The sequence below is a fragment of the Protomyctophum parallelum genome (assembly GCF_964188405.1).
Source record: "Protomyctophum parallelum genome assembly, chromosome: 8".
Taxonomy (NCBI): domain Eukaryota; kingdom Metazoa; phylum Chordata; class Actinopteri; order Myctophiformes; family Myctophidae; genus Protomyctophum; species Protomyctophum parallelum.
In genome coordinates this window covers 14,390,682-14,530,569 of record NC_139703.1, presented here as the reverse complement: position 1 = coordinate 14,530,569, position 139,888 = coordinate 14,390,682, and the positions used below count along the sequence as shown (strand labels likewise).

The 139,888-nt window shown below is 41.3% G+C and overlaps 14 protein-coding genes across 21 annotated transcripts in view; 9 read left to right on the top strand and 5 right to left on the bottom strand.

Annotated features, from left to right (window-relative positions):
• Positions 1-22,557, top strand: part of cacna2d3 (calcium channel, voltage dependent, alpha2/delta subunit 3) — a gene marked incomplete at its 5' end in the record, with an annotated part of 38,960 nt that extends 16,403 nt beyond the window's left edge. Inside the window, 28 exons of the mRNA XM_083771650.1 lie at positions 2,846-2,959; positions 4,288-4,366; positions 6,224-6,357; positions 6,970-6,987; positions 10,811-10,882; positions 11,032-11,112; positions 11,317-11,391; positions 13,875-13,958; positions 14,331-14,402; positions 14,527-14,588; positions 15,012-15,079; positions 15,229-15,274; positions 15,386-15,483; positions 15,850-15,943; positions 16,541-16,636; positions 17,365-17,486; positions 18,093-18,167; positions 18,251-18,312; positions 18,433-18,477; positions 18,615-18,677; positions 18,897-18,967; positions 19,129-19,204; positions 19,548-19,588; positions 19,695-19,750; positions 20,193-20,310; positions 20,436-20,546; positions 20,932-21,058; positions 21,289-22,557. Coding sequence (XP_083627776.1) covers positions 2,846-2,959; positions 4,288-4,366; positions 6,224-6,357; positions 6,970-6,987; positions 10,811-10,882; positions 11,032-11,112; positions 11,317-11,391; positions 13,875-13,958; positions 14,331-14,402; positions 14,527-14,588; positions 15,012-15,079; positions 15,229-15,274; positions 15,386-15,483; positions 15,850-15,943; positions 16,541-16,636; positions 17,365-17,486; positions 18,093-18,167; positions 18,251-18,312; positions 18,433-18,477; positions 18,615-18,677; positions 18,897-18,967; positions 19,129-19,204; positions 19,548-19,588; positions 19,695-19,750; positions 20,193-20,310; positions 20,436-20,546; positions 20,932-21,058; positions 21,289-21,384 — 2,256 coding nt within the window. The 3' untranslated portion in view covers positions 21,385-22,557. The remainder of the gene's footprint in view (positions 1-2,845; positions 2,960-4,287; positions 4,367-6,223; positions 6,358-6,969; positions 6,988-10,810; positions 10,883-11,031; positions 11,113-11,316; positions 11,392-13,874; positions 13,959-14,330; positions 14,403-14,526; positions 14,589-15,011; positions 15,080-15,228; positions 15,275-15,385; positions 15,484-15,849; positions 15,944-16,540; positions 16,637-17,364; positions 17,487-18,092; positions 18,168-18,250; positions 18,313-18,432; positions 18,478-18,614; positions 18,678-18,896; positions 18,968-19,128; positions 19,205-19,547; positions 19,589-19,694; positions 19,751-20,192; positions 20,311-20,435; positions 20,547-20,931; positions 21,059-21,288) is intronic.
• Positions 22,558-24,056: 1,499 nt separating this feature from the next.
• h1m (linker histone H1M) lies at positions 24,057-27,836 on the top strand. Of its 2 annotated transcripts, XM_083771679.1 has the most exons (5): positions 24,057-24,214; positions 26,044-26,300; positions 26,767-26,866; positions 26,972-27,018; positions 27,098-27,836. In XM_083771679.1, exons 1-5 carry the CDS (start codon positions 24,115-24,117, stop codon positions 27,563-27,565), a joined length of 972 nt encoding a protein of 323 aa, XP_083627805.1. In that variant the 5' UTR covers positions 24,057-24,114; the 3' UTR covers positions 27,566-27,836. The 2 variants fall into 2 exon arrangements, with proteins under 2 accessions (XP_083627805.1, XP_083627806.1); XM_083771680.1 differs by lacking the exons at positions 26,044-26,300; positions 26,767-26,866.
• Positions 27,837-28,445: 609 nt separating this feature from the next.
• tmcc1b (transmembrane and coiled-coil domain family 1b) lies at positions 28,446-41,399 on the bottom strand. 5 transcript variants are annotated; one of them, XM_083771660.1, is made up of 9 exons: positions 41,337-41,396; positions 41,063-41,203; positions 37,738-37,841; positions 35,020-35,063; positions 33,465-34,252; positions 31,765-32,193; positions 30,524-31,011; positions 30,296-30,431; positions 28,446-30,204 (listed from the first exon to the last, which is right to left on the bottom strand). In XM_083771660.1, the coding sequence occupies exons 5-9, from the start codon at positions 34,074-34,076 to the stop codon at positions 29,890-29,892; spliced, it is 1,980 nt and encodes a 659-aa protein (XP_083627786.1). In that variant the 5' UTR covers positions 34,077-34,252; positions 35,020-35,063; positions 37,738-37,841; positions 41,063-41,203; positions 41,337-41,396; the 3' UTR covers positions 28,446-29,889. The 5 variants fall into 5 exon arrangements, with proteins under 5 accessions (XP_083627786.1, XP_083627785.1, XP_083627787.1 ...); XM_083771659.1 differs by having other exon boundaries at positions 41,073-41,203; XM_083771661.1 differs by lacking the exon at positions 41,063-41,203 and having other exon boundaries at positions 35,020-35,114; positions 41,337-41,399.
• LOC310862909 (proline-rich transmembrane protein 3) lies at positions 37,041-46,765 on the bottom strand (the record flags this gene model as incomplete). Its single annotated transcript, XM_083771030.1, has 3 exons — positions 37,041-37,153; positions 44,930-45,823; positions 46,705-46,765. The coding sequence occupies 3 exons, from the start codon at positions 46,763-46,765 to the stop codon at positions 37,041-37,043; spliced, it is 1,068 nt and encodes a 355-aa protein (XP_083627156.1).
• Positions 46,766-52,756: 5,991 nt separating this feature from the next.
• Positions 52,757-62,397, top strand: qrich1 (glutamine-rich 1). Of its 2 annotated transcripts, none has more exons than XM_083771651.1 (12): positions 52,757-52,936; positions 53,903-54,167; positions 55,001-55,066; positions 55,416-55,544; positions 57,105-57,935; positions 58,161-58,320; positions 58,491-58,645; positions 58,725-58,839; positions 58,941-59,049; positions 59,182-59,333; positions 59,413-59,503; positions 61,314-62,397. In XM_083771651.1, exons 2-12 carry the CDS (start codon positions 53,919-53,921, stop codon positions 61,501-61,503), a joined length of 2,247 nt encoding a protein of 748 aa, XP_083627777.1. In that variant the 5' UTR covers positions 52,757-52,936; positions 53,903-53,918; the 3' UTR covers positions 61,504-62,397. The 2 variants fall into 2 exon arrangements, with proteins under 2 accessions (XP_083627777.1, XP_083627778.1); XM_083771652.1 differs by lacking the exon at positions 52,757-52,936 and adding an exon at positions 53,086-53,225.
• Positions 62,398-62,607: 210 nt separating this feature from the next.
• rpusd4 (RNA pseudouridine synthase D4) lies at positions 62,608-64,557 on the bottom strand. Its single transcript, XM_083771675.1, has 6 exons — positions 64,098-64,557; positions 63,712-63,916; positions 63,498-63,591; positions 63,258-63,408; positions 63,040-63,137; positions 62,608-62,896 (listed from the first exon to the last, which is right to left on the bottom strand). The coding sequence occupies exons 1-6, from the start codon at positions 64,453-64,455 to the stop codon at positions 62,705-62,707; spliced, it is 1,098 nt and encodes a 365-aa protein (XP_083627801.1). The 5' UTR covers positions 64,456-64,557; the 3' UTR covers positions 62,608-62,704.
• Positions 64,558-64,735: 178 nt separating this feature from the next.
• On the top strand, positions 64,736-70,874 carry LOC310863383 (WD repeat-containing protein 82-like). The gene is made up of 9 exons (XM_083771682.1): positions 64,736-65,092; positions 66,198-66,298; positions 66,380-66,446; positions 66,918-67,017; positions 68,038-68,154; positions 69,921-70,076; positions 70,222-70,291; positions 70,418-70,560; positions 70,691-70,874. The coding sequence occupies exons 1-9, from the start codon at positions 64,932-64,934 to the stop codon at positions 70,721-70,723; spliced, it is 948 nt and encodes a 315-aa protein (XP_083627808.1). The 5' UTR covers positions 64,736-64,931; the 3' UTR covers positions 70,724-70,874.
• Positions 70,875-71,649: 775 nt separating this feature from the next.
• twf2b (twinfilin actin-binding protein 2b) lies at positions 71,650-77,112 on the top strand (the record flags this gene model as incomplete). The annotated part of the gene is made up of 12 exons (XM_083771676.1): positions 71,650-71,660; positions 72,429-72,488; positions 73,272-73,349; positions 73,476-73,654; positions 73,796-73,891; positions 74,001-74,105; positions 74,209-74,223; positions 74,724-74,765; positions 74,893-75,015; positions 75,739-75,889; positions 76,542-76,663; positions 76,945-77,112. The coding sequence occupies exons 2-12, from the start codon at positions 72,464-72,466 to the stop codon at positions 77,110-77,112; spliced, it is 1,104 nt and encodes a 367-aa protein (XP_083627802.1). The 5' UTR covers positions 71,650-71,660; positions 72,429-72,463.
• Positions 77,113-82,917: 5,805 nt separating this feature from the next.
• Positions 82,918-91,160, top strand: LOC310863389 (transforming protein RhoA). Its single transcript, XM_083771689.1, has 5 exons — positions 82,918-83,046; positions 86,106-86,263; positions 86,483-86,603; positions 87,415-87,545; positions 90,388-91,160. The coding sequence occupies exons 2-5, from the start codon at positions 86,108-86,110 to the stop codon at positions 90,559-90,561; spliced, it is 582 nt and encodes a 193-aa protein (XP_083627815.1). The 5' UTR covers positions 82,918-83,046; positions 86,106-86,107; the 3' UTR covers positions 90,562-91,160.
• Positions 91,161-91,304: 144 nt separating this feature from the next.
• tmem43 (transmembrane protein 43) lies at positions 91,305-97,911 on the bottom strand. Its single transcript, XM_083771671.1, has 12 exons — positions 97,392-97,911; positions 96,270-96,416; positions 95,892-96,026; positions 95,646-95,740; positions 94,388-94,437; positions 93,993-94,062; positions 93,825-93,895; positions 93,589-93,716; positions 93,367-93,441; positions 93,020-93,121; positions 92,748-92,865; positions 91,305-92,645 (listed from the first exon to the last, which is right to left on the bottom strand). The coding sequence occupies exons 1-12, from the start codon at positions 97,404-97,406 to the stop codon at positions 92,443-92,445; spliced, it is 1,209 nt and encodes a 402-aa protein (XP_083627797.1). The 5' UTR covers positions 97,407-97,911; the 3' UTR covers positions 91,305-92,442.
• LOC310863373 (rab GDP dissociation inhibitor beta) lies at positions 96,672-102,673 on the top strand. Of its 2 annotated transcripts, XM_083771667.1 has the most exons (12): positions 96,703-96,775; positions 98,002-98,060; positions 98,396-98,503; positions 98,614-98,710; positions 99,375-99,509; positions 99,611-99,809; positions 99,942-100,073; positions 100,958-101,057; positions 101,142-101,316; positions 101,695-101,839; positions 101,922-101,976; positions 102,094-102,673. In XM_083771667.1, exons 2-12 carry the CDS (start codon positions 98,019-98,021, stop codon positions 102,235-102,237), a joined length of 1,332 nt encoding a protein of 443 aa, XP_083627793.1. In that variant the 5' UTR covers positions 96,703-96,775; positions 98,002-98,018; the 3' UTR covers positions 102,238-102,673. The 2 variants fall into 2 exon arrangements, with proteins under 2 accessions (XP_083627794.1, XP_083627793.1); XM_083771668.1 differs by lacking the exon at positions 98,002-98,060 and having other exon boundaries at positions 96,672-96,719.
• Positions 102,674-103,193: 520 nt separating this feature from the next.
• ndufaf3 (NADH:ubiquinone oxidoreductase complex assembly factor) lies at positions 103,194-108,455 on the bottom strand. The gene is made up of 6 exons (XM_083771691.1): positions 108,326-108,455; positions 107,827-107,908; positions 104,478-104,673; positions 104,183-104,249; positions 103,986-104,086; positions 103,194-103,744 (listed from the first exon to the last, which is right to left on the bottom strand). The coding sequence occupies exons 2-6, from the start codon at positions 107,889-107,891 to the stop codon at positions 103,640-103,642; spliced, it is 534 nt and encodes a 177-aa protein (XP_083627817.1). The 5' UTR covers positions 107,892-107,908; positions 108,326-108,455; the 3' UTR covers positions 103,194-103,639.
• Positions 108,238-126,789, top strand: nckipsd (NCK interacting protein with SH3 domain). Its single transcript, XM_083771653.1, has 13 exons — positions 108,238-108,570; positions 109,718-109,830; positions 109,917-110,127; positions 110,422-110,497; positions 110,938-111,476; positions 112,363-112,533; positions 113,208-113,294; positions 113,777-113,915; positions 114,101-114,181; positions 122,247-122,375; positions 124,240-124,329; positions 124,625-124,797; positions 124,929-126,789. Exons 1-13 carry the CDS (start codon positions 108,400-108,402, stop codon positions 125,151-125,153), a joined length of 2,205 nt encoding a protein of 734 aa, XP_083627779.1. The 5' UTR covers positions 108,238-108,399; the 3' UTR covers positions 125,154-126,789.
• A 251-nt stretch (positions 126,790-127,040) lies between these two features.
• slc25a20 (solute carrier family 25 member 20) lies at positions 127,041-134,745 on the top strand. The gene is made up of 10 exons (XM_083771683.1): positions 127,041-127,128; positions 127,232-127,343; positions 130,870-130,962; positions 131,066-131,193; positions 131,285-131,375; positions 131,595-131,712; positions 131,822-131,894; positions 131,995-132,104; positions 132,329-132,453; positions 133,874-134,745. Exons 2-10 carry the CDS (start codon positions 127,242-127,244, stop codon positions 133,934-133,936), a joined length of 903 nt encoding a protein of 300 aa, XP_083627809.1. The 5' UTR covers positions 127,041-127,128; positions 127,232-127,241; the 3' UTR covers positions 133,937-134,745.
• The last annotated feature ends 5,143 nt before the right edge of the window (positions 134,746-139,888 follow it).

Genomic DNA, 139,888 nt, shown 5'->3' with positions numbered 1-139,888 from the left:
ATGTTCTAACCAAATCATAAAAACTGCTCCAGTACACGTACACTTGCGAGCTGGAGAGAGGTGTCTCCCGTTGAAACGCTCCAGCGCTGTCCCTGTTCTGCCCTCCGAACACAGACACCTCTATTCTGAAGTGTGATTAATGGTTCTAATTAATGTCGATGATTAATAACAGGGCTGATTGGAACACAAAGCAGATAAGACCAGGAGCCACTCTGCGCTCCTTTTATCTCACTGTTTTCAGGCAAGCTTCGGCTGCACCACAATGGCTGAGGGAGAACAGATTTTACATCTGCATTTGTCAGATTAATTAAAGCCCTGCAATGAATATGGTAATCAGGTAGCCAATAGCTTGCTCTTAAAATTCATTGTTTACACTGGTGGCCACGGAATAAATTCAGACTACTGCCTATTACAAAAGGAGATGGCCACATTCTCTTGTGAAGTGCACACCTCATGATGTGATGAAATAAAATGTGATATGTGCATGTAGAGTGTGTGTGTGTGTGTGTGTGTGTGTGTGTGTGTGTGTGTGTGTGTGTGTGTGTGTGTGTGTGTGTGTGTGTGTGTGTGTGTGTGTGTGTGTGTGTGTGTGTGTGTGTGTGTGTGTGTGTGTGTGTGTGTGTGCGTGTGTGAGGTGTGTGTGCGTGTGTGTGTGTGTGTGTGTGTGATCCTGGATCATGGAGTGTATCCTGGTCAGTATCCTGGTGTCAGTATCCTATGGTGTGCTCGTTTTACCCCGCCGGCTACTACTAAAGCACCACCCACGCGGGCGGAGCTTCACCTTTTAATACAAGCACAAAACCCCATTCTGCCAGCTGCCTTGCTAGACTAGTGGACTACTATGCCAACTTGCAATCAAAGCTTCACAAGTTCACATCCCGCTGCCACCACTATTCTTTCAACAACCGCAGACTTTTTTTATTCGCTGGACAATATAATAGTTTTTGGATTAAGATTGGTGAGGGCTGCGTTAAAACAACCAGATTAAGGTTGGTGAGGGATGCATTAAAAAGACTGGATTAAGGTTGGTGTGGGATGCATTAAAAAACTGGATTAAGGTTTGTGAGGGATGCATTAAAAAAACTGGATTAAGGTTCGTGAGGGATGCATTAAAACGACTGGAATAAGGTTGGTGAGGGATGCGTTGCTCCCATGCTTGCGGTTATGTTTAGGTTAGAGTTAGAGAGGTTAGTAGTAGGCAAAACCACTTGTGTGCGGTCAAAATGTTTGTGTTTGGAAATGGTCGCCTATGAAAACAATACTCTGGTCAGTATCCTGGTGTTAGTGTCCTGGTCAGTATCCTGGCATCAGTATCCTGGTGTCAGTAGCCTTGTAAGCACCGTGGTCAGTATCATGGGGTAGTATCATGGTGGCAGTACCTTGGTCAGTATCCTGGGATGGCATCAGTATCCTGGTGTCAGCATCGGCTTGCACTCTCACATTTTGGCTGCCTACTCAAAACACGTGGACAACTTGTATGATCAAATTATTCATAGAAATGACCTAGGCAATTAATGTAATAATTGGCAATCAATCTATGAATTCACTAATCAATAATCATTGCATCCGTTTTTATCAAATATATTTTCCAAAATGTATTTGTATCTCAAATGCATTTCTTAGGTATTCAGCGATCAAGCCCGAAGGGGCGAAAACCCTTATTGTTTTTGTACAGATTCCGCTATGAATTATTTTCCACAAAATTCAGCAATATGGTAGAGGGTCGTGAGAAACGCTCAAGAACTGAAGCTCACAGTCATTCATCAAATTACTTCTGACATTTAGATCCCAATGAATGAATTATATGATCTGCTCTATCCACCTTTTTACGTCAAAAAAGCGACGTCAAAGATTTCCGTAGCCTGGTTAACCACTCCCCCTTGAAATCGCATTTCCATTGATTTGTGTGGAGACTGGACCCTGCTAATGCATGGTTGGCTACGGGAGTACCACGTTGACAGACAACCCCTTCAGCCAATCAGCGTAACAAAAATAAATGACGTCATCTCCAGCTATTGAAGAGAGGGGCTTTTATGGCTTGACCCCGTATTATTGCTGCAGCTATATTGTGTATTTGTTTCAGTTTCATGATACATTTTTGACCCAGTATTTGTAATGTATCGTGCGTGTGTGTGTGCGTAGGCAGTAAGCTACTCAGCAGCTTTTATCCGGTGATTATGGTGCTTCATGCTGTTGTATTTCTCTACATTCACTCTGTCACAGGTCAATAAGCCAGTTAATTACCGCAATGCATCTCCTGGCATCAGATTAGTGTGTTCCGCACCTCGCAAGTTTATTTACAAAGACAATAGTGACACCACAGCTCTGCCATATCAGACATCATCAGATGCAATCGAAACAAGAGTGTATGGTCCGAGGTAGCAGCACAGATGTTGAGATATACTGTAGGCTCTGCTGATATAGAGAAAGAGACACCCTGGCAAAGTTAGGAGTTGTACAGTACTTGAATGACGTAGTTATAAGGAAGTGTTCTCATTTTGACGATAATGGATTAAACACTTACCCACTAAGACCTGAGGCCTTCTATGCCTTTTACATCAGCAGTTCTCACACAAGAATTAAATAGCACCTGTACAAACTCACAGTGCAGCACGAGGTGACACGATGTGAGCTTGTATACTGTATCTGCTATTTTTTAATAGCCAATGCAAAAATCTAATATGACAGATGCTTTCCTGGTTAACTTAATACGGCAATTGTATGTGATGTTTTGTGTGATAATCGTAATGTACATTACAGGCAAATGTATACATTGTCACTGTAATTAACTGATGTTTGTGCGACAAAGTATAAAAATAGCCTAAAAGTGTGCCACTCTCTGCAGTTTAACCAAACTGGACGTGGCAGTGTGTGCAGCCAAGCCATCATGCTTGTGACTGACGGGGCAACAAAGATGTACGATGCGGTTTTTGAAAAGTTCAATTGGCCAGACAGAAAGGTGACACTGGACTCTTTCACACATTAACATGAACTAACCCCCATTTATCATTCCTTATTGGTACTGATTTTATGAACATGATTTTCCTGAAAGTTTCTGCTTGTAATGCATTTTCCTTCCAGCGAGGATGGCTCTACATTTTAATACTTTGTGTCAGATGATTTTCCCGGTCTTGACATTTTGAGGAATTGGTATTACAATATTATGTATTTCAATGTGTTGACCCACCACAGTGTAACATAAAGTATTTAATACAATCCATAAATAATCTTTAAACACCTTATTAAGGAGGAGCTAGCACATTCACTATTTCGTGACAGCTATATTCAGACCTTTTTTCACCGGCTGTGCAAAAAGAACAACAAACTTGAACACAGTGATCTTTGAGTTGCCATCAGGCAATCATTGCATTCAGTGACCTCTGACGTCCCTCAGCAGACTGACCTGATTTGACTTGACTTTGGCCCTATACGTTCTGGAGCACTGTGTATGCCATGGCCCCTGTTTGCCACAACTTGCATCACAGACGCACCACCTCAGGCTAGCTTTATGTGGAGGGTGTGGGTTTCTTTTTTATGTATGTTTCCGGGCGCTAAGTAAGAAAAACAAAAAGTCATTGTAAGACCTTTATACAGAAGTAATTGAAATGAAGACTGCAAGGCCATTCACAGCAAAACAACGGCTCTGGGGCATTTGTTCACTCGTATCGAGCATATGTGTGTTGGCACAATGGAGCAGAATTTGGCAATGTACCCCCATCCCCCCACACACCCCGAGGGCTACTCTATGGCAGCCATTTGGTGTTTTCTATATGCATTATGCTTAGCATAGCATCTGGAGCCAATGAGCCATGCCGGTTTGGCAAAGTGTCATACAAAAATCTCTCTAAGGACACAGGAACATGTGATATTGGCCTTAATTCAGTTCAAATGCATAAAATACATTAGATTGTTTTAGTGCCAAATTGATAACAAAGAGAGCCTTTAGCAGCTTGAATCCTAGTATTGTCCCTATTCTGGGGTGAACATTCACATTCAGTGAAAATAGCCAATCACAAGTTGTGAGCTTATACTTATAGATAGCTATTTAAAAAAAAAGGGTCTCTAGTATAGAGACCTGGGGTTTAAGTGGTTAAGAGAGTGATAATCAAAAGAAAGGGGAGATTGAAGACTGAGATGAATGCAAGGTCTTTCAAAAAGAGCTGTCAGGAGCATGTGAACACTTGCTCAAGGGACAGATTAAATCAGGGCAGGAAGATGAACATCGTTGTGTATGGACATGTTTATTTATTATACTGTATCGTTCCTTTTAACCCCACCTCTGCACAGGTGCGCATATTCCCATACCTGATTGGGCGGGAGTCTGCGTTTGCAGATAACCTCAAATGGATGGCTTGTGCCAATAAAGGTTTGTGACTTTCTGATAATCAGTACTGCTGATGACTCTGTGTTGGACACAGCCTGTGTGTGTGTGTGTGTGTGTGTGTGTGTGTGTGTGTGTGTGTGTGTGTCTGCCTGAAGGCAGTGAAGTGCCACTGGAGAGGGTCAGGGGTCAATCTTCTCTAATCCCTCTTCCTGTCACAGCGTCTCCCCCATGGCTGCTCATTGCTGATGGCTCCCACATGTCCATGCTCTGCTCGAGTGCCCTCTGGAAGGGAAAGTCACAGTCAGGAAAACAGATCACAGTGGGATCGGAGAGAGGCAGACCCCACACCTCCTTCCTCATGCAGACCCCCATTGTGAAATAACCGTTCTTGTCTAATGTGAAGCATTGTGAGAAACAGTGGGAGCTGACAAAGAGTCAAATGGCTCCTGTGCCATTGTAGCCCCACTAGATAAGCACATCTATACAGTCCCGCAGTTGGTTCAATGCATGACGCCTAATGTTAGGGACATCATTCTTATTACTGCAGCATTCCTTGGTCCTTTACAGCAAGCTGTGTATTGAAAATGCAAGTGGAGTGTCCCTATAGCCTACTGGTGGGAGCTTCAGTGTGTGTGTGTGTGTGTGTGTGTGTGTGTGTGTGTGTGTGTGTGTGTGTGTGTGTGTGTGTGTGTGTGCGTGTGCGTGTGCGTATCTGTGTGCGCGTGCGTGTGCGCACGTGCGTGTGTGTGCGTGTGTTGTGCATCCATTCCTGATATACAGTAGCCTACTGTACTGTCTATTGGCCAAATCTGAGGGAATTTTTTTGGATATCAAACCAGTTTCTGCAGTTTCATATGTGCTATATATATATGGTATATGTACATATGGTATATGTTCATATACCCTTATCCTAACTAGGATAAGGGTCCCTGCACACTCCTGGGTTTTCGGATCCAAATATCGGAGCGAATTCCGGGTGCAGCGTTTTTTCCGCCGTTTTTCTGAAAAACGAATCAGTCTGCAAGGACCTAATCCGAACAACTCAGCAGTGAAAAAATCTGAGTTGACAGTCCACCTTCAAGGAACCCTGAAGATCTCATGACCACTGTACTATACGGTACATTAGGGCTAGCTTTTGTGTTTCTGGTAATATTATTGTCCACAAAATGTAATGTCTGGTGGACATGGTGATGACCCCTGGTCAGAACCCTCCCTATAACATCCGGGACAACGCTCCACACGCCCCAGACTCTTCTCCCTTCTGGCTCCCAAACAGTGGAACAAATTCCCTATTGCAGTTAGAACTGCAGAATCACTCCCAATTTTCAGCAGTAATCGGAAAACTCACCTCTTCAGACTGTGCCTTAGCACTTGCCGGTGGTGCATACGTTTATTAGACATACTAACAATCCGACAGGCATTAGTTTGACAACACCGTCGCTCCCGACATGCGATCCGACTCCGGATAAGCAGTTGAAGGTGGATGGATGGTTGGATGGGTGTTACTGTATTTAGACAGATGCCAGTTTCATTTGTTAACCCGGTATCCTTGACCTATAGTTTAAATAGTTTCAATGTACATATTATTATTTTGATATTATAATGTTTAGTCTGAAGAATGATGATAGGTTCTTGGTTTACCTATATGACCCTAGATTACTGAGGCACTACACTGTCTCTATGCAGTCGATTCATTACCATGTGTTTATCTTGCTTACTGTAAATCGCTCTGGACTAAGAGCGCCTGCTATGCCTAAATTGTAAAGTTGTATGTAAGTAATTGCAAATTGGTTATGCCGAATGTTAGTGTGTGTGTGTGTGTGTGTGTGTGTGTGTGTGTGTGTGTGTGTGTGTGTGTGTGTGTGTGTGTGTGCGTGTGCGTGCGTGTGATTATTCCAGGGTATTTCAGTCAGATCTCCACACTGGCCGACGTCCAGGAGAACGTAATGAGGTATCTTCATGTAATGAGCCGTCCAAAAGTTATCGATCATGAGCATGACACCGTCTGGACTGAAGCATATGTGGATAGTGCTGTAAGTACTTTTGTTTTCACTGCGTACATCGACAAACTGTGCTGTGTGTGTGTGTGTGTGTGTGTGTGTGTGTGTGTGTGTGTGTGTGTGTGTGTGTGTGTGTGTGTGTGTGTGTGTGTGTATGCTAGTATTTGCTCATATCATGTATGTGTGCGCTTGTATACACTATTCCTATACTGTGCTATCGTATTGCAGTTATTATTTAGTGACATGCTCTTGTTAATACTTTTCTTTTGTTAAATATTTATAAAATCCACAGACAAATCCATTTTCAACCTGGCGTCCTTATTTTAGGCATGACATTGTAGGTGAAAATGTTCAAAATTGCATTCTGAGCTATAGTGTATCGGCTATTTTCTCAACACTGTCATGCAATGAAGTATAAAATATGGCATTAATGTATGGGGAAAAAACATTAGAAAATTAAATATTGAGACATGCAGTGATATTATACTGTGTATGGTGCAATACAGTATGTGTGTGCGTTTGTGTGTGCGTGCGTGTGTGTGTGTGTGCATCTACTGTATATTCAGCAGTGTGCTGAAGGTGACATTTTAGCATACATTTTAACCATACTGGACAGCTGAATCTTTGTCTTTTCTGCTTCTGCAGCTTTCTCAGGCCCATAAGGTAAATGTATAAAATTGTGGTTTATAAAATTATATGTGACTGACTCTCAGGAGTTCTGAATTTATCCTATAATGATCATTCATTTCCACTAATATCTCTAAATGTATTCCTGTTGCATTTATTACACAACCATGGGTCCATGGTATAGCTTCTCAGCTAGGACCTATAGTCTTAAACAACAACAACAAGACTGATTCTTCGTGCAACTTTTCCTAATCAAACAATGCTTTCTTTATTAAAGAAAGAGCCTGCTTTATTTGCTTTGAAAATGGTTTAAACATCATAGTGGGAAGTGTTTCTTTTCTTATGTGAAGCATTGAATGGAATCACCTATTCCTGGCCATTTTCAGAATGGAAACTGTACAGGACAAACACACCCGCATGCACACACACACACACACACACACACACACACACACACACACACACACACACACACACACACACACACACACACACACACACACACACACACATACACAAACACACACCCACACACACACACACACACACACACACACACACACAAACACACACACAAACACACACCCACACACACATGCACACATGCACGCACACACGCACAAGCATAAGCAAGGGTTGGGAGATTGTCCTCTGGAGGGTGTGCGCTCCTGTATCTCAGCCACAGACACACCATTCATCATTCTGTGGATCATTGCCTTTTATCTCCTAAAGCCCATAATAAAACTGACATTGGTTTGGAACGGAGTGAGAAAGTGAGAGAGAGAGAGAGAGAGAGAGAGAGAGAGAGAGAGAGTGGGAACACTAAAGAGAAGGGGTGGGGGGTTAGGGGGCTAGCACAAGGTCATTTCTGTAAGAACTCTCGAGTGTCTGCTGCAGGATATTCCCTGTGCTGCTCCTGTTCCAGGGTTTACCTGTGTGCTCGTGCATCAGAGGCTCCTCTCTCTCACCCATGGAGCGTTCTGTCAAGCCATCAAATACAGTATGAACAGTCCACGGTTCACTAAGTCAGTCCTATACATGTGTGTACACCAACGAACACAAACACACATACAGTACTGTAGATATGCAGTTTATGCACACAACATCAGCACAAGCGTAAATGCATGCACGCACGCACGCGCACACACACACACACACGCACGCACGCACGCACGCACGCACGCATGCACGCACGCACGCACGCGCGCGCGCGCGCGTACACACACACACACACACACACACACACACAAACATTCAGAGAGTTCATGTGTTTGATCATGTCAGCTCACATCTTGCTGAACAGTGCCCTCCTGTGAGCCTGACATAAGGCTCACACTTGGGAGGCTTACTGTCAAACACAAGTGCTACAGTATCATGTATAATTCTATACACAGATAGTCAGTGGAGTATACATATCAGGGAGTATACATATGGAACCAAATGGACCTACAGTATTTTAAGTGTGTGTGTGTGTGTGTGTGTGTGTGTGTGTGTGTGTGTGTGTGTGTGTGTGTGTGTGTGTGTGTGTGTGTGTGCGCGTGCGTGCGTACACCAACGCGCATTTTCATCTTGGTTACAGGTTCATTTGGTTCAATGTTGTACACTCTGAGTTACAAATGAGGCACAGCCATTTATTAAAAAAGGCGGAGATCCGGGCACACAAAACAGTTAAAAAGGAAAATAATCTTTATTGAACCAACATGTTTCGACCTATACAGGGCTTCGTCAGCCCTGACGAAGACCGCTATAGGTCGAAACAAAGATTCTTCTCCTTTTTAACTATTTTGTGTACCCGGATCGCCGCCCTTTTTCAATAGATGTCTTATCCCGATTGATCCAGGAGCACCTTTTTACTATTTTTATATTTTTGTAATTCACGTAATTCTTGCCGAGGCACAGCCATTACTGAGGTGTACCATTAAGCGCCGCTTTACACCTCAGCACTGATTAGCTACACCTGGCCTACAGAGCACTGCACCATGCATTCATCTATACTAGAATGACCAAACCTGCTGGTAATTCTAGTATCGAAACCTGCCTGGTAGGCAGGTTTCTCAACTGTCCACAGCCTCTGAGACACAGGCTGATTAGACAGAAATGGTGCCAGCAATTATATGAAGATAGGTTGAAAATGGGTGAACACTGACTGTGTACTTGTTTCCCATCTAAACATTTGGCAACATGTTGCTGAGATTAATTCCATAAATACCATATCATATTTTTCTTGTTAATTCATTAACATTATTATCCAATCATGCCTCAGTGATCATCCAATTTTGTGCTACTATAGGACCAGCCCGGATTTAATATGCATTGTATAAGGGATTTTCTAATAACTGATACATAATGCTCCAACATACAGCTTTATGAAAACATATTTAAAATAATTTATATTATTTTCAAACATGCCATTAGATTTTGTAGGCACAACAGTGGTAATTGGTGAGTCTGATGACATACAGTATGTAATGGATAAAACATAGACCTTTTAAATAAATGTATGTTCTTGATTTTGTAATATTTTCATTGCATCACTACAGCTGTAAATCAGCCTAGCTTCTTATTCCTCATTCACATCTCTATTGATCATTACGTCACACATCCATACATTTCTCTAATCAGAGCTCATGCTCTTAACAGAGCAGCCCCTTTAAATACGGCTTTGCATTCACTAGACCTCTGCTTGTCTTTCTACCTGCTTCGCATCCGCTGTGCTTAGCTGCCTCCTCCACCCATCCGCTGTGCTTAGCTGCCTCCTCCACCCATCCGCTGTGCTTAGCTGCCTCCTCCACCCATCCGCTGTGCTTAGCTGCCTCCTCCACCCCATCCGCTGTGCTTAGCTGCCTCCTCCACCCCATCCGCTGTGCTTAGCTGCCTCCTCCACCCCAGCCTTCACCTGTCTGGCACACTGTCCCGGGCCGCGCCTCCGCCTCCCAGTTCTTCTGCCCCTTTTTCCATACGGTTGTCATGTTTTCATTTGACTTTATACCTGATGTGAAGAAGCCTTAGTGCTTTTCTGGTTTTATCCTCCAGTTTTTGTATTGACCTATTAATGTCAATCAAGCTTGTTTGTTAAATGTAGGCTAATTGTACATATGCGGTAGACTAAGGTGTGTAGTTATTAATGCCTGTAGTTATACATAGCCTACTTTTCCACGGGATTCAGTGTTTTAGCCAAAGCGATAATTTATGCAATAATAACAATATAATTTGAAATTGTATTGATGTCTCTTCAACAAATGCATGGAAGCCGGCGTAGGCTTTTTCCAATTGCTTATATAATTATATATTACTTATATAATTCAGTGTTGTAGGCAAAGCGATGCATGCCTAATTATTATATTATGTATGTTCATTCCATACCAAAACTCTATCGCACGCACGCACGCGTGTGTGTGTGTGTGTGTGTGTGTGTGTGTGCGCGTGTGTGTGCGTGCGTGTGTGTGTGATTCTGATCTGTCATCCCTGCGTGTGTTGACACTATACACACACGCAGAAGAACTGGGAGGTGGAGGCGTGGGGGGTGCGCTGCCCGGGACACTGTGCATTGCAAGTCTTCACGTCTGGCATAGGCTCAGAGTCTGGCATAGGCTCAGAGTCTGGCATAGGCTCAGAGTCTGGCATAGGCTCAGAGTCTGGCATAGGCTCAAATACTCATGCTTTTACTGTATGTCTGCTTAGTGCTTATTCAAGCTAAATCTCAATGTCAATGTATTGCTATTGTATCCCTATGGGGTTTTCTTTAACGTTCCCTGATTTTGCTTAGCATGCTGCTTGGACAGAGAACATCTACCAGAGCGGAGCCTTTAACGCCAAGTTTAACTGTATTCCATTTGTTGCGTGTGCGTGTGTTTTACAGGTGAAATCAAGTGCCGGCCCCAGTCTGATGACTACAGTATCCATGCCTGTCTTCAGCACAAAGAATGAAACAGTACGTGAGTGAGCAAGTGTGTTCATGGGTGAATCACCGTGAATGAGAAAACATGCGTGCCCGTGCAGCAACCAGCAAGTGAGCAAATCAGTGAGTGTCTAAGATGTGTAAAGCTGTGTATGTGTGTAACCTTTACTGTTTCCATGCAGAAGAACCAGGGTATTCTGTTGGGGGTGGTGGGCACAGACATCCCACTGCATGAGTTGATGACCGTCATCCCTAAACATCTGGTACAGTAGCCTCAGACAAATCTCTGTGTGTGATCATATTATTGCCATTTAATGTGCATAATGTGCATATTATGTGAATGTGAGCAAGTAGATCAGCTGAGTGGTATTTCTGCTTTAATGAGATTTTGAGCTATAATTGATGTGCAGATCTTATCTTTCATTATGGTACCTTTACCTTACATCACTTTTGTTTTTTTTCTCTAGTTAGGGATCCATGGTTATGCATTTGCCATCACAAACAATGGCTACATCCTGACCCACCCGGACCTCAGACCACTGGTAACTTGCTTTCTTCAAATTCAATCCACACCAAAAGCACACTTATATTGCCACGCTGCACACATCCTGACCTATCCCTTGTTCTCTCTGCACCCACTGTGTCATTTCTTTAAAGTTGTCTAAGCCAGTGGTTCCCAAACTTTTCAGGTCGAGACCCAAAAGAGAGATTAGACGTTTGCCTGGGACTCAAACAATGAAAATAGCAGATCTACAATCTCACAACACGTCGCTTCGCGGTGAGTTGTGAGCTTGTAGATCGGCTATATTCACTACTTTTTTTTTAATCCTAAAGTTTTATCCCACGATTTTAACCTGTTTCTTTTCACCCAGTGTCAATTGTCTAAGCAACAGACTGACCTCATGTTTCCTTCAATGCTTGAGGAGTCCAAGCTGCTTCTTTTCACCTGACAGGGGGGAGTTTCCCCAGTAGGACGTAGCGCGTGGAAGGAACACGTTATTCCAACCAGTTCCTTTCCCCTCCATCAGGCGCCCCAGCTAGCCAGGGGGAGGCAGTTTAGAGACCAGGATTACTGCATGTTTTTCAAGGTACCTATCCTAGGGGACACGGGAGAACATGCAAACTCCACACAGAAAGGCCCTTTTGCCAACCCTACCTAGGGTATAGGCACTGATGACGCGGAGGAGAGAACAGTCAGAACACGCCCCCAGCGCCCACAGAGTCCCCAGCGGGAATCGATCCCATGACTTCTAGGCGGGGCGACAGCGCTACCGACTGTGCCACTGTGCCCCTGGCTATTCACTACTATTCAAACATTTGTTTTCTAATTTATGGAATCTCTTTGATATTGTTTTAATTTCTTTATTTATTCATGAAGGATTTTGCATTTTATTATTATTACAATTATTATTATTATTATTATTTTCTGTTTTGACCCATAAAAATGTGTCCGTGACTCACAAATGGGTCCCGGCCCAGTGTTTGGGAACCAGTGGTCTACTCTAAGCAATAATATACATAATAATAACTGCAATGATAAAGTGAAAGCCTCCTCCTGTGATGAGAGGGAGCACAGACACACAGGTCAGGAGGCTCAATGGGCTGGTTAGTCTGTAATCCCCACCTTTTCCTTTGATGTATGCATGCAGGGATAAGGGCCACTCATAGGGCTGGCTGGCCTGAGATTTCCCAGAGGTAACTTAACACTCCCAGACAGAGACCACAGACCCTGGGTTACACTGGATCTATGGCTGTGTTATTGGATCTGTTTGTGTTAGTGCTAACCCTGTGTGTGCAACTCTATCTGTGTCTTAGTCTGTATCACTTAATGTGTGTCTCTATGTGCCTAAGAATTGTGCTGTGATTGTTGTAGTTGGCTTGCAGAGACCTGCGGATGTGCTTTTTGTCACCCGAATCCGCGTGTGTATATTTATAATCCGCCCCTTATCCGACCGCATTCATTAATTATTCCAATTTATAAATCCGCAACCACCCACCGATTGCACGTGGTTGCGGATTGCGAGATTTTGCAGAGATTTTGTGCGTTTTAAAAGCTATAATAAGCCTATAGAAATAGATAGATGCCATTAATGTATTTATTTCCAGCATTATTTCACCCGCGGTTTATCCAATATTAATTTATAATATATTTGAATGACCCAAATCCACCCTAAACTGCGGTTAACCGCGGCAACCGCAGCTAAATCCGCTATCCGCAGGTCTCTATTGGCTTGTTATAAAGCTTGGAACAAAGTGCTGTAGCTACTGTATGTCAGACCTGTCCATTTTCTGTGTGTTTGATATTGATTTAGACCTGTGTAAGATAGTTTATCTTACCGGTGCATATGTGATTTATTTTCTGTTGTGTTCAAAATAAGTGTCAAATAGCACTATATTCCGCCTCATTGCTATAGAGTGACTTTGTTTAGTAACAGGGGGTCTCCCTGTCACTCCAGCTCTTCAGTAAACTGAATACCGGTATGCATTTTCAGAATACACATTTTAGATTGGAGGAAATGGCAACTCACCTTAAAAAAATGACGGAAGACCCCTGGTACTGAACAAACACACTAGTCTATAGCAATGACTACTATCCGAACATTTAACAAAACCTACCTACCTTTAAATATATGATGCCAATTTATTTCATAAGCATTTGCCTTGTATTATAAATATTTTAGTGAAATTATTAATAAGAAACACACACAGTTACGACACCGAATTAGGCCTGATCAAAATCCTACACGATATGACCGGGTAACATAAATCACATTAGCGTTAAACATTTATAAGGGGGGGGGGGTAATTTAACCACTTGAACCCCAGCATGCCTATTCTGGGGGGAACATTCGCCCCAAAAACTCTACAAGCTTGTAGAATTGGTGTTGATGGAAAAAAGCGGTCAGAGTACAGTTATAACTCAAGTCCGTTTCTCTAAGAATAGAGGGTTTAAGTGGTTAAACTTGTGATGTGTTGTCAGATAAGTCTCATTATTAACATGGGTGCCTTGTGTGCCTCTGTGCAGTACCAAGTTGGACGGAAGAGGAGAAAACCCCTATACAGCAGTGTGGATCTTTCTGAAGTGGAGTGGGAAGACAGGGATGACTTTGTATGTTTCTACAATCCAATGCCTTCTCCCAGAAATAATAATAATATAATAATCATTCACAATTGAAAAAAGCTAATACGTACACGTACATACATATACCAATAATATTGCATAATACAGTTATAACTGATACATGGTTGTGAATTCATACTGTAACTGCGTAGCAGGTTTAAGTCCTTCTGCAATCAAAATATAATGCAATTAAGTGGAGTTCGACCTTCTAGCAACTCGACGTGGTACACAGCGAAATATGGAGTGTTGATTTACTGTAACTGATTTTTTTTGTAAATTGACCCTTTACTATGTATAACAACGTGTGTCTGCACGCACGTGCGTGTGTGCATGCGTGCACGTGTGTGTCTTGTCTCTCAGCTGCGCAATGCAATGGTGAATAGAAGGACAGGGACTTTCTCCATGGAGGCAAAGAGGACAGTGGATAAAGGGGTGAGACCGGAGTTAAGATACCGTATACAGTATTTTCTTATCAGACGAGAGCCAGTCTTTCTGTTCACCCTGGACTGCATTCCACTAATCTAATCTAATCTCCCTTGTTCTGATGTTCTTGCAGAAACGTCTCCTAAAGATGCACAACGACTATTTTTTCACAGACATCAAAGGAACTCCATTCAGGTTCAAAAATAAGTGTTTATTTACATTTACTCGATAGTGTTTCTATAGTCATTGTAACTTGTTTCCAGTTACAATGACTGTGTGCCTGTTAGTTCCTGTCCAGAGTTAACTTCAGCAAATCATTTTAACATTTTATGATTTTAGGAATAGCAGCTCTTTTGGTAAAAGCACTGGCCAAATGGTATAGGCTGAAACATGTTGGATTCGTTTTATGTTTAATTGTTCTTCTAATGAAGCCATGAAATAAAGTGTTTAAGTTAGTTGTTGGTGTTTCTCCTGTGGTTTGGAATTTGCAACTTTTTACTGAAGAGATCACTATTCACCCGGTACCTACTTGCTGTTTTTTTTTTAATAGGCCTATAGGCTACTTTGAATATTGACTAATTCAAAAGAAATATTCTTACGTCCTGTTTTTGTGTCTAGTGTTGGAGTGGCTCTGTCCAGAGGCCATGGAAAGTACTTCTTCAGGGGAAATGTATCAGTTGAAGCAGGTATGTCACCACGACTTTGTCCTATGACTAAAACGCTGAAGCATGGCATGATGCTTATCTGTACCGGTTGGTTGGTAAGGGCACGCATCAGTCTACTCTACCCAGACTGAAGATTACTTAAGCATCGCTGATGTCCATGTGTTTTCCAGGGCTCCACGATCTGGAACAACCAGATGTCGCCTTGGCAGATGAATGGTAATGCAGGGGTTATGGAGAAGGGCATTCATGCGTTATATAGGTTATTGCCCTGTAATCATCAGGGACACTGTGGCCTTTGATATAACAGTGGCTCTGCTTGGACTACAGGACTTACTGCAATATCCTGGAGCATAATGAGCACCGTGCCCTGACCCAGATCCAAGCCATCAAGCTCTATCTCACTGGGCGCAAACCACACCTCAACTGTGAGTGACATCTTGTTGAATATCTATGCTAATTAGGTTACAGCTCCAGACACACCATATAATCTATGGAGTGAAATTAATCAAACCCTATTCATCACATGATGAAACATGAAGGCACTAATCATGGAACTGTGATTAGTACAAATGAGAATGAAGCTGAAGAAGGCCTGACTCTAAAACCAGTATTGAAGTGTGATGCACTGCAAAATCCTGATTTAACACTGATTTTAAAAAGGGGCCCGTAAGAGAGCGCAGAAGTGGAACCGTGTCCTTGTAGGTCCATACACTCTCAGTAAATTTAATGCTGGATTTTACATTGTGCTGTCAGATCATTGAGTAAAGCCTGTCCTACTGCATCCGCTGCAGGTGACAGAGAACTGATCCAGGAAGTCTTGTTTGATGCTGTGGTCACGGCTCCATTGGAGGCCTATTGGACCAGCCTGGCCCTCAACAAGTCAGAGTAAGCAAATCTCCATGTGGGCAGAGAGTGTTTTTATGTTTTATGTTTTATTATGTTTTATTATAGTGAATGTAGAATACAAGAAAGCTCACTCCCAAAACCCAAAAGTAAAATTATTGAAAACCACATACGTGACTTCCATATAAATTGAAATGGCAGCATCCTCCCGTCCTCACCTCCGTGTATCCGACATGTTGTCTCACGTCAATATGTGAGTTGCTCGCAAGTGTTTCCGCCGCTGGGGGTGAGCGCTCAGCAAAAAATGGGGGCGAGCAGGTATTTGGACGAGCGTTCTGATTACCATAGGCTATGTATACCCCTAAGCCCCGTGAGCTTTTTCAACATTGTCCTCTTGTAAGGACATTAAACCTACTTGAATTAAAAGCAGGAGATTGTTCAGAAATGGGAATCTTAAACTGTGGAAATTGTTTTGTTTTAATAACGTACTGTAAATAGATTTGCATCAGTAAGACACCAAGGATTTGAACCTTTTGTGAAACTTTCCTTCTGTGAGACTGCCCTCCCCTTCTGTGAAAGCACTCAGAATGTAAGCAGTGATGTTGGCCACAAACTCATTGATCTTTACTACACATACAGAAACTCAGACAAAGGAGTGGAGATTGCTTACCTGGGTACACGCACCGGCCTGTCCAGAACCAACTTGTTTGTTGTCCCTGAGCAGCTTTCCAATCAGTGAGTGAAACACATTTTTCTAATAATATTTTTGTTTGGTTTTTTTCTCCCTCTGCTTGGTTCCACATTACTTGATGGATTTAATCATTAATGCCTGTTTTAGTCTTTTAGACTTTGTCGTAGACAGTATCACTCAGTGGTAAACAAAAGATCTAGTACAAGCTCTGAACTACTAGGAATGAAGCATAACCAGTGGTGGACCATAATAAAGTGAATTTAGGCCTACTCGAGTACCGTACTTATAAGGACACTTTGGTAGAGGTTTGGCTTGTGTACCTTGCCATGATGTAACTCCAAAGACGGGTGAGATATCACAAATAGTTGCTCCATTGATTAGAAACAACTCTCAACGTCACTCTCTTAGCATGTAAACAAAGCTGAATCTGACAATATACTGTAGTGTAGAACAACACAAAACCTCATGCTGTTGTATTGGGTTTAACTATATATCGGAAGAAAACAGGACTGGATCCACGGATTCCGAGCTGAATCTTCAAATAGTGAAATCAATAGGAAATTGACATTTGTACGGTATAAAAAATACCTTTCACTTTGCACAGTAATATTTGATCAGATTTATCTACTTTCACATAATGGGGTTGAGGACTTTGTGCACCACTGAACATAACTCAAATTTAACAGAAACAGACACCTGTGTAATGAAGTAAAACAAATATATAATAATTATCCACGACAAATGGACAAATCTGTCCATTCTGTGTTCTCAGAGACTTCCTGACAGCGAAGGACACAGAAGGGGTCTTCAATGGTGACCACTTCCCTCTGTGGTATAAGCGAGCAGCAGAACAGGTCCCTGGGACGTTCGTCTACTCAATTCCTTTCGGACAAGGTATGCCGAGTTCAGTTCCCTTTGGTTCCAGTTGGTTACATTTCCCCATTTCCCCAATTGATAAATTGACCCAGGATTTTACTGTGCAGGGCAAAGTTAAACGTTTAAGTGTAATTATCTGAACACGCAATAAAATCAGTAGTCTATGTTCCATCATGAAACAAGAATTATGTGATTTTGTTGATTTGTTCTGGTTATCATTCTATACTTTAGCCACTGTAACTTTCACTCTATATGTGTGTGTTTTTGGTGGAATTGAACCTGTGACTCGCTGCCAGGCATTAGAACCTATGTGGTATGCGCCTTAACTAGGCCATTGGCGCACACACACACACACACACACACACACACACACACGCTCGCACAGGGTGCGTGTGTGTGTGTTTAGGATATGGTAATGCATTTACCATGTACTGTATTCCTGATTAAGCTTTGTTTAATTTAGGAACATCAATATGAGTATTTTTTATCAGTTTAAGCACCATTTCTGTTTCACAGTTAGATGGGCCAGTGGCGCCATCTAGTGAGCAACAAAATATTAACCAATTAGTATTATTGGAATGGGCACAAAAGATTATCTGATCATGCTTTTCTATTCCCTGACAGCTGAAAACAAGACTGTGGTTTTGGCCAGCACTGCTATTCAGCTCCTAGATGACAGAAAGTCTCCAATTGTTGCTGGTAAGGGTCTCAAAATAAGCATTCATTCATTAGTTATATTTTCATTGCGGTGGTTTATGTACGATTTCTGTGTCTTATGTTAGCTGTAGGCATCCAGATGAAGCTGGAGTTCTTTCAAAGGAAATTCTGGACTGCCTGCAGACAGGTAACTTTACAGACTGGTGTGACACTGTTTAGCCAAAACAACAACAACAACAACAACACAGATTTTCATTTACTTTACTATACTTAACACTACATTAACTGTTTACTGATTTCTGATTAGTGTGCAGCTCTGGATGGGAAATGTAGTATTAGCTGTGATAATGAGGTAAGCATCCCCCCCTCTCTCTCTCTCTCTCTCTCTCTCTCTCTCTCTCTCTCTCTCTCTCTCTCTCTCTCACCTGTTACTGTAATGTTTTGTCACCTTGAAATCCAGACCTAATGTATGTTTTCACCACCTGACAGGACATCAACTGCTACCTCATAGATAACAATGGATTCATTCTAGTCACAGAAGACCACGCTCAGGTATTGGTTGTGCCTGTGTGTGTGTGTGTGTGTGTGTGTGTGTGTGTGTGTGTGTGTGTGTGTGTGTGTGTGTGTGTGTGTGTGTGTGTGTGTGTGTGTGTGTGTGTGTGTGTGTGTGTGTGTGTGTGTGTGTGTGTGTGTGTGTGTGTGTGTTTGCGTGTGTACTGTACGTATGTGTCCTTTTCTATGTGTTTTGAGTTGACATAACTTCTCTCTTAGACAGGGCTCTTCTTTGGAGAGGTGGAACGTGCTGTCATGAGCAAATTACTCCAAATGGGGTCCTTCAAAAGGTCAGGCCCCCAAAAAACACCCACAGTCCTTTCCTAGTAGTAGTAGCTGTAAACTTGGCCCTGGCATTCAGTAAAGGACCTCATGTCTACAGCACATTACACATTTTGAATGCCTGTTTTCCAGCACATTACAAATGCCTGTGTTCCTACTGTACATGCAGGATCACTCTGTATGATTACCAGGCCCTCTGTAAAGAGTATGCTGGGAGCAGTGACAGCTCACGCACTTTATCAAATGTAAGTATAAGCAAATTAAGCATCATACCGTGAGCAAAAATGTCTTCGCTTGTAAATCTGCTATTTGACAAATTGAAAGGAGACAATGGGAATTAAATTAAATTAACTTGGACTCTTTGCTGTGAATGTTTCAGTTCATGTTTCTCTCTGGTCCCCCATTTCCTCTTTGGTAAATTTTAAACTGTAAGCCCTTAGTTTTACTGGTAAGAAACCACACAGGCTTGATGGACTATGGGCTTGTGGTCAAAGTGTTTGTGTTTGCAAGTTACAGGTAGTACTGCAGTCTCAAAAATTACATTATAATAAACAAAGATCCTCAAGCTGTCTCTGTCCTGTCTTTCAGCCCTTCTCAGTTGTGAGATGGTTTTTGACTGAGCTCATTATGTAAGAACTACACCATCATCCAATAATAACTATTTATTTTGCATGGATACCTACTGTAACTGCTATGAATCTAATTTGTATAGACAATAACTATGTCTGTTTACAGTTTTCTGCTGGAGTTCAATCTCTACAGCTGGTGGAATGTTGATCTGAATGTGAAAGGTAAAGTGAACATCGCAATAGGACTGTGTTTGCATGAAATGTGTCATCTAGTATTGTGTGTGTGTGTGTGTGTGTGTGTGTGTGTGTGTGTGTGTGTGTGTGTGTGTGTGTGTGTGTGTTTCAGTGTAAAATGGTCGAAAATAATTACTATGTCGTTGTTGTCGGGCTTCTACCCGACAGAGACGATATGGGGTTTGTTAAAGATGGAGTGCCATGATTTTTTTCCAAACTAAAACATTATCATCAGGTCTTATTGTTATATAAGGAGGAAGAATCCAGGAAGAAACCCTAAATACAAAGGGAATATATTATTGCACATAGACAGTGTGTCTAATGAAGTACTGTCACCTCATAGACACATGAAAAACTGGAAAAATACAAAAATTGTGGCACTCCATTCCACTCCTTTAAACATGTTGGAAACTGTGTTTTCTGTATTCAGCTCAAAGGCCTCATGGTAAAACCAGGATGGTCCCATGTGATACGGTGTATCCTGCCTTTGTCTCTGAGCGCACCATCAAAGAGACAACAGGGAACATTGACTGCGAGGGTTGTGTCAGGTACAGTATAGCCTATTTCAGAAATTACAAATACATTTTGTTACAATATGTTGTTGAACTCTACTGTGGTGGGTTGTATGGTGTCTATCAATCTCATTTGGCATCTCTCCATCCCTCTGCTGCAGGTCTTTTGTCATTCAACAGATTCCCAGCAGTAACCTCTTCATGGTGGTTGTGGATAATAAGTGTGACTGCAGCTCTGCGCCTGCAGTTAGCATGGATCCCATTGAAGTAATGTATATCCTTTCTACATCAAACTGAGGTGATAGACTTTGTTTACACACTTGTTCAGTTTAATTTAACCCATTAAGATCTGAGTCCGATTCTACAATGCCTTCTAAATTAGTAGTTCTCAAACTTTTTCATTAAAAAAAAGTGGGCTAATTAAAAATGATCTGTCTAATATTACACAGATGCTTTCCCGGTTTTAATGGGTTCGTTAAATCATAATATAAGACACAATACATTTCACACACACAAATGCTTATAATTCAATGTGAGAGTAGGTGGCTTAATTGTGGCTTTCTTGTTTGAGTTTGTTAGGTTTACAACTTTACATCATGCCAAATCTGTCTTGTCAACATGTTGTAGCTATAATAGTATAGCTATGATTGAATGTAGCTATGTTCTCTATGTTGTATTCTTCACCCTTAACCCCTTTGAACACAATGAGTCACAAAAATGTGACAGACTGAAGTTTCAGAAAGACAGGAAGAAACCAGAATCATGTCATCCTTTTCACGCTGAGGTGAGTTTGCTCATGCATTTGTTGCGAGATAATATGAGAATTAATTATAAAATGTAATGAATTCCAAATGACTGGAGGAATATTTACTATTTACTACTTTATTATCCAATATACAGTAAGAGGAAAATGGTTTTAAATATAGTACTTTTTACTGTAGCATGACACGAGATAATTCTTTGCACTGCTTTACAATTCTGTATTTAAAGCAGAGTTAATCTTCTCTTCTGCAGGAGAATGCCATGGAATGTGGGTCAGCAACAGGCCTCTCCTCTACACTCACAGCAGCACTGTGCTCCCCGCTGCTAGCGTTTCTCATCAGCAGGTGACCACCATCATAGAATAGATCAACCACAACCAACAGAGCAACAAACACAGCTTGTAACGCATAGATCAAGGCCAGTCAGAGCTGAATTTACTGTTAGTACTGCATCAAGAATTATTTCCCCATGTCAATTAAATCCATGTGCATTAATGCATAAGGAAAACACAGATGTGGTGCTATATACTGTGTACACTATCAAGAGACAGACAAGAGTAAGCCTACTCGATCTGCTCAGTGACTTGAAGGCAGCACACTGCAGATCGCAGCAATGACAATTTACAGTTTCTTTCCTCAATGTATGAAAGGTATGAAAATATATATATTTTGTCAAAGTATAAAAATAGGTTATAATGTGGATTGCTGTCATCAAGTTTGGACATTTTCTTTCACTGTGAGTGAAAGAAATATGATACAAACAAAATTAAAAAGATAAAATGTAATTTGCGCTGCACTTTTGGTTAGCAGTGTATGTTAGCAGAAACCTGCTGCCGTAATATGACACATTAATGCTGTGATCTTCATTTAGATTTTTTTTTCTTCAAACTTCATTATGGATCATATGAAATACAGATGATTAAAAAATATATTGTTGAATTTATTTTATTCTGCCAGCTTCTTTTCATGCGGCATTGGATGCATGTTGAAAACAAAGAATATGTTTAAACAATGTTATATTAACTATAAAACTAGGCATAATTTGTCACATTGACCCATATAGGCCTACTCATAAACACTACTTTGGCAAAAGCGGCTGAATAAAAACAAAGACATATTTTCCATCCCAGATTCCTTATTTACAATGTTTATGTGTGTGTGCTTGTGTGCGCGCGTGCGTGCATGTGTGTGTGGAGGGGGCAGTAGCAATTACCACAATGATAAACACGGCAGGAAATCATACTTTATGCTACAATGAAAATGAAATGGTAATGAGCCACTGATACCACAAGATATAAACTGAAAAATACACATGAATGTAAAATGTACATGAGTGAAACATAAGAAATGTTAAAGGAAATATGTATTACAGGAGTGTCAGTAGTGGGCTAAGACAGAACATAAATAAGAAAGAGAATTTTGCATCAGAACCACAATAATTCACCTTAGAATTTAAAAGGTTATGGTTGTTTTAAAACTGACTGTTCATAACTAGTAACTATTCCTTTAGCATTCTTGTGGTTACGGCGTTTTGGTCTTTGTTATCAATTTCTTGTTCATGTAAAGCATTTTGTAATTGTGTTTTGAAAATACTATATAAATAAAGTAGTTTATCATTACTGTCATCATTTTATTTATTTATTAATGAACTAGTAAGTAAAGCATTAAATGAAAAGGATCTACCTATATGCAAGAGAAACAACGCTGTGATTTCAATGTGGCTGTATTCCATGTTGTTTCTGAACGACCTACATGCACCATGGATGAGTGTATCATCCACATTTGGTGTACATCAGACTAGAAAAGGACAGAGATACAATGATTGTCACTGTTTAATATAAATGGAACAGAAAGCAGACACTCTGAATGCCATGCCTCATGTTGTACTGTACTTACATCCTCATGTTGAGACTCCTGTTGATCAACCCCCACGGTATACCTGACAAGCAAGAGAGATGCAAGCATTAAGATTATATTACGGTAGTTCTTCTGTGTGTGACAATGTGCACATTAAACTGATAAAAGGAAGGTGGGTTGTGTAAATAACCGCCTATCCGATTGTCGGCGACGTGCAGGCCAACTTTGAAGTTGGTCAGTCAATAGTGAACTACAGACAACCCAACCCTACATAACATTCAGTAACAGGGTCTACATAACATTCAGTAACAGCACTACATAAGAACAGTGGTTGCTATACTCTGTAATCATATTGTTCATTGTGTGGTGTGTTGTGTTGGAAAATGCAAAATAACCGTTAAAAGACACTACACCAAATAGAAAATAACTTACAATACTCACTTTGACACTCACTTTATGCATGCACCATGCACTTTCAAGTAAATGGATCAAGTAACTTAAACAAACCAGTGAAATGAACACAGATCAACATATGAAATGAATTGGTCATATATGGAGCGTGTCAACACCAACCACAGACAGTGTAATATAATCAAAATCTAAAAGTAAGTAACTATATAACTTATAGTTTACTTTGTAGATTTTGATAATACAATTTACATATAGCCCTAACCACTTTCAGCCCTACACTTTGGCAATTTTCAATCTGCATATGCCTACTTTATTATATTTTGATGCCAATACTTTTTCTTTTTAACTTATACAGGACTTAGGAGTATTTTCTTTTCTTTCTTTTGTGTTATTGACACTTTTACTGGAGTAATTTTTTAAATACTTCTTCCATTATACTGTTTAGGGCCTATTTTCCACAACTTTTAAATAACTTTGGTCTATGACTATCTGCATAGACCTGCAGCATGAGCATAGTCTACTCTCAAAACACAACATCTTATTGAAAACGTGCTGGATACATACGTTCTACCAGAGCCATATAATAGGACGTTGGGCTCTGAACCATAGACTGTAGCTCTGAACGTTGCAAAGTTGTCTAAATTGAATAATTGGTTGCACCTGGGGGAACCAATTAAATTAGGACTAGCTGTGCATAAAATGACATATCAGACTGCGGGAAGTTGGTATAAGCAACTGATAACTTGTTAGGCTACCAGTAGCGTCCTTTTAATCATTTTAACTCAAGTAATTTGTGTTATCTGGTCAAACAATGCCTCGGAAAGGTGCCCTGGATGTTTCACCTACACCGTCCCCCGACATCTCAGGTGACGAGGAAGATGAAGTGACTTCATCAAAAGACGGCGAAACAGGTGTTTTATCCATAATAAGTATCTTAACGTATTTATGTGATGAGATAAGCCTATTGATTGCTCCCTCTTCTAGACTCCAAATGCTGCTGCCCACAACACAAATCTTAATCCTTCAAATTCAAAACCGGCCGTGACCAAACATTGTAAATGCCAGACGCCAGAAACTGTGTTGCCACTATTGTAAGCCAATTTGGGCTTGTTTTAATGGAACGCTGCTTGTAAAATTTGGTGGCTTTTAAATTGTAGTTGCTTATATGGGCTAGCTTGCTTCCAAATGTATTGTTTAAAACCAGTGGTTCTCAAACATTTTCATGTGAAGGACATCCAAATAGTCTAGTAGCCAGAATGTGAACCCGTTGAGTACACAAACGTTAGAAATGTTTAGTATGGGTCCCACTCCCCAGCATGTAGAAACTGCCGGATGCTAACTTGGATACATGTTGTATATGCAATTTTCATAATTGGCATTGACCATACCATTAACAAGGCAAAACATTCCAAATTTCATCATGCTTTATGTGACATGTCAAACTAGGGGTTTTCATTATGCTGAATCCATTCCAAGCATAGTTCTGCACAAAATACACTCATTTTGCAAAACTAATGCTTGGAATGGATTGAGCATCATGAAAACCCCCTAGTTTGACATGTCACATGCTACATAAAGCATGATGACATTTGGATTTTTTTGCCTTCTATAGGTTAGCATCTGGCAGTTTATACATGCTCAACGTGACCCATACTCAACATTTCTAACACAAAACTTTGGTGTACTTAAAGGACAACTTTAGTTTTTTTTCAACCAAGGTTCATGTTTTAGGTTGTTATTGGAGAAACTAAAAGGTGAGTGTTAATTTTCTTTCATTTGCTGCTTTCTCTCGTTTTGGGAATTTTAGCAGTTTTTGACAGGGGGCGGGGGCATTCGAGCATGGGGCTAAATATGTATTTTTATTATTTACTATAGTCCCAATAAACCCCAATAAATTACATCTGGCCACAAAAGATCACAGGATCTATTGAATGTGACAAACTGACATATTGAGCCTATACACACAGTATAAGCCTTGCAGTAGGCTACCTTCACATTCAGTAGATCCTGTGATCTTCTGTGGCCAGATGTAATTTCCTGGGGTTTATTAGGACTATAGTAAATAATAAAGAAATAAATCACCATAAAATTTGGTAAAAAAATACATATTTAGCCCCATGCTCGAATGCCCCGCCCCCCTGTCAAAAAGAGCTAAAATCCCTAAAACGAAAGAAAGCAGCAAATGAAAAGAAATTAACACTCATCTTTTACTTTATCTAATGACAACCTAAAACATGAACCTTGGTTGAAAAAAACTAAAGTTGTCCTTTAACATGTCCAGGTTCACAATGGGGCTCTATGGGCTGGCAACTAGACTAAAATGAATAGCCTATGCATAGATGGACCAGATTTTTAGTTCAAATGTTTCCAAAAAGCACTTTTTGGCAGATCTTCAAGGTTTTGTAAACCAATTTGGGCTTGTTTTTCTGTAAAGCTGCTTGTAAGATTTGATGGCTTTTAAATTGTAGTTGCTTATATGGGCTTGCTTGCTTTTAAACATGTATTGTTTAAAACCAGTGGTTCTCAAACATTTTCGTGTGAATGACCCCCAAATGAATAAATAGCCTATGCCATGGATGGACCCCCGCTGTACCAGATTTGTGTTCAAATGTTTCCAAAATTCACTTTTTGGCAGATCTACAAGGTGTGTGGGTGGGTGGACGTGTTCTTTTTGGCTTGTTTTGATAGACCTGGTCTATTGTAACACTGGCCAGAAGCAACTTGCATTTTCTCTTGGCAGGTGCTGTATCATCACGCAAAGTTGCTGCTCGTCCGTCCACTATGGTTATGATAAAGGAAGCGCTCAAAGAACTTGACTCAAGACATGGTGTCTCCTCGATTGCTATTCAGAGTTACATCAAACGGACCTATCCCTCTGTGGATATGGTCAGATTGAAGTACCATATCCACAGAGCCCTGACTAAAGGGATAGAGAATGGGACGTACGTGAGGCCTCCCAAATACGCAGCAGTCAGTGGTATACGTGGAAAATTTCGGGTAATGACTAGCCTATATTTTGCACATTTCCCATGACGTGATTGCTCCTTAAAGTTGCACTTCATCCACTTTCAACCTTGTCTTCATAAAATGTGTATGTTCATATTTCTGTCTACTTGCGGTTGCTCTTCTATCTCATAGTTGGATTGTTGACCGTTCAGAAACTTCTACCAGTGACTGATGTCATCGGTAGGCAGGTTTGGTCATTTTGATGCAAGAAAAACATGGCGTTTTAGTGTGATTCTTTCGAGTAAGGGGGAGGTTTGGCTTGGCATCCCCATCGATGTCATTGGTATGCAGGTTTCTGAACTGGCCATAACCCACTTCTGAGCACCAAGCAAATGGTACACAGAAATTGTATCTGGTCATGAGCATTAGTGAGGACCAATTATACCAAGATGAGGTTGAAAATGGGTGCTATAAAAGAATCTCCCATTAACATGGACTTCACTATCATACTTTACAGCTTTCACAGAAAATAAGGAAGGAGCCGGGGACAAAAAAGGAGAATAGCGATCTGCCCAAGGCTAAAAACAAAAAGCCTAAAGTGGTAGATGATGAAACCGGTAAACTTTAGGCTTATTTTTGAAACATGAATCCGACTGTGTGGGATTGTTTCATTTGCTTATGTGGGTGTTTCTATTCTAACCAATGCCTTTATCTTTATACAGGTGCCAAGAAGAAAAAGACCAAGAAAACGCCTGACACTACTTCAGAGGTGACATTATTGAGGTGTAAATATTTCATTTTGTGGGTTAATGGGGAAAGCAAAAAACTAATGGTCATTTTCGTCTCAGGACTCTGGAGAAGGTGCAACTCCTGCTGCCTCAAAACTGGCCAACAAAAAGCCCAAGGATAAAAAGGCTGCCAAGGCTGTGGAAGAAGATGGAGACCATGACAAACCAAAACAGACTACCAAAGCTGCCCCAAAGCCCAAGGCTAAGAAGGCTTCCAAGACTGTGGGAGAAGATGAAGACTCTGAAGACCATGATGACCAACCAAAAGAGACGGCAAAGGCTGCACCTAAAGCAAAGGCTGCACCTAAAGCAAAGGCTGCACCTAAAGCAAAAGCTGCACCAAAAGAAAAAGCTGCACCAAAAGTGGAGACTACCAAAGCTAAAGCTGCACCAAAGACTCAGAAGGTAACTGAAGGTGAAGTCAAACCTGTCAAAGCATCAAAGAGAACAAAGGCTACCAAAGAAGAGGACGAAGAGGAGGAAGATTCTGCCCCAAAGGCTGCTACACGGAAACGAGGAAAGAAGTAATGGCATATTGTGTTTTTGTACTGCCATTTTGTAGCTACTGCACAGTATCTTTGTCTATTTAAAATAAAAGTTTATCATTAACATTAACGTCTTATCTATTCTCTATAGCCAAACATTTTCAGGGAGTGGGATTTAAAAATTGTCAATGCTCGTGTGCCTCTTTCAAACTTGAGTCTTGTAAGATGCCATTGCCTACTACACTCTCTCTCTCATAAAGAGTTGACATCCTGGCCCGGGCGGTTAGCTCAACCGTCTGGGCACCTAGGCTGCTGACGGCATGACACTGGTTCGACTTCTGATCCCAACAGCCTTTGCCGCTGGGCAAAGGCCCTCTCTCCCCATTTCCTGTCAGTCTATCAAAGGCAGAAACCCCCCCCCAAAAAAAGGGTTGACATACAGTACTGATATGGTGGCGTATTCATTCAATTACACACCACATGAAGTCTTGAATTCATGGAGATGTTTTGTCAATTTGACGGGTCAATAGGAGAAGGCTTCAAATTATTGGCTTAGGCATGTGACAAATCTCAAATTCATGGGTGTGTAATTGATGGAATTCTCTTGGGTGAACTACTTAAATGGCATCACAATTTAAACTTCATACATGTAGACCATTAAATATCAGATCTACAATCAGCTTATCACTTTGCCATGCTGAGAGCTTTTAGCCGTTTGAAAGACCTGGGGTCCCTGGCACATTTTCCACAACACGTCTTCCCAAATGCATTCCATAGCCTACATGAGGCCCATATAGGGCCTCTTGGGGTCCCTTCAGCTACCCTACCTAGATGTATTAATGGTCTAGTTGTGCCACCACTAAGTCAAGTTCACAAACCAGAAAGGTTATTACAAAGACCAATTTCTTTCCACTTAATTTTTATAACGGCATGTTTATTTGTCTTTAAAAAATAAAATAAAAATAAAATAAAAATACTTATTTAATTGTCACTAATAAACAGTACGGAAGCACTGAGTCTTTGAGCATTTTTACTGCTCTTCAAGTATGTTCGTTCAGTTCATAGATTCTTCTAGTGGCAGGGCCAGCTGACCCAAAGGACAGGGTGGTACCTTCAATTCCTCTCCATTTCTGCATTCTGGTTGAAGCGGACTCACTCGAAGTAAAATAATAAAAATAAACACAATCACCCAATACATCGATTGATCCAGTGGCTGATGCCATGTACTGTACTAGCGAGTGATGTTTAATTCTCATCAATCTTCACACAGTGTATTGAACAGGAGGAAGGAAGATTGTTTAAAAGCGAGCTGAAACTAAAAAGAGCAGACTGAAAAGGTAACAGAATGGCAATGTTATAGAAGGAAATAATTTGACATGGTAACCAGAATGACAATTAAATTTAGCAAATAAAGGCTTTGTTCAGACTTAAGGCAAATCTGATATTTAGGACAGACTGTCCACACCGTTATTTGATTTGCAATCGACCCGTCCTGATTTGTTTTCAGACATCATCGACCATTCTGCATTGTTTACTGTGTTAAAGACAAATTACATACTGTATGTGTGACTGAGTAATGCTGTCACACAACGGTGTCGCTCTGTGAAGAGTCAAACTACAAATGTAAATCAGCTATTTTCACAGAGCAACACCATCATACGATGTATAGTATTAGGCTTCAGTGTCTGAATTACCAGACAGACATAGAATTCATTTGAATCGCTTTCCAAACCACCTTGGAATATTATTCAATCTGATTTATGAAAATCAGTTTCCATTGATTCTGCTGTTGTTCACTTGATAAAGAAAATCTGATTCCAATCTGGATAGGTCCAAAAATCTGATTTAGGCTGATAGTGTGAACATAGCCAAAGTGAGCCCATCACCATTCAACCTCACTAAAAGGACAGAGAGAGCAATCAGTCAGCTGCATTAAAAAAAAGCGGTAACAGTGAAACAATACCACTTGAATCAACTAAAAGAATAAAACTCTTAATTACAATTTCTCCAGTGAAAAAAAGAAGTCTTCCACATGTAAACAAATTCACTCAGAAGAGAGAAATCAAGTGTGCAGTTCTCTCGGCTCCACCACCTTCAACTAAGTGCCACCCGTTTGTGCACGGGCCACAATTGCACCCAAGTTGATATGTGAATCCCAAAGGTCCAACCTTCAAACCCCCTGTCCTCTATTCATTCTTCTCAAAATGCATCTCAGGGACAAACATCTGATTTACACTTCCTGTGCATTTTGAGAAGGTGATAGAACAGGAATACAGGCAGGACCCCTGAGATTCGACCCTGTATGGGTTAATCCCCTCCCTTCACTCCCCTGTCCCTTCATCATTTAGTAAAGGCTCTTTAAGCAGATCATCCAGGGTGCACTAGAAAGCGATCCAGATACTGTGAAATGGCCTCCCAGTTCCTCCAGAGGAAGGCAAGGAGGATGACAAAGAGCAGTGTAGAAAGAGTGCGGCTGCGTGTTTTCATCAGGGGGACGACACAGTTGGCCACCGTGGAGACGAACACCAAAAGAACAGCCATGACACCCAGCAGCACATTGATCAGTTTGCCTAGAAGATGCTGTGCTGTGGCATTCTCCAAGCCCTCTAGCTGCACCACCTGCTGCTGCTGTTGCTGCAGCTCCATCTTTGAGATGCGTGTTTGACAGGCCTCCAGCGCCTCCTGCATATCAGGGAGAGAACTGTCTCTTAAAATAGCTCTAATTTACCACAGCACTGTACAGAAATGTTCAACTACAGGTGAATGGGCATACCTGAATGTCCCTGGCTCGTTCGTAAGACTGGTAAGCAATCTTTTCCTCCATGCTGGCGAGCTCCTGTTTCAAGTTCAGGATTTCATTCTGGTGCAGTTCTGTTAAATCATTGAGTTGCTCTTCTAATCGTTCACACCTGTCAAATGCAGATGTTAGATAATGATAAGTCACAGTCACACATGGGACAGATATGTTCTTCTATAACTATAGTATGTAAGCCTAAGCTACCTGTATCGCTCCTCTTGAAGGGCCTCCAAGATCATAGTGTAGTCCCTCTCATAGTGGGCCTTTAGGTCGTCAAAGGATTCCTCTAGTCGACCCTGGCTGTCCCGCAACTCTTGGATCTCATGGAGCAGAGGGTCAAGGCCTGAGCTCTGTCCATGCTCAAGTGTATTCCCCTTAGAGCTAGGTGGACCTCCAGGGGCTCCTGTGGTGCTGTTTGCGACTGCAGAACCAGATGAAGCACTAGAGCAGTCTTCCTCACTGCCATACTTAGGACTAGACGGCTGCAGCTGTGCTGCTCCAAGGATCCTCACTGCTCCTGGGCCCACACTCTCATCTCCCTGGACCTCTTCCATAGAATCTTTGAAGGCTGCGATATTATCAGCACTGCCAAACTTGTGCCGGATGAGGGAGGCAATCTCCCTGGGCTTGGATGCCACAGCACCAGCTGCAGAATGAGTGGCGTGACCAAAGCTAGAGAGGCCACCTGTCACCTGGCAGAAAAGGGCAGAGTTTGGTCAACACTTAGTCTGGGTCACTATGGAGACAAGACATACAAATCAGTACAGGTATGTTCATGACCTGAAAACATAGAAATATTGAAAGTTTGGGGATTAACAATAAAATACAAACAAGACAAGGATAACAAGTACATGGGGCCAGTCACATTTATGAAATAATGGCCTAATTGCAATTATGAGATAATCAAAATTATTTTTGTTGTTGAAATGTTCATACATTTTAAAATTTCTGTAACTTTCACAATTCTACCCCAGATTTGAACCCAGGTCTCCAAGTGCTGACATTTTTACCACTTGACCTACTGTAATAGAGCCTGGCTCTACCCAATCTAGACACTGGCTCTCTGTCTCAATAGATGTGTTTCGATGATATGTGGGTGCACATGCATAGATGTTTTTCATTTTACATCTATTAATGTTTTTGTCACTCTTGGTTGTTTTAATTGTGCTCTATAAATAAAGGTTGATTTGATTTGCATAGAAGATCAAATACAACCAAAAACATTACATAATAGAGCTTTACAGTTATTTGTCATATCTGCAGATATGACAAAGTCTAAAAGTATTTATTATATTTTAATAATTTATTGAAATTTAATTTGTAGAAACGTATATGTTCCAATATTCAATGACTAAAAAATACATCTTTAATCACAAATAATTGCAAGACAATTATTATTCAATTAAGTCAATTGTAATTTCATGATCGTGAGGCCCTATGCATACCTTGGCTCCAACATCTTTGAGACCCTGATGCATGTCTCGAAACACGTCTTTGGGCTGCCGTGGAATGCCATTGTGTTCCACCTCGCGAAGCTTACGATGGTAGTGCTCTAGCTTCCTCTGCAACTGCTGAATGGTCTGGGCTGACTTTTGGTTCTTCTTCTCAAAAACTTGCTTGATGCGAGTGCTCTGCTGTTTGTCTGCATTATTAGCTAGTTTAAGGTATTCTGCCACGTTGTCATCGCGTGCAGTCTGTTCTATTTTGATTTGTTCAGTGAGCTTGAGGATCTTCTGTTGTAGTTGGGCAATAGCCTGCTTAGTTCGCTGAGGGTCCGGTGTACTGTCGACTACATCAACTCCATATCCATCCGCACCGTAGGAGAGGGTGGCATTGGGTGATACAGCAGGGCCTGATCCATCAAACCGATCCGGCTGATCAAACATGTAAGCAAAGAGAAACAAAAGGAAGTTTTGTTTTTGTTTTAGTGATTTCATTCATGAGGATATTTTGTTATTTAAAAGGGGGAAAAAACTGTTTTGTTTAGTGTTAAATGTCAATAGTTTTTACTCCTTTTTACCGTTGAAATTCATTGAATATAACCATAAAATAAAATTATAAGGTAAGACAACCAACAATATGTTTTACCACTTTTGAATAGCTCTTTTTGCAACATAATGAATAAGAAAATCAGTCAAACCTTAGGCTTGTTTGGCTTTGTAAGACTTGAACTGACTCAACTGAAGTACTCTTACAGACACAGAGAGCTAAATTTAGCAAGGCTTAGAGCAGACAGCGACCAAGCACTCACTCACAGGCAATCTCTGACCTTCCAGTAGACAGCTCATTTCTCATTCACCCGTTCATCCAGGCACATCCAAACGATATGAGGAAACTGTCATTTCCTCTATTAAATTAGTCTTCTTGACATTTATGCATATACTCTTTGCACAAGCCTTAAAAAAAAAGGAAAACATGACAATATTCCAGGAAAAGCCATTTGGGTTTGAATAGGTTGATGTCAACCTTTTTTTTAAGCCTCACAATGTAATGTTGTCCAATCTGTATGGTAGAGTATGATCAAATCAATATAACTTATACAATTGGGGTGGTTGCATTTTGTCTTAGATTGTGTCAAAGGTCATGTCTCAACTAGACAGGATCTGACAAAAGTATTTTAATTCCATTCATGTCGAGCAAGCAGCCCGGCTCTTTTAGCTCAATGTTAAAACATTTAAGCACTTGCACAGGAAACCAGTTTAAGATGGAGTATAAGAGAAAAGTTACACAGTGCTGCTTTAACTAGTCTCGTGTAGCCAGACAACTATTCCGCAATCTCGTAATTTATTTGTCATTTCCGTTCACAAAAATATATTTTAAAATATCTTTAGAGCTTATTTTTTTATTTCCATTTCTGCTAAGCACAAAGCTTATATGCTTAGATGATTTCTATTCATATTAGGATACATTTGCGCAAGTGTAAAGACGAAACAGAAAGGGGAAGGAGGCTCCACTTCCGCTTTATATTTTACTCATGATCAGAGCTTCCGTTCTCCAGACTGTATGACGGAAACATTTGAAAATTGCAAAAAGGCAACAGTCTGGCCATGCGAGACTACCACCACCATTTGTGTTTTACATTTCAACAGCTTCTCAAGTTTGTTTCTCTCACTAGAAACACTTACAGGCCTTTTGGGACACTCACCTTGTCAGCCTCCTCAGTGGAGTGATAACCAGATGTCAACAGCATGTCTGCTAGTGCTGGGCTGGTGGGTGTGTCAGTGGTGGAGGAGGAGCGTGGGCGTCCAGCCTGCAGCAGAGCTTCGTGGGTACTGCGCCGGTGGATCTGGGGGCTACCTTTCTGGGGGGGATCGGTACTCCCCCCCGCCTTGCAGCGGCGGCTCTGCAGGCTGGTACCTCGCTTCATCATTGGGGGGGCACCTCGGATCTGCTGCAGAACGCGGCTCAGAGCTGCGGGGGGGGCGGAAGCAGCAGGGTTGTCAGAATCTGTGGAGAGGGCCGAGGGGGCAGGGGCATCCGCTACCTCTGGCCCTGCATCAGGGAGCTCAGGGGCATGGACGCCAATGGATGACGAGTCGTGCGGCGAAATCGAGGAACGACGGCGCTGTGGTTGGAATAACTGTTTCAGGCCATAGCCCAGCGCTCCCATGTTCTCCAGGGCATTATGGGTGATTTTTGACAAGCGCTCTGACTCTGAAGCCCTTCTTCCGAGCTCCGCTCTGCCCCCTGTGTCCAGCTCCGCTCTGCCCCCTGTGTCCAGCTCCTCTGGACTCTGCTCACTATTGCCCTGATCCATCAGGGGCCTCCAGTCTCACAGTGACGGTCTACTCGGGGGTGCAGGGAACTAGCTATTTGCCACTGCCACCCCCTCCACTGAGAGGCTGGTTCAAAGCCAGGAAGCAGAGGGGATGGCGCTCAGTTGAGCCTTTTGAGCGTGCATGCATCTGTGGTTTGGCTCAGTGTCATGCTTGTCTACCACAGAAGGAAAATAAAATGAATTATGACATGCAACAATGAGTGATGAACATAATAAGTATAATAAGCAGAAGCAGAATATAAAATAATACCAAGCAGCATAAAAGGGTTGGCACCAAGACGCAGAGCATTTTAGTGCCTCATTTTAATTATGAGTTTCTTGTCCATTTTAACCTTTTTTTTATTTATGATTGTAAAACTAAGATTTAATTTCTGTAAAATGTCTTCTGCTATGTCTGACAGCACCAACCCAACACTAAGAACAAGAACAATCACTACAAGAACAATTTCTGAAATGCTCAAAATGAGTTGCTTAAAATGCATTTTTGAAAGTACCACAGAGCTTAGGCCATAGTAATAGTTGGCTAAGTAACTCACATTTCAGAAAATATTCATATAAATTGGATAAATAAGTAACATAAACAGTGTTTGGATGAGGGTAACAAGAAACTAAGTGAAAGAAAAAGGATAAAGGCAATGCAATTCTACTGTAAGTACTAGATAATGAAAGATCAAATTCACATCTGATTGAGGAGTCCAAAGATCCAGTGCGGTCCCTTCTTGTGTAGCTCTAGCCTCTTAGTAACGCTAGACGTACAGTACAGTGCAGTGCACACAACTACTCCAATTCTTCTGATCTCAGATGACAGGTTATATAAAGACTGTTACTTTACCAGTGTAAGTAGGAGAGGGTGTGACAGTGAGACACAGAGAAACAAAGACAGTATGAAAGAGAAAAGGAGATACAGTAGAAGAGATCTTACCATTGGCCCAGCCTCTCCTCTTCTGACTCACAACTCAGGGTTGGCTAAATGAGGAGGTTAAACATGAGAAGTTCTTATTAGAAGCAACTGCACACCTGTAGGTCACAGGAAATGAAGCTACAATTTACTCCGGCTTAAGGCCTAATCTATTATTAAATATAGTTTACACGGGTTTACACACAACCATCAACATAGTTCACCATGCTAGTAATGAAGACATAAAGTATTGTCCTGTCTGAGTAGTAATGCATGTAATACTAATGAAATGTTTTGTTAAAACCTAAGAGCCAGCAGTATGTAGTGGCCATGGATTCCCTCATTGATTCTCATCTATGAAAAGACAGCTATTTAACAACAAGCCAGATGACAATTACATGCACATCCTGGTACCACAGCACCTCAAAGGCCCTTAAAACAAGGCTCCAGACTTCCCAAAACAAACTGGTCAGGTTACTACTTGGCCTCACTCCCCGAACCCACCTCACCCCTGCCTATTTTGACAGGCTGGAATGGCTTAGGGTTGACGACAGAGTACAGCATCTTGCAATGGGTCTGGTCCACAAGATTCGCTACACCACCAAGATACCCATGTACCTGTCTAAATACTTCCTTAATGTCAACGAAGTCCACACCCACAACACCAGAGGGAGTTCAACAAACCAGCCCAGATTCGGCACAAACAAGGGACTAAATTCATTTCGCTCCTATGCCACCAAAATGTGGAACGCCCTACCAACAGTCATTAAGACATACACTGGGTTGTAAGAGGAGAGTTGGTTTACAGGGCAAAATCTGATGTATGTTTCAACATTAAAGAAAATAAGCAGAGTTAAAGTCATGAGCCTGACTGTGTCATGCATGCATTATTTAGCAGACAAATGTGACTCCAAGAGTTAGCACAGCTATTGTGTATCACGGCAAGCAAAATGTACTAACAAAAACTATATTACTAACTACAGTAATAATAATGAAGTCATGAAGTCTCATAACATATGGCTTGTAACGTGCGATTTCTGATTGTAGACAATTCATCTGTAGAAAATCCATGCACTAGAGTAAGCTGGACTTTCACTGCAAAACAGACAGTTTTAGTTATAAAGAATAAACTGCTGTTGGGTGCAGGTGATTACATGCATTCCTCTCAAAACAACCTCATACGGCCTGGGGAAAGGCATTTTCTGTCTGAACTGGGTCAGCCAACATTCGCCTATTCCCTGCCAGCTTTGCACATACAGCGTTCCAAGGTCACACTATCCAGAGTGGGTATCTGTCTAAGAGTATCTGACAGGGACGAATAGTTTTCATAAACCTCATGGGGCCCCCACAGACTCTACGTCACTGGTATCTGATAGCATTTAAGCTTCTGCTTATGCTGAGGAGAAGTTGCTCCAAAATGCAGGTTCTACTAAGCATTTAAAGTATGAGGTATAAAGTACAAGAGCCTTGTGTTCATAAAACAGAAAGATTGGGTATTGGGTAAGACTGACTATCTTTCAGGACCTTTCACTGCTTTGTCTCAACCATTACTCCATGGCTCTGCTCTCAGCCACTGCGGTGGATATTTTGACATTCAGTTTTTTTTATTTTTTTTATGTTGCCACTACTGTTGGAGCAGCCATAAACTACACAGGTTCATCCCGATGTTCTGGGCATCTTTGTAATGTTAGTGTTAGTAAAAAGCAGGTAAAAGAGTAACGTTTGAGGCAGACTAACATCAGTCACTTTTCCATTCACTATAGTAGAAGAGGTGCGGGTTTAAACCGCAGATATGTCATCGCCTACAGGAAATACGTTGCTTGCGGTCGGTCTATACCCACAAAGACAATAACTAAATATCCAAGGAGTTTAGGAACAGACAAAACAAAATAACTGTACAACTCCGGATCTACCACCTTTGCAAATATTCTGGTAACTTTCTAAAACGGTTTGACAGTCATGACTACTATGCTGCCTGTGAGGAACTGTTGGGAACCCTCCCATTTCAGGAGCCGCCACATCCCCCCTTCACAGAGGGGGCTACTTCACAGCTTCTGGCCAGGTGTAAGCCTGGCAAGGCACCATATCATCGCGTCAAAGGTGCTTAAGTCTGCACCAAGGAGCTCTCCCCCATCCTCCACTCCATCTTCTGGGAGTCCTACAGGACAGCAGCCATACCCCCACCCTCTGGAAAACATCCACCATCATACCGGTACCCAAGAAACCCCGCCCCTCAGAACCTAACCACTATAGACCTGTTGCATTAACCTCAATAATGATGAAATGCCTGGAAAGACTGATTCTGAACATCATTCTGCCAACTGTCAGGTCACAGCTGGATCCTTTCCAGTTCGCCTATCGGGCCAAGAGGGGGACAGAGGATGCTGTGGCATGCCTCCTTCACACCTAGATTCAGCCTCGGACAATTTTGCCACTATTCTTTTTGTTGACTTTAGGAGTTTTGTTCCCTCAGCCATCGCGGCATTAAACAAACTGTCCCACAGATAGGATGGTTCTGTATACTGTGGGGACCTCATGTTTTTGTATTGTCTTGGTGTTATGTGCTGTGTTGTTTTTGATGCAGGTGTTAAGACGAATATCCTTCAGGACAATAAAGATTATTATTATAGCAGTTTTGTCAGCATTCTCAAGCTCATATCAATTTAGCTATTATCATCCCGGAGGAATACAATTTCCAGAGAGTGAAATGATTCACCAATGTCTAACTGTACATATGCATACCTTCAGTTGATGTCATCAGCAGATCTTCTGTGATGTCTTTGAGGACAGGAAATGATTTGTTATTCCATGGGAATTTCCACCGCCCCTTCCTCTGAATAATTTTCCTGCACAAAATGCCATGCACATTTAGAAAAATCACATGCTGCAAAGAACAGGAAAGATCTATGTGATTTGCTATGATGGGAGTGCTAAATTGACTATGATCAGAATAGCAGTCTGTAGTCTGACACCAATCTCAGAAATGCACCCTCCTTTCTTCCTACTATTTTAGCTGATTAAATGCTACAATATTACATGTGTATACAATATGCACACATACAAGGCATGGCATGGTCTTATTTATGTAACCATGCAATGTGTTCATAAAACAAATAATCACCTAAAATGTATACTTGCCGTTAGCTATGTTGCAAATGTGCAATATACGGTAGGCTACAGTACTTTGTTAATATGCAATTTTTTTAATAATCTGTGCAACAGTTTAATAAAAGCATAAAGTAAGTATTGCTCTCATTCATTCAAAATCAGACATTTAATATATCACAGAACCTTCCTCATCAAGTGTCCTAGAGACCCAACATTTGCAATGTGACTCTTAACCCATTGCCAACAAATTGCGGCTAGCCGGCTACCATAGGCTTACATCTCGTCATACATGTTTCTTGTTTGTAAATTAGCCTATTCCATGAATTGGTTGTATGGAAACATTTTTAACAAGAGAACTGCAAATCCACAGGATTAATTGCTCACTTATTAGTTGGGTAAAACACCCCTCCAAAATATAGGACCATGACATGATTATGATTATAGAAATTACATGGATAAAAATGTAGGCTATCTAATCAATCGTCCTGAGTCCCATCTTATGACTGGAGACACAATGCAAAGCTAATCACAAGGACGTTGTGAATATACTGTATGTATCAGTGTACACTGTGGCAGGGATATGTTCAATTGACAGCTGGGTGTGGTGGGCGGATAGTAACTTTTCCTGAAACACACCTGCTATAGTGTCATTAGTATTTATCATGTTATGAATGAATAAACTAAGTGTGTACTGAGTTGTGACAGGACAGTTAGAAGTCATGCATGTGTTATTTTATAATAATATTTAAGACGTTGCTGGTCAAAGAGAATATAGGCATATACAAAAACACGTGCATGTATGAATCATCGTTTCAAGCGGAGCCCGGTCCGAAAGGTTTAGGGATAAGAGGGGATGAAATTAGCTGCTTGCTAGCTAAGGTTAGCAGGCCTGACCTTTAACGCGTTCAATTGAAAAACATATAGGTGAAAACAAGAACATGGTTCATAGTTTTATTTAAGGGTACCGTTAGTTGTTGTATGAGATAAGGCTGACTACACTGGCCCTTCTCTGACGGTTTATCGGTTACCCAAGTGGACCAGCTAGCTAAACGTTACAATACAGGCTAACTTGATGACACCGGAGAGGTGTTCGTTTTAGTTTACAGCGTGGGCCGGGGTTCCTACTTGATCCTGCTGAGGTACTTGCCTTTACCGCCGGTGTGAGTCAACTAAATTAACAAAACCTGGTGTTGCAAAATGTCTCATCTTTCAAATTCATATCATATAGTCTACAATACCCCTTTCTGAAAAAGAGAGGGCAGGTGGTCAAGCTGACTCAAGCAATTCATTTGTGTGACACTGTCATCCTGCACTGTGGTTTCCATTCACTTTAACAGACACGTTTATTTGAATAATGGTATATCGGAATGGAATAACATGGCACCGTTTATTTACCCATACAGTGTTCCAACTTCCACTACAGAAAACAGATCGTCAATTTACCAAACTTCTACAGTTCTTCTAAAAGAAGATCTAGATGAGACAAATCACAATTAAGTTCTGTTGAGGGGGAAAGCTGAAGCTGTAGAAGCTATAGCCCCTATAACCCTCCGTAAAGCTTTTCTGAAATTTGGATGTCACTTTGCGTAGGGTCCCTGTACGTATCTATATTTTCGTATTGAAATGATAGAACGCGGACATAAATATCGTCGTTAACGTTGTGTCTGCGCCGTTTGACGGCTTCTTTTTGTTTGAGTTATTCTGAATTTGTGAACTATAAGTACATATACATACCGCTGCGAATTCTCTTGTGTCGCGGAAGCCGTTAAGTATTTTTAATCTTTGTTTGACCGATTTGGTCGCTTTGATTCTTCTTGTTTATTTACCGTTTATTGTACCGCCTCCCGATGTGCGGTTGGCTTGTGCATGGCTACGTTCCTGCCTCTGATCTGCTCTGTCATAGCTATACACTGACACGAAAACGCGTATTCGGGGCGGAGTCACCACCCCCAGGGTAAATTGAGATTTGCTCTCGTTCACTGCAATGCAATTTGCGGCATTTCCAAAACAATATTGCGCAGAGTAGCGATTATCAAACGTATTTGCAATGCCATACGTTGAAAGATCTGTTGCCCGTGGACAAGGCACGTTACCTCCGCAAGTTAGATATTATCGGCATAGATGTTTGTCCGTATGTGATTAAGGATTGGAAAAAGTTGCATTGGCAGCCATAGAAAATTCTGCCCAGGGTAAAAAACCGGATGTGACGTTTTTGGGCGTTCCTGTCTTGTTTCGTGTCAGTGTATAGCCACTAGCTAGCCAGATAGGCGGTACAATGAGGTGTCAATAAACAAGGAAGGAAGAGAAGAATCAAAGCGACCAAATCGGTCAAACAAAGATTAAAAATACTTAACGGCTTCCGCGCCACAGGAGATATTCGCAGCGGTATTTATAGGTACTTATAGTTCACAAATTCAGAAGCCCTCAAACTAACAAAAACCGTCAAAGAGCGCAGAAGGACGTATCCAAAGGTATTTACGTTTATTTATGTGTGCATACCGGTGGCAGGGTGGAGGTGGAATAGGACCCCATGGTCTGGGTCTAAAAAATGTCAGAAACTTCAGTACCATTGGGTTCTGCTTGTAGGGCTAGGTATTAAACTGAATAGTCAGTTCCAGTAGATTCTTGCAAGATTTCAGAAAATGTATGACATTGAAATCCCATAGATTCTCAGATGTAAAGGGGACATGCACGACAGGCAAAGTTGTGTAATTGCACCATATTGAACAGATTTGATAAATGACACCAACTTAGGCTGTCAATGTATGCATAAGTCTTAATAATAATTCATCACACAGCTCAAAGCGCCGTGTCATTTATCAGCTGTTGAAAACAGCCACATGACATGAATCTGGGTGTTGTCTCCAGTCTCCTCCACACACTCAAATTCAACTGAGAAATGACACCATGCATGCATAAATATTGGAACATTGCACCTGTCAACCAAACATTTACATACAATATCATACTTAACGTCGCCCATTGGAACTGCCCGGGCGCCAAAATACGCGTCTCCTTCGGTCTGTCTACAGTGATCTGTCTGTCAAGTCGGCTGACAGGAGCATGCTAGGTTGCTAAGCTAGTTGCTCCATTCATTGAGCTGCGCTGAAACCGAAGACATCGCCAGTAACGACGACAATCAGAATAACAAAGTTTATCAGCAATACGAGGGATATATGTCATTGTTACAGCAGTTTGTAAAAAAGGTGCTGTTCATATAGGTTTCAACTTACATGGGCGCTGAGAGAGGATTGTGTTGATGACCGTTAATATCTCCAGATGGAACACTCCCCAAGATGACGTCAAACAGCGTACGCAACGTCAGAGCACCGGTGGACCACGCGCATCAACAACACCAACCACAGACAGCAGCATCCACCCATTACATCCTCAGGTGAGTCAGGTTACAAAAACAGGAGGCTGTTATCCTGATGGCTGATGTTGGACACTGGAGCTGATGATGGCTTTTATCAAGCAGTGTTGAGCACTGGGCAGTAGCCTAATTACTTGTAATATATTAATAATAATATATATAATATGTAATATTACTTTACCCAGTGTTATGGTTTCCGGCCTCAGCTGCCTGACTCAGCATAAGCATATTGATAACCATGACATGATGATTGTCTACTACTACTACTGTATCAGAGGGACTGACTGTACATACAATATGATCTGAGATGCAAGCATGTTCCTGCTCATTCTGTTCTTATCATGGTTTCCATAAAGGGACGTCATAGATCTACTGTTTTTTGATTGATTGAAATATTTATTAACAGTTTGCAGAATTACAGTACATTTCAAGCACAAACTCAATACAAAGACTGTTAACTGTGAGTGGACGACCCAATTAAGCATTACACTTGTTTACAAGAGGGTCCACCATGTTCAATTCATCAAAACATTTAGAGACGTACAAATAGACACTTCAATATAGTCAAAGAACAGAACAAAACAGGAATTCATCATAATGGAGGGAAAAAGGGAAAATAAACATATACAGTGAGGGAAAGGGGGGGGCAGTGGGGGGATACAGATTTTACGGGGGCCAGTTTCGAATTGCAGAGAGCGGTTTTGAAGGTGTCAAGGGATTCACATGTCTTAATGACTGTTGGTAGGGCGTTCCACATTTTGGTGGCATAGTAGTGAAAATATTTTTTTGTAATAAACTTCAGAATAAAATCAATGCATGGTATTGGTAACATATCACTGTTGTGTTGGCATGTGTTCTCCGCGCCTGCGACTCACAATGGATCTTCACCCACCAACCAAAGGGATTATGAGACTTCTAGATGCCTTCGAGATGGTCGCCCTTTTATATCATTACACCCAGTAACGAGTAAAGTAAGGTATTACTTTGCCAAAACAGTTATACAATTATACAATATTACTTTGTAAAATAAATAGCACATATTACATATTACTTTAATACTTGGGATTTGTTGGCTACCGTTTGAAAACAATTAATTAAAAAGGTCAAGAGAGATTGCTGCTTTATTTTATAGCCTTTTTGGCTGATTGGTGACTCTTATTATTATTATTCAAAACAATTGGATTTGGTTCTAAAAGAAGCTGACTAAATAGATTGTGTTGTTGTAGGTAGTAATATGTAATATAATATGAAATATAATATATTACTCTTGATTAATTGAGTAATAAGTATAGCTAATATATTATGACTTTTTTAAGGTCGCGCTGAACAAACAGAGCTTCTTAATACGGCAAAGTTGAGAAGCACAAGTGAAACTATTAATATCCATATATGCAGACATAGGTGATGATCCAGTCTTCTCCATGTATGGCTATCCAAGGTTTGATGAGGTCGGTGTCGTGATCTTCATATATGGAGATCCAGGTGATGATAGTCAGCTCCACATATGGAGATCCATGTGTTGTACCAACTTGGTTGATTTGGAAGTCTGAGTTGCGCTGCGGCAACCACAGTGGTTGGACTGACAACCATGGACATCTAAGGGTCTCCATGATGCCACATGATGTCCCGAGGCGTGACCATATATGGGGGCGTGATGTCACGAGGCGTATATGGAGGCATGGGTGACGCAACGAACGTTCAAACGGGAAATGCAGGTTTTCATTGTAAATCATAGTAAAACTCTCTTGAGTAATATTGCCCAACACTGAATACAAGACATCCTTAAATGACTCTAGACTCAAGAAAACAACAATTCAAAAGTGCATTTAATTTATTTTTACAAAAAACAAAACAAAAACGAATACAATCAGTCGAGTGAGTGAAAAGCAAATTGCTTGCCATGGAAAAAACAAACATACAAACAGGGGAAACATCAGGGTGATATGTGTAGGTGATGTATAGAGTAGCTTACGTTCCAGTTTCCAGTCAGTGTCATTTGACAATTCCTTAACTATTCTTTTGGTATTTTACCATTTTCCCAATTTATTCTATTTTTTAATATTAGGCTAAATTCTATTTTGGCAAATAAACTCTAATATTGTACTTTGAAACTCGGTTATAATGTACTTTTGACCTTACTACTATTTTGGCAAATAAACTTTGACCATTGTTGTGTTGTGTTCGGGGGTTTAAATAATTTAAAAAAAAGCCACAAAGAAAATTGTCTGCATCTGTAGCATAGACTCGTTCACACGCAGTTCCATCTCTAGCCACAAGATGGCTATGGTATTATGCATGATCCCTTGCAAGGGGCTGTGTAAATCCTGTCTTGGCACTGACAATGCAGTGTCTTGGATAAAGGCCTTGGATAAAGGCGCTATATAAATGCACCATTTACCATTTACAATCCACAGCACAAAGACAGTGAATGAACAAACCAACTAATACATTTTATTGTCATTGCTGTTGATGCAAGGGTTGTTTGAAAATATAACAACAACAACAACAACATACATGTGTTCCTTCATATTCATGAAAACAAAGAAGCATATAAAAAATAAACAAGTGTAATCGTAAAATCATGGTTTCATTATAAACAACCTTTTCAAAATCAAGATTTGTGTGTGTTGCTGCATCAAGTTTATTAACCTGCATGGTTGCAAAGGTAATCTTTTCATTTCCATGTTTAACATTGTATCCCTCAAGAGAACTCAACTCTCTTGTGAAATATCAACATTTTACTTAATTCCGCAGTGCTCTGTTTGGTAAATGAGCAATGAGTGTTGTTGTTGTCTGTAAATACGTAATTGAAAGCTTACAGATCTGTAAGATCATCATCAGACCAGTCTTCCTGATGCATAGTCGCTGAGATCTCTGACTTGTTCATGTTTTTTCCTTCTACCTGATGTTCAGTGTTTGGGTATTGGTAGGGAGTCTGATCAGCCCTGGGTGACTGCATTGACTGCTCACCTTGAAAATGATCTGCAGAGGTAGAGGCAGTTTTAAGTGCCCATCTATAGCCAACATTAGCCAGAGAGACAGTCTTTGTGTCACTGTCTCCTATGTCTGCTCCCACATTGTGTGTCCAAGAGGGAAGTGGCAGTGTAAACAGACTTCCCATTGCAAGGTGACCGTGATGAAAAGCATTGTCAATGGTGTGCTTTAGGTTGATGGGAGATGGGGCATACATGTCAACCTCTATGAGAGAAAGAATACATTCACATGGTCCACCTACTCTGTGCGTTAGTATTGCACCCTGAGAGTCACAACTGCTACTGAGAAGAGGGCTTGTTTTATGATCAGAAACAATTGTTATAGATTGGTCATTATAAGAATGCATTGTGTTGTTGCTCAGACACAGTTTATACATCGCCCAGTTATTTGGCATTAGATCTTCCCAGTTTTCCTCAGATTTCCTGGATGGTCCCTTTCTAGTGTTTATCAAGAATGTACCCCAACAACTGTTATCCTTTGTGCCCTCTGATAACTTGTGTCTGCCCTGTCCATGAAAGCTTCTTGAACCGCTTCTATGGGGTGTCCAGAATATCCAGGATCCCAAAACAAGCAAAGAGAATGCCCAAGCTAATTCAAGAATTCTGGCCCAGAATTGGCTAAGCCACCAACCCCAACCAAAACGTCTCCAGTTTCCCAGTAGCCCATAAAGCCAAAGTACACTGTACATGTGAAGGCCACAGCAGAGAACCCCTATGACAGAGCACACTGCTGTTAACCGCCTCACACAGGTCTCAATCTGTGGAGCCCCCCACTGAGGAACGGAGGTCCTTAGGAAGGAATGTGACACAGAGTGAATGAAGACCCCAATACAGAATGATAGTCCCCAGCAAACTGAGAGGGTCTGTAGCAACAAAGGGAGGGCAGAAGACAAATATGGGGAGAGTAGGTCAGCTAATAACAGCATAGTGCAGTGACACACAACAAGACCTCCAACCATCCTAGGTTGCTGCAGTTTCAAGGGTAAAACAACAAGTCTCATGCCTCTTAATGCAACCAGACTCAGGACAACCTGTACCCAAAGGAGAATCTGTAGGGCCATGTTATGGAGTGCTGCAAGAACGGGACGAGACAGGATCTGACGTGTACCGTACGGATCAAGCAGAAGAAGGACAGCACGAAGAACACCTGTCAATAGCAAGAGTCCATTAGCCAGGTTCAAGGCATCACAGAGGGGATGAAGAAGGGTGGACGCACCTGCCATTCCCAAAACAGCAATGCCTGCCAGTAATATAAAAAGACTGGCAGATCCAAAGACATGAAGTTCCCAAGCAAAAGTCAGTGTTCGTTTCATATCATCCCAGAGCAGATTTGTGCCATTAGGGTTTGTTAGAACTGCACAGGGACCGAGGCCAAGTGCACAGGGACCTTCAGGACGTGACACTTTGTGGTTTATTATGGATGTAAACACACCATACTGTCTGGGGGGTTCAAGACCATGTTTGCCTAAAAGAGAGGCAGAGAAGATTTCAATCGATTTTATGTCTCACAATTACATGATTTAATGAACGCATTTTTATTTTCCAGCTCTTCAGAAAATAAATTTTCAGGTGGGTGGCCAATTTCATCCCATCATATTTATCAGCTTCAATTTTATAGTGTTCCAGTTCAAAATTTGTTTGCTGATTTGTTTTTTGAGTGGTGTGCAGCCAATCCAAGGAACAGCAATGCCTGTCCCTGGCTGTGTCCCTATGTATGTATGTTTAGGGTACGAACAGGGGGCGCTGTTGCACCACTCACTTCAGACAGGTCTGGTTTTTCTTTTTGAGTGGTGCAACCACTCCTACAACCAGCAATGTCCGTGCGTATGTGGCCATGAGCACGAGTATATGACTATTAGTACCAGTAGGGGCGCTATTTGACAGAAACAGAGAGAGAGATAGTATTAGTGCTGCCTGTTGCCTGCTAATGAGAGAGAGAGAGAGAGAGGAGAGGAGGGGGGAGAGGGGAGTTGCACCACTCAGTTCACACAGGTGTGATTTTTGTTTTACTTCCAATTTCACTTGTTTATCCTGTATGAGTTCTCTCTCCTGATTCTCTCATGTTAGAACATGATAAAAAAGTAGAACATTGTAACGATGATAGGTATCGCGTTATAATGTGAAAGATTCTTATAACGTAATATGTACGTATCATTATTATAATGCGATGCTAGGTTCTGTGGAATATTGCAATGAAGTTTTCTTTGTTTTTGTTAAAAAATAAAAGCTTTTTACCTGCTTCATGATCACCAGTTCTCTCCTCCTTAGTCAGATGTGGTGATTTTGATAAATCCATCGTATCAGGAATAGACTGAACATTCGTCTTCCCTGTAGAACATTCAATATCGGATCAAGGACATCAAAATAAAATTTTCCAATTTCCATAAACAATTACTTGTTGACTTACCAGTCAAAATATCCTTCTTTTCTAAGGGTGGGTGACTTCCATCGTTTCGCTCATCAGCTGTGAACTGTATGTATGTATCCTCATACCCTGAAGTCTCAATGTTTGTCTCATGTTGGTCAGATTGAGATTCTTTTTGGTTATGAGCCTCTAAAATGGGCATATTAAGTGCAGATGATTCAGCAAGTATGACTCTTCCAGGGTCCACTGAAATTGCATATTCAATCCGTTTCTGGGGTGATTGTAAAAGAGGGGAAGAAATTGTTGTATGCATTTGCTGATTCCTGTACTTATCACCTCCGGTCGATGTGTAGATGTTAATAGATGGGTTCAACTTGTGTGGGTCCTCAACCACATGTCCACTTCTGTCCACATGAGGATCATCACTGATCTGTAACTCTGAGATTACTTCACTGGTCAGATCATCCACAACATTGTTTCTACTAGTGTGGTGAATCGTTGAGACTGCATCAGAACTTCCTATAGAGCTTAAAGCTCTGATATTTCCTTTTGAGGACTGAACCAATGCAAGAACAATGAAAAACAATATTAAATGGGCCATTGTTTGACACAGTAATAGTATGCAGGTTGAAATCCCAAGACCTGGATAGAAACAAATAAAGAAAAGAGAGGGAGAGTTACAATGTGTTGTTGTGGGTCAGTGACAAGATGTGACTCTTTTGAATCTTTGTGTCAGGAAACAGTCCAACGAAATCGTCACTGTCTGGCAGAAGCTGCAGAAACCAGCTAAAACTTTTTTTTTCATAAATCAATGCTATTGAGCACCCTTTATTGGTGTGTTGAAAAGTATTAAAAAGCTTCTGACGAAACCATCTCAAACTGTCTGCTAAAGCAGCTATAACGGGGGGTGGCCCTCCCCCTCTCGTGCAAATATCTGACAATATATAAAGTCACAATACCAACTTTATTGCTTTGTTTTAAAAGTATTTTCTTAATTTTCCTGAAAAATGAACATTAGGAGTTAGCTGCCTGACCGACGACCGTAGAGATATTCAATATCTACTTGAAGCATCTGTTGTCACTGTCATTTGTAAAGTTCAGGTTGGGGTTTTCGTACTTTTATAACTTAAAATCTCCTTTCTAGACGTGTGCTGTAGAAAGCTTAAAAGGTTTATAGTGGTAAAGTTTTTTTGTGCAGATAATTAATCTAGACTTCCAAACAAAAACAAATCCCAAGTAAGCTGTAATTTTAATGTCTTTAATGGTTTGACTTGAACTTGAAAAAGACAAAAAGCTCAAATAATAATAATTTTCTCAATATCAAATTGATTCACTATTAAAGGTATATTCAGTGATTTCACTCAAAAAACCGTAGGTTTCGTTTTTGGCTGTGGGACCCAGCCTTTCGTCCAATCAGGATAGAGAGTCAAAAACGAAACCTAAGGTTTTTTGACCCCCAGGGGTTAACTGGGGACAGGGAGGAACTCCTTATATGGCCAGCACACTCTATAGTAGGGAGGATTATCACAACAAAACAAAAAGATAAGTGATATTTGAATTAAGTGAAATCACTGAATATACCTTTAATGTGAATGGAATCAAAATGAGGCCAGTAGTGAGTAAATGGCCATACAATACAATATTAAATAAATAAAAATTAAGCAAACTAATATGATCTTATACAACATGAATTTTCTCACTGAGTTACTACAAGTAAACTTTCATAATGGACCTAGCCGGTGCCGGTGAATAATTGTCAGCAGTATACTTGATTTCATGATTTCAATATGTACTCTATATAAACATTTACCATTGATTTCAATATTGGATATTATATTATATTACCTATTATAAAGGTCCAGCTAATTTTAATTGCAGCCTTGTTTTGCAGTACATTAAATACTAGTATGTTTTTGCATTTTGCAGCAATTCTTAAGAATTATTTTCCCACCTTTTTAAGCTTTTGCATTTTGCCAAAATGATCTTGGACATTTGCAGGCTATGTCCACTAATAAAATAAATAATACTCACTTGTGTCACTTGCAATTCCTTGTCCTCCCTCTTTAGTATGCTATAGCATGCAGCCATGCATTCTACTCATGGTGAAAGTGTGTAAATAAATCAGATTTCTCATATGGCATTAGGAGTATCACCATCAGGGTAGAACTCACTGGATTACTAGTATGATGCTGTGAATCATTATACTTCAAGCTGACGTCTTGGTCCAATTACTGCCCCGGCTGGTTGGTTAACAGCCTCCCATCTTGTCACCTGCAAGAAACAGAATCTAAACACAATCATTACTTTTAAGGACTTTTGCATAATAGCCTATGTTTGTTTTGATTCACTTTTGTTTATTTTAAAAGTATATATTTAACTAATAAGAAGAGTTAATGAGACTTTCCCTACCTTTTGCTACAATGCAGATTGTATTTAATCTCCTTAGTCTGAAAGGATTACATTAAGATTCTTAGAGTAGCACAGTCACACTAAGAGATAGCAGAAATGCACCTGCGCATATGCAGCACAGCAGGGACATGCATGCATTATACCAAGTCATTATAATATAGTGGTAGATGTCCTTTAATTTCTTAGTAACCTAATTAACTTTGTACTTGAATATAAATAAATAATCAAGGAATTCAGTCTATTTTTGGGCTACAAAATTAGTTCTGGGAAATCACTGGCCCTAGAGCTCCCTTTTCAAACATCGCTTAATGGATTCAAATACCTTGGTGTGTTTATTGATTTTAATTTCAACAATATGATTAAAATTAATGTAACTCCTTTGAAAACATTAAAATAGATCTGGAAAGGTGGACACCCCTTCCAGTATCATTACTTGGACACATAGCAATTATAAAAATGAATGTCCTTCCTAGACTGCTCTATCAGATGCAGAGCTACAGTACCTATAACTTTATAGGCCTACCCATCAAGTTTTTCAATACATTACATGCTTTGATTTCTAAATTTATATGGCAGAAAAAACGTGGCAGACTTCAATTCCAGCTGCCCATTTCAAAAGGGGGTTTAGCTTTACCAAATTTCCTAGACGTCATGTTGTAGTTCGGTGGTCACCTCACCACCGAAAATCCAGACTATGAATGAGCCTTTAGTCACCCCACGCCTCCATATATGGCCACGCATCGTGACATCATCAGGGATCTCCATATATGGGCATATATGTAGGTGCAATGTAGACGACATCGCCAGGGGCCCTTCCCCATATATAGGAATGTCAATATATATATATACATCTGAACCAAACCCTTCGATCTCCATATATGGAGTAGACCTGTTCTGACATTCCATATGTTGATTCTACCCCACCCGACCTTCTTGATCTGATCCCCCATGCCAAAGTGCCAGGGCTCGCCCAGCAGTCATATCTGCCGTCACCCAGGCGGATGCGTGCACACGACCTCGCCCTGAGGTCACTTCTCGCCCTCAGGCCGCCTTACTGGTTATTGTGACCGCATGCATGGTCGCATTTACTATGAAAACCTGAATCTCCCGTTAGTCCGTCCGTTAGTCACCCCACGCCTCCATATATGGTCACGCAGCCATACATGGTTTGACGTAATAGAACTACATAAATGAGACGGCCTTCTGACCTCACTGACATTAGATTAATAGTTTAACTCCTGCTTCTCAACTGTGCCGTATTAAGAAGCACTGTTGTTTCAGCACAGCGCTTCTCGCCCTCAGGCATCTTACTGTATTATTATTATTATTATTATTATTATTATTACTTGCGCAAGCAGAGCGCGCAAGTAATATTTTCGCCCGGTCTCCTTCGTCGTGACAGCTGTTCCGCCATTCGAGGCTTACGCAGAAAAACATCAAAACATAGAGCTAGTCATACGTATACTATATACATAATCAGTAAAAAATAAAATAGCAAATTGTGCCTGATCTGCTGGGACCAGAGTACGTGGTGTGTATGTGTATGACTAGCTCTAAATGATGACGTAAGAAATATGGTCATTTCGTCATCATTGGTCCAGCAACACAGGCACAGATTTGATGTTTTTCTGCGTAAGCCTCAAATGGCGGAACAGCTGTCACGGTTTTTGGCGCAAAGTAACCACAGTATACCGCTAATCAACTTACAACTACACACTTTATACAGTATAGAGTATAGAGTATATATGTATACATATATAATATATGCCTATATACTATATATATTTCTTACGTCATCATTTAGAGCTAGTCATACGTATACTATATACATAATCAGTAAAAAATAAAATAGCAAATTGTGCCTGATCTGCTGGGACCAGAGTACGTGGTGTGTATGTGTATGACTAGCTCTTAATGATGACGTAAGAAATATGGTCATTTGTGGTCATTTGGTCCAGCAACACAGGCACAGATTTGATGTTTTTCTGCGTAAGCCTCAAATGGCGGAACAGCTGTCACGGTTTTTGGCGCAAAGTAACCACAGTATACCGCTAATCAACTTACAACTACACACTTTATACAGTATAGAGTATAGAGTGTATACGTATATAGTATATGCCTATATACTATATATATACTATATATATTTCTTACGTCATCATTTAGAGCTAGTCATACGTATACTATATACATAATCAGTAAAAATAAAATAGCAAATTGTGCCTGATCTGCTGGGACCAGAGTACGTGGTGTGTAAATAATACTTTGTTAATACAATAATTATACTGTATAATATATTTTAATTCAGTTTATATACTTTTTTTTCCTAGGTGTTTACATGCATAAAGTAGATAGGTAGTAAATAGTTACACCTAATAATTAGACATTTCAAATGTTCCTTCACAGAGATATTGAGATTCCACCGTTTACAGAAAAATTATACTGTATAACATATTTTAATTCAGTTTATATATCTTTGATTTATTTGATTTATTTGTCTCTGAAAAACTAAAAAGGGATCCAGAATATATCTACAACGATAAAACAGTATTTCTTATATAGATAGAAAACTTGAATCATACTTAATAATACTAGATGTTTGTATGTATAAAGTAGATAGCAAATAGTTACATCTAAACATTAATCATTTCAAACGTTCCTTCACAGAGATACTGAGATTTGACATTTTACAGCGGTCGAAAGGACTTGCGCGCTCTGCTTGCGCACTAGTTGGCCTACTAGTGTGCAACAAGCAAGTATGCACTCGACAGAGTGCAGTTCTAGTTATTATTATTATTATTATTATTATTATTATTATTATTATTATTATTATTATTATTATTATTATTATTATTATTATTATTATTATTATTATTATTATTATTATTATTATTATTATTGTTATTGTTATTATTATTATTATTATTATTATATGTGTGTTTGGGGACAATAATCTATAGTCATTTTCACAAGTCAGCAGAAATTCAAAAGGGGTCAGGGAATTAACTCTTTCTTCTGTCTCGAAGAATTGTCTCTAACCTATACAAAGGATGCATGACTACGGTCCACCTTAAGAGGAGCAAGAAGCCGCTAGTTGTGGGGAGAGGAGGGGGAGGCCCTCAGTGGCACATGCCTGGCTCTTTAAGGCAGACTGGGGAAGTTAGGTTTCAGTTAAAGGTACATGCATTCAAAACTCTACGTACGAGGTGTCAACCCGGGGCTAAATTACTTCAAGTAATCCAAATGTAGGCCTATGTAAAAAAAAAAGGGCCAGTGATTTGGCCAGTAATTTGTGTTTAAAATAACTATAATATTCTAAATAACTATAATATTCTTATAAATAGCTCCATCTATTACCATTCCAATAATTATATATATATTCCAACCATAATATATATATATATATATATATATATATATATATATATATATATATATATATATATATATAAATGTGTGTGTATAATGAGAGAATGTGTGTTGTTTAATGTTCACATTCTGTGCAGCCAGTGAGGCCCCTGCTGGAGCACTCCGAGGATTTGCGTTGTTTGGCAGGGCCTACTTCCGTCATTTTATAATTTTCCTGGTCAAATACAGTGAATGGTATTGCATGTGTTTTAGGCTTTATGGTGGTTGTGAGTGGCACTTCTCGAGACTCCGCTGGATAACTGCACATGTTCTTTGGTCGACCTGGTAAACTTGCATTAATGTAATAGTCGAAGCTTGGTTATAATATGGACCAATAGCAACATTAAAATAAGCACACGTAGAAGAAGAGACCTCGCCAGCTTGCTGCTGTTCTAACTGTATTGCAGTATAATTACGGCATCGTTTTCACCATAGATTGTGGCTTTATCAACATTATGGCGAAGCTAAATGTCATGCTGGTGGTAGTAGCTGTTTGATGATTAGCCGTTTTTCGTCTTTTTTATTTTTAAACGCCGTGCCTTGGCGGAAAGGAGAGGATTTGGTTTTATTTAAGGTAGCATGAAAGGATACAGACCCGTCAGGCTATAGCTAGCTAACGTAGCTAACACCAGTTTACATTTGGTGGAAATCACTATGATTGGTGTTGTATTTATGCCTATTGGATAATTAAAAGGGCTTCTAGTTGAATAAAGTTGTCTTTCGATGGCGTAAATCGCCGTTAACGTTAGATGGCAATCTAACTAGTAAGCTAGCTTGTGGTAAAATAAATGCCTTGCTAACATTGCTATGCTAACTTGCTAGATACTATTGTTTGACAGTCAGTATGTCCTGTTGTGTACCATACTCTGACGTTTTCAACCACAAGCAAAACAGCCTTATATTTTGGCAAGTTGCACACAGCTAATTAAAAACAGTCAGATTCTAATTGTGATATGTGGGGTACCATACAATAATAATGTTGGCAAAGAAGGAAACTGCACTGTGATGTACTACAACTTTGGAACTTGACATATTCACTTTGCCACCTGGGATCATTGGGATAACCTCACTGCACGCTGCTGCAACGAATTGAATTAGTCCATTCATTCACACTTTTATCCTATTGTTTTTAATATTAGGCAATGCTTCATTACATACTGTGTGTACCACCACTGCATTGTAAGCTAGGCTTGTTATGGTTGTAAATATAACTTAAGTCTTGAACAACCCCTCGTCTTTTTCAAATTCCAGGCTGAGCTGATTTGCAATGAATGACCAAGAGAGTGGTGTGGTCTCATTTGATGAGTATGTGAGACAAAAAGCCCGCAGTGTCCCTCAGCACCGGATGAAGGAGTTCTTGGAATCCCTTGCAAAGGGACCAGAGGTGCTACAGGAATTCAGCCAGCAGGGTGATACAACCGCCACCACCACCACCATGGTGTACCATCAGGGCACCAACTGTGTCTACACTGACAGTACAGAGGTGGCTGGCTCGCTCTTAGAACTGGCTTGTCCGGTAAGAGCAGGACTCCATTTTTCATTGTTGGCATACTTTTGAATAGGATGCTCCTGTATATAATATTCTCCATCCACCCTTCAGCCGTACCACTCATCATAGCCAGTTCGCCAATAAACACAGAAGTTCTTTACTATGTAATACACACCAACTCCTCATCTTCACTCAGTAACTTTAAACATAGATTGAGGGCCAGCCTAATGAATCAAGCCTCTCCACTTGCTTCTACTGTCCATATTCATATATTGTAGCCCTACTTCTGCATACATAGTACACACACACACACACACACACACACACACACACCCAAACACACATGTGCAGACACGTACAGCTGCGAGCACATACACAGTCACAGACACGCCAACACTTTAAACTGCACACATGGTACTTGTTTGTTGTGTCTTATGTTTGATGACTGTTTAACTTACTACTTGTTTATTATTTTTGGTGAGAACCTTGTATAAGCCCTATACAGGTTTCCTTTCTCCCTGCACTTTTTTCTGTGTCTTTTAGTAATTGTTACCTTGTGTGCTGTTTTTATTGTACGGGACGTTGGGGAGGTATATGTATGTATCTCCCCCGATGGAGGATATTCTGCCCAGAGACTCTGTAGAAAAGATCTCCAATTGGCTGTTATTTTTCCCCAGCACAAAAACACAGTACATGGGGCAAAAAACAACTAAGGCAAGCAAAACGATGCGGTTTTACAGATTAGCGACACAAACTATTTTAATTCATTTGATTTCTTCTGAGGATCCCAGTGCCTTCTCTCAATACCCTGAAGGATATTATTAATATCTTCCCCACCTCATTCTGTTTCATTCTGATAGGTACAGGTGACATCTACAGATATTTCATCTCAGCCACATCATGAGTCTGAGCAGCAATTTGTGCAGGTTAGTTTGTTGTTATAAAGAGATACCAGTTCTGAGCTCTGAAGTTGAACTACTTAAGCCCTCTACTGTATACTTCGGGTTGGCTCTGTAAATGGTTGCTCATTTTCCCTATACACCAAATCTCTTACATCTTGAGCTTTTTTGGGGGTATTTATTTCTCACCAAGCCTACATAATTTCACTCTAAATTTGCTATGGGCTTTTTTTTCTTTTCTTTTTAGAATATACTCTAAGGTAATAGTCAAATCAAATTCTATGCTTTTATGCTGTTAACTAAGACAATAATTAATAAACTATACCCTATTAGTAATGCATATGAATGCTGTGTGTTGCGTTTATATTGAATCTAGGTTCAGATTCAGGGACAGCAGGGACAGGTACTGCAGGTGGCCTCTCCGTCTCAGCAGGAGCTGCAGGCCCTCTCAGCAGGAGCACAGCTTATACAGCAAGGAGAGCTTACAGAGGAGCAGCACCAACAGGTACTTTGTTTATGAAAACCTCATTACCCAAGGAGAGCTTACAGAGGAGCAGCACCAACAGGTACTTTGTTTATGAAAACCTCATTACCCATGATGCCTACTGGTGTGTTCAGAGCCACTTACTACAGAGGAGCAGCACCAACAGGTACTTTGTTTATGAAAACCTCATTACCCATGATGCCTACTGGTGTGTTCAGAGCTTACAGAGGAGCAGCACCAACAGGTACTTTGTTTATGAAAACCTCATTACCCATGCCTACTGGTGTGTTCAGAGCCAGTTACTACAGTCTACAGAGGAGCAGCACCAACAGGTACTTTGTTTATTAAAAGCTCATTACCCATGCCTACTGGTGTGTTCAGAGCCAGTTACTACAGTCATAGTCTCTGGTTTATACCACACCATAGATCATCAGGATGGCAGAAGAGAGCCAGACCAGTAATAGCATAGTGGCTGGACCAATGCCTTCCATACAATATTACTCTGTTTCTGTATGTTTTAGTTTTCTCATCAGTATTATCACAAAATGAACCTTGTATCTACAAAAGTAAACATTTCAAGAAAGAAGTTCCTAATCTTAAAAACTGAAAATGGAAATGTAAAACTTCCCACATTTTAATGTTTGATCCCAAGGCCATGACAGACGATTGGAGTAATTAGTGTGGTGACAGGGCAACCAGACTATAGTAACTAACACTTTATTATTTTTAGAGTAACTTATTTTGCTGGACTACTTGACCCACAGTTTGAAGGCATGCACTCCAGCCATATATCAAATCGATCGGCTTCATCGGGAATCGTGTGCTTGTATTTGCTAAGAGAAATGTTGTATATACGTAGTTGGTCAGCCTCATGGTGGCGCTATAACAGCCCACTTTACGTGTTGGCCTATATAACTCTTAAACTGTGGGTTGTAAAATCTAAATGGATTCCTTGGCTCAGCATGCATCTCCCCATATAGGCCATGCCTATTTGCGTCAGGATAGATCCTCCACCTACAGATTTTGTCCAAATCTCACAAAGATTGGTACACACTACACATGATCTCTGGACCTATCTGATTAAAACACCACAGGCAGAATTGTGATAGTCCATATCGTTCTGCTGTAATCGTCGTGCGAATTTAGCTGGAGGTGCCTATTTTACAATCCAATTTGAATCACATATGGCCCAGGCCGAATTGCATCTTTCTAGTTTGTACCAGTCAGAGTAATATAGTAAGAGAGTGGCGACACTAGCGTTGATTCCCATTGTAACAATGGAATGCGGAAGTGCTCGTTCCAGCCACACGAGAAATGTTTGGAACTATAGCCCATAGGCACCCGCTTTGTGGTGAGATCAAAGCGTGTCGCTACTCTACACTCTGGTACCAGTATAATGAAATGCTGTGAAATCTTGCAGTGTTTGTTCATTTCATTGTTACTGTTGGGTTTCACAGGCATACACTTACTGTTAATTTATGTGCAGACCAAGAGAGAGAGAGAGAAAAAATCATTCCCCATGTCAAGTACAACCATATGATGCACAAGTCTTGGTTTGTAAAATATCCATTTATTTCACAGATACAGGCTCAACTGATAGCAGCTGTAGCTGGTGGACAGCAGATACACTTGTCGAGTGGCCAACATATCCAGCTACAAGACGGTCAACAGATTCAATTGCAAGGTGGCCAACATATCCAACTGCAAGGGGGGCAACATATCCAACTGCAAGGTGGGCAACATATCCAACTGCAAGGGGGGCAACATATCCAACTCCCAGGTGGCCAGCAGATCCAGATCCAGACCATAGAGGCTATGTCTCCTTCCCAGCAGCAGGGCTCTCCCAGGGAGACAGATAGGAGATCAGGCAATGTTCCCACTGTCCTCCAGCCTGCCAAGAAGCGCAAGGTGGACATGCCTCTGTCAGTGTCCTATGCCGTTCCACAGGGTCAGCAGGTGGCCACAGTCCTGGCTATCCCTCAAGGACAGCAGCAGAGCTATGTGTCCATACGGCCAGATCTGCTCACTGTCGATAGCACTCAGGTTTACAGCACTACAGGCACAATCACAGGTCCCACTGGGGAGACCTGGACCATACCTGTGTACTCCACTCCACAACAGCAGGGAGTTGCTCACATTGCCATCCCCCAGGAGGCATACAGTACAGTTCACGTTGCCACCCATAATAAGGACAAGATGGCATCCAACTCTCGCACACTCTCTGCTGCAACACAGGAGGAGATCGTACAGACCCTGTTCCCAGCACAGTTCATGAACGGGAACATTCACATCCCTGTAGCTGTGCAGACAGTCGGAGGGGCATACAACACCACACAGTCAGTACAAATCTGGGACCCAAATCAACAGAACAACCAAGGAGAAGAAGGACATGAACAGCAGCTTCACCTGCAGGTTAGAACAGAAACGGTATCTTTTGCTTCTAGTCCTGGCCATTGAAATTGTATTTCTCTGTAAATATGCATCATTCAATTCCACTACGGTGTGGTTTTTCATACGGTCTCCATTGGGAGTTTATGCCTTAATTCAATTTTGAAATGCAGACAACCATGTACAAGACAAGTAAGCTTGTAAGTTTGGAGTTTCGTTTCTCTTAAAAACTATTCTTGTCTGCTACAGGGACAAGCAGATACAGAGTCACAAGCTGAGCCTCCTGCAGAACTTCTAGTTCCTATTTGTCTGAAGCCAGAAGAGGGCTTGGATGTCTGGCGCCTTTGGGTGCAGCGAAAAAATGCGGACCTGGAAAAGAAGGAGCAGAAAAAGCTTGCTCCTATCGGCCGTGAGTTTACACACACACACACACACACACACACACACACACACACACAAACACACACACACTGCTTTGTACCTGCAGTTAAATTAGATTTTCCTTGACGCCTTTGACTTAAATTTCCTTCTTTCTAAGTTTCTAACCATTTTCTTAATTTCCTTGTTGTGCGTATTCAGGTCGGCAGCCCTTACGTTTTCAAGAGGACTTGGTGTCCAGTGCAGTAGCTGAGTTAAATGCTGGTCTAGCTATGATGACCCAGGAGGCACGAGGACTGGAGGAAGAGTGCTTTGAACCTGATGTCCTATATTATGTCTTCTTGTGTATACAAAAGGTTTGCATTCCTTCATACACACATTGATTGACTCCTGTGTATTCAACATGGTAGGTTACATGTGCATTTCTCTTTATAGTATCTCTCTGAAAACGGACGTGTGGATGATATTTTCTCGGATCCATACTACACACGTTTCGGTCAGTCTTTACACAAACTCTTAGAAGGTTGGAGACCCAATGTTCATCCTCTAGGTAATGGATAATTATCTTCTGTTTTCTAAATGCACACAAAACTAAAAACTATATACAGTGTATTTGTTAGTGGAATTTACTCACAGGTGCCCTTTTTTCAGGGTACTATATTCCAAGTCATGTGACAGAAGAGATGCTGTGGGAGTGCAAACAACTTGGAGCACATTCCCCAGCCACACTACTTACAACTCTAATGTTTTTCAACACCAAGTGAGTCACCAAGTCTTCTGAACTGTGGCACCTGAAATCGAGTCATCGATCATGCAGATGCCACAAATACCGTACATAGCTTTTTTTTGTATACGTTTCAATGACTGCCCTGAAAAATGTTCTTCTTTCCAGGTATTTCCATTTGACAACAGTTGAGCAGCATATGAAGGTGGCCTTCTCCAAGGTGCTACGACACACCAAAAAGAACCCCTCCAATCCCAAGGACAAAACTACCAGTATCCGGTTCCTAAAAGGACAAGGTCAACATCACGTTGGCCAAAAAGGTGATCAATACATTTGACTTCATAGTTTTAGTCTCCCCATTGCTGACTGATGTTGACCATTGGGTGGCCTGTGTTTCAGTGAGTGACGATATGTATGAAGAGCAGATCGAGGACCCTGAGAACCCTCTTCGTTGTCCCATTAAACTGTATGACTTTTACCTCTTCAAATGGTAAGTGGCCAAGTGGAGTTCATTATTTACAGTTCAATGATAAGATTGTGTGCACATCTTAATGCATTTAGGACAGGTGTTCGAATCTGATCACAAAGCAGTTATCTTTCAAACCCTGCTTCCATGTTCGGCTCCTATGCCCCTGTCATTTAAATGTGAACTCTGCCTCTCGCTTCCAGCAGGCCTTCCTGGCTGCTCCCTCCATCCCACTTCAGTCTCAACACTGTTGATTTCAATTATCTGCACAAATATCGTTGACAAAATTGCACCCTTTAAAACCAAATGTCAGAAACCGAATGTCCTCCACTGGTTAAATGACCACACAAGGGAAATCAAACGACAGTGTAGAAAAAACTGGCTGCACCTCCTACCTTACAGATAGGAACTTTTCTGTGGTAATTGGGGAGGCGTCATCCTCTGATGTCCCCCCTGCGATGTCACCCATAGTCCACTCTTCTTAATTTACATGCTCCCACTGAGCCATATTAGAAACCACAACATCAATTTCCACTGTTATGCAGATTCCCAATTATGATGCCGGCAAATGAGGCAATACAGTACTGTATGTATCCCGGAGTCTCGCATGTCTCTCAGACATTAAGTGCTGGATGTCTCTTGACTCCTTTTCAAGCGTGCCTCGTCACTATGGGTGATCGGGCACCTAGTCTCTGGGACGCCCTAACTCAGCGCATATTTTAAAGCACTTCTGAAAACCTACCTCTATTACCAAGGTGTTCTCTTAGATCACTTGTTTACTTTTATCTCTTTGCTTTTTCTCTTATTGCTGTAATGATTTTATTTATCTTACCATTTGTTTTTAAGCTGAATTTCTTCAGTGTAAACACCAATTCAAATAATTCTTGGTGTACTTTTATTTATTTTGATATTTTTGGGGCTTTTTTATTGATGGATCCACAGTAGTTTGACAGGAAAGGGGGAGAGAGATGGGATATATATATATATATCTTGATTATGACATATAGCTCATGAAAATCAAAAAATCCTATCTCAATATTTTATGAGACCACAAAAGAAACCACTACTTGGTCTGGCATGGAGGTGGCACTGTTGAGGTGTTATGGAAGCCCAGATTTGCTTTGATGGCAGCTTTAAACTCATTTGTATTGTTGAATCTAGTGTCTCACACTATTGACAATACAACCTAGAATATCTGTGGGGTTCAGGTCAGGCCAGTTGGCTGGTCAGTTAAGCACAGTAATACCATGGTCAGTACACCAATTACTAGTAGTTTTGGCTCTGTGGGCAGGTGCAAAGTGCTGCTGGAAAAGTAAATCAGTATGACCATAAAGCTTGTCAACATACGTTAGCACAGTGCTGTAAAATATCCTAATAGATGGTTGTGTTGACTCTGGAATTGATCACACAGTGATGATTTGGGCATCTGCATGGTGTTGGTCCACTGACAGTGAAAACTTCACACTGGAGTCAACACCGCCATCTACCAGGATATTTTAGAGCACTTTGTGCTTCAGTGTGCTGACAAGCTTCATGGAGATGCTGATTTTCCTTTCCAGCTCGATTTGGCACTTGTTACCCAACAAGGGCAATGTTTTCATTCATCAGGTAATTTTGAAGACCTATATGGACAAAAGGTTGCCCTTGTAATAAACGTTTATTTTGAGAGCTATAACTGTGTGCAGATCTAAATTTACCCATCTTTGGGTTCATTGTTTAACCATATAACCTATGCCATTCAAAAAGGGCATGGCAAAATATCAATCTTGCAGTTTTTTTGACCTGTAGATCTTTTTCCATTATGACAAAACTAAAATCCCTCATTTTATCTCAGTCCTCAGAGTGCAAAAGGACGCAACGATGCATACTACCTGACGCCAGAGCCAGTTGTTGCACCCAATAGTCCAATATGGTACTCGACCCAGCCCATCACCGAGCAACAAATGGAGAGTATGCTTGCGCGTATCGTCGTGGTCCGAGAGATTCAGGATGCCATCAACACTGTGCAAGGGAACATGCACTGAGGATGGACTGAAATGGAACGTACTCCACTGTTGACTCTATGCAGTATCCCCTTCTAAATCTGTTACTTAATTTATAATTCATTGCAGGACGTGTCACTTGCTGAAAACCTTATTTCTTTGTAAGTGACACTGTCTTACTACAGATTATAAACTAGGTTTTAGCCTAAACGGTCTTCAAGGAAGAAAATGAACACATCTTTCTTCAATTTTTCACCTAAGGGATTTCTTTGGCTTTCAAATAGATCCCTCTACTCATCTACAGTACAGATGTCTCCTTTTCATGACCAGTAGTGATGGACTGCTATTAGGTTTCTAAATTGTCACCTCAATGACCTTGTCACCTTGATAACCTTTGAAAAAGCTTTTCATCTGACCTGTGTCGGGTCACAGTTGAACTCTTCAGGCTGCTGCTCTGTAAGTAACTTGGCTAGAAATGATTAATGTTGTAATGAAATCAGTCTTGTCAATATTATAAAATTAGGGCACTGACTTTTTTCATGTTAAGCTCACTCTTCACGTCACGTTGTCTTAACTTCTCATGTCCCAGAACACTTTCAGACAATTATGGGGCCTCTGCTCACAACTTTTTTTTTTATCCTGCATTTTTGATCCCCTGTATGTATTATAATGTTATAAGCTGAAGAATGAGTGTCTTTTTTTCTCCCCAAATTGAAATTGTGTAATCATTTTGAACCTGTGCATATGTGAAAAATGAAGCTGAAGTTCAAGTAGTTTTAAACCTGGTGAAATATTGTTCAAGTTAACTCCAGTGTTGAGTGACCCATACACTAATCAAGGGTTGTTTTAATTACACTAGCCATTGTTTGATTCATGATACACCAATGGAAAAACGTTTGGTTATTTAGCACATCAGTCCTTGAAACCAGAGTAGAATAATCCCCAGCTCCATATGTTGAGGAAAAACTATGAAATAAGGTTTGGCAATGGAAATTGTCATCTACAGGGCTTTCTGTAACTACTGGAAATGCAAGCAAAAGTTTGTTTCTATCATTTTATTCACTGACAAACGATTGGCAAGTCATTTATTTTATATACAGTATTTGCCAGATTGACATTCAAAGTGTAAAACAACTAACTAGTCAACAGGATTTATGGGATGTATTTACCAATTAAATTGGTGCTTTCTAATGTATGTGCAGCACTCAGATGCTTCAAGGAAGCAACACTCCTATTGAAATAATTAAGCTTTAAGATTTAACCGCAGTTGACGTAGTGATTTGGTGAAGAATCTGGGTAGAGGACAGGTCACAGAGACGTCGGGTTGACCATCGTTTCCCAGCAGTATCATCTGGCGGGCATGTAAATGAAGAGGAAGGTAACGGACCTTGCTTTGTTCTACTCCCAACCTTCCCAACACACCTTCTGGTAGTTTCTGAGGATGCAGTTGCTCAGTTACTTTCATAAGCCAAACACTTTGAATTGAAGAGATAAATGTGTAGTCTGCTTATACAAGTGATATGGTTATACTTAAAGCTTCCAATTTATTTTGAAAGTGGAAAAACAATTGTCACATACCTGGGGTGCCAGTTTGGTCCAATGGGAGTATTTGTGGTCCCCAAGGGTGGGGCATGCCAGAGCCAATGCCATATGAACCCTCATCTGGTGTTTTACTCCTATGAACATAGCATGCAGTAGTAGATTAATAAGATTGAGGGTACTTAAGACTCATCTGAAGTCAGTGGTTTAGCTGCTAAACCACTTAAGCAGTCAATATGCCCCAATACCAATCTTACCAGTTAGTGGCTGGAGTTCTACAAGGCTGCAACCACCACCACTTTCCAGGATACGGTATTGAGTCACAGCACCTTGAGCTTGCCGATTCGAACGAACTCTGATCACTCCCTCTCCTGTGTCACTCACCCTGTACACTGGACTTAGTCCCATCTGAAGAAGAGATAATTGAATAAGGATCTTTGTGTATAATTGGTTTCTCACCATTCTACCCTTTTAAGTGTTTAAATAAGATGAGCAACCTTGAAATGGCGCAGAGAGCCTGTGACCTCTCTCTCTATAACAGGAATGTCAATCACCCCTTCAGACGGTACTGGCACACCGACAGTGATGGCCCTGTGGAGGGAAACTGATCATTCTCTGGTGGTAATGTACAACATCTGGACAGATTATGATCTCATGTGGGCAAGAACAGACTGCCGACTCAACAACAGCAATCCATATTCTATGTCTTACCAATATTTCCTCTGCACTTGGCTATTTTTGCTGAGGGCTAGTATGTGATCCACCATCTCCTCACTCTTTGCCAGTAGAAGAATTCCTGTGACCTCCTTTTCTATGCCGAGACATGGATATAGCGTTGATGTGCTTTTCATCCCATATAGCATTTTGTTAAGGACTGGCAGCACAGAGGAAATAGATGTGGTGGCCCCTGAGTTATCTGTGAGAAATAAATGGAAACAAATACAGAGTTTTGATCAGAGTTGATCCTTACAGGTCTAAGAACCAAATGGACGGTTCGACCCACGAGGGTCCTCCATTTGGGGGTCATTGGAATTAAAAAGTTTGAGAACCACTGGTATAAAACATTCACTCAAATAATTTGCCAGCATTTGAATTACCTTGGACAGGAACCCCATATGGTTTATTGATGACTACCAGATCGTCGTTCTGGAACAGCACAGTATTATGCAGGTGCTTCGCTAAGACATTAGGGTGAACATTTTGTAACTGTTGAGTGTACTGTTTAATCTCCGCGACCCCCTTCTCCCGTGGGGACGCTGTCTTCTTGTCTTGCTCCGTCTTGTTCTCTTGCTGGATCTTCCGTGCCAGATCAATGGCTCTCAGCCGAGGTGTGTCGCCATCAGGGCTCTGTGGGCTGGGGGCTCCTTTAGCCACAGTGGCATGGCTCCGTGTGAGAGCATGTGATAACTTAGCAAACGTGGAGCAAGATTCTCGAATTCCTCTACACGTGTTCATGGTAGCGCTTGAGTGGTAAACTCATAGACATAATAAACTCATATACAGGTCATATACTGTCAATCAGTCAATCACACATCCATCCATGGACTATGAGTGACGTGTTTTTCTTCCTGTGATCTTTCGTCATTTCCTTTTTTGGGGTCAGTTGGTTGGCTTGTTTTTTACTCCGAGACTAGCCGTACTGGCGGGATAACAGTAGTGTGTTGTGATTGTGGGGGTCAGAAAACTCCGCCCATTCAACATTGGTGGTTTGTAAAATGGACGCACCACGCACGCACAGCCCTGGAAGCTGTTGTGTTGAACAATGTTTAAAGATTTTCAGCAGCTGTTCGTTTTTCTATTGAGATAATGATAAGAATTATTAGCGTAAACGAATGCATTGTGTGACCGATCAGATAATCTTACATGCACGTCTGTAATAAGATCTGCCTCCAGCTATTGATAGCACTTTGCGTTTTAATGTCATTGCCGAGATGAAGATCACAGATAGTGTATTACGAAGCTTTCGGGTCGCCAGGACATATCGGGATCATTCCGTGAAATTCAACTGTGTGGACTACAGTGAGAATGGTGAAAGTGCAGTAGCAAGTAGTGACGACGACTCCATTGTGTTATATGACATCCGCGAGGGAAAGTAAGTTTAAATAATTTCAGATTTTAAACTTAACAAGTACCGGTAAGTTCCATGGGGTGATAGCCTCCAGTGCATGGTTTTTGAAGACACAGGACAGGACCCGCCTTGGGTTCAATCCTTTTAGAAATGTATTTGTATTAAACTGTACTTTCTGTGCTTTTTTGGCTAACTGTTAATAAAGCATTCAATGAATCAATCAAAGTAATCATTGCTAGTCTCTCCAGTACAGGGGGGTAAATGTTCGGTAACAAGAAGACTCACCCCGGTGCGTGCCCGTTTTTCCTCCCGGAATTTTCCCCAGTGAGGGGGATAACTTTGTAATATGCTATTGGCTGTTTGTATTCTTTTTGGAAAAATATAAAAAGATACTCCTGTGGAAAGGCTATATTATTTATATGACTTATATTGACCCTATAAACAATTTAGTATTATTTAGTATATGTAAGGTTTTGCCCCCTCAAATGGTACCTCGTCAGATAATCCCCACATATCCTACAACAACTTCTGTGAACAGACTTCACTGTAGTATCTTTTCATAAATTATATTTGTACTTAGGCTGTCTGCTGTCATGAAAGTTTATAGTTAGAGAAATTCAAAATCCAGCCGTCTGCTGTCCAGCCTCTCCCACCCCTCACTGGGGAAAATTCTGGGAGGAAAACAAACGGGGTGAGTCTTCTTGTATTCAAATGTTCAGGTCAGGTGGGTATCAAATTTCATCCAATAAGGAGAGAGAATCATAAGAGAGACCCCATTAACAACTTAAAGTGCTCCAGTTCCAATTTCGCCTGCATGGCCATGGGCGTATACATACTGGCCAGGCCCATACTGATTACATCAGGGATCTATCATCTCCATCTATGGAAATAAAGGGGACAAGGACAGACTGTTAAACAAATATGACAATGGATATAATAGGTATTTTATACAAGGGTGGGGTATGCATTACCGATTCTCATTATTACCAACTTGCATCTTTCCCAAGTATGCTGGTGCCCAACGGGCACAGGTCTAGCTGGAGAGAGAGACGAACGGAGATGTATAGCCATTTTACCTGTACGTGCCTGTACCTAATAGAACAATGTATTTTTATTTTCTATTGTTAAGGCCTCAACAAACCATATACAGCAAGAAGTATGGAGTCGACCTTATCCGCTACACACATGGAGATGCCCACACTGTGGTCTACAGTTCCAACAAACTAGATGGTAGTACAACTGTTGGTAGAAATTACCCAACACACCCCTCAGGCATGATCTATTCTTTAATTCTGTCATTGTATTTCACAGACACTATTCGATGGCTGTCACTCACCGACAACAAGTTCATTCGTTATTTTCCTGGTCACACTGCAAGGTGAGTATATGCAAGCAGATAGGCAAAATATTTACCGTCATGCAGCGCTTATTCTGAAGATACATTGCTGGGTGATATGATAGCATTTCCACTCGGAATTACAAAATTATTATCAGATAAATCTAGTCAATCAAATTACATAACAGCCTGTTTTTAAACAGGTGATTCCAAATGGAAAGTACCGTTGCATGAAATCGACCAAGGGTAGGCAACATGCATCATATAGACATGATGAGATCTCCCAAATTCACTGTTTCACTGTTTTTTAATACATTTATAAATGTATGTATATTAAAACAAGTGGACTACACACTAACTATCTGTATAATATTTTTGTTTTTGTTTTTAATTATTATTTAATACTTTATTAGAGAAAAATGTAAACAGCACAGGAGTAGTTAGTTACAGTTTTATATTTCTATGTATACAAATGCACACTAATGTAATGTTTGTGCTGTGTTGATTTGCCAGGGTTGTTGCACTTTCCATGTCACCAGTGGATGATCACTTTATCTCAGGCTCATTGGATAAGACCATTAGAATCTGGGATCTGCGCTCTCAAAACTGTCAAGTAAGTAGTCTGTTCAAAATGTCTAAACATATACCATTTAACAACATAATTGGATAGATGACAGCTGGCGCTGGCCGACAACTGGGGAGGGGGGTGTTTGTGCAGTGTGGATTGTTAAAAGCCAATGGGCGAGCTACTTTAACTTCAGTGGGTGGACTATTGACTGAATGTAATGTAAATCTGGCCCCGCTTGTCATTTATCCTGGGTGCCCGAGCAAGAAGGCACACCCAGCAATGGCGGCTTTAGTTCAAGGGTTTGCGTGGCTTTTTGGGGGTAAATTATACTTGAACAGATCCAATTTAATTGGATTGGCCCTGCGACCAAAGTGCGCCAGCCTACTCAGGGCCATGCAAGTTGGGCCATGCAGGTATGCACAACCGTTGCGCTATTCTCATGTTGTCAGCTCCACAAACATCAATGCGTCACCGCTTTGTTCACTTATCTCATATTGACCACGGCTCTCATACTATCTGTTCCATCGCACACGCTGCCATTAATGTTGCCAGCAGTGGCTGGCACAAACGCAGCGAAGCTCGGCCAATTAGTTCAGCCGTCGGGTTGGCCAGTCAGGTATTTGCTAAACGGCACAAATGTTATGCAAAGCACTGTCAAGATGATGGGTCGGGTTGCTACCGTAGAGTCGTAGACAATGCAAACACACACCCCAAACACATTATTCAGTGCGTCCTCCGCAACGATATTCACACTTTTCGGTTCGCTGTTGGTCTGACCAAATTGGCACTCAGCACTGCAAACCCCCAGGTTGGGACACATGCTGACTTTGAGGCCATCAAGTCGGACGGCACCCATGTTAAGCCCCGGGCACATAAATATACAGTACACACACACACGTTTTGTGAAGGAATAGATGGAAGATATTGTGTATTATGTATATAGTTATGATCATTTAATGGGTATTTGTATGTGAAAGATAATTTATTAAGGAGCCAGATGGAGCTTTAATTGCTAATTGTTTCTCTTCTTTCATTTCCAACACGGCACCCCTTATTGTGAATCAGGGCGTAACTAATCCAATGGGGAAGCCAGTATGTTCGTTTGATCCAGAGGGTGTGATATTTGCTGCAGGAGTTGAATCACAGGCAATTAAACTGTACGACCTTCGCGCTTTTGACAAGGTAACGTGTGTGTGTGTGTGTGTGTGTGTGTGTCTTATCTTGGGGAATCAATCAACAATGACGCACATCTTACAATTTCAAACAGCTCATTTACATATACTTACCTATAGTACAAGTAAGACGCGCAGACGCGGGAAGCGAACGCAGCTCGTGTGTGTGTGGTTGTGTGGGTGTGTGTGTGTGTGTGTGTGTGCTACAGCTGCGCCCTGTGTGTGTGTGTGTGTGTGTGTGTGTGTGCTACAACTGCGCCCTCTGGTGGCGGGCGGGTGGTGTAACAGCGGGACACACACACACACACACAGACATTCAGCCCTTGCTGTCATAATAAGTGGCTCACTGCGTTCGCAAAGACACCCTGAGGGTGAGAAGCGACCTCACCCTCAGGGCGAGGTCGCGTGCACGCATCCACCTGGGCGAGTGCTGGGTCAGTGCTGGTGCTTTGGCATGTGGGGTCAGATCAACATATGGAATGAATTCTGTACTGGCCATATATGGAACGTGTCTTGAGTGTACAGGGTTTGATGAGGTCAGATCAACATATGGAATGTCAGAACAGGTCAGCTCCATATATGGAGATCTAAGGGTGGCAGCGGGGGCAGTCTCTTGATTGTACAGGGTTTGATGAGGTCTGGCCATATATGGAGCGTGTCTTGAGTGTACAGGGTTTGATGAGGTCAGATCAACATATGGAATGTCAGAACAAGCTCCATATATGGAGATCTAAGGGTGGCAGCGGGGGCAGTGTCTTGAGTATACAGGGTTTGAAGTGCACGGTCACGCCGGGTAGGGCCGGGGCATTCATTTTCGGGCCTGTTGAGAACCATAGTTTTCACCGGCTGCAGGGCGCGGCTGCACTAATATCTTTGGGGCCGGCCCGTCTAGAGTTTGAATGGACAGGTATCAGTCAAAAGGGAGACATGGAAGAGGAAGGACTGGTGGGGAGGATCAACATACAGTATATGTCAGAACAGGTCAGCTGAGCTCCATATATGGAGATCTAAGGGTTTGAGGTCGGATGTAGAGTTGCTGGCTGGCTCCATATAAGCAGATCTAGGTGATGATCCAGTCTTCTCCATGTATGGCTATCCAGGGCTTGATGAGGTCAGTGTCGTGATCTTCATATATGGAGACGGCCACATACGGAGTGTGTCACAAGGCGTGAGGGACTGACGGCGACCTACGGTCGCAAACAGGTTATAATAACCACTTAAATCCTAAACTGGATCTGAGTTTTCTCTGTACTTTTTTCTGTCTATACATTGTCTTCGCCCAGAACTAGCCGATCAAGCTTGTAGATCTGCTATATTTGGCTACTGTTACCCCAGAATATAGATGCTGGGGATAAAGTGGTTAATATAAAAAACTGTACATGAGATATTATCTTTTGTGGGCATCCCTTATCTTTCTTGGACTGACATAAGGGATGCCCTCCCGGGCGTCGTGTGTGTGTGTGTGTGTGTGTGTGTGTGTTTTACAATTACATCTATACTTTTTCTTTTGAGATTTCAAAACTGCAGATTTCCATTCTTTCTTTTTTTTTTCCACTAGATATTATTTTATTCCATCACATGAATGTGTGTATATTACATACCATTATAATGTCTCATATTCCACATATTTTAGTTAGTTTAGCCACAGATGTGATTCCCTTTTCATGACTTTATTCTGGACTAATTCAGTGAGGACAAAATATATATTCTCTCCCCCCCCCCCCTTTTCTCAGATATGTAGAATAGGTTGACCATATTTTCCTTTCCTATGAACAGGGTCCATTTGCCTCCTTTGAGACCAGGTTCACCCGTGTCAGTGAGTGGACTGGACTCAAATTCAGTAAGGATGGAAAACAGATACTCATCTCTACCAACGGTGGTGCAATACACATTCTAAATGCCTTCAATGGAACTGTGCTGCATACTTTTTCTGTAAGACGCCTACAGTAATAAACACAATTAACATTACATTTTCAAGACCTTAATGAATTACATTACTATTACACATTAAAATTACATTATTACGGTACATGCCGATCTAATGCTGATCTTGATCTGTCTTATTTACTCCTTCCAGGGCTACAATAATAGTAAAGGCATATCCCTAGAGGCCTGCTTTACTCCTGACTCACAGTTTGTAATGATTGGTAAGGTTATGTCAGTATATTAGTTCTGTAGTTCTGCTATTGTCGAATATTTTATCTACAGTAGTAGTCAACTAAATATAGTTTCACTGACAAAGGTTAATGTTATCTTGTGTCATGATCTAATAGGCTCAGAAGATGGGAGAGTCCATGTCTGGAGCACTCTAAGTGGGATGAAGGTAGCTGTGCTGGATGGCAAGCACTCTGGTCCTATCAACACACTGCAGTTCAATCCCAGATACATGACATTTGCCAGTGCCTGTTCTAACATGGTGAGAAGCTCTAAAAACATCACATAACTCTTGTATAATTTCTACCACAGAATCAACCCGTGCCATGTTTATATCTCTAAACTGTCACAAGTTGTAAATGGAGTTCTTTCTACTTGTTTTATCTCAACAGACATTTTGGCTCCCATGTGTTGATGACCTATAGTGGGATGTCATCCATGTAAGAGCACATCAACACCACCACCTTATTTTATTTGTTATGCTGTACTTAGCTACGGAGCCCTGGACTGGCCATGCATTCATTTGATCTCGTCCGGACAAGATGTCCTACAAACACATTTATTTTTATGAAGAATATTTGTCCTCTTATTTAGACAGGACAGTGTAGTGTAGTGAAGGTTCTCCAGTCGGAATCAAACGAATCAATCGCCTCTACGATTACGATTGTGTGCACGGCATTTTAATTGCTAAAATACTGTATAGTCCTTATGGACTACTGTGTTCATCCTATGCCTAGGTTCATTTGTGTAATGTCTTATTCTATATCTTTATAACTCGTGTATAATTTAACTAGTACTCTGTTGATCTTTTTTTTTACTATATGGCATTTTCTTTTACTGTATTTTTACATACATTTTAAGTACTCAAAATTGTGTTTTACATGGAAGTAAGAGGTACTGCTGTGCTTATTTTTTCCCAACCACTTATTTAATTAAAAGTGCCACATTTTATACAACATGTACGTATGTACAGATTGATTTTATGTTTGTTATAGGCTATGACATTGTCATCGGAGGTGAATTACTAGAAACATTAATATATTGATTATTACCAAGACTTTATAGATTATTCTTTGTTAAGCAATTATTAGATTATTATGGAACTTGTCTCTTAACACAATTATGTTTCACTTGGATAGAAAATGAATAAACCTATGCATGCGTGCGTGTGGGAAAGGTTAGTTTTGATTTTATGTAATTGTGAATGAGTGCTTTTTTTTTGTTTTGTTTTTTCGCATCGGTGCAGATAAAGTGTGTCCGTTTGTAGTGGAGGGGGCAACTGTTGAATAATGTATAGGAGCTTGGGTTGTGTACTCACCAGGGAATGAATAATGGATGAAGCCATCGAAGGTAACCTCACAGGTACCCACCTAGCTGTGTGTGCATGTTATGTGTGACTGTGTGCACTGCACTGCAAGCGTGATGCATGGTGTGGATGTCTTTAGGGAAAGAGGTAGGAATAAGTTGTGATCGTGCAAGCATTTGTCACGTTTTACTGGCAACCTCCCTTCCCCCCTTTGCTTTCCTCCTCTCTCCCTCCAATACTCCCACATGTCTGCATAGTATTAGTTTTGGGCAATGTATGTTCTGATGTATGCCCGTTCACACCCGTGGAGTAATGTTGCAATGTAGCAGTCAGATTCATGTTGGGTGTCACATTTCTGTGACCAGGTGGCTGGAATTTGAGATCATGTCTGCGTGAACTGATAGGGCACACTATATGAAAGAGCGATAACATTTCATTGTAGCACTTGAACAGCATTTGAGAGAGCAGTGCGCTCATCGGTGATGTCATGAGTAACGTCGTTCTCTTGAGTCCATTCAGTTCCTCGGAACCTTGTTGAAGTGTTTGGTGGAGACCCCCACTGAGAACTTCAAGCTTCTGGTCACTGATACGCAACGAATTTTAGATCAGTGGTTAGGGTGGCATATCCACTGACGGACACGTTATTACTCATCAGCCACAGTTCCGCAGATCGCCTTTCAAGTGTTAGGAATCTCCCAAGTCACCCTCAAGGCGTTTATGTCACTGGTGCATGGGTCCATCTGTCTGCTGTCAGTGGAGAGGTAACCTACCTGCTGAGCAATAAGAGCGAGGACACAGATAACTGGACAGGTTCCTTCTTGCAGGAAAGGATTTTGAAGAGGTGACTGACTGCCCAAAGATGTCCCACCAAACTGGAATTTACGGTAAAGTAATTTTAGGGACTGTGACATCTTTATATTGTCTTACATTGCTTTCTTTGCAGAGTTTTGTTGTTGTTTGTTGTTGATTTATGGCGTGTAGATACCTTTACATTAGATGATTTCTGAACATTCACTGAAGTTTCACCCTTGAATTAAAGTAATTGGTAACTCTTACCTGTTTTGATACTTAACTATTGCCTGAAATGTGTTGACATTTTAGCTCTAATCTAATTATTTGTTCAACATGCTGTGAAGACAACCTGACTTGCATAGAACATTGTACCCCCATTTATCGAATAATAGGACTAATGCATGTCTTCAGTGTGTTCTGAATTTGAGAACAGTTAAAATCAATATCCATGTGTTATGGCATTCGCTCAATTGGAGGATGGGGGGAAGGGAGGCGGAAGCATACCTCTCACCTTTCTCACCTGATCTTAAATCATTTATGAGACTACTGTGTTTGGTAACCATGGTTAGAGAGAAGGAACACATACAATACGTAACTAGATTTCGTTGAGGATTCTATATATCAAATGTTCAATACCAGTCTAGAATTCAATACAAGAGAGAAGGGCCAGTGTGCTGTGCCCCTCTTACATGGAGGATTTAGTCTATAGGGCCTATGCCACTTGTCTGTGTCAAGACGATACCGTGACTACCTGGCAGTAGATCGAATGTTCTCCCTGGAGTTAAGTCTCAAGTTCTTACATACCCAACTGTCTATTTCATTCTCTCCCACTGTCCTCAGTTTTGACTTGTCTGCCTTATATCTGGTTACTCTAGCAACATCTGAACTGATGGAGTTTTTGGCCAAGGCAAGGGGAGGTGCCATCAGAATAATGAAGATTGTTATCAGAAATGGTAAGCATGTGTCCCCTCCTCTTGTTACAACCCATAGAATGCTAGCATGCACACTATAATATAACTTGACACATACTAAATGGTAAATTGTGCATTTATGGCTCTCATGGTGTTTCTGATCTACAGAGGAGTTGGTGCTAGGCTCATACAGAGAGCCAGAACAGAGCTGGGACAAGGATTATGACCCCTTCCTACTTCCTCTGCTCATTGCCCAGGACCCATGCTACATCCTGTACCGCCTCGATTCCCAGAACGCACAAGGCTATGAGTGGATCTTTCTTGCTTGGTCACCCGACCAATCACCTGTATGTGGAATCGCAAATTTTATGAGAGAACTGTACTCATATGTTGTCATTCGTTCCTGTCAACTGCACTTTTACCATTAATCATTCACAAAAGTAGGCTACCAACTGTTTTTTAACTCCCATTTGCTCTGCCCATGCCAGGTGAGGCAGAAGATGGTATACGCAGCCACCCGTGCCACTCTTAAGAAAGAGTTTGGAGGGGGACATATCAAAGATGAAATGTTCGGGACAGTTGAGGTTTGTGGAATGCTTTGAGGAGTGATGTGTTTACAGTGTATCTTTAAAGCTGCCACAGTTACTGTATCAACATCTTGGTCTGTTTGCTGAGTGTCGTTCTGTGTTGCAGGATGACCTGAGCTTCCAGGGATACCTGCGACATATGTCCTCCTGTACCTCCCCTGCGCCACTCACAGTAGCAGAGCAGGAGTTGCAACGAATTAAGCTCACTGAGGTAGGGCAGGCAATGAGAGGCATGTCATAATTAAGGTGTCACTTATGTAATGCAAGCTTAATTTTTTATGTGTATTTTGTTCTCTCTCTGTCATGCTATGCAGGATAAGGTTGTATGGGTAAGTTCATTCTAAGAGTAGAGAGTGTGAGTGTGTGTGCGCATGCATGTGCGTGTTCCTTCCATATAGTGGGGTCCTTGGACACATTTACAATTCATGTAAAAGTTACTTTTCACTTCTAATTTGTATATAATGGTCTAAGGAACTTTTTTTTCTTCTTTTTTTTCCCAATACGGTGTGAGGAATCAACTGTATTTCAAATATTAATGTTTTTAATATTTTGGTATAGGAAAAAAAAGGATTGCTGCCAATGTACATCAAATTACACTCAACTTATATCCCATTGAGCCTAGAATGGTAATGTTGATGCGGTGCCTATACCTATGTTATCATAAATGTACACAGAACCCCACTAATAGGCCACATTTTGGACATCAAAGTTGTTAGTGAACACAGTGGTGTTCTCAGTGTGTGTGTGTGTGTGTGTGCACGCACGCACGCAAGAGAGATGAAAGGAGAGAGAGCCTGAGGGATTAAAATCGATTTGTCCATGTTTTCAGGATGAACGTAGACGACTCAGTACTCCGACAGCACGAGCAAAGGTTGGTCTGTTTTTTCTGTTGTGCACAGACTGAACTTGCATATTAATCTCGTCTGTTTCATTTTTGTTTGCTTGATGGTGTGTAATATCACTGTTAAAAAGGTGTATTATGATTTTGTCCCCTGCAGGTGGTGGAATTTGGCTTAGACAAAAGGCCACAGACTCTTCAGGGTCTTGCATTCCCTTTACAAGAAGAGGCCAAACGAGCTCTGCAACAGCTCAAACAAAAGCGCATCAACTACATACAATTGGTGAGCTCAATGGGATTAACAATTATATACCATATATATTTGAACATATAGGCCCATCCTGCTCTTGGCTCTTATTGGGTGTCCCTGATAATAGATCCCAATTTATCTGCAACCACTCCCTTACGGAGCTATGTGTGTGGCTGGGTGTCTGGGTATGAGCACGAAAACAGCATGGTTGTTTTTCACCACCTGTGCACAACCTAACGGGCAGTCCATACTGTCTCCGACCATCGAACTTTTCGTCAGAAAGCTCTGGTACAACTACAACATGACGTCACTCGCAACTTCTGAAACACATTCCTCTGAATTTTTGTTCTGAAAGCTGCACTCCCAGATGTTGTGACTCGCCGAACTCTACTTCGGAGAAAAAATAAAAGTCTGATCTTTCCGACGAAAGGTTCGGTGGTCGGAGACAGTATGGACTGCCCTTAATGCACACACAAACACGCACGTATTAACTGTAGGCTTTCGGGTGTGCCAGTACAGTGACAGTACAGTACAGTAGAGGGACCGCCACACGGTAACTCAACCGTTTCGGACGCGGGGCGGCACGCCGAACCGCCCCGCCCCCCTAGGCGCGTTCCTGGGGGTCTGGAACTCCCCCCCTCCCCGCACGGAGTTGCACCACTCACTTCACACGGGTGTGATTTTTTTTATGTTTCATGCAATGAAAATAGTATCTGGATGCAACATTTCTACAGTGCTTGTGTCTTTATGTTGTAGAGGCTGGACGTAGATAAAGAGACAATTGAGCTTGTTCACACCCAACCTACAGAGAACCATGAGCTTGCGTACCGGATTCCCACTGATTCTCCCAGATACCACTTCTTCGTCTTCAAACATTCCCACCAGGGCCAGCAGCAGGATGCACTGGGTCAGTACAATGATGGAGTGTAGGGTGGTGTGTAGATATACATAGAAATTAGGCTTTACCCTCACTACCCATCCTGCTTTCCTCTCTAGCATCCTCCAAAATAGGTTTCTGAATAGGCCAAATCAGACAGTTTGTAAACAAGTAGGGCGGTATTTCCGGGTGGATGTGTATACAATATAAGATAATGAGACCAATACGATTAGTTATGTTTAGTTTGTCAACCTGTTTAGAAGAGAGTAATATATTTCTATCAATACTCAATAACAACATCCTAAGTGTTCTGTTCTAACAAAAATAAGGTTAAAGAATAATTCTGCACCAGTGTGGTGCTGTCAGTGATATCCACCCTGAAATAAAGTTTGGTTTGTGGGGATGTCATGATGATTGGGACTATAGGCTCTTATCCTAGCATGAGGTTCGTTAATTGCATTAGATCCTGAGTTTGGTAAATGTATGGCCACCATACAGAATTGAACTACAAATGTGCTATATAAAGTGGCAAACACGATCATCTGTTTATATCATCTGGAAATAAAAATATAAATAAGCTTTGTACAAACTTGTAAATGGCACTTCATATTATAGTTGATATAAGCACAACAGAAGCTTGTATTCTTTCATATGCTTTAAGATCAATTTGTCTCTCTTCCAGTGTTCATTTATTCCATGCCCGGGTATAGCTGTAGCATCAAGGAGCGGATGTTGTATTCCAGTTGTAAGAACAGGTTACTGGATGAAGTGGAGAGAGATTACCAACTCGAGGTCACCAAAAAGGTGCAGATGTGTGTGTGTGTGTGTGTGTGTAGTACAAAGTACTACTGTAACATTTTTAGGTATTTGTACTTGAGTATTTACAATTTCCAATAGTTCTACTCCACTACACCTCAGAGGCAAATATTGTACTTTTACTACACAACAGTTATTTGAAATAAATTTAAGTACATTTTGATACCAATACTTTTGTACTTTTACTAAAGTCCATTTTTAAGTACAGACTTTTACTTGTAACAGAGTACTTCTACATTGCCGCATTAACTCTATCCACCACTGTGTAGATGGAGATTGATGGTGGAGACGGCCTGACGGAGGACTTTCTATATGAGGAAGTCCACCCGATGGAACATACGCTCAAGCAAGCCTTTGCCAAGCCCCGAGGACCAGGAGGCAAGAGGGGCAACAAAAGGATCATCAAGGGTGCAGGGGAGAATGGGGAAGAAAGTTAGACGTGTATACATACAAGCACGTACACCAGCAGACAAACACCATATCTATGAATTGACTTGATCTTTGACTGCTTAGTATCTAGCCATTTCTTCATTTTTACTTGTTGACGTACAAGAACATGCATATTTGTTTTCATGTAAAACCTTTTTTTTAATCCACCCAAAAACAGAATTCCTATTTCCTGTGATCAGTGGTTTTTCAAAAATGTATAACTAACAAATCTCTGCTATATGAGAATGTTAACCACCAATTAGCTGCTAACCTCTAATTTGTGTCATTATAGGCACATTTTATAAATGAGCAGATTTATAACATATTTAAAGTATAAAATAGGGCTTAGTTAAAATACAGATCACTCTTTGAGAAACAAAGAAACAGCTCTTTTATGCCAACTCATCCAGAAACAGACAGCACAGCAGATAACTGTCACGCACAGTCGTCACACGCCACACACACATCAATGAGTCACAGCACACAAATCAAGTCAATAATAGAACGAACGCAAAACTGCAACACATCCTGTGTTAAAGTGCAACAATAAAGTGCAGTGTGCGTGCAGTGCAGTAATGTGAGTGCATTCGTCCAATTATTTGTTGTTGGCCAATGGCCATACAAATAGCCTGGAGGAAGAAGCTGTCCTTAATAATACTTAAGTTGTTGTTCATATGCTGCCTGGTGGCAGCAGAGAGAACCGTGTGGGAGCCTGGGTCGAGTACTTCATGATTTGAAATCCTACGCTGTATGTAGATTGTTCATACCAAACTGTAGTGCAACTTCCAGAGATGCTTTCAATATTGGAGGTTGATGGGAATGGTATTTGTGCAGCAGAGCAGAGGTAGTGTTTTTGTGAAGATAGTGGTGGTGCTGTGGTACCAGGTCAGATCATCTGCAGGAACCATTCCATTGAATTAATAAGTTGCCGTGACACTACTAGTAAATATTCTTGAATTGTATGGTTCAGAACTGTTGGATATTATAGAGACAATCAAGCAAGCATTCTTTCTCAGGCAATATCTTTGTTAATACCTTTGAGCAATATATCAGCAATATGATATGTTATGATGTGATGATCACCCACACTATTTCCATACTGTTTGTTGTCTTAACTCAAGAGTAACAGCCTCTAAATGATGCTGTGTCATGTGCCTCAGATTACATCTTCTTGTTGAGTGTCACTAAACCTACAATGTATATCTTAATGAAATCGTAGCTTTGGGAACAAGTTGTTCCAGTCTATAAATATTGATTGAACTATCTAAGATCATATGGAAAAACCCATGCAAATTTGTTTTAGGGTGGATTACCCTTCAAATAGCCTACTTATAGGCCCGTACTGTGCCCATGGTTCACTAGCACATCCAGACCAGTTGTATGCCCAAGTGCCTTAGCCCACATGGTCACCCTAGCCAGGGTTGACTATATTCAGCTAAAGGCTATTGTTTTACATGATCCTAGAAATAAAATATTTTTTTCTGTATTTTACTTATCTACATCTGTGTGTATGTTCACCATTCTTGCCAAGTTTGAATACTACAGGACTACCGGCTACCTCAATGCAGGGTTCAATGCACATTGCAGAAATAGTTTTTTTGTTTGTATGCAGACAGTTCAGTCAATATGCATATGCTGGCCCAGGCCGTAGCGTAACGGTCTGGGCACCGGACTGGTAATCCAGTCGCAGTGTGCCGCGGGTTCGACTCCCGGACCCGACACGGCCTTTACTGCATCATGTCATCCCCCCATCTCTCTCCCGTTTCCTGTCAGCCTACTGTCTGTCCCTTCAAAAATCAATAAAAGGCGTAAGCCGCAAAAATATATCTAAAAAATATATATATATGCATATGCTGTAAGATAAGAGTATATGTCAACGGATAAGCATAAGTAGGTTAATGCATAACATCAAAAATAATATGTTACCTGCACTGAACAATTGTTTGCCGCCATATAGGCTCAAACAACAGCATCATCAGCATGTAAGGTGGAGCAAGGGATCAAGTTAAGGTCAGTGAAGGTCAATTAGCCCTTCACTAAACTATTTGGATTGGCATTGGACAATCGATTTTTGGGGTGGGATTTAGTTAAGGGCTAATTTGTGCGGGTGAGCCAGCCTTCATGGAAAGCTGTGTACTTAGAAGCCATCAGCTGTGCTTCTGACGGCTAAAGCCATGGCATTGAGCCGCTACGACTGCGCGGATGAACAGGCCAGTTGAAGCAGAGTGAAACCTGCTGGACAATCCAGGGCTGTCTGTCACTCTGCGGGCGTTGAAATACAAAACCTTTCTTGGAAATAAAATCCCGGAACTTCAGTGTTGTCAACCAGCAACTGAACTTGGAGAAATGCGTTTTATGTCATCTGTGTCAATTTGGATAACCCTGCACCTTAGCCGATATTGGAGATGTAGGCCTATGTTTCTTTTCCTTCCTTGGACATGCCATAATAATGTTATAATTTGTTATAAAATGTTTTGCATGTTTTTCATCTTCTCCCGGTGCATTTTTATTATTTTAATGATTGGCAACCGCAAGACCGAATTAAGTTTGGATTAATCTTTTCGAATCCGGTGGAAATCCTTTCCATGATATTGTGTGTTCAAAAAGATAAGATTGTGTGGCGACCAACTGTCTGGAATATTATACAGACTTATGTATTAGTAGCGTTTAATTTCATTTAAAAATTTGTGGCCATTTCCCAGTAGTCTAAATCAAAAGTTTTTCAGTGTTCATTCTCAGAATCACATAAACCTGTCAGACTTTTATGTTGCTGATAGACTAAATTGTTGAATTTGTTGAATTGTTGAAAGCAGTGGCTCTGAATCCTGTCGCCTGATGCGAGAAACATTGCCTACTTGCCCTGCTGGGGAAAGGGGGCCTGTAATCCTATTTGAAAGTTACATTGCTAGTTTCATTTAACTGAACTTAAATTGTAAGTCTAGAATAGTTATAGTTCATTCTAAAAGATATAGGCTACTGTAAACTTTTACCAGAAGACTTAACAGTTCCCTTCATGCATTGCAATAACAGTAGCCGTATACTGTTGAATGAAAATGAAAATATTTCACTTTAATATTCCATATTGTCAAACTCATTAATCTCTTATTGTGCAAGATAGCTTAACTGTGCAATTATTAAATAATATACCACAAAAACGTAATATACCACAACACGTCACACATCATTGATTTGTAATTAATTAGGCTACTGCTGTTTTGTGGACATAATTATCAGATGGTATTCTAACCACCAGGCATAATCCCTTTTTGCTATTGATTTCCATTATGACTCTTTCAGCAGGGCTACCATCAGATATGGTTGCCAGGGAAATAACCATGTCTTATTCGGAGAAGAGAGGAGGAGGTTCATGCTGCCCACATCCTGTACCCCCACTATGGGATGCCACCAAAGACACCAAAGACCACTACAACTTTACAGTATCTTCATACCTCAGGTACCTCGGGACATTTATTGTCTCCACCAGGCCGAAGGCATGGGGAGAGAGAGTATGTTTTGCACTCCGTCCGTGTGTGTGTGCATGTGTCCGTCCGTCAGTCTGTTACCAGCTAATCTCCGGCACCGTTAACCCGGTCGATGCCGAATTTTGCACACACACTCCCTGGATGCCAACGATGAACCTCTGCCTCAAACTTTCCAGAGCGGCCTGTTATAGCGCCATCAGGAGGCCGACTTTTGAAAAACATGATATGATTATGATAATCCCGCAAATCATTACACAGTTACACACTATCTCTATGTGTTCAAGATGGATCTGTCCAATATTTCAGATTCCATCCTCATTGGCTAACATTGGCTTTCAAAGTTTGCAGGATTGGCACATTTTGAACAAAAAGCCTTAAATCAGCGTCACCCTTTTCACATTGGCCTATTATAGCACCACCATGGGAGGCCACAACCTGACCTGCCCTGGTGGAGAGCTGTGCCCCGAGGGGCACTTTATCTAGTTCACTGTACATCATTCATCACCTTTTAATACCACATTCTTTACACCTCTTTAAATTATTTGTATACTGTTATAATTATGAGTTCTATTTTGTTATGTATTTATGGAGTTGTTTTTAGCATTTTTGCACTCATCAGTCCAGTATTTAACTCGAATGAGCCACACTACACACTATTTCGTATGTACAATGCTTGCTGGATATTGAACATTGTGAGAATGAAGAGCTGATATACTAATATGCAATTTAGAACAATTATTATTCAGTTCCGGCGAGTGATGGAAGAAGGAAAGGTGTACAGTACACCTCAGAAGGCAACAGCCTGACACCGATCTAGATATTGGAGCAGCATATTCTACAAGAATACTAGCCTACACATTATGATACTATTTGATGACTGACATTCCTCAGCACATGAGTATGGAAGGTCTCTTCTGCCTTCCACCCCTGACCAACTAAGAAATAAGAATAAGAATGAAAACTGAAAGAAAGAAACTGAGAATGGAAGGCCCAGTGCTATACTCCGAGGCCAGAGCCACTGCTTTAGCCAGAATCCTGTCGCCTGATGCGAGAAACATTGTCTTTGCCTTCACAAAAACTTCACTTGTCGTATTGCTGTCTGGGTCTGCCACTTGCCTACAGAGAAATAGCTGCTTAATAACTATACTGAGAGTGCCGGTGTACTAAACTCACAAAACATATTAACAGACTTATTTACTTCTCTTGCTAGGACATTACATTCAGACACATTAGCATACGCCGTACAGTCATATAACTTTTAGGACCGACCACAATGGAAACAAGACACCAGGACCTTTTTGTGTTATCCTTTTAGCCTAAGGGCCTAGGGACCCATTACTTAGTGCCTTACGCCTTTGGACCACAAGTTCATGGGTTCGATCCCGGGCACTGCCAACTGAGCGTATGACTGTAGCACGGCTTGGGTGCGGCAAGTCGTGCAGGAAGTACTGGGAGCTGATGGTAGGTGTGACAATAAGCCACTCCAGACCTACAGTATACTTCTACTTCTTCTTAACCCTTATCCCTAAACGTCTTTGTCTAGTTCATATAGCCACACAACGTGTCCATGTAGATCGGCTAGTTGAACAATTTTTTTGTTTTTCAATAAACATAGTAAAAGAAAAGGCATAAAAAAAGTTTAGGGATAAGGGGTAAGGCACTGACGAAAAAAGGCTGGCTGTACATATGCTGATATGCTTGTGCTGTTTACATTTCCGACTAATAGAGTAGGCTATTCAATCAATCAATCAAAACTGAAGTAAGTTGAATAGACTATTGAATCAATAATCAATACATCAATAACCTAAAAGCAATATAAATTGTATTTCTGTTAAAGTTGCGATAACAGAGGACATAATGTTACTTTATACATAGGGGAGCACAGGGATTCAATATAGCAAATATTAAAAGGTTTTGAATTGGATTTATATTGTTTAAATAACCGTTAAGAAAGTAAATAACACTATTTGCTAAATGGAAATTTGTATTACATTATTTTTTGATAAGTGACTACATTTGGTGGATTTTCTTTAAATGATGTGGATCAACTAATACCCCTAACTTGGGGAACACTATAGGACCACCACTTTGTTTTAGACTGAGTCATATTTCTATGGCCCTATCCCCTATGCTTAAATGATTCCAATTGACATCCTGAAATATAGGTATAGGCCTATGTTTAAATTTGTCTATTTCATTTTGCATTGCCTTCCAGGACAACTTGAGTGAAAAGTGTCTCATGTTACCCCGCTATCCCCTACATTACTTACATACGCATACAGTATACAGTAGCCATTGATTGACACACACACACACACACACACACAAGCCCCTCCTCAGTCCTCACATCCTCGACCCCCACAAATCATTAGCAGCCTACTGAGCCTAGCAGTAACGCAGTTAAGGCCAGGAGGAAAGCATCAATTTTGTCATTTGGGAAGCTTTGAAAAACCTTTCCAGGTAAGGATATCGGTCATGTAAACTGTAACATCGTTTGTACGTAATGGTCTGCGCAATAACGTTACATATTGTAGCTAGTTTGCCCGTATTTTCCTCAAAGTGTGCTAATGCTCGCTAGGCAATAAAGCTAGCTGACCAGTACATTGTCATTCGCTTCCGTCTAGCTTGGGCTATCTGCTAGCTGCTTTGTGTTCAGTGTGGAATAACATAGTGTGTGTTACTAGTAATCGAAGTCACTTTGCCATCGACAGCGAATTATATTATTATATGCGCACACAGTCGTTTATTTGCACGGAATGTGTATGTAACGTGTAAGTTACTGTGATAACGATGTTTAACAACTACCCGCTGGAACAAACATACCAAGGAGCCGTCGGTGATGTCACAACCAAGCGTCGTGTAGCGGAAGTGTGAAAAGGGCCCTTAAACCATAGAGCCTTAAACCGCGCCGTTGTCTGTCACGAGACATTTGGGGGTATTTTATACTTTGAATAGCACGAGCCTTTTCTCCCGACGGTTAAACTAAATCTCGTAAACGCAATTTTCGTCTGACGGTACTCGTTAAACTGGTCGCGCGTCGCGTAAAATAAATGGATTCCGGTCGTTTGTGACGTCAGAGATTTATCCGTGGTAACCTCTGTATCCTAGGCTACTTACTGTTAGCTCTTAATGTAGCCAACTTAATTCTTAACGTACCCCTGCGAACAGCTGTTATTTGTTGTGCAGGTGTGTGGATGTTATTCATGTGTATGTAACACCGAATAAACGTAAAACCATGATGTAACTTGCTACAGAATAATCAACAATGCTAACCGGGGTGTGGATGAGAAAGGCAACGGAAATGTTTCACTTGGAAGGCAAAGTCCAGTGCTTACGTCTATTACACCCATTAATTAACACGATATGGCTGATATATTCATCGTCGCCATGAGCATCTCTGCCTCTGTAACAGATAAATAATAAATAATATTCTATCACTACTACTGGTCACAATATATGTGGCACCAACAACACAGTTGGTTCAACAGCATTACTAGGTTTTAGGGTTGCCAAATGACCCAGTTGGGATACAACATTGAAGAAAAAAAAATATATGTATGTATATATATATATATATATATATATATATATATATATATATCCCTTTATTAATAAGGGACACGTATTGTTCCTTATTTTGGAGAATCAATCCATCACTGGCCTCAGTTACATGCACAAAATGTATTCAGAATGAATGAATTCATTCCGAACCCAACTGTTTACATGGAACCTGAATACAAGTATTCCTATTTCTCAATTGTTTACAATCATGACCAAAGCATTCATTCGGAATATAACTTTTGACTATAGAGATGGCCAACCCATAACCGTTATCCCTTAAGAAATGAATAACCGACAAACACTAAGAGCTATTATCTGATAAAATAAAAATATATTTTGAAGCACAGTCCCTGCAACCACACGCGACCTCCACCCAAAACAACCCAGAACTAAAAAACACAGCATCCCATACACTGCAATTGGCAATGGCACTATCACTGTAATTCGCAGATGGGTTTGTAAATAGCGCATTTTATTATGGGGAAAAAAAACTGGTGTATTTGTATTTTTCTAATGGGTAAAATAGCGCATTTCTGCGCACATAAAATGTCTCCAATTGGCCATCCCTGCTTGGACATGGGCATAAAGCACTATAGTCTACTAAGGGCAGACATGTGTAAAATGATACATGTATTCCAAACTCCCAGTAGCATTCAGAATAAAGTGTTTATATGGTGATCTATAACGATTCAAACGGTATATACCACCCCTCCAGACCAGAATGAAAATTCATTCGGAATGGGATATTCTATTCCAATTGAGGTGTTTACATGAGCATTTTTATTCTGATAACTGGAATGAATCCATTCATTCCGAATGAATTTCTGCATGCAAATGGGGCCACTGTGTCATCTTACAAGTTCAAACAGCTCATCCTAAGGGCCTATTTTAGAGCCGAATAAAAGTCGGTGCTGTAGAGCCTACAATGTGACGTCATTTGAGGTTCGGGGGGGGGGGGGGGGGGGGGTACCGTCCTAAAGTCGTATTTCTGACGAGCCAAAATCATTTCGGTTTTCGGCACTACAGCGCCGAAACAGCGGTAAAATAGGAGTATGAATCGGCCCTAATATGTAAGGTGAAGCTGAGGTGGTTAATCACCCTGAAGGTGAATTATATCCCGACAATGACCGCCTAGCCAGATATTATCCCGCTTATTACATGGCTACCTAACATAAATTAATGAATTTACCCAAAACACAACAAAAAAAGTATTCCAAGTGTTGCGCTGGTTGTGTCTGCCCAGCTGCAGGGCTGGAGCACTGTCGGAAAATAAGGAAGTGAGTTGATCAAATAGAATCCATTTTCGGGTACTGCTTTGTCTATTTCTTACTCTGTTTTCAAAAACATTTTTGAGAGCAATGTTTAGCTATAAATGACATTGTGTGTCACAGTGTGTGTGTGTGTGTGTGTGTGTTTAAATGGCTGTCATGTTGGAAACAGCAGTAAATCAAGCTTGGTCCGACGGTTGGGAATAGTTTTACTGGTGTTAAGTTTAGGTATAGGGTTAGGTTTAGGCATAGTTTAAGCATAATTTACTTTAGGTATACCAGGCCGTGCAGTTCCGCCGGCTGTACGCCCGGGGCGAGTTGGTAAAGGGGCGAGTCGTTTGGTATTCTATTCTCACAACCATGTCTTTTATTTTACTTTGCAATAAGGGACACCAGGCTGCGTGTCTGTATTTGAATTTCAGGTAGTTGGCAACCCTACTTGCAGCCTATTATCACTTCCAGGTCAACCCATTAGAGCAGATACCACAAGACAAACCTGTAGAACTTCTGGTCACACAACAACCATTTCTGGATCACAAGGTCCAGGAATGGCCTGCACATTTCCCACAAATTTCCAGTTACCCACCCACCCAGTTATTATTATTATTATTGTTCATTCACAGTGCTGCTCCACTTAGTTGTTCACCTTCTATCCTAACCTGAGTCATTTCATGTCATGTTTTTGTCAAGCTATGGCAGCAATTAGGAAAAAGCTGGTCATAGTGGGAGATGGAGCCTGTGGGAAGACCTGTCTACTCATTGTGTTCAGTAAGGACCAGTTCCCAGAGGTCTACGTGCCTACAGTTTTTGAGAACTATGTCGCTGACATTGAAGTGGATAGCAAACAGGTACAAACCATTTTCAAAAGAACATTTCACAACAGTGAATTTCAACAGTAATTTTGACCATCAAACCACTTTGGACACAGACACACAGAGAAATCAACATATTGTGTACCATAAATAATTCCTGGGCTGAAGATAAAGTAATAATGTGTTACGTTGGTGAAATGTTGGAAAAATGGTGAAATGTTGAGTGTTGTTAACTGATGTTATTATTTTTGGTAGGTTGAGCTAGCGCTTTGGGATACAGCCGGTCAAGAGGACTATGACAGGCTGCGTCCTCTTTCTTACCCAGATACAGATGTCATTCTGATGTGCTTCTCCATTGATAGCCCGGACAGTCTTGGTAAGCAAATTTCAAATCCATGGGCACTGATCATCTATAAATGCACAGAATCACTATGTGTCTGTCTGTCAGCCTTCAAACTTGGCGTGTGTTGCCGAGGACCAAGGGTGTGTTTTGCCGAGTGGGAATTCAGTTGAAGAGGCGGTTGAAGAAACTCCTAAAATCTCTGTATGTTTGTCTGACTATGTATCTGTCCGTCTCATTTATTGCCTATGTATCTGTCCGTCTCATTTATTGCCCATATATGGAGATCTTTTATCCCCCCCCCCCCCACACACACACACACACACACTGACATCATGAGAAATGAGTTCCCTAAAGGCATTGTTCCTGACAGTCATCGGCTTAGTATTTTATCATTTTACTTTATAAGTTTATTGTTCATATTCAACCCTGGAAAATTATAAGCAAATTCACAGAATCTTTCAGATTCAACTAACTGTGCTGATAAAGTAAGAAGTAACCAGATAAATAAACCTTTAACTGAAATTGTGACAATTTTTCATTAGCTGTATGAAACCAGAATTAGTTTTCATGCACACGCAAAATATGAACACACACACACACACACACAGCATATGCACACAATAACAGGCATGTTAACATTAGTTATCATTGTCTTGTCAGATATTGGTAATCTGAGGTGAACTGGTTCTTTGTACATTGTGTGTGTCCACCCATTCATTGTTTTAATTCATAGTAAACCAAAACATTAGTGTTAGTTTGTGATACCTAAACATGTAACCCCACCCGAAAACTGTTTTGTCTGCTCTCACTGACACTGATGTTTTCCTTTCCCCCCCTTGTTTAGAGAACATCCCAGAGAAGTGGACCCCAGAAGTCAAACACTTTTGCCCTAATGTTCCCATTATCTTGGTGGGAAATAAAAAGGACCTGCGCAATGATGAGCACACCCGTAGGGAGCTGGCCAAAATGAAGCAGGTAAACTGATGTAGAGCCATATGAAAGCCGTGTTAATGGAATCGCGGAAATGACCAATAAAAATGGAATTGGAATAAAACGCGGAATATTGCGGAATTGGCCCTAATCTGGGCTGAAATTCAATTTTCGGGAGAAAATGGAACATTCAGTGGTCAGGTTTGTTCAGAAATCAAGTGAAGACAGCCGATTATTATATTTTGTCATAAATGCGCAAAAAAAGTACAACCACTCCACTCTCATTGAAAATCCGGTAGAGTACGGTTGTAAGGAGATGTATAGTTTAGCTGCGTGTCTCTGTAACACAGTGACACAGAGCACAACCTTAGAGTATATGAATAGAGAAGGCACCCAGAGGAAACACTGAGGCGAAATGGACATAGTGGCCGAATGAAGGTATTGCAGTTGGCCCCAAACACATGAACGCGCTGGTCCGTTGACTATTATTGTGCACGTTCACGATGGACGCACGCTCGTGCGCGTTCAACGGCAGCGCGTTCATGTGTTTGGGGCCACTCACTATTGCAATCCATCCCAGAATGCACTCTGTTCCTACCCGGAAGGAGGAGTGAAATTGCCTCATGCGCTTTTGAGCAACTTAATGCAAGTGGATGGAAGGAGAACTCGGATGTCATCTCTATTCATATATACTCTAAGAGCACAACACGCTCTGCATGCTCCTCCCTCCCTCCCAGTTCCACACACACGGAGTAAGGAGAGAGAGGAGTAGAGGACCAGGGCTAGGAGTAATACTAACCTTGTAATCATAAGCATTGCTGTTTTCATCTTGCATTAACAAAAATAAAATCCACACTGAGAGGGACAGAAGGTGTAACAGTGGTAGACCTACAAGGCTACATTAGCCAACGCTAGCTCCTATGCTAACGCTGCAAACTTACAGCAGCTGTAAACGGTTCTTTGATTGTGTGTGTGTGTGTGTGCGCGTGGGTGCGTGTTTGTGTGCGTGCATGCGAGCCAACTGAATGTTTTCTAAAAGGACAACTTTTTCCCCCATCCTGACCAGCCTATTATTATTATTATTGCATTTTGGCTATGTGCAATAACTAACTGCAAGCCAATGAAGAATGAACCAATCAGTAGCATTTGTCTTAATTTCTAATTCATATTTATTTAGTTGACAACAATTTAACTGTAGGCCAGTGTTTTGAGACATACAAGGCTATTGTCTTGTATTGCTATAAAATTATGATCTTGAAAGTGGCAAATTTCAGTGGTGGAGTAAAAACAACAAGGTCACATGGCTTTGGGGAGTTTGGGCAGCAGATCTACAAGCTCTCAACATGTCATGCTGCAATGTGCTGTGGGCTTGTAGATCACCAATTTGGTTTTTTGATTTTTTTTCCCCTGATTAAAAGAAATAATGTTTTAAGCCTGTGCCTGCACTTTATACAGCACTATGTTCCATATTCATATACATGTTTGCACTTTAATTAAATTAAAGCTGCATTTGATTTGGGGGGGGGGGGGGTGTTGTTACTGAAAACGATGTTGGTGCTTCTTGCACTAACTTTTTATAAGCAATAAATGTTCTCCAATGCATTTAAAGGAATTATTGTGTTACTGTAAAAAAAATAATTACTTAAATTAATATCGGTAATATCGGGCCTTTTGATTCTCCACTAATCGGTAATCGGAAATATCAGCCAAAAACTATATCAGTCGATCACTAATTATTATTTTTCCGGTAAAAAATTGCATAAAAAGCAAAATACCGAATTCAGAAATATTAAAATGGAAAAAACTTAATTTGGGAAAAAATTAAACGGAATTGGGAAAAAATAAAACGCATTTCATATGGCTCTAACTGATGTTAGAACACAATTACACACAGTTCTTTGTAGTTAATGTGCATAGATAGATAAAGGTAAAATACTGCAACTTTAACATGAATGTCATCGAGAGATTGCAATGGTGAATAACATAGCAGTCCCACTGGGATTTCTTGACAGCATAGTGAGTAGGCTAAGAACAGGGATTGTCTTCTGCTCGGTTTCTCTATATCCAGCAGCAATAATGCATTACAGACACAGAAGACAGGAGGCTGGCTACTTCTAATTATCTCTCCTCAGCCCCCCCCCCCCCCCCCCCATTAATTCGCTAATAGTTACTTATCAGTCTGTCTGTTTTTCACTCGCTTCAAGCTAACTCACACGCCCACAGTACATCAAGGCGGTCCATTTAAGCAGTCACTATTCTGTGTTCACTTTACATGCTAGCTGAGACGGTAGTTGTTCAGATGTCGTCATTCAAATTCCCTCCACCCCTGCGGCCTCCTCCCAGTGGCATTTAGTTCTGCAATGGGTGATTCTGTGATTTATGGATTGTACTATGATGTATCTAGTTCTGTAATGGTTGATAATGTGATTTATGGATTGTTCTATATGTGATATGTATCCAAGTGGTATATGGCATACATCGTCATTGAAAGTTGTTCATATAATAATGTCTTATGCTCTGCTCTGGGGGGGTTGTGATCTCAGATTCTGTATGTTGCTCACTATGCTCAGGCTATCTGTAATATCACATGAGCAGAACCACACCGCCAAAAACTAAATGCAAACACACTGGTCTGATGAACCCATTCTGACCTGAGATCAGATTATAAAAATGTCAGTCGTTCTTCGATAAAAAAAAAAATAGCAGACCTACAAGCTCGTATCGCGCCACTCGGTGGCGCGATATGAGCTTGTAGATCTGCTATTTTTCAATAGCTAAAGCATAACATGATGCCAACACCAAAATGGGTGCCCGTTCAGAATGGGTTAATGAAATACAGTAATGTGTAATGTATGTATTATAATGTATTTAATTTGTTTTAATATAGGAACCTGTGAAACCAGAGGAGGGCCGTGATATGGCAAACAGAATCAGTGCCTTTGGATACATGGAGTGCTCTGCAAAAACAAAGGATGGTGTGAGGGAAGTTTTTGAGATGGCCACCAGGGCGGCACTACAGGCTCGGAGAGGAAAGAATAAGAATAAATGTCTTCTACTGTAAACGGAGGCATGAGGACTGCTTCCTGCACGGGTCTAAGGGGAGGGAAAGATTAGGTAAAACTCTCCCTGGACACACCCACAAAAGACTGTGCTCACAAGTTTTTACTAAAGGTGTAATGCTTTTACCCTTTCTTTTTTTTCTTCGTCTTAAGCAAAAGTAGTCAGGTTTTTTGTCAGTATTCAATTTTGAGGTTATAGAAAATGCTTTTTTATACTTTAACATGAGTAAATCTGCCATATTGAAACCTTACTTTACGTGAACACATACTATGTTATCTGAGAGGTCAGCAATGGGCCTATTGTCAAAGTCATACAGTACTTGCCAACTACAGTGCTGAAGTCCTGCCTGCTGATCTAAAGAATGTTTCCACAGCCAATTGTTGTGAGGTACCTATACACTGTGACCCATATTCCTTTAATTATTTGAAGAAACACTTGTGTACATCAAGCCCAACATTTCTTATGTGCTTCAGATATAAACCCTATGTGCATTATGAACCCATGCACAAATGCAATCTGAAAAGACTGGAAACTCATTTTGTTAAAACACAATGAAAACTCTTGGTGTTTGTGTAATAAATAACTTTGTAAGAATCGGAATATACTTCTATCACTTGCTTGATGAGGAATTAAATGTTTAAGGATGCAAAAATGTTTACAAATGGTGTTAAATGGGTTAAGTATTTTAACCCATTTAACATACAGTACATTGCATACACACAATTGTATGGATAGTTGTCCTTTGGTATTTGCTATTAAGAACGCCATAATGTCATTGGTATTGTATACATTTTTCTTGGGGCATTTAGTAACAGTTAAGTGTTGGCCCTATTGTATATGCATTACAATTACTAGAGCTTGATATATTATATGCAATTAATTGCGACTGCAGGTTGCATTTACTATTAAAACGTGCATTTCCAGTCAGTCCATCCATCACCCCATGTCTCCATTATGGTCATGCCTCGTGACATCAGGGATAGAGATCCCCGATATCAATATTGGCCAGCAACTCTACATCTGTCCTCAAACCCTTGGATCTCCATATTTGAAGCAGACCTGTTCCGACATTCCATATGTTGATCCTTTTATAAGCCAGCTGTGATTTCTCATTGCTGAGCAGGATCAGTTTTTATGTCAGATTTTCAAGTCATCCTCAAGAGAATGATAATATTTATAAAACGTCAGATATCCCACTCATAACCAAAAATTGCATTATAAAACAAAATTCCAGAGGATTAATATCAGCAGATTTTCCCTTAAATTGTGTATTACAGCTTGAACAATAAGCACACTAGCTTTACTCTTACAGCATGGCTTTGTGAAAATGGATGATTATCGTGCAATAGAGGCGGAACTACTAGCAGCTTTACGTTTGTTGATAGCAAACATTCAAGTAGATTATCCAGACTCAATTATGACTGCATTTTACACAAATAGTGTTCATGTACAGTATATGAGCAGTATGCAAACACATTGATTAAGAACACACACACTGAATAACCAAACTATACAGTAAAATATACTGTATGTGCAAATTAATTTAGCCTGTTAAAAAATATATATATTCTGGATCAAGCATATTGCTATACTTGTCAAAGGCAAGCCATATAACTACTGAACAAAGGTGTTAAGTTCTGACATGTACAAAAACCTGTGTGGAAATACAGGATTGTGCACCATAACATTACACCTGGGGATCTATAAAGACGGTGGCCCAAAACACAGGAGTGGAGATCCTTTCTTTGTAGCTGCCCTACATGCCAGCCGAACGATGGAGCAACTGGTAAGGTAGCAACGCGCAGTGTTGTTAGTTGTGGCAAACTGGATTCCATGAGTTGCTGGAATCCTAATGATAAAGTAAAGAGCTAAGATCAGAATGTCACTGGTGCTTCTTGGCTGGTACACGAGTGCGCCCAATAAGCAGTGGAAGTAGAGCAAGCCCTATTAGTCCCATTGCCACTAAAGGCCTGTAATAGATCCAACCAACTGCAATGGTGAGAAGTGTAAGAGAGCAGGACACACACAGGGCAAAGAGTTTCAGCCCCAAGGAAACAAGATCTCTCAAAATGGGGATCCAATCCACTGCAGAAAGATAAGGAAAATGGGTAAAGTAAATACATCATATCCAGGGATTCAATCAATTGTACAATATGCCTATATCATACAACAGTCATTAGTAGTTACCCAGTGTGTAGATAATGCGCATGGTCAAACTGATGCCAAGGCACATTAGTGCCCAGCCTGCAGCCCTGAGTCCCCATGTTATCATGGAATTATGCTGGTGCTCCTTTTCAAATACCTCCTGTCCACGGAAATATAGCCAAAGCCATAATCAGAACCAATGTGTTTCTAACACTATCATGGCATTATCCTTGCATCATGATATGATTATCTATAGGATGTAATATATATTTGCCTAAAAGCAATAACTAAATAACAATTAAATGCACACCAACCTGGGCTGTAAGTTCCTGCATGTACAACAACTCCAGGGTGTATCCTGACTTGGTCTTAAATGGAGCGAGATACTCCCCTTTCTGCATGGCCACCACACTGACCTGGAGTATGACAAGGATTCAGAGATTATCTGTATCTAATAAAAAATAATTAATAGACCAACAGCTCACTCACTTTATTTTATACATCCTTTATGTATACTGAAATCACATTACTTTGGCAAACATCCTGGATAATAATAATTGAATAATTCATATAAATTCATGCACTGAATGCAAAGATGCATTCAATTCCCAAACTGAAAGTCAATGAGGCAAAAGATGACCATGTCATTTAAAATACTTACCGTTAGGGCTGGGCCAGGCCAAGACCCCTCTCCACTGAGTCCAGCAAAGGAGAAGCTCACACGGACATCTCCCACCTTACACAAAATGATTTATTGTATACATACACCATTAGAGAATACACACTATACAGCTATTGCTAGTAAAACAAAGAATATGCAGTATGTTCAAGAATCTGAATGAATGTGGAGTCTTTGTTTGTGTCTCTAAACAGCAATTCTCACCTCTGGTCTGTGTGGGTTTGGGGTGTGATAGAAATATTCACCATCAATAGTGAGAAAGGAATCAAAATCAGGTGGAGGGAGATCCTTCAGGTTCAATGTCTGGAAGTCGTTAATTTGCTCCACCAGCCCTATTGTAAATTCATATCAATCAGTGGTTGAAATATAATAAAATGCATGAATATAAAAGTATATTTTAAACAAACAAACATGTTTCTATCAAACACTCAGACTGATACCTTTAGACAGAATAAAAGGCCCAGCTTGGACTTCAGGAGCCACTACTGTCACACTCTCAACCGCCATGTCACTAATTAATTACAAAGAGAACATAAAAAATAAAACAACATGGATCAAATATAAAATTGTTTAAAAAAGGGGGGAGGGGGGCTGGGAGTACTGTATACCTTGGGTTGATGTGTCCAATCTCCCTGTCAAAGTTCCTACTGTTGATCAATTCAGAGTTCCATTCTGTGTCTGAAGACAGGAAATTATGCTCAGTCACACATTGCGCATCAATCCACTTTATATAGAAATAGATAATGATATATTATGCAATGTTCTAATGTGATGGTATATTGGAGATGACTATTGGTGCTTTCAGAATCTATTTGTAGTTTTGTACACAATCACATTTTGGGAAACGATTATTATTAAGGTGGATACCGTATATGATGGCAAAACCAGTATAGGCACTAATAAGTAGACACTATCTACTACAATTAAAATTCCTGATATATCACAATATTATATTCATAATTATAAATCAGCCTGCTCTAGGAAAAGTTCATAAACAACTCACTGTATGTGTACGTCGTCTCAGTTTTGGTTTCACCATCCTCTTGGTAGTCCCTGCAAATAACCATGCAACAGTCATGATATCATTCTTTCTGGCAAAAAGCAGCCTGAGTAATACATGGTTGTGCGCCGGTGTCATGCAAACTGCACCGGCGACTGATTTGCACCGCCAACACGTTAGACTGAGCAGGGGTTTTCAACAGTTGCCCTGTGGACCACAAGGTATTGCATGTGGTCCCTGAACATGCATTTAGTAAGTGAAGATTTAGTATTTTCTTCCACGAAACGTTTGTGCACTGTTCCAAGGAAGTGTGTCAAATGTTTTCAGTTAATGGGAAGGCAGAGGTTAAGAAATTCCACAGAAAAGGGAGTTAGAATCTCAAGAAGGGTAAGTGTACCAGCTTGCCTGATTGAGTCATCATTATAATGTGCTCATATAATCATGTCATCATGTGTCTGCTCTATCAGTACTGTAACCAGTGGGATAGGGTTCTCAACCACCATCTCATATCACTCGTACAGTATATTTCAGTTAAATAATGCCTGGACTTGATATAATTTGTTGCACGTAGTATCAAGCCTTTAACAGTCATGATTTAATTTCAATCTTTTTACTAGCTATTAATTCAAATAGTTTCTGGCTTGTACTGGGAGCTGATGGTAGGTGTTCCATCTCCCAGAGGTCTAGTGCATGAAATGGGGATAGACTCCTGCACCCTGGCTGATACAGACAATAAGCCTCTCTGACTTACTTACTGAGTTTCTTACATTTTATACATTGCATAGAAAGTGTTACGAAAGCAAGTGTAATCTTAGCCCATATCCCATCCCAACACAACAGTGGTCCTCAGGTTGATTCTTCATCCCATCCCAACACAACAGTGGTCCTCAGGTTGATTCTTCAGAGTGGTGGTCCCTGGTTCACAATCAGTTAAAAACCCCTGCGTTAATAGTTCCGCCCAGGCGCCCACACTCCCATTAGCCAATTTTAATATAGGATGCAAAAACAAGTCCAGAATTAGTTTCCTTTGTGGTCCTCAGAAAAATACATACAACACACATCAAAACACAACAAATATATATTAAAAAAAAACCTGACTAAAACTTCTAAACTCCCTACTTCAGACTGGAACCTTTTCCAACAGCCATGCTTTTGTTCACTGTTTCGTTTTTTTTTCCATGTGAAAAAATGTAATGGGCAATCACCATTTAGAGCAGGCCCCACCCTGTTAACGCAGGGGTCAAGGTCAACCTGGACTTACTTGCTCTCTTGGTACTCCACCCACTGATACATCTCCACCTGTCTCCTCAGCTTCACAGCTTGCACCACCACTCTGTAGTTGGGGTCATGTAAGGGCTGGGCAGATATACGTCAAGTTAGTAAGACAAAGAAAATGACATCAGGAAGACATGGCTGATGACAAAGGCGTGAAAACAGGAATGTGCAACACAAAGTATTGAAACTGCCGCAAAGGGATGAGGCACAGCCAGCCACCCATAGCCTATACCTGTGAGGTATGCAGCAACGCAGACAGGTGAATTAAGCGGTGGTTGTTCTGGTAGTCCAAGCTGAATGATGGGTCCAGGGAAACAACCTGAGACAGTCCTTCATCCAAAGCAACTGCAGTTTTCAGTGCCCTGCCCTACCCACAGCAAATCCAGTGTGTTAATTCAACTTTTCTTGAACCCTTGCAGATCCATTGGTTTTTTTTTCAGAGTAAACACTCCACATTTTACTGTGATAGCACATACTGAGATATTTGAGACAATTAACACATACTAGATTATTATTGAATACGACAATTCATGCTTAATTTATAATGTGTTAATATTACAGATATTATAGTACTTAAACAATATTACTAAAGCTCTTATGAATTTCCCACCTCATTGGTGAAGAGAACATAAAATGATAAGAAGAATAACGCAACGCCAACGACCGTTCCCCCAGCAGTTTCACTCAAACGTTCAAGAAATCCAGGATTGGATTTACTCGATATGCGTGTATGTCCATCTCTCTCCGCACCTGAGAACTGAGACAAACATGGGAAAAATATAGCATTTTCATTTACTTTTCATGAACAGTAAAAGATGCTTGATTATGATAAGAAGTAAGAACCAATATGTAATTATTTGTAAAGACTTTGTTATCAACACAGAAACCCTTTGAAATCAATCCCAAATAGTGAACACTGACCTATCATATTGCAACACATTACAATAGCAATAATGGTAATGAGTTTAAAAAGCAGGTGGCTATAGCGCACATCCAGTTCCTGTCTGGTGCTGGACTAAGGTAAGTAGCCTACAGTGAAGAGAGGAGAGTCCGCACACAGGTTTGCTTCGATGGTGTTTTATTTTATTTAAAACACCCTAATACAAGACACTAATGGTAATGAAGCTCCTGAGTCCTGCCTGGCTGCCTCCTGCATCGTTTTCAACTCAATTGAACTTATTATGGGACTTGTTTCGCTCTCCAAATCAAAGTTCCCTCGAGCTAGGTCTAGGCCTAGGGAGTAAACTTCGAATTTAGTTGAAAAAGTTTAAAAATCAGACGAGTTCCGCTAGCTTTCAATTTTAATCGGACTCAAATATTAGGTATGAAGTCGAATGCATCCCAGGCGAGTCCCTAGCCCTACAAGCAGAACCCAATGCTACTGAAGTTTCTGACATTTTTGTGTCTCAGGGTCAGCCCGGTTCGGTTCGGATTGGGCTGACCCAGGGGGTTCCGAGAGGGGCTAGCGAGTCCCTATAGCTCTGATCCATAGCATTACTGCTTCTATGATTCTGCCCTGAAGCAGTAACATTTCAAAACGGGTCAACCAAAAGGAAATGAGTAGGCCTACACTACTAAAGTAATTAGGCTATTAGTGTCTGATTACTTTTTAAGAAATATTTGCGTCCATGTCAATGGCGCGAGACGAGTCAAATATGAATAACAAAATAATAAGGCAGGAAAATGCGACGCGGTGTTAAATATTAGATAATTAAGTAAGCAACTAACTTACTGGTGGTTCCGACATGTCTCGTACCGGTAAAACGTCCCGTCAAACTGAAAAGTTAGATTTATTGCAGGAAAGTTGCATACATTCTTACACGGTCACACCTCCAGCAGTTAGCAGCAGTGCCACTGTGCCAGTGGGTGTACCTCCTTTTACGACCTGATGCAACACAATACGTTTCCCTTTCTTGGAATGCTGGGTAATGTAGTTGTACGACGTACGCAATAAGAGGATTCTTGGATGTAGCCTACTACACAATAAATAATTCACAAAATAGAGCTTCATGTTATTGTAATTAGAATAATACAATCAAGCTTGTTCCAAAGAGGTTGTCAAGTTATTTGCACAGCCCACCTTTTGGCAATGACAATTGGCAAGTGGGCTACTACTACTATAACCTTTCTGTCTGGACACATTTTAAGCACCATATCAATGCTAAGAGGATTATTATAGATGAAACAAGCCTATACTGTCACTAGTGATCACTGATCACCTTTGCGGCTGTGCCCCTCTGTATGTATCTCTCTCACCTCCAAACAGGCCTGGTGTGAATATACACATGCATGTTGTGCGTGTGAGTGTACAGTACGCTGTACTGACAAACTATTAATTACAGAAGGCTGCAGGATTAGGATGGAAGAGTATGATATTATAGTGCTTGGAACAGGACTTAAGGTAAGGGAACTTGCTATTTATAATGTTCATTATCATTACAAGAGTGTCCTTTGGAATTGGTCTTTGAAAGCAATATTTTGCCAATCACATTTAATACAACATAATTGGGTTTGACATAAGTCTTTTTTTGATTGATTGAAGTATTTATTAACAGTTTGTAGAATTACAGTACATTTCAAGCACAACTCAATACAAAAACTGTTAACTGTGAGTGGACGACCCAATAAAGCATTACACTTGTTTACAAGAGGGTCCACCTTGTTCACGTTTGTTTGGTTTGTAAATGACACAACAAATTGAACAGTTATCCACTTACATACCGCCCTCACTTACAGGAATGTGTCCTGTCTGGCTTATTGACTTTGGATGGAAAAAAGGTTCTTCACATGGATGTGAATCCATTCTATGGAGGAGGGAGTGCTACCATTTGTCCCCTTGAGCAGGTCTGTTCTCAAGCTCAGAAATGCACACAGCCCCCCTCGCTTAAAAAAGGAATGCATATTCATATGAGTTTTGAATTTCTGATTATGACTTGTGTTATGACTTGTTATAGCTGTACAAGAAGTTCAATGTTCCAGGTCCACCTAAAAGTATGGGACGCGGGAAAGAGTGGAATGTTGACCTCATCCCCAAATTCTTTCTGTCTAATGGTGAGGGCAGCATACAACTTTTACACTATACATGAGCTCTGTTTATTGACCCTTCACATGTTTTAACTTAACTCAGAGTGTAATAATGGACACCTAAGGATGTATATACATGACTCACATATATTTTTGTGTATGCTCAATACATGGCCTATTGTATTGACAGCTATTTTAAACGTCACAATAATTAATCGTACGGGCTTAGGATAATTGTGATTGTGATTAAAAAATTAAAAAAAACGATTCACTCATGTCCAAAAGAGATGTAGAGCTGAAAACATTGTTTTGTAATACAGTTTACATAGGTCCCGCAGCGCATGGATGATTAAAGAAAGAGTAGCTTTTATTTATTTCCAAAGAGATACTTTATACATTTTGTATATATGTATTATTTGGCTATTCTATTTTTGTGTTTTGAAAGGCAGTAACTGTTAAAATAAAGCCAACAAAGACATTTTGTGGGGAAAATACAATACAACCTTTAATACCCATGTGATTATATACATTCATAGTTTTGTGGAATAAATAAATGAGCATAATAATCATGATAATCGTGAAACTGTGATTATTTCTCTCAATATAATTGTACCACCAAAATGTATTATTCTTCCCAGCCCTAGCGCCTGAGCTTTCTTTTTTGGTGATTAACAAAATGTGTTTGTGTCAGGTCCGCTGGTCAAAATGTTGGTTCAAACTGAGGTCACAAGGTACATGGACTTCAAAATGATTGGAGGCATCTTTGTATACAAAGCAGGCAAACTTTACAACGTCCCTGCCACAGAAGCAGATGTCTACACTTCAGGTAAAACATCAATAACCTGTGAAGACAAATAACATCCTTAAGAATGATGCACATTAAGATTCTGTTTCTGATTCAATACTAGTCTGTATATTGTGTTTCAGATCTGCTCGGCATGTTTGACAAGAGGAGGTTCCGAAAACTACTGCTTTTCATAGAGAACTTTGAAGAGCATGAACCTCGGACATACATGGAAATGGATATTAAAAGAACCACCATGCGGGAGCTGTTTCAGCATTTTGACCTGGGACCAGATGTTGTGGAGTTCACAGGCCATACGTTAGCTTGGCATGGCAAAGAATCGTCAGTAAACATTTGTGCTCATTGTTACAAATGCACATTTTAACTACGATAAGTAAACAATTATAAATGTCAGATGTTTTACTATATTATGTGATCATATTTCCTCCTGATGCTGTGCCCGTGCCTTTATAGTTACCTGGATGAGCCATGCATTGACACCATCAAGAGGATAAAACTGTATGGTGAATCTCGGATCCGCTCAAATTCCAGCCCATACCTCTACCCCATCCATGGGCTTGGGGAGATACCACAGGGCTTTGCCAGGTTATACTAACACAATATTCATGTGCACAAATACACACAAGCAAACATGTATACGAATACACAGAATCAGTGTGGAGGTGGTGGTCGCTCATCTGAACTAGCTGAAATTCAAGTAAAAAAACATTTACCATCACACTATATTTTACACTTGGAAATATTTTTATTTGGCTAGGGACACCAAAACGAAGTAGGCCTATAAACTAGGAAAAGTGCCCCTCGAGGCACAGGTCTCCACCAGACCAAGTCAGGTTGTGGCCTCCTGGTGGCGCTATAATAGACCAATGTGAAAAGGGTGCCATTTCGTCTTACCCTTTGATGGCAATTGGATTATTTGAGGCATTTTGTTAGCCAATTAGGATGGAATATTAAATATCGGACAGATCCATCTTGGGCACATGAGTTTACAGATACTGTGTAACAATTTGTGGGATTTTTGGACAAAATCTGGAGGAGTAATAACAAAAAATGTGTTTTACAAAAGTCTGCCTCCTGGTGGCGCTATAAAAGGCAGATGTGAAAAATGCAGGTCAAAGGTTTGTCCTTGGCCAATGGCCTCTAGGGAGTGTGCAACATTTCATGCAGATCAGTGCAGTTATAGTTAAAAATGGTGAAAAGCTGCCTCATGGTCGCGCTATAACAGGCTGTTCTGGACAATTTGGGGCAGAGGTTGGCATCCAGGGAGTGTGTGTGCAAAGTTTGGCATCGACCTGGGTTAACGGTGCCAGAGATTAGCTGCTAACGGACGGACGGACGGACACACACACACACACACACACACACACACACACGGACGGACGGACGGACGGACGGACGGACGGAGAAAAAAACAAACTCTCTCCCCATGCCTTCGGCTTGGCTCAAACCCTTCTCAATTTGTTTTGCAGGCTGAGTGCCCGGTATGCCTCAGCTTATATGATGAACAGAGGAGTGGAAGACATTGTAATGGAGAATGGCAAAGTGACAGCTGTGAAATCAGAAGGGAAAGTAAGTGGAAAGAAGCAGTGAAGAAGCAGTTATGAATGGAAATATGCAAGGGTGTCTTTAGTTTTTTTTCATCTTCTCTAACAGCTGTTCCGGTGTAAACAGTTGATATGTGATCCCAGCTATGTGCCCAATCGTGTGAAGAAAGTGGGTAGTGGTGTCATACGGGTCATCTGTTTACTGAATCATCCAGTCAAACACACGCATGATGCCACTTCCTGTCAAATCATCATCCCCCAAAACCAAGTCAACAGGAAATCAGGTAGCCTATTTTTATACCGTCTGCAAAATGTTGAGAAAGGAGAGTGTACTGCATTCCAACTACATACTCAAGAATGGACATAGGTCAACATAGTCCTTAACCAGTACATGTCCATATAGGGGATAGTGATTTTCAGTCACTTGTCTGTCTTTGTATTATAGAAAATCCACCTCTTAAGCTTTATTCAAACTTCAAAGAAGGCAGATTTTTTTACAGGAACTGTAAAAAAGGAGGAAAAAAGTGAGACAGTATTTTATTCTCAAATTGAGTTCTGTCAGAGTGGCGGACTGGAGGAATTATGTGTTTGCGCGCGTGCATGTGTGCATGTGCACATGTGTGTTTAACTGGAAAGTAAACTTCACCCTCTTTTTCTTGTAGACATCTACATATCTGTGGTGTCATACAACCACAGTGTGGCTGCAGGAGGGATGTACATTGCCACAGTGAGCACAGCCATTGAAACCAACAACCCAGAGAAAGAGGTGCTACCTGGGATGGAGCTCCTTGAACCTATCAAGGAGAAGTAAGTAACTCTCTTCATACCTTCTTCTTATCAAATTTCCGTTCACTAAAAACTGCTTGATGTGACTTTATTTTGTCCACAGATTCTTTTCTGTTCATAGTGTTTTTGCTCCCAACGATGATGGCAGTAAGAGCCAGGTAAAGGGGTTCTTGTTTAAGTCAAGTGGCTGCATGAATATTATAGCATCTGACAGACCAAATTAATTGTACAACTATAAGTACTGATTTTTCTATATCTTCTTTTCTGGTTTGTAGATATTTGTGTCGTGCTCATTGGATGCAACAAGCTACTTTGACAATGACTGTGCAGACATTCAAGACATGTATCGCAGAATCACGGGAACAGAGGTCTGTTTTGATGCACGCAGAGACCAAATGGTGGAGTCGGATGATGACTGAGAAATGACAAATAAAGACATGATGGCATGACAGGATGTGATATAGATTAGAAGCCTACAATGTGTAGTCATCTTCTTCACACACTGGACATCTCTCATAATACTGCTAGATTAATTAAAACAAAAGAGAGAACACATCACTCCAGTCTTAGCTAGCGGAGTGATGTCTTAGGGGCAGCGGTGGCTCAGGGGTAGAGTGGCTGGATGGTAACCGTAAGGTTGCCAGTTCAAACCCGGGCTCCCACAGAGTTGTTGTCGAAGTGTACTTGAACAAAACACTGAACCCCTAATTGCCCCTGATGTGCTTGGTTGGTGCCTTGCATGGTTTCCGCCGCCATCGGTGTATGTGTGTGTGAATGGGTGAATGTAATGCAAAATCTCTGTAAAGCGCCTTGGATAAAGGCGCTATATAAAGGCACCATTTACCATTAGCTAGCAGCCTATCACAGATTTCACATAGGCTTTTTAAACAAGCCTATGGCACCATTTCTCTATGTTTCATTTAACCTTCTATGAAACTATGTTTGACTTAAGTTAAACCTTTTTGCTTGCTTTCTTTGTTAATGCAAATGCACCTGTTTTTAATGTTTCCTTTTTTTAGCTCTAATTTATCTTCATGTTTCATGTGAACAGTGCTGTACAATACTTTTGTTTAGTCTCCATGAGCAACAGTCATATGACAAAATTAGCCATCTGGCAGGGGTAGCAAACAGATTAGGAAGGTTTATCCATATGAAGGACAGTCTGCCACCTTCAGGAGATGATTATTACAGATTTGGGTCTAGGTCTGCCTCAGCCGTACTATAACGGTTTTGTATTAACTGTTTTTAACTTGTTGTACGACGACCTTGAGTGCCCTGAAAGGCACCTTATAAATAAAATGTATTCATATTATTGCCAAGTTTACACAAAGTTTAATATATTTGGAGTTGGAGATGTTAAAAGAAATATCTAAATAGTACAGCAGATAACAAAATAATTCATTTAATGTTTCATCTAATTTTTAATTATTTATTACACACAGCATACCTAGTCAATAACACACAATTATAGAAAAATGCTCATAAACATTGACAGCAGTCATTCTGTACACATGCATAGTTTACCCACAAATAATACATACCCACCCACTGCATGAAGCATGAAGGGTGTCAAACATTTTACTGCCCCACACTAATGCATGGCAGATCATAAATACCTTGTTTGCACAGTTTGTTGGACACAAATCAAATGCTCTTTTTCAGCAACGCCATGCTTCACAATCATTCACTAACTCACACCTGGGAGCTTCACAGTACAACCTGTAGACGTTGGAAGTTAAGTGCCTTGCTCAAAAACACTTTGTTGATAAACAACAGAAAAGGCTTGCACACTGACAGACGAACATTGAGGTTCTCGTTGACCTATTCTGTTAGGTCCAGTGCTGTGCTGATAGGTGGAGGGATCAGAGCAGCGGCTACTACTCTTCGTTCACTGGACAGAAAATTGAAGGTTGCACATGCATTTGGCTGAAACGAAAATGAAAATAATAGAATTAGAGAATTATAAATAAATAGGTATTACAGTCCAAAAGACATCCCTGCTCTCTTTCTGTATCTACCTCTCTCTCGTCCCCCCCTCCGAATGGTCAAGGCAAATAGTTCTCTGCCTGATGTTATATTAGGGTGGGGGGGCACTGCTTTATATTTAAAGTGTCTTGAGATTCGGCACAAAAATGGAATTGAATTGATAAACAGATGTTTATTTTACCGTGTCCTGAACCTCCACAGCAATGCCTTTACTCTTCAGAAGGGATAGGACGTTGGGATCAATCCGTTCAGTCCGAGCTCCTGTTCCTAGCACAAGAATCTCTGTAATGACAATATGACAAGAGCATGAAAGAAATTAGATGTTTGGTGCTTTCCGTAAAATGGGACATTTATAATGTTGAATTCTCCTATTTTTACCTATTCGTGGCTCCAACATGTGAAAAAGTGCGACACTCTCTTCTGTGATGTCTATATGACTGCCAACCTGCAGAGGGAAAGAAACTCAACTAAACTATTTATACTTTTTACACTTTTCATTTACAACAGTGTGTCACACAGCAGAAATGGACATTCTACAAGCTTGTGATCATTTTTGCCAATAATTACTTAATAATAATGCCCAAGTGGTGTCCACTCTTCCAGTTACCTGCTGCTAAGCCAAGTCACACACAAAGCAAAATCTTTATGTTCGTGAACAGCACTGCATCCTTACATTCCACTGCAGGATAGCTGGAGGCAGTAAAGCACAGGGCCCAAACACTTGGTTGCCATCAATGTTAAATCCTCTGGGACTGTAGCTATGGATCATGGCCCCACCGCCTGGCTCCTTCTGCATGACAGACACAGTGGTGCGCTGGTACATCTCATCATCACTCGGACCAAGTCTGTGACCCCGGAACAGAATGAGACTGGAACCAGAATTAATAGTAGACACAAGCTTAATCACATACACCAAATGTAATAATATTGGTTTGTGAGTATATAGAAACCATACTGTAGTATTATTTAATTTAGTGTATGCAGTATTGTCAAGGCAGAAATCTGTAGTGGATGTTACATGTGACACGAAAGTCACGTGCTAGTCTGTTGATTGAATAGGTCAGATAAAGAGCTGAACAGAGCTGAACAGTCACTACTGTCTTAAGACAGTACTAGGCACATGATGCTCAAACAAAGACAGATATGACATAATCTGGCAAGGATCATGTGAGCTCTTACGAAATATTCCTGAAGCTGGTCAGTTGCTTTAAATAAAAGAGATCTAATGTAATTATAGTATAGAGCGTTGCAGTCCCGCCGCCTTTCATGACGACGACAGGCCTGTTACAAAAAGTATTTATTTAAAGACATTTAAGCCTTGGACAAAGCAACTCTTGTTGTGACAAATCATGACAACAAACACAAAGTTTAGGGCCAATCAAATAATTAGAAAGAAGTATTGTACCCTGCCCTTTTTTCTTTTTTCCAATTATTTGATCGGCCCAAAACATTGCGTTTATTGTCACGTTTATTGTCGAAACAAGAGTTAGCTTTGTCCGAGGCTTAATAGGTCACTCTTTGTTGGTATGCGGTCAGGACGACCCTGCCATGCATAGTCCACTATAGATAGGTGAATGTACTGTATCTGTCTTTGGGCAGGCATATGCTGTGCGTGAGTGTGTGCGGTTGTATGAGAAGAAGATTAGAGGTATAGGTATTTTTGTAACGCTGTAATACTTGACTCACTGTTGTCTTTTAGCATCAGTGTAATTTGTAGTGTAAATGTACTATTTTGTAATGTAATGTAATCTGTAATGTTTTAATTTATTTCTGGACTCTTGGAAGATTAGCCGAAAGGCTAAAAGAGATCGAAATAAAAATCTAATCAAATTAAATACTTTTTGAAACGTCTATGGGAAAAATGAATGTGGAATTCTCTTCCCCATTCATTCATTCATCGCCTGTCGTCGCCATGAAAGGCGGCGGGACTGCGACGAGCTATACTAAGTTATATTAAATGTTTACTTCTAAGAATTCTTTGACAGTATAAACAACCTGCAATCTTTGGTCACTTTGTATAGAATAATTTCTATGTTGCAATATTTAATGTATAAACATGATTAAAACATCGATTAATGACAAATCGATTTAAAAGATTATAAACAATTATCTATTTGAATAGAACTCTATTTTCAAATTAGATAGTTGCGAGCTTGTGCATCGCCTGTTTCCGCTGGTTTTTATGACAACATTGTATGACACTATAAGGGCATTTCTGTCTATACTCAACTCTGGGTCTTAGAGGTGGGCTGTAGATGTTACTCTAATCATTAGAGTAATGTCCACAGCCCAGTCATTAGAGTCTAATGATTTCATTGATGGGGATTCCAAGGTATCAGAAACTCTAAACTCTATAGTTAAATCTTGTATGAAATTACCACCAACAATGTCACTGGAGGAAACCGATGATGTCATTAGAGTCTAATGACATCATCGGTTTCCTCCAGTAACATTGTTGTAGTTGTCATTAGACTGTTCAGAAACCTTACTCTAAAGATTATAGTAATGTTTCTGAACTGTCCACAGCCCACCTCTGAGATGCACAGCAAGTAGACAGAAATGGTACCATCTAGCCCCTTTTGGAACCCTTGGTTACCTTTTCTGAATTTTGGACGCGGTACCCTAGGGTCCCTCGTAGCTTATTCCACCCTCCATAGGACGCAGATTTACCATAGGGCGCCGCTTTAGTGTTGGTGAGATGTATCAAAGATGCATAACACAGCTATAGGAGACAACGGAAACGTGTGCGAAACCGCATTAACCGTTTTTTTTTAAAGTTTTGCTTCGCTGAAATTCTCTCTTCCTCACTTCCCATGTCCCGCCTCCCACGACACAACAGCATTATAAACATCCTGCATGCACACGGTCAGCCAATCAGAGGCAGTAACTAGGACGTGCAGCTAGCCAGTTGCCGCTCGGGAGGCGGCAATGCAAAGTCAATAAGGAAGTCAAGGAAGAGAGAGGAGAGTTCAGCAAAGCAAAATTTCAAAAAAAGATTAAAAATACTTAACGGCATCGACGGTTAATGCGGTTTCGCACACGTTTCCGTTGTCTCCTATAGCTGTGTTATGCATCATTGAAACATCTCACCAACACACAAGCGGCGCCGCGGCTCTCCTTGAACAGATAGTGGGTAAATCTGCGTCCTATGGAGGGTGGAATAAGCTACGAGGGACCCTAGGGTACCGCGTCCAAAATTCAGAAAAGGTAACCAAGGGTCCCGAAAGGGGCTAGGTACCATCTTAAAGTGAGCAATGCTTGAGAGGACCAAAGCAAAGCAAAGTTCTTTGTTTACCCAGGGAAGTGGACTAAGCTCGAGATGCTTGTTTACAGCCACACCCTACTCATTAGAACATTTCATGGTAGGGGTTCAATGCCTTGCTCAAGGGCACTTCAGCGGTGGTAATTTTAACGTGCCGGTCCGGGGATTCGAACTGGCGACCTTCCGGTATCAAGACCGCTCCGCAAAGCGTTCGGCCACCGCTGCCCAATATGAAGATAAGGCTGAAAATAGGCGAAGTGCTAGTTTAAATGATTAAGCAATCTATCAATTTGATATTTTCACACCGATTCGATATTCGTGTGTGTGTGTAGGCTATTATTCCATTATTCAAAGAAAAAAACATTTGCAGCCCTATTTTGTCCAACATCAATGATCAAACCAAATGAGAGAACAGATGGCATATGGCGTAGTGGGTAGTCTAAAGGCAAAATGTTCCCTAATAAAACAAACTGTCATATGGTAGACAAGCAAAGAATTTGGGCTTATTTCTGCCAGAGGCAGCCAAGAGCACAAGTTCTGACAGGTTAATCTGCCAGGATGGCTTGCTAGATTATAGTCAAGAGAATATTTAATTTATTCCCGACCTCATTAAAAGTATGGGAAACAGTTAGTTGTTATGAATAACGTACGTGATACTCTGCTTTAATTAAAATTACTAACATGCGGGAGAGTGCGAGGCTATCAGGCAGGCCTGATAAAAAAAAGTCTCATAAAACATCGTATCAAATCATGTCCATACCTCGACAAAACGGGGGATGCTCGAGGAGAGAGGTACAAACTCTTCAGGACTCTGGCACACAGCATTTTGTTGTTGATGGAGTCTAGGGTGAAAGGACAGAATTCTTTGTAACACCAGGCACAGTTTCCGGTAGTGTACTGCAAGGTGAAATCGAGTGATTTAGAAAATAATATATATTTGTATATTTGTATGTATTGGTGGCCTTAACAAGTACAGCCTAAAATATACCCACACTCACACGTGACCTTTACGAAAAAAAAACGAAACAAAAACGAATCACATGTTCATACTGCGTGACTTCGCAGATTAAACAATTATATCTGCATTTGATTAAGTTAGCCTAGGGGGCGTGCCCAGAGATCACACGCGCCCCCTGCTGTTTACTGGGTAACATTTCAGGTTAGCTTGTGTTGTAAATAGGAGGCAGAAATCTGTGATCAGGCCATGTCTTGAAGAGACTTGTAGAATCATCTCTCTGCCTCAACAAACAACCACCCACCATAGAAGGGGGTGTCCGGCGTTCGTAGTAGTTCTAGAGGTATTCGGTGACACTGTGGTGGATTAAGTGGAAGTATGTATCGGTCTCTGTATTCCTTCCGATCAACGGAGCCCAACTCGCTTCACTTCGCTGCTGGAGAGAGCTTCCTAATCCTGGAGAGGAGCAATAAACATTGGTGGCTGGGGTCGCGCTGCAGCTCGGGCGAGACCGGTTACATACCATCCTCTTATATCGAAATAATCCAGGTAGGGACTTTAACTTGAATGTGTGTAGTGAATGAAACCGTAACGATCATTTCAAAGGGTCCGATCGTGTAGTCGTGTCGTGTGTAGGGTGTGTGCCACTGTGTGGGACGGGTCGGGTACTACGTACTGTTAAGAGTTATGATAAAGGGGCTTGTCTGCATGCATGCTGTAAATCAGAAGGCCAGAAGAATATTATCCAGCAAGTGATGTTGCTTTTTGTTTTAGTGTGTGTGCAGAAGAACCAATTTGTTGTAGTGATTTTTATACATTTTGGGGACAGACAAATACTCCAGCAAGGTACATAATATTATGTCACTGCAGTCAGACAGACGTTGTTACTGCGACAAAGGTGTGGAGGTGCGTACTTTCCTGTCACAGTGTCACGCGCAGACAGTTCTGACTGCAACCTCACCAAGAGGACTGACAGGACAGAACAGGTCCCAAAAAATAAACCTATGACATTAATTGTCTTAATCTAGCTGACTCTTGACAGATAGTGCTGTGTTCCACCCTATATAGTTTTGGTTTGTACTCATTTACTTATAGCCTAGTTGTTTAGAGTTTTAAGGGTTCGATAAACTTCAATACAGACTGTAAACATGTCAGAACACGCATTGTAATTTATTACATAATAGACTTCGCAACAGCATACTATTTTGGACTGTGTTGTACTTTGCTGTTGTTCATGTACACAGGTTGTCTACTGTCATTTAGGCTATGTTCTTTTTGGGAGACTATGATGCTGAGCTATGTGTGTTATGTTGCTTAAAAGTCGTTATTATGTTAGATAACTGCCCTAGTTCTAACAGCCGCGGTCCCATATGCCTTCCGGCCACACATTTGTTCCCTTTGGGTTCCAATCTCATAATTATGCATGCTGCCACATTAATGAATATTTCACTCCCTCTCTACCCACTCGGCAGTAGATGAGTGCGTACTGCGTAGAGAGGCCCGCTAGGAATCAGTAGGTCACCAGTTTGACGCTCATCTCGCCCAAGTCAAAGTGTCCCTGAGAAAGACACTTAACCCCCAACATCTCATCAGAGCCATCCTAGCACCCATCAGCTGGGTGAAGCTGTAAAAGCAATTTGCCCTCAGGCTCCCCAGGGAACAAGAAAATACTCTCTTTGTATGTGCTCTTTTCTAGGCTCCAGAGCAGGATGAGGTGTTGCAATCCATTGATAGAGCTATCGAAGGCATCCATAATGTTGCAATGAAAAGTGGAGGCAAATACAACTTGGAGCAACGAGATGTCTTACAGTGAGTGCAAATAAGACACGATAAATACAGTTACTGTGGAGTCAGATAATTCTGTATATAGATAATTATTTGACTTTTGTTAACAGAAAGTTGATCCATCACCGAAAGGAGACTTTGGCACGACGAAACCCAGTAACCTCTGGTCAAAAGCAGGGCCTCCCCTCGTCTTCCAGTGAAATAACACTCAGTCAAACCCCTCCACCACCCAATGGCCTAAACCGAGACTATGGGCGACAGGGCAGTGTGCCATTGTCAGGAAGTCTGGACAATATGCAAGGAGAACAGGGTTTTTACCAGGTAAAATGCTTGCACAACACACTGAAGCCTTTTGCAGCTAATTTAACCACTTTCAGCCTGGTGTCCCTATTTTGGGCATATCATTATAGCTGAACATAAAGAAAGGAAGAACGCACAGCGATGCGTTGTGAGCTTGCAGACCAGCTATTTTAGTTACTCGTCGTTATTTAGTTTATTTATACCTACTCGTTTTTATACTAGTACTTTTATAAGTATAGGGCTTAAGTGGCCAATTTACAATTTAATCAGAGTTTAATGCATTTCATAGTTCACACTGTTTTTCCTCTCATGCAGGTGCCTCCTCAGCCCCGACGTGCTGCACCCATCACCCCCCCACCCCCCGAAAAACAGAGAGGCAGCCGACACCTAGGTCAGAACTCAGAGAGCATCATTAATATCATCCCATGTTCTCATTGATATGCTCTATATCTATTCCTTGATTTATCATTCACGGCGTTATCATTCTACTGCATATTACATTGTAATACACCATACCACAGTTGTTTACAACTATTTGTTTTGCTCATATTACTGGCTACTGACATACGTTTAATGGCCAGACCGCACCAATGCAACTAGTCGCAACTCCTTGCAACAAAACAGTTTCAAGTCCACACCAATGCAACTCCTTGCAACTTCCATTGGGGATAATGGTTGTAAGTGGTTGTAAGTAGTTGCATGTTGCAATGAGTTGCATTGGAGTGAACTGGCCTCAACACCCGTACTCTATTCTTAGTCGGGTCACTTCCTTATAGTTAGGTGACTGTAACAGGAGCCCTGTTCTATGTCTTCTTCTGATCCTCTGTGCAGAACCAGAAGTCCCCTCCAGGGCTTCTTCTCTCCCTCCGTCCCCCGGCCCCTCCCTCTCAATCAGCACCGCCTCCATAGAATCTGGCTCCTCCCGCTCAGTGGTCTCTACTGATGTAAGCCTCCCGAGTGTTGCCAGCACCCCACCCCCTCCTGTGCCAAGCCGTGTTGTCAAGCCAAACCCACCTGCCCCAGATGAGCTACCCTCTGATTCCTCTCCCCAAGCAGCTCCGGCCAGGAAGAGCCCTGCACCTCAGCCCCCTCAGCCAACTGCCCCTACTCTACCCACTAAGGAGGACAAGCCTGACAGCGATTGGCCAGTTGCCCCTCCTTCTGTCGCTGAAAGCCCTCCTGGCAGCCCCACTACGCCAGTTCCCATGACAACTGGGGCCGAACTGATCGAGTTGGTACGGAAGAACACAGGCCTGAGTTATGAGTTATCGCGGGTCGCTGTTGGTGTGGTTGTGGGCCATCTGCAGATCACCTTACCTCAAGCTTCCTCTGCCTTGGAGAAAGTCCTTCTCTCGTTGGTACAGAGCAAGGTGAGATTGACTCGTGAAAAATTGCCCAAATTCAAGATGAAACAAACATGTGCATTGAATAACATAACCAATTAAGTTCTAAAAACTTTGTTGTATGACAAGTAGGCCTAACAACTTGCCGATCTATATATAATGACATGTCCAATATAAAGTATAGACTCTGGGTTAAAAGTGGTATAATAATATTAGTTGACCAGATTTCAATATTAAGTATTGTTTAGTCATGTTTTATCTACACTCCCGTAACTAGATTAGTAACTCATTCTTTGATAATAAAAATATTATAGATGAGAATATTTTTTGAAAATGTTTTGAAATAATAATAATTAAACAAAATGTAGTAAACAAAAAATAAAGGGACCCATGAAAATGTGTCCATGACCAACAAGGGTCTCGACTCGACCCAGTGTTTGGGAACCAGTTAACTAGAGTACCGTTGTGCTACCCACTTGACTATCATGCAACCAACTAAAGATGGAGAAATGGGGATCTCCATATTTGGAGTTCTAATGTGCAGTGCACGCCACCACTTACAATGACGCAGAGGTAAAAATGTGATGCAAAACCACACCTACAGTATCTGTGAAGCCTACCGGTCGGTTTTGCCAATTAAAAAACTGATGCCTACTCCTCTCCAAACGCATAGAGATTCAGTGTTTCCTCCACAGACCTGCAGACCGATAAAGTAGATACAGATATGTTCTACGAAACCGTTAGCACAACTCACCAAGTTTGAAGTCAACCGGTCAAACGGTACAGACACGCATTCGCATAGAAAGATAGACAGACAGGTTTTGTGATTTCATAGATGGACTATGCTTCTTCAAAGTTGACTGCTTTGTCAGTGATAGCAGCGACGTGTACTAATGGCTAAGTGTCTCTGCAGAACCTGAGCTCCGCGTTGCCACAGGGGCAGGTCTGTCATGATGAACAACGTCTGGAGGTTATCTTTATGGACCTGGCACACCACTGTGATGATTCCCAACAGCGTAGCTGGGCCCTTCATGAAGATCATCAACTGATCACTTGTTACTTAGAGGAACTGTTGAAGATACTGGTAATAAGGCATTCATATTGTGACTTTAACCTATCATTTTCCAAGTCCAGAGAGGCCCCTTTTCCACCAGGGTTGAACCGGCCCGGTTCTTAGTCCATGAGCCAGAGCTCCAAAATTGGAATGTTAATTATGAATTGAGTGAGCAAAACCATACCTATATTAATTTAAATAGTTTATAGGGTCAATATTAGTGAATTAATATACAATAAATAACCCTTCCACAGTAGTATCTTTTTCATATTGATTTATTTTGGCATATATAATGCCTAATTTGCATATTTAAATGTAACATTTCTGAAAACTTGTAATAAATCATAATGTCTTCATGTCAATCAACTGGGGAAGTTTCATGGTGATAACTATTCGTTTCATTTGTACCTACTGACCTCATGTATAGTAGGTGAAAATAACAATGTGTGATAAATATGAAAAAGCTACTCCTGTGGAGGGGTATATTAATATAATATGAATTTATTTATATTGATCCTATAAACATTTCAATATAGGTGTGTTTTTTCCCCACTCAATTCATAAATTACGTTCTAATTTTGGAGCTCTGACTCATGGACTAAGAACCGGGCCGGTTCAACCCTGGTGGAAACGGGGCCTATAGTGTGAAATACAAAGGATCACCATGAATTAATTCATATCATTGTCGCTCTGTTTGTCTCCAGACTGATGCAGATCCAGTGGTGTGCAGGAGGATGTGCAAGGACAACCACTCTGAGCCGGTCCTGTCTCTAGTGTCATATTATCAGATGGTAGGACATTATTGCTGCATCTATTATTTGGAATTATGAGGATGATATTATATATATGCAATTAATGTAGAAGGTTTTAGACCATAAAAGGATGAAATTACTCATCACAAGTTATCAATATGTTTACCCAGCAGTCAAAACCATTACCTATCATTTTATAACATGGAACAAAGGATGGATATTTGAAACCTTTACATGATACATCATCACCAAACCAATATTTGATTACGCAAATGTAATTTCATGAATGATGAGTTAGTAGAGGCAGTCTGGGAGCCAGAAGGTCATCATTTTGACCCTACTTTAAAGTGTTGTTGAGCAAGACACTACTGATTACAGCATCTGAACCATCTTAGCAGCCATTGGCTGGGTGGAAGCAGAAAAGTAATTTCCCCTCCCTCTCGGACCAGTACATTCTCCCATACTCTGGTTAAATGGTCACTTGGTAGAAACTAAGTCATTGCTGCTGTGTGGCTCTGCAGGAGAATCGTGTATCATTGCGGCTGCTGTTGCTCAAGGTGTTCGGAGCAATATGTAGCCTGGATGCTGCCCTCATCTCCACCCTCCTCAACTCCATTCTGCCCATGGAGCTGGCCAGAGATCTGCAAACTGAGAACCAGGGTAACAATTGCTACTTTTTACCCTTTGCACAGCTCCTCTCAATATGAACCCAGAGTGTTATGTCTAATTTATCCTTTATCGTATACCAGTGTCCTGCACTAAAACATTTACAAACTGCATGTTGACGCACATGCCGTTGCAATTCACACTTCTATACTTTATTGTCATGTCTTTCCATTTCCCAGAACACCAGAAGATGTGTTACACAGCCTTGGTACTTACCATGATCTTCTCGATGGGGGAGCAGGTGCCATATCATCACTATGGTATGTACATTATTCGTGATACGCTTGTGAAAGAACTATTACATTGTATAATGCAGCTACATAAATGAAAGTTATAGATAGAAATCAAAACACCGGCCTGGGCCATGGCTCAGTGGTCCAGGCACCTTGGCTGGCAATCCAGTCTGGCAGTGTACAATAAGTTACAATAAAATATAAAAATAAAGGCGAAAGCCACAAAAAAAAACATTTAAAGAAATCAAAACACCAGTAATTCTACACATTTACGATAATAGACAATATTACAGTAGATACATACAGTAAGTACTACTACCCATAATAATGCAGACAAGCTAATATGTTTTGACTGATAGTTTGTTTTTTAGGGTATATGGCACATTTGCACATACGTGGACTTTGTCCCATCCTAACTATTGGGAGCAGTGACTGGCTGTCATTAATAAGGCATTGTGGTAGCAGTTAGGGATTATGGCCCTCATTTATCAATTGAGTGTAAAATCTGCCCCAAATTTGAGTGTAGGTTTCATAGTACACCCACGTCGCCACGGCATTTATAAAGTGATCGCAAACAGCTGATCCTTCCTTAATTTCGTTCCGACGTTAATAAATGTGACGGCTGAAATCTATCTGGCACGCCCTATGAAATCAAGCCTCGCCCTCATTTTTGCGACATGAACAACTGCAGTACGACCTTGGAAACGAAGAGGTTTCTTTAGAAACCAAGGTTTTGTAAGTAGAGTGAGCGAAATACTTCACTCTATGGGATGTTTCCCTTTGCGGAGCAAAAGGGCAGAAACTTCATTCATGAACTCCCCAGGGCATATGCTCCTAAAATATGCCCTGTGGGTTTAAGAGCGATGACGTAGATGCCCTGCTTCTCGAAGCATCTAGGCTGCGTCTACGTCACAGCGCGCTCATTCGAACACTTTTCCTTCTGCCGGGCCAAGACAGAAGGGTGTTTCGAGTGAAGTATTTCGCTCACTCTACTTACAAAACCTTGGTTTCTAAAGAAACCTCTTCGTTTTGTTAAGTATTCGTTCACGAAATACTTCACTCTATGGGACCTTATGAACTCCCGTGTCTTGAAAATAGTCAAGTGTGTTCAGGGCTATATAAAGTAACCTAATGAGGGCTGGGCAACCTCTGGTTGATAGCCCGGTCCCGGTGGAGAATGGTAGTAGCCTCGGGCTGATATACATTCTCAGTGTAGATGCTTCATGTAGGCCTGGTATATCCAGGGCATCTAGACTTATGTGATTACACATGGTTTAATGGCCTAATAGGTCCATTATGGTGCGGCAGCCCCCAACACTGCGTGCGCCACAGAGGGCGCTGCCACGTCTAGGTTATAGTATGTGGCAAATGTTGAGGGAGAGGACCAGCTCGCTGCGGTACAGACCTCTTGGATTGGGACACCCTTACAGAGTGCCCAGGATGCTGCCATGCCTCTTGTGGAGTGAGCCCTCAGCGCCTGTGGGGGCTCCACTCCCTGACTAGTATAAGCCAGGCGGATGGTCTGCACTATCCAATTGGAGATGCTGACCGTTGTGACAGGCTTTCCTTTGGTCCTGGTACCCCAGGATACGAATAGTTGATTCCCTATCCTGAAGGGGGCCGTCCTGTCCACGTATGCTCGTAAAGCTCTCACTGGACAGAGACAGTTTAACCTCCTGTCTTCATTAGAAGCAAAAGGAGGGGGGTGGAAAGCCTGTAGGTCCACTGGAACGCACACGGAGAGAGCGTTCTTGGGGATGAAGGCTGGGTTGGGCTTGATAGTGACCTTGGTTGACCTGTCATCGAACCTCATGCACTCTGGCGAGGTCGAGAGGGCGTGTAGGTCGCTGACCCTTTTAGCAGTTGTCAAGGCAACTAGGAGGGCTACCTTCAGTGTCAGGTTCTTCAAACTAACTGTCGTCAGTGGTTCGAAGGGATCCTTGGTTAAGGCCTCCAGGACTAGGGTTAGATCCCAGGAGGGGACCAGGGATCTGTTGATCCTGTGTTCCCTTCGTACGCCCTTAACGAACTGCCTAACTAGGGGGTGTTTCCATACCGTCTCGTTTTCAAACCCCACATGGCAGACTGAGATTGCTGCCAAGTTGTTTTTGACCGAGGAGAGACCTAGTCCCCTGTCTAGGAACTCTTGTAGGAAAGTCAAAATGTCCACTACTGACGCTCGGTAGGGGACCACTTGAGTAGGCCGTGTTGAGCACCACTGCTCAAAGACGTGCCATGCCGTATCATAGCGGGCCCTTGTTGATGGAGCCCTTGCCCTCTGAATTGTGGCTATGACATTCGGAGGGAGGCCTACGTCGGACAACATCACCCTCTCACGGGCCAAACCCATAGGTCTAGGTCCTGGGGGCGAGGGTGAAAAATCTCCCGACCTGCTTGAGTGAGGAGATCCACTCGTAGAGGGAGTTGCCAAGGTTGGTCGTAGAGGAGGTGAGTTATCTCCGACCTCCAGACCCCCCAGGCTGGGGCTACTAGTAGCATTGTCAGACCCTGAGTCCTCACTCTGTCCAGAGTGGGGGGAATGAGGGTCAGTGGGGGAAATGCGTAGAGTAGGCCTTTGGGCCATCGGTGTGACAGGGCGTCTAGTCCCAGCGTCGATGGCCCCTCTATCGAGAAGAAGAGGGGGCACGTCGTGTTCCCTTCTGTGGCGAATAGGTCCACTTCGGGTGTCCCGTACTTGCTCCAGATCTGTGTGACCACCTGTGGGTGTAGAGACCAGTCTGAGTAGCGGAGAGGTCCTCTGGACAGCAGGTCTGCTCCTGTGTTCAGAATACCGGGGACGTGACATGCTGTGATGGACAGAAGCCGAGAGTCGCTCCATAGAATGAGCTCTCGAGCTAACTGATGAAGACGGGGGGACCTGAGACCGCCTTGTTTGTTTATGTAACACATCGTCGTTGTGTTGTCTGTTCTCACCAGCACGTGACAACCCTGTATGAGCGGTTCGAATTGCCTCAGAGCGAGGAAAACCGCCATCAGTTCCAAATAGTTGATGTGGGAGGAGCGTAGTTGCTCTGACCACACCCCCCTGGTTGTGGCACCCTCCAGCGTGGCTCCCCAGCCTGTCATGCTTGCGTCTGTGGTGACCACTTTCCTGATCAGAGGTCTCCCCATGGGGACTCCTTCTGAAAGGATCCGTCTGTTTATCCACCATTGTAGGGCTAGTATGCAGTGTGACGTCACTTCTACCCGTTGGTGGCGACGGTACATAGGTACACGCAGAGAGTTCATCCATAGCTGGAATGGTCTCATGTGTAGCCTGGCCAGGCGGATTAAATGGATTGAGGAAGCCATTAGCCCCGCCATCCTGAGACATATGTGGAAAGGAATCGAGCGTCCTTTCTTGAAAGACGTTGCCGATTGTATCATTGCGTCTATTCTCTCTCGGCTCAGGCGAGCTCTGTAAGAGACTGAGTCTAGCGTTATACCGATGAAGTCTATTGACTGTGTCGGCGTTAACATGCTCTTCTCGTAATTGATTTGAAATCCGAGAGAGCGGAGGTGGCTGAGCACTATGTGTGTGTGTGACAGCGCCTCTTGTTGAGAGTCTGCGGATAGGAGCCAATCGTCTATATAGGTTGCTAGACGAAGACCCTGTTGTCGCAGTGGGGCTATCGCCGCTGCTGTACATTTCACAAAGACTCTCGGACTCAGGGACATTCCGAAGGGAAGTACTGTGTATTCGTATACTTTCCCATTGAACCCGAAGCGCAGAAATTTTCTTTGCGGTGGGTATATTGGAACGTGAAAGTATGCGTCCTGTAAGTCTATTGACGTGAACCAGTCCCCTCTGCGGATTGATCGCAGTAGGACTGGTGGCGTCAACATTTTGAAGCGGAAGGTTTTTAAATAGCGGTTGAGAGCTCTGAGATCCAAAATGGGTCTGAGCCCTCCGCCTTTCTTTTTCACCAGGAAGTAGCGGGAGTAAAACCCGTTCATTGCCTGGTTGTGAGAAACCTCCGTGATGGCACCTTTTTGCAGGAGGAATTTGATCTCCTCCTGTAAGATGCCTGCTTCCTGTCCCCTCGCTTGAGAGAATAAGATCCTCTCGAAAGTGGGCGGTTTCGACACGAACTGGAGCCTGTATCCGGTCGCTATAGTGCGCATGATCCATGATGATGCTTTGCACTCCCGCCATTTTGACAGATGACGTGACAGGGGATTCCCCGTGTGTGGGGGGAGACCCGCCTGTATTGTGACGTCTCTCTGTGGCCTGTGGGTACATGAAGACGGTTTGCCTAGGGGAAGACTCACCTTGTGTGGAATGTCTCCCTCTAGTGGATTCTTCGGGTAGTGAAGAAATTTTTTGGCGTGGTGGTCCCGGCCTGTAACAGCTTGTGCTGTTACAGTATGGGTTATCTCTCCCATGGCTGGGCTTGTGCCCTTCAGAGTTCGTTGTGTTGTTTTTTGTGTTTTTTTGTTTTTTTGAAACTTTATTGAAGCAAAAACAATGACACTTTGTGAATTGCACATAACAACATTTTGGTACGTGTGTACACTGCTGCCCGTGGCAGTCTGTACACTCGTCCTTAAGCGTTTTAACGCCGGCTCGGAGGCGAGGTCCGTGACCACTGCCTCCGGCCTTGAACTCTGTGGGAGAGAACGGGGGGGTGAGGCTAGGACCCCCCTCTGGGACCTGCCATGTAGGTCACTTCCGCTTCCCAGCGCCTCGGCCCCTGGACGCTCCTCCTCTGGGCTTGTAGGGCGGGGGGGAGCGGCGATGGTCGGTGCGTGGACCCTGCGGTGGACGCTGTCTGTCCCCGGAGTAGTCCCTCGGGGGCCCGGGTGGGTCCTTGCTGGACGTCCTGGGCTTCCATGGGGCACGCTTGCCCCTGCCGCGGCCCGGTGGAGCCTTGGCAGCCAGTGGCTGAAGAGCCTTCATCGTTTTGGTGGAGGTCTCTGCCTGCTGGATGGAGACAGACATGTCTTCGAGAACCTCATGGAAGAGGCTCTCGTGTGATATGTTCTTCCCCACCATGTCCCTCTTCACTGAATCGGGGAGAGGGGCGAGGTTCACCCACCTCATCCGCTCCTGGAGGATGGAGGCCACCAGAGCTGCTCCAGTGTGCTTGGTGACATCATACTGGAGCTGGGCCAGCTCGTGTACGAGGCGGCGCATCTCAGCCAGTTCTTCTGGGGTGGGTGTGTTGCCCATTTCTAGCAGGAGAGCCCTCATGGATCCATGCAGAAGGCTTCCTGCGTTGAGCCCCCTGGCGACGTAGGTCATGTGGTCATACAGCCACCTGTTGACCTTAGACCCTTCTTTATCTGCCGCACTGGAGAAGACTGGGTCTTTGTCCTGTGGGATCACAGTTGGGGCTTGGGGGTTAGCCAGGTAGGAGGCCATGGCTCTGTCCATGGAGGGCATTTTGAGCAGGTTGAGCTTCTCCATGCCCTTCATTTCGGTGGCTGACCTTTTGCCACGGCGGTGGATGGCCTCTATCTTGGGTACAGGGTCGGTCCAGGCTTTGCTGAGCAAGGTCTCAAAGCCTGAGGCCTGAGGAATGGCCTGCTTCTTTGGTACAGGAGGGGGGACGTACTCATCACTGCGTCCATCCCATTTCACCGTCTCGCTGGGGGTCTCCTCCCAGGCGTGGTCAAGGCGGATAGCAGCCCTTTTGTAGATCTCCATCAGGGTTGAATTATCCTTGGGGAGAACAAAGCAAGGCTGAGGTGGGGGTGTTACCTGTCTGTCGACGGGGGGAGGAACTTCCTCTACCTCGTCGTCTTCACTATCCTGGAAAGGGCGGCGAGTGTACTCGTCTGCCTCTGACGAGTCGTCTTGATAGTTGCCCTCGTCTAAGACTTCATAGCGCTCGTCGCCTCTCTCCTGGAAGGAGGGGAGTTCGTCGTAGTCGATTTCCCCTTCTTCAGCGTCAGCCCAGTCCTTAATGGGGGCCTTGCTGCGTGGTGGAGAGGCTTCTAGGCGAGCTGCCAAGGTAGTAGAGACCGCAGTGTGGAGACGAGGCTTTGCTATCGGCCTGGCGGAGCGCTCCTCCATGGTAGCCGGGATCTCGCGGCCGCGAGGCCCGGTTGCTGGTGTACTCACTTGACGAGGTATCAGAGGGCGAGAGCCGCTCTTAGGTCTGGCTCCGTCAGCTTCGTAGCGGGCCGCGGAGGCCCTGTCTGCCGCTGCTTGGGAGGAGACCGTGGCTGTAGCGCGGCTACGGGGGGCCGGTATAGGCCGCTCCTGTCGCTCTTGAGTGGAGCCTCTGGCTGTGCGAGGCGGAGCTGGGGTATAGTCCAGCTTCTGCCTCGGTCCATAGTGCTCGTGCTCGCGGTCGTCGAGTGTGTACTGCTTGTAGAACTCATCGACGCGCCTCAGCCTGCCTCGTAGGTAGGCGAAGTCCATACTTCTGCATTTTTCGCAACCAAATAGGTCGTCGTAATTGAGAAGCGCATTGCGTGCATGATCCACGCCGAGGCAGTACAGACATACTTCGTGTCTGTCGGAGCCGGACATCTTGTTGCCGCATCCCGCCACAGTGCACTTCTTCTGTGGCTCGGGAATGATGCCTCTTCGGCGTCGTCTAGCTGCGGCGGCGGTCTCCCTCACCGGGGAAGACATGCTTGTAGCTTTCCGTCGAGAGGGGGACCAGGAATTAGCTGACTTGTGAAAGGGCTTTGTGGCCACGAACGTGAAGAAAGCTAATTTGTTACGGGCTTCTAGGCCGTGTAGCTTAGGTGAAAGCTAGACTAGCGAAAAACGGGCTTACCGGCCTCGTAAAGCACCAGGTAGCTTATCGTATAGTCTCTAGGTGAAAAACTAGACTAGCGAAAACTGGCTTACAGGCCCAGTAAAACACCGGCTAGTTTAACGTTGAAGGTGCTATGCTAGCGCTAAGCTAGTGAGTAACACTACGAGAGCGAGCTAGCTCGCTAGAAAAGGTAGCACCTTCGTGAGACTGAGGCTATGTTAACCGTAGCGGGCTTGTTGGCCCCGAGACGAGAAAGATAGCAAAATAGAAGGTAGCGCCTTGCTAAGCTAACCGCTAAGCGGCGCCAGCTGTAAGCTAGTTGTTACCCCTCTATATCTGAATTGGCGGTCTTTTCGAAATGTTCTGGTAATAGAACTTACGAACCGTCTAGGAGCTTTGTTTCTGCAGAGTTTTTGCGAAAGATTCTGTCGGAAGAAAAGTCCAAGTATCAGGGAACCTCACGGTACTCGAGTTGCACTCTTGTCCGATTTTTAAGGTATAAATTGCCCTAAACACTTGACTCAGTAACAGAAGTCTGTCCTTTCAGCTCGGCAGAGGAAAAGCGAATGAGCGCGCTGTGACGTAGACGCAGCCTAGATGCTTCGAGAAGCAGGGCATCTACGTCATCGCTCTTAAACCCACAGGGCATATTTTAGGAGCATATGCCCTGGGGAGTTCATGAATGAAGTTTCTGCCCTTTTGCTCCGCAAAGGGAAACATCCCATAGAGTGAAGTATTTCGTGAACGAATACTTAACAAAACCATAGTTACATGACGAAAAATGTCAATAAACACGTTTCCCCCTTGCCTGCCTTGCTGCCTGCCTAACCCTTGCCTGCCTCACCCCACTCATGTGCTAGCCTATGCGCTCATCTCATGCAAAACACTGTTTAAATGTCTTAAGCATCTAACTTGCAACATTGATTTTAATTGCGTGCACACTTATCTTACCAATTTCATGTGACACAAAGACACATCATGTAGGCCTATTCCTTTTTTTCATTTATTTTCATTTTCTTTTTTTTTACATGTAGCCCATATAGCCTATATACAGTTTTATATTAACATTTTAGGAGTGAATACATTCGATGCCTGTGACAGCCTCTCAGCTGGTCAAACAATGCTGCTCCGCTGTTCTACGACAGAAAAACAGGTGAGGACAAAGCGTACAACAGCTCCCGACCAGACGTGATTTTTGTCTTGGCACAAGTTCAATTTCAAGCTTTGGCGGAAATGGTAAATGCCAAAAATTGCGGTAATTTCGGCGTGCACCCATATTTTGGCGTACGCACGGTTGATAAATGAGGGCCTATGTTTCTTGCTCAGGGGCACCACACATTTGTGATAACAGTGCCTCCTTGACTCTCTGTTCTCAGAGCATTTGAATGCAGAGTTTGTTCAGTACCTTCTGAATGTGGTGGAAGAGGGGCTTCCATCAGACCCCACAGAACAGCTTCCTGACCTATTTCTAAACCTTCTCCTGGCCTTCAACCTCCACCACACAGGTGAGCTGACACTTTGTTTAAAGATGGAGTGCCGTGATTTTTTTCCACCCTTAAACATGATCATCAGGTATTATTATTATATTATATAAGGAGGAAGAACTTTTTTCAAAAAAAGTGTACAGTATTTGTTAAAATGATGGTTTTATGTGGACACACCCACCAGTTCATTAGGTATGCGTGTGTTTAACCTTAGCACCACCCACCTAATCCAGTCCCTCCGCCTCCTCCTTTAAGACCACCTACTTGTCCTAGTACCTCCCCCTCCTTATATTAGGACAGCCCATGATCTGCCCTTTTTGTTTACAAAATATCAGAGGGAGGACAAATTGGTGTCTGTAATGTAACAAAAACTCTGTTTTTGTGAATGTTAGAAGTTAACACTTCCCATATTTCTGAGATCAGCACCATTATGCATTTATACTGCCACCATTTATCCATGCATAGGCCTATAATTCTTTCAGATTTTTTTTTTATCATTTATTTATTTCCTCCAAATAAAAACACTAAAAAACACTTGTAGCTCTGCCCTAGGCCCATGATGCTAGCAACCAGAAGACTCTCCACTCTTCTATTGCTCTGATCAAACTCAATTTACAACATGAATATGCCTTTCCTTTGACTGCATTTTTTTGTATTTTATTAATTTTCTTATTTTTGTAAATAAAGACATTGACAAAGACATAAACACAATACAACTAAAGAAAAGCATAACAAAACAACCGCATAACAAAACAATATAACAGAGTTGCACAGAAATATCCAGCCGTCCACCCCAGCCCCATTTCTTCCTTCTGACTGCATTGAGTTTGAGCCAGATTTAAAGAAACAAGCGGCCAGGTCCACGAAAACAAGTCAAATATTTTTTTTCTTGAATATTTATGAAAACAACACCAATCCTTTTAACAACATATTAACATGAGGGTACTTCACATGAACCATTGGTCAAGTCAACCACATCTCCCCTGCAAGTTACTTATATAAAAACAAGCCCAAGTAGCTTGTAATAGCCAGACATGGCAACATGACTTCCAGTGCGACACAACAGATACTTTACTTTACAGCCTTGTATAAGTATTAGGACCTACATATTGACTACAGCCAACAAGAATGCACACTGTGACACTACACTCTGAATCAAAGCCGTTGGGCGGCTTTGATTCAGAGTGATTATAAAAGAAACAAACTGAACTCCTTCAGCAGAGCAACTAGACAGCAGAGGCTGGTTTGTGGTTTCCTTGATTAATCCTGAGGACCCGACATGAACATTTACGGTACTTGCTTCCAATCTAACGAAAAACAATCTAATGGACGTCTGCTCTGCTGTGAACTGGTAATGTGTGGTGTGGTAATGTGTGAAATGACTGTTTGAAAATATGTCACACAGTTAGGCACAGAGCAGCAAACTGCGCCGTTCAGTTCACATGTGTGTATGTGGCAGGCAGCTCCGCCCACAGAGGTTGTCCTATTTAAAATATATATATAATGAGGGGGAGGTGCGTGTGAGTGTACAATAGGTATACGTCACACTATCAGTGTTTATATCATTGGCCTGTTTGACTGTCAAAGGTTCAGCCTCCAGGAAGAAACCCTAAATACAAAGTTAACACACTATTGCACATAAAAACGACTCCAGGGTGTCTAATGAAGTACTGGCACTACATCTTTAAGTCTGTTCAGTTTTCTTGCAACACTTTACCAACAAAACTATTAATAATTATTGTAATATACTGTGTGTGTGTGTGTGTGTGTGTGTGTGTGTGTGTGTGTGTGTGTGTGTGTGTGTGTGTGTGTGTGTGTGTGTGTGTGTGTGTGTGTGTGTGTGTGTGTGTGTGTGTGTGTGTGTGTGTGCATGTTGTCTTTTCAGTGCCCAGCACCAATGTGATTATGCTGGAACTTATTAAGAAGAATATGAAGATCCTGACAGAGAAAGTCCTGCTGCTTCTAAACAGTGGCGGTAAGATGGTTTTGTTATATCAAATATATCTATAAATATGCTCCTTAAGTGGTTAAGCGGTCTATCAATTTAGTCAATTTGATATTTTTACACACATATATTTATATTACATATTTTGATTTTCTTTCATTGTTGGAGATTCACCTCACTAACATTACAGTAACATGATTATGAAAGTAATTACATTATTATTAATAATAATCCAAAATGTAATCTCACTTTTTGTTATTATAATAATGTCTTCCTATTTGTTTTGTTTTTATTATAACCCACTCTTTATGTGTCCCCTCTCTAGATGACCCCGTATGTGTATTCAAACATACCCCACCTGCCCCACACTCAGTACTTAAATTCCTGCAGGATGTTTTTGCTAGCAAAGACTCCTCAGACATCTTCTACCGCAACGATATGATGGTGATGATCGACATTGCTGTTCGACAGATATCTGACCTCTCACCCGGAGACAAGGTAAAATGCAGACATAGGGACAACTTGTTCCAGTTCCGATCTTTTGATTGATAAAGCCTCATTTACTAGAAATCTTCTTTAATGCCGTTCAGCAAATGGTCTCATTTTCCCATGTTCTCTCTTATGTGCAGTTGAGGATGGAATATCTCTCCCTCATGCACTCCATCATGCGCTCAACAGACTACCTAGAGCACCAGCATCGCCTCTCCGACCTGCAGTCAGCGCTGCAGAGGATTTTAAGGGAAGAAGAGGATCCAGGAGAGGACAGTGGAAGCGCCACAGTGAAACAGATGGATAAGCTAATAGTGCAGGAGATATACAAGGAATTCCCCCAGATCTGTGAGAACAAGGACTAACCATACCAGCATCATGCTCTCACACTCTAGAATGGTCCCTTATGGCGTGGGATAGCACTGATGAGGTTGAACTTTCTGGCAGTGCCAACTGACACGAATCTAACTTGACTTGTCTTTCAGGATTCCATGTATACATAGACCTGGGGTAAAACAGGAATTTGCTTATTTTGCTTTCATGCGTTTTTTTTTTTCTCTCTTCAAAAGTTTGACCAATATGGTAAAGTGTTCTCCTTCAATACATTTGAAGAAAGGAATAAACATGTGAATGCAAAAAGAGAGACATTGATGTTCAGCCATACAGAAGTTAAGCTTAGTGGAAGTCCATGATGTGCACACCTGAGGGACCAAACTACTGTGGATTACTGAGAGCACTGTTCATTTCATAGAATGCTATATTCTTAGTCTGTCATGGTGTTCATCTCGCAAACTGGCATGGCCTGTCAAATACAAGAAGTTAGTTACCCAACTTGGTTACCTAAAAATACAGCGTGCTTTAGTGGTTACAATTGCAATGCTATGATCTTTGTAACTCACTATTTATTGAATTGGCAATGCTGCTACATGATAAGTCTACTTTACTGAAATGGCCCGGTCTCTTATTTAGTCTGTATTGTACTTTTCACTATAAATAAATATAATGAATACAGATTACTGTGCATGGAAAATAATCGGTTACTAAATTGTCAAAAGTCACTTTCTGTTTACATATAGGCCTAGGCCTATTGTTTTTTCCTGTGTTCTTATTTACTTATATACTGCATTAATATTGACTAACTGTTGCAGTAAGGCTTTTATATTAAGGAATAGGCCTAAGCTTTCTTCAATGCATAACATTTTAGCTGACTACTTACAGTATGAGCAGTGGCTCGTTGAAAGGGAAAGGTATTCCACTGTTATTATTTATATTAGAGAAACTTGTGTTTTTAATATTGTTTACCTCAAGGCAATCCATGGACTATTTTGGCCTAGATGTCTAAAAATGTTAGGCAAGAGTAACAGTCATTACATGTAAGTGGCTCAATATACAGAATATTGCTGCGGTGCCAATAAATCAGCCAATGCAGTACTCTAAATTAATTAATTGGCTCCATTAATAGGTCCAGTTGAGAATTACTAGTAGAAACACATGGGGGCATGCCTTTAGTCTTATCAAGGTCTAATACTTTAACAGCAAAATGCACAAATGTACATATCCTTATTTGTTCCATTATCTCATGCATTCTTATGTTTTTTTTTCTATAGTCACTGTCCTCTCATGGATTATTCTGGAAGCTTACTTTAAACACGCTCTAAAATGTTGCCAACTTTCTCTTTCTCACTTTCCTGATTCACTCATGTATGAGCATAGTGCCCTAAGTCTATTTTTAGTGTTAAAGAGAGCGTATGCTTATTGTGAATGTTCCTATATGTTGAGAGTGTATATGCATACTGTACCTACAGTGTTTGTTCTTACACATTGTGAAAGATTAGGTGTCATCTGCTCTTGTCTATCATTGTTCATAAACTTGCTTTTCCCACTGTCACAATAAAACTATATTTTTCCCAATTTAAATGGTTGGAACAGATGTTGGTAGAGGATAATAGTATCAAACTGTATTTTCCTAACGTTTACAAAATAAATACAAAATAATAACAATGAGCTGTGTGAATGTCATGTGTTATATAAATATTACAAATTCACCATTGAAGAAATGTAAAGTAATTATAAATAGAATAGAATAATCATTATTATTCGCGTGCTGTAGCCTATAGGCACTCGTCTTCCTGCCAATCAGGTACATACGGATTCTGCTCAGCAACCATATTTAAATCAGTGTGGTTTGAATCTAGTCGGACGGCAAAAAGAGACGTACTGTGCTACTGTGAACTATGTCCGCCTGTCCGGGTAAATATTTGGGTGAAAGGTAGCTTCCTCGTTGCCGAAGTGACAGCAAAGAAGGTCCACAGTTCAGAGCTCAGTGGCAGGCAGCTGACGGTCTGTTTTTTCCCCTGATTTCCTTTAATAAGAACAATTAATGTTATCTATATAAATTATCAATGAAGGTAATTAATTTGCTATTGTTTTTTTGCTTTTACAGAACCGAAACCATGTCTAAGCAGCAAGCAATAAGTCCAGGGAAGAACTTCCTCGCCGGGGGGTTTGGAGGAATGTGCCTGGTCTTTACTGGACATCCACTCGATACCATAAAAGTAATGAGTCTGTTTAAAGTGTCTCACATAAACATTTATGTCAACGAATATACTTTGGCATCATTGTAGCCAACGTTACTGCAGTGCTGGGCTGAGTGCTAATATAGCAATTGCAATTATGCATAAAAGGAATATTGTTGAATTGTCATTTTAGCTTTCAAAAACGAAATGACAATTAGTATTGTGGGTACATAGATTTAGTTAATAGGCATATATTTTTCGACTGGAGTCTGCTAATTAACAGCTGCCCTTTGACCCATATTCTATATCAGGTTTTGACTGCTCAGTCAGGTAAGACTGCTCAGTCGGGTAACCGGAGGATTGTTGTTGGCTGCCTCCTGTAGTCATGTTTCTACTTAGCCGCAATTTGCAACTCTAGATTTGTTTTAATAATGGGATGAATATAGCCCTCCAAGCAGAACCCAATGGTACTGAAGTTTCTGACATTTTTGACGACACAGACCATGGGGTCCTGTTCCAGCAGTATCCTGCCACCTGGTACGCGGACATAATAAAACATAAACACCGTGTTTACGGCCTGTCTGCGCTCTTTGACGTCATTTTGTGTGAGGGCTTCTGAACATGTGAAGTATAAGTACCTATACATGCCGCTGCGAATATCTCCTGTGGCGCGGAAGCCGTTAAGTATTTTTAATCTTTGTTTGACCGATTTGGTCGCTTTGATTCTTCTCTTCCTTCCTTGTTTATTGACACCTCATTGTACCGCCTATCTGGCTAGCTAGTGGCGCTATAGCTATGACAGAGCAGATCAGAGGCAGGGATGTAGCCGCACAAGCCAACCGCACACCGGGAGGCGGTACAATAAACGGTAAACAAACAAGAAGAAATAAAGCGACCAAATCGGTCAAACAATCGGCTTCCGCGCCACAGGAGATATTCGCAGCGGTTTGTATAGGTACTTATAGTTCACGAATTCAGAATAACTTAAACAAAAAAAGGCCGTCAAACGCCGCAGATACGATGTTACGGAGCATATTTATGTCCGCGTTCCAGAATTCCCATACGAAAATATAGTTATGAACAGGGACCCTACAATAAAGCGACATCAACATTTCAGAAAAGCTTTATGGAGGGTTCCGAGAGGGGCTAGGATGAATATTGAGTTGCAATACCCTCCATTGACTCCCGACTCATCCAATTTGCTTTTGTGATCTGCTTGTATTAAAAATACGTTAAACTCACCAACATTGCAGATGTAGGGAAAGATTATCCTCTTTCTTTATAAGAATTATCCTCTTTCAATCTGCCAAGCTTTTGTTTCATAAAATTAGATAAGATAATTTTTTTAAGTTTAGGCAACAAAGTCTTATGCACACCTGATATGCTCTGAGATGGGTGCTTAGGCAGGGCTCAATGTATTCAGAAAAAGTGCACAAAGACCCACACACTGTCTGCACTTGCAATACGAAGTTTACGAACACTTTATGACCGAAACGTTGCCTGAAGACCTTCAGATGCCTGAAGAAGGTCTTTGACCAAAACGTTGCCTAAATAAAGTGTTCGTATTGCAAGTGCAGATGGTGTGGGTCTTTGTGCACTTGTGCATTTTTTCTGAAGTGTTGGAGTTACGCAGGGCCGTTCAGTGACTTCGACGAGTGCTTCCAAACTCCAACACTTCGAAAAAGAATCACCTGCAAAGAACTTATTGACAGAAAGTAGCTCATAACCAGTGTTGGGAGTAACTAGTTACTAAAGAGTTACTTTAAACTACTTATTTTTAAAACTACTTATTGTGGTAACTATTAAGGTAACTAGTTACCCTTTCCCATTCGATGAGTGAGTTACCCACATTACATAATGTGATCCAAAAGCGTCTCCTCCTGCCAATGCGGGGTCTGTCATGTAAACTGACAGGGTGCACTGAATGCACTCCCAGAGTGAAACACATTCCAAATGAGAGAGAAAGTGGCTTTCACAGGGCATAATGTCATAACGAAAAGATGGAAAATCTGTTGATGCACGGTTAGGAACACACACACACAGTGGTCAAATGTGTATATATTTTGTGTTGTATTGTTCCACTACAGATCATAATGATAATTGCCACAGAACAAAACAAAAACCTTTATTTATTTTTTAGTTTTATAATTATGCCTTTTTTAATAAAGTAAAGTAACTAGTTACTTTCATAATTTAGGAACTAATAAAGTAACTAGTTACTTTTTAGGAGTAACTTGCCCAACACTACTCATAACATGGCTACGGTTGATTTTTATTAAACAAAACCTTGGCAGATTGAAAGAGGATAATTCAAGCTTGGCCTAGAGCTGCAATGTTGGTGAGTTTAACGTCGTTTAATACAAGCAGATCGCAAAAGCAAATTGGATGAGTGGGGAGTCAATGGAGGGTATTGCAACTCGGATTCATCCCATTATAAACTAGAACTGCACTCTGTCGAGTAAATACTTGCTTGTTGCACACTAGTAGGCCATAAATGGCCAACTAGTGCGCAAGCAGAGCGCGCAAGTACTTTCGACCGCTACAAACTGTCAACCAATTACATATACAAATACTATGTATATGTATATGTAATTTGTAAGTTGATTAGCGGTATACTGTGGTTACTTTGCGCAGTACGCACCGTCCCAGCCGTCCCGCCACTTTTGATGCGTATGCATCATCCCAGCAAATTGTGCCTGATACGGCAGTGGTGCCAGATTACATACATGTATACACAGGAGCATTACCTTTAATCCTCCCAACACTAAAACATATCGTCATTACGTCACCATCGAAAACCAATTACACTCTGGCATTGGGTCCTTTAATCCACATATTTCTTACGTCATCATTGAGAGCTAGTTATACATATACTATATATATGTATATGTAATTTGTAAGTTGATTAGCCGTATACTGTGGTTACTTTGCGCCAAAAACCGTCCCAGCCAACCCGCCACTTTTGATGCGTATGCACCGTCCCAGCAATTTGTGCCTGATACGGCAGTGGTGCCAGATTACCAGATTACCAGATGCCAGATAGATATGTCATCATTGAGAGCTAGTTATACATATACACACCATGTAATCTGGTCCCAGCAAATCAGGCACAATTTGCTGGGACGGTGCATACGCATCAAAAGTGGCGGGTTGGCTGGGACGGTGCATACGAGCCGGGCGAAACTATTACTTGCGCGCTCTGCTTGCACAAGTACAAAATCTAGAGTTGCAAATTGCTGCTAGTTTCTACTTTCTACATCATCGATGGGCCATGAGGATATTAAATAATTGGCAAAACATTGATTATAATGTAATGCAGAAGAAGGCCTATAAGAGAAAGATCAGATTTTTGTACAGCTTTTGCAGAGGCTTCCTTATTGTTCATTTGGTTTCCTTCTGGCTCACCTAAGTTTACTGGCAGATGAGCTGTGTTTTGTCACTACTCTGTTTTTATTATAATAAATTATAGAATGTGCCCATGCATGCAATGGACTGAATTACCCTAGGTCTCTTTGCCGCTTTAAAATTAATATTGATTGTACGCATGCATCTGCTCCTCTTTCAGGTGCGCTTGCAAACTCAGCCAAAGCCTATACCTGGGGCGGCCCTCATGTATTCGGGAACCATTGATTGCTTCAAAAAGACCCTTGCTAAAGAGGTAAATGAGCATGATAATCTGTAAATCTTTACTACAGCCAATATTTGTTATATGTTTCACACTCAATTTTATTATCCTCTTTCCCTTCTTACCTCTATTACAGGGCGTGAAAGGCCTATATAAAGGTATGGCAGCCCCACTAATTGGAGTAACACCCATGTTTGCTGTCTGTTTCTTTGGATTTGGCCTGGGAAAGAAATTACAGCAGAAAAGTCCCGATGATATTCTTACGTAGGTGATTGCTCAGTTATCTGTTATCTCCAGAAATAAATTCTGATGGTGGTTGTATGTGATTGCAATGTGCATTGTTACCCTTTTCTAGGTATCCACAGCTCTTTGCTGCAGGAATGTTGTCTGGGGTGTTCACCACAGGCATCATGGCTCCTGGAGAACGTATCAAATGCCTTCTTCAGGTCAGCTATACTTCTATACATTTGACCGCCACACAGGATCTGATGTGCTATTTAACATTGAAGGACACAAGTACGTTATTGGGTTATGGAGTGGGCACCTGCCATCGCAGATGCTTTGTTCAAATAGGCCCACAACACCTCCAGAAATGTTGGATAGAAATGTGGTACCTGTGTTCTTCTCAGTTGTGAAATAAAGTGTGTGCTTGTGTGTGTATGCAGATCCAGGCAGCATCTGGAGAGGCTAAATATGCAGGGGCCCTGGATTGTGCCAAACAGATCTACAGAGAAAGTGGGATCAGAGGAATCTACAGAGGCACTGCTCTCACACTTATGAGAGGTACCGGTTGTCTTACTGCTCTCATACTTGCAATTTAACGGGTATTCTTACTGTAGCAAAACAAAGTCCCGATCTTTTCTGACTCGGTCTGTACTTTGTCCCAATCTAGATCTGCCAGCAAGTGGGATGTACTTCATGACCTATGAATGGTTGAAGAACCTTCTCACACCAGCAGGAAAGAGGTGATTTGAGTACATTTGTTTAGAGCAGAATTTGAAGATGTCTGTGAAATTAATGTGCTTAAATCTGTTATTGAGTGTTGCATTTTCTTTTACACCACAGTCATAACGAGCTCAGTGTTCCAAGTATTCTCTTTGCGGGAGGAATGGCTGGGATCTTTAATTGGGCTGTGGCAATTCCACCCGATGTTCTTAAGTCTCGTTTCCAAACAGGTGTGTCTTTTTTTTAAATAATTCTGTGACTTATTAGACTAAACCAATATTATTTAAACTTGTTCAGGCTGACGGCTATAGAAACCTTTATTATTTATTCAAGTATATTGAAGAAAAACATTGCACCTACAGCAGGACACAGACTTATGTTAGTGCCGTTAATGAGAAACATTTGACAGTAATACATTCTTTGAATATTAACTCTTAATACATTTTTTCCACAGCTCCTATGGGAAAGTATCCAAATGGTTTCCGGGATGTGCTACGTGAGCTGATAAGGGAGGAGGGAGTGGCCTCTCTTTATAAAGGCTTCACTGCTGTCATGCTCAGAGCTTTCCCTGCCAATGCAGTAAGTGCAATATGTCGTTTTTATCATGGCTTGACTGGTTTTGTCTGTTAAAGCAATATGGAATGTGGAAAGATTTGAGAATAGGATGATAAAAAATGCTACCTTCCACTAGAGGACAGTGCTTCCCTCCATAATCATGTGGTTCAATAAACCCCTTATCAGATGACATGAACCCCACCGCTCATAAGATGCAAGTCACTGTAAAAATGCATCCCAGCAAACTTTCAAACTTTCATATGCTGTTTTTTCCCAGTATGGAGGAAGAATGCTTAGGATTGTTACTGTGATCTCTCGCTTGAAAATATTGAAAATATATAATTCTTAGTTTCTATTGTGTGTAAACAATACTAGCAATTCAAAGCAGTTGTCCTGAAAACCACACCTACAGTCGCTGTCATTAGACCAAAGGGAGCGCAGACATACCCATATATCACCCTGGGCAAGACCTAAGCTGGAAGCAGCGGAAGTTGCGGGATTTTAGCGGAAGTGAAATTGTTGATGCTTTACAAATCAGTTTACATTCTCCGCGAATGAAACAAGTGTTGTTATTTGTTCGGGAAAATATCGTATCCGGGGGAAATACATTTGACGGCTGTTCCGGAGGATAAAACCGCCGATAGCTTCTCTGCCTTAGGTTGTGACCAGGCTTTTCTTTTCGCAGATAAGTAAGCCTGGGACCGAGGCTACCCATATATGGGCACAAAAGGGACGGGTACTCTGACAAAGCCCTCACTATGACTCAGACATACTGGTCGGATCAGCGGTGCGACATAGGTGTCAAACACTAGATATAAGTGCTGCGTATTGGCCCAAACCTCTAGTAATTAAATATTTACAGGAACCAGGCTATAACTAGCAGAGAGTAGGAGTAGGTAATTCATCATTTATAGTCCAATGATTTCAAAGAACAATGAAGTTCTTAAGTAAAGACAATTTCAATGCTATAGTTTACAGCAAGAAGAAAAGTCATATCTACTCAATTACATAATGATGATACTACAATTGGTGTGGTTGTAGTTGTATTTGGTTAAAATGTGAGATCCAGGAGTTCAAGGTTCAAATCCGGGGTAGAACAGGGAATTTGCACAATTGTGCAGTTTTAACTCAGTATGTAAAACTCAACACATCTTTTGAGACTTATATAAGATCCCCCCCCCCTTCTTCCCCAGTGGAATCAGCTTATGCCTGGTGGAAACTACGGGGTGGATGATAATGTATTTATTCATGAATAATACACATGCACCTAATATCTGCAGAGACAGCTCTGTTTTTTTATATATATATAGCTTGACGTATATAAAGCGCTTTTCATTAAACAAGATTGTCACAAATGTCAGAAACCACAAAAAAAAAAGGAATATATACTTATTCTTCTCTTCCTCTTGTGCACTCTCTTACACACAAACTCTTTCTGTTTCAGGCTTGCTTTTTAGGATTTGAATTGTCTATGAAGTTCCTGAATTGGGCAGCACCTAATTTGTGATGAATCACATCTCGATCGCCGAGGAAGCTCTTTTAAGAAGACAGTCAAATGTCCACAACTCACATGCGCAATAATCGGCTGTGCAAAAATGTTGGCCCATTTTAGGGAAGAAGGAGGCAAACCTGTTTCCTGTTCCAGTTAATTTTCCCATTTCTTTGATTGGCTCAGCAGCAGATTTGAACTGGAAACGCACATGACACCTTCACATGGTTCCTGGAACAGGAAACCAGAATATCACCTTCTGAAAACTGGGACTACAGTTATGCATTATGCACACATTGCACAGAGCCTATTTGAATCTCTAGTTCTCCCCCCCCACACACACACACACACTGTCTAACATCAACAAATTGTACTGCTTGAGTTTGTGTTCCTTTGTAAGATAATTTATGGTACTGTATTGAACACAGAGGGCATTCATATTACTGTAGAAGCTAAGGTCTCACTGCAGATATTGAATGCTATACAGTTATGAATGCATACACGCACATTTATGTTTTGTTTTTTCCATTAGAAAATAAGTGAATATGGACATGTGCCTTACCTTTGTTATCTGCAGTGAGGTCTGCATATCTGCATAATCAGGGGAAAGGTGCAGCTTGTGTTGTATGTGTTCAGTCTCAACAACAAATGCCTTTCAGATAATCATCTTGCTGTGTGGTCAAATTCCAGCCAGTGTATCAATAACCAAATAATTACTTTTTTTTGTCGATAAAGAGCCTAATTACAGTATATTAAAACTGTCAATAATAGTCATCATGTCTCTGAATGTCAGCATGTAAATAAAATGCAATATCTGTATCCAGAAATGTTGTGATTGTGTTTTTGTCTACACTCGGTTATACTTGGCTTCTAGGATTAGTAAGTCTTCATAGTCAGTTGATGATAGAAATGATACCCATACATAATGAAGTTGCATTATTGTTTTACACCGCTTGTTTATTTTATTTTCTCAATGTCACCGTGTGAACTGAGTGGTGGTGTGTATACTCTGTACTAGTGATACACAAAAATGTTTCCCATCATGCAGCTGTGCTCGGTGTGAAGCTCAACAGCGCTTGTTGGTATCCCAAACAGACATATTGCATAGGGGCCCACATTTCTGTTCCTTGGAGTGGCTTGGCTAGCACCACTCAAAAATCAATAATGGGAGAGGCTGTGTTTTAAAGATTGATTCTTTATACAGTCACCCAGTACAATATTTAACTAACTTTGGAGAGTCAGACACCTTGACAGAACAAGATGCAGCATTGGCAGAGAAGTACTTGGTGCGTGTCTGGGCGGGGGCCAGGTCAAGTACAACAGACATTTGATGACCTCAGGGTGGAAAGCTATACCAGTGCCAGTGCTGGAATTGATGCTCTCCCTCCCACAAGTAGTGTGATCAGAGGTCACATCCAACAAGGTGCTTTCTGGTGCATAGGGCTTGCCACCTGCCTGAGACAGCAAAGGAACCCAAGTCAAGATTAGAGCCAATGGAACATGGATGGGAGGAACACTTTGGTACACTCCTGCCATCAAAATGTCTGAAACCCTTACCACCCAGTTTGCAAGTGTGCAGGGAAGTGACACTTGACGATGTGGCTGCTGTGCTGATGGAGTTCCATGCATAATATTTTGCCATGAAAACCCTTTTTTTACTTATGTAAAAAGTAAAAACCCATCACACAAACTTGCATGCACAGAATGGGGCACTTTGTGTGAAATTGTTATTTGATTTTGTTTTGATTTTATGGGGGACATTTATAATTGTTATATTTTTAGGTTCATGTCTTGTTATAAATAAAACAAATAATTGTGGAAAGAATACAATAAAAGTGACAATCGGAATTGAATTATTGAATAAAAACATTTATATTGATATCTCAATGAGAAGATGATCCTTAATGGTCAAAATAGTATCAGAAATTAATGTCACAATTAGTTGCATTAGACTTATTGCACCTGTTCTTACTCACTAACAATGGCCAGGTTATGACCAAGGTCTTCAGAATGGCAATATGACCGTGACCATGACCTTTCAAGGTCAATAACACCAAAAATGGTTAAAATACTATCAGAAACGAATTCCACACACCTGAATTAGTCAGGATGGAGGTATTACATGTGCAAATACACCCAGAAACAAATAAATTGTATTTTCATCATAGCCGATGCTGGCCATATTTGATATGGCCATTGCGCCATTTGTGGCACTATGGCGGACGAGCACCTCGTTGATTGTTCATGTCTAGGTGTGACAGGTGTCAAGATAGGTTCCTTTTTTGTTTTCTGTTCCTTTGTTTGTTTTGCATTAATATGATATTGTATACCTGTTCAGTTAGTATCAGTATAAAAGTATCAGTATATATCAGTATATCAGTGTAAATCATTAGTTTGTTCATTTAGCAGAGTTCAACCTAGTGGTATTTAGGCCACGTATTTAAAGACTTCCATGTAAGTGATGTCCACGAGATGGTCACATATTTCAGCAGGTCACCAATTTCACCATAATGTGCCATGCTGGAGTGACAGAGTGTGAGTGAGCGAGTGACCGAGATTTGGGGTATTGGAATTTGGCTTTAGACTTAAAAATTGTGAAAATTTGATAGAGCTGCCATTGAGCCCCATTATAAATGTCTCAAATTTGAAAGCACTATATTTCTAAAACTATGAAACATTTCAAAGATTCCTTTTCAGGCAAACATGTCCACCGTAAGATGAACCTAAATAGGCTAGAATGGGGTTGCTAGGTGTAAGTATGTAGGAATACTAGCATGCCAAAGTTTGTGCTATTGCCATAGAGAATGCATTGGGCGTTTAAGTTAAATAACTCATAAACTACAGGACATAAAAATAAAAAAAAGTTCCAGCATGTGTCTCCACAGTAAGCTGAATAATAAAAAGTGTGAATGGAGTTTCTAGGTGAAAGTGACTTTTGACGTGCCTATAGAGCTGCCATTGAGCCCCATGTTAAATGTCTCAAATTTGAAAGCACTATATTTCTAAAACTATGAAACATTTCAAAGATTCCTTTTCAGGCAAACATGTCCACCGTAAGATGAACATAAATAGGCTAGAATGGGGTTGCTAGGTGTAAGTATGTAGGAATACTAGCATGCCAAAGTTTGTGCTATTGCCATAGAGAATGCATTGGGCGTTTAAGTTAAATAACTCATAAACTACAGGACATAAAAATAAAAAAAAGTTCCAACATGTGTCTCCACAGTAAGCTGAATAATAAAAAGTGTGAATGGAGTTTCTAGGTGAAAGTGACTTTTGACGTGCCTATAGAGCTGCCATTGAGCCCCATGTTAAATGTCTCAAATTTGAAAGCACTATATTTCTAAAACTATGAAACATTTCAAAGATTCCTTTTCAGGCAAACATGTCCACCGTAAGATGAACCTAAATAGGCTAGAATGGGGTTGCTAGGTGTAAGTATGTAGGAATACTAGCATGCCAAAGTTTGTGCTATTGCCATAGAGAATGCATTGGGCGTTTAAGTTAAATAACTCATAAACTACAGGACATAAAAATAAAAAAAAGTTCCAGCATGTGTCTCCACAGTAAGCTGAATAATAAAAAGTGTGAATGGAGTTTCTAGGTGAAAGTGACTTTTGACGTGCCTATAGAGCTGCCATTGAGCCCCATGTTAAATGTCTCAAATTTGAAAGCACTATATTTCTAAAACTATGAAACATTTCAAAGATTCCTTTTCAGGCAAACATGTCCACCGTAAGATGAACCTAAATAGGCTAGAATGGGGTTGCTAGGTGTAAGTATGTAGGAATACTAGCATGCCAAAGTTTGTGCTATTGCCATAGAGAATGCATTGGGCGTTTAAGTTAAATAACTCATAAACTACAGGACATAAAAATAAAAAAAAGTTCCAGCATGTGTCTCCACAGTAAGCTGAATAATAAAAAGTGTGAATGGAGTTTCTAGGTGAAAGTGACTTTTGACGTGCCTATAGAGCTGCCATTGAGCCCCATGTTAAATGTCTCAAATTTGAAAGCACTATATTTCTAAAACTATGAAACATTTCAAAGATTCCTTTTCAGGCAAACATGTCCACCGTAAGATGAACCTAAATAGGCTAGAATGGGGTTGCTAGGTGTAAGTATGTAGGAATACTAGCATGCCAAAGTTTGTGCTATTGCCATAGAGAATGCATTGGGCGTTTAAGTTAAATAACTCATAAACTACAGGACATAAAAATAAAAAAAAGTTCCAGCATGTGTCTCCACAGTAAGCTGAATAATAAAAAGTGTGAATGGAGTTTCTAGGTGAAAGTGACTTTTGACGTGCCTATAGAGCTGCCATTGAGCCCCATGTTAAATGTCTCAAATTTGAAAGCACTATATTTCTAAAACTATGAAACATTTCAAAGATTCCTTTTCAGGCAAACATGTCCACCGTAAGATGAACCTAAATAGGCTAGAATGGGGTTGCTAGGTGTAAGTATGTAGGAATACTAGCATGCCAAAGTTTGTGCTATTGCCATAGAGAATGCATTGGGCGTTTAAGTTAAATAACTCATAAACTACAGGACATAAAAATAAAAAAAAGTTCCAGCATGTGTCTCCACAGTAAGCTGAATAATAAAAAGTGTGAATGGAGTTTCTAGGTGAAAGTGACTTTTGACGTGCCTATAGAGCTGCCATTGAGCCCCATGTTAAATGTCTCAAATTTGAAAGCACTATATTTCTAAAACTATGAAACATTTCAAAGATTCCTTTTCAGGCAAACATGTCCACCGTAAGATGAACCTAAATAGGCTAGAATGGGGTTGCTAGGTGTAAGTATGTAGGAATACTAGCATGCCAAAGTTTGTGCTATTGCCATAGAGAATGCATTGGGCGTTTAAGTTAAATAACTCATAAACTACAGGACATAAAAATAAAAAAAAGTTCCAGCATGTGTCTCCACAGTAAGCTGAATAATAAAAAGTGTGAATGGAGTTTCTAGGTGAAAGTGACTTTTGACGTGCCTATAGAGCTGCCATTGAGCCCCATGTTAAATGTCTCAAATTTGAAAGCACTATATTTCTAAAACTATGAAACATTTCAAAGATTCCTTTTCAGGCAAACATGTCCACCGTAAGATGAACCTAAATAGGCTAGAATGGGGTTGCTAGGTGTAAGTATGTAGGAATACTAGCATGCCAAAGTTTGTGCTATTGCCATAGAGAATGCATTGGGCGTTTAAGTTAAATAACTCATAAACTACAGGACATAAAAAAAAAAAAAAGTTCCAGCATGTGTCTCCACAGTAAGCTGAATAATAAAAAGTGTGAATGGAGTTTCTAGGTGAAAGTGACTTTTGACGTGCCTATAGAGCTGCCATTGAGCCCCATGTTAAATGTCTCAAATTTGAAAGCACTATATTTCTAAAACTATGAAACATTTCAAAGATTCCTTTTCAGGCAAACATGTCCACCGTAAGATGAACCTAAATAGGCTAGAATGGGGTTGCTAGGTGTAAGTATGTAGGAATACTAGCATGCCAAAGTTTGTGCTATTGCCATAGAGAATGCATTGGGCGTTTAAGTTAAATAACTCATAAACTACAGGACATAAAAATAAAAAAAAGTTCCAGCATGTGTGTCCACAGTAAGCTGAATAATAAAAAGTGTGAATGGAGTTTCTAGGTGAAAGTGACTTTTGACGTGCCTATAGAGCTGCCATTGAGCCCCATGTTAAATGTCTCAAATTTGAAAGCACTATATTTCTAAAACTATGAAACATTTCAAAGATTCCTTTTCAGGCAAACATGTCCACCGTAAGATGAACCTAAATAGGCTAGAATGGGGTTGCTAGGTGTAAGTATGTAGGAATACTAGCATGCCAAAGTTTGTGCTATTGCCATAGAGAATGCATTGGGCGTTTAAGTTAATTAACTCATAAACTACAGGACATAAAAATAAAAAAAAGTTCCAGCATGTGTCTCCACAGTAAGCTGAATAATAAA

Excerpts from the sequence above, each read along its gene's own strand:
- h1m (XM_083771679.1), top strand. The coding sequence starts at position 24,115 with ATGCCTCGGAAAGGTGCCCTGGATGTTTCACCTACACCGTCCCCCGAC. Across the intron at positions 26,867-26,971 it reads AGTGGTAGATGATGAAACCG|GTGCCAAGAAGAAAAAGACC; the intron begins GTAAACTTTAGG and ends ATCTTTATACAG. Across the intron at positions 27,019-27,097 it reads CGCCTGACACTACTTCAGAG|GACTCTGGAGAAGGTGCAAC; the intron begins GTGACATTATTG and ends TTTTCGTCTCAG.
- tmcc1b (XM_083771661.1), bottom strand. The coding sequence starts at position 34,076 with ATGGATCAGGGCAATAGTGAGCAGAGTCCAGAGGAGCTGGACACAGGG. Across the intron at positions 32,194-33,464 it reads CCACTGAGGAGGCTGACAAG|CCGGATCGGTTTGATGGATC; the intron begins GTGAGTGTCCCA and ends ATGTTTGATCAG. Across the intron at positions 31,012-31,764 it reads TCAAAGATGTTGGAGCCAAG|GTGACAGGTGGCCTCTCTAG; the intron begins GTATGCATAGGG and ends CTTTTCTGCCAG.
- qrich1 (XM_083771651.1), top strand. The coding sequence starts at position 53,919 with ATGAATGACCAAGAGAGTGGTGTGGTCTCATTTGATGAGTATGTGAGA. Across the intron at positions 58,646-58,724 it reads TCTTCTTGTGTATACAAAAG|TATCTCTCTGAAAACGGACG; the intron begins GTTTGCATTCCT and ends TTCTCTTTATAG. Across the intron at positions 59,334-59,412 it reads ACATCACGTTGGCCAAAAAG|TGAGTGACGATATGTATGAA; the intron begins GTGATCAATACA and ends CCTGTGTTTCAG.
- rpusd4 (XM_083771675.1), bottom strand. The coding sequence starts at position 64,455 with ATGAACACGTGTAGAGGAATTCGAGAATCTTGCTCCACGTTTGCTAAG. Across the intron at positions 63,592-63,711 it reads CAAGTGCAGAGGAAATATTG|GGCCATCACTGTCGGTGTGC; the intron begins GTAAGACATAGA and ends TTCCCTCCACAG. Across the intron at positions 63,409-63,497 it reads GCTCTCTGCGCCATTTCAAG|ATGGGACTAAGTCCAGTGTA; the intron begins GTTGCTCATCTT and ends TCTCTTCTTCAG.
- LOC310863383 (XM_083771682.1), top strand. The coding sequence starts at position 64,932 with ATGAAGATCACAGATAGTGTATTACGAAGCTTTCGGGTCGCCAGGACA. Across the intron at positions 66,299-66,379 it reads CAGTTCCAACAAACTAGATG|ACACTATTCGATGGCTGTCA; the intron begins GTAGTACAACTG and ends TGTATTTCACAG. Across the intron at positions 67,018-68,037 it reads TGCGCTCTCAAAACTGTCAA|GGCGTAACTAATCCAATGGG; the intron begins GTAAGTAGTCTG and ends ATTGTGAATCAG.
- LOC310863389 (XM_083771689.1), top strand. The coding sequence starts at position 86,108 with ATGGCAGCAATTAGGAAAAAGCTGGTCATAGTGGGAGATGGAGCCTGT. Across the intron at positions 86,264-86,482 it reads TTGAAGTGGATAGCAAACAG|GTTGAGCTAGCGCTTTGGGA; the intron begins GTACAAACCATT and ends TATTTTTGGTAG. Across the intron at positions 87,546-90,387 it reads AGCTGGCCAAAATGAAGCAG|GAACCTGTGAAACCAGAGGA; the intron begins GTAAACTGATGT and ends GTTTTAATATAG.
- tmem43 (XM_083771671.1), bottom strand. Across the intron at positions 92,866-93,019 it reads TGCAGGAACTTACAGCCCAG|GAGGTATTTGAAAAGGAGCA; the intron begins GTTGGTGTGCAT and ends TTCCGTGGACAG. Across the intron at positions 92,646-92,747 it reads GCGCATTATCTACACACTGG|TGGATTGGATCCCCATTTTG; the intron begins GTAACTACTAAT and ends ATCTTTCTGCAG.
- LOC310863373 (XM_083771667.1), top strand. The coding sequence starts at position 98,019 with ATGGAAGAGTATGATATTATAGTGCTTGGAACAGGACTTAAG. Across the intron at positions 99,510-99,610 it reads AGCAGATGTCTACACTTCAG|ATCTGCTCGGCATGTTTGAC; the intron begins GTAAAACATCAA and ends ATTGTGTTTCAG. Across the intron at positions 100,074-100,957 it reads ATACCACAGGGCTTTGCCAG|GCTGAGTGCCCGGTATGCCT; the intron begins GTTATACTAACA and ends TTTGTTTTGCAG.
- ndufaf3 (XM_083771691.1), bottom strand. The coding sequence starts at position 107,891 with ATGCTGTGTGCCAGAGTCCTGAAGAGTTTGTACCTCTCTCCTCGAGCA. Across the intron at positions 104,087-104,182 it reads CATGTTGGAGCCACGAATAG|AGATTCTTGTGCTAGGAACA; the intron begins GTAAAAATAGGA and ends TTGTCATTACAG. Across the intron at positions 103,745-103,985 it reads CTGTGGAGGTTCAGGACACG|CCAAATGCATGTGCAACCTT; the intron begins GTAAAATAAACA and ends TTTTCGTTTCAG.
- nckipsd (XM_083771653.1), top strand. The coding sequence starts at position 108,400 with ATGTATCGGTCTCTGTATTCCTTCCGATCAACGGAGCCCAACTCGCTT. Across the intron at positions 110,128-110,421 it reads GAGAACAGGGTTTTTACCAG|GTGCCTCCTCAGCCCCGACG; the intron begins GTAAAATGCTTG and ends CCTCTCATGCAG. Across the intron at positions 110,498-110,937 it reads GAGAGGCAGCCGACACCTAG|AACCAGAAGTCCCCTCCAGG; the intron begins GTCAGAACTCAG and ends TCCTCTGTGCAG.
- slc25a20 (XM_083771683.1), top strand. The coding sequence starts at position 127,242 with ATGTCTAAGCAGCAAGCAATAAGTCCAGGGAAGAACTTCCTCGCCGGG. Across the intron at positions 131,376-131,594 it reads GTATCAAATGCCTTCTTCAG|ATCCAGGCAGCATCTGGAGA; the intron begins GTCAGCTATACT and ends GTGTGTATGCAG. Across the intron at positions 131,895-131,994 it reads CTCACACCAGCAGGAAAGAG|TCATAACGAGCTCAGTGTTC; the intron begins GTGATTTGAGTA and ends TTTACACCACAG.